A 143,310-nucleotide genomic window follows, 5' to 3' on the forward strand; every position below is an offset into this window, starting at 1 on the left:
TGTGAAAAACTGATCATCACCAAGCAAACACCAGAGTACAAGAATTCTAAAAACATAAACTCTTAATTAACAGACTGATTTGCTTGGAGAAAGGTCAGCTCTGTTTTAAGCCAAAAACACTCATGTAACCACTGAGTGCTTACCACAGTGAGACATTCTGCTAGTTGACTCATTTCCTGTCCTGAAAGAACTTGATATCGAAGGGAAGACAGAGATGCCTGGTCAGTGTGGCTCAATAGTTGAGCGTTCACCCATGAATCAGGAAGTCATGGTTCGATTCCCGGGCAGGGCACATGCCCAGGTTTCGGTCTCCATCCCCAGTAGGAGGCATGCAGGAGGCAGACGACTGATGATTCTCTCTCATCATTGATGTTTTTATCTCTCTCCCTATCCCTTCCTCTCTGAAATAAAACACACACACACACACACACACACACACAGAAAAAACATATTTAAGGGAAGAGAGATACAGATGGACTTCAAAGTAGGATGTAGCAAGTGCAATGATAGATATAGCACAAACTATTTTAAGAGTAGAAAGGTCTTTAGGGGTGGGTGGGTGTGGGAGGGAACAGTTTCAGAAAGGCTTCTGGGAAAAGGTTATGGTTGTTTTGGGCAGGAATTCACCAGGAAGCATAAAAAAGGCACTAAGGCCCTACCCGATTTGGCTCAGTGGATCGAGTGTCAGCCTGCAGAGTGAAGAGTCCCCATTCAATTCCCAGTCAGGGCACTGGCCTGGGTTACGGGCTCGATCCCCAGTTGCGGGGGGAGGGAGGGTGCAGGAGGCAGCAGATCAATGATTCTCTCCCATCAATGATGTTTCTCTCTCTCCCTCTCTGAAATCAATTTAAAAAAGAAGAAGAAGAAGGATATTCAGATGTGTATAAATCTGCCCAGCTGGTGTGGCTCAGAGGCTGAACATTGACCTATGAACCAGGAAGCCATGGTTCGATGACCAGTCAGGGCACAGTGGGGGGCGTACAGGAGTCAGCCGATCTATGATTCTCTCTCATCATTGATGTTTCTCTCTCTCTCTCTCTCTCTCTCTCTCTCTCTCTTTCTCTCTCTCTCTCTCTCTCTCTCTTTCTCTCTCCCCTTCCTCTGAAATCATACAAATATTTTTTAAATGTGTTTAAATCAATTATGCCTGGCATTTATTAGGCCCTCGATGCATTGAAGTCCCATTACTGTCTCATAATTAGTCCCAAACCAAGTTTTCCCTCCATTTTTACGTCCTTACAGATTGGACCTCACTTGCTGGCTTCCACTGTGCAATGCCCAATCTATGTACCCATCACACTTTTTTTGAGTGTGTCGCTTTAAGTCCTATGCTAGGAGTTGGTGCCTTGTGCCTCTTCCCCATTCCTCATGTTCATCTCTTAATTTCCTTTTCCACCTCTGCCTTTAAATAGTAATTTTATTTTTCTTTTAACCGTCACTGGAGAATATTTTTCCATTGATTTTCAGAGAGTGGAAACGAGGGAGGAAGACCAATGTGAGACACACACATCCATTGGCTGCCGCCTGCACATGCCCCGACCAAGGCCAGGAACTGAACCTACAATCCAGATACGTGCTCTTTTTCAGAATCGAACCCGTGACACTTTGGTGCACAGGCCAATGCTCCAATCACTGAGCAATGCCAGCCAGAGCAGTCCTTTTCTTTCTTCTCTTCTCTCACCCAGGTCTCAGAAAACTTTTCCTCTTTTAATCGATTTTTAGAGAGAGAAAAGGGGGGAAGGGAGATCAAACCCACAGCCTTGGCATATCAGGACAATGCTCTAACCCACTGAGCAACCCAGCCCGGGCCATGAAGAACTTTTTTCTTGTCCATGGTGTTCCCCTGAACATACTTTTCGGGGCTACCACTATGCCCCACAAAGATCAGCAGGAACCCAAAGCCCTTTCACTTCTATGGTAGTAAAAACCTTGCAGAGTCACTATCAGTTATATTTACTACACACATAATATCCTACAAACGTGTCTTCGTATATGTTTGGTACTCTGGTGACAATCAGCACTGCCAGGTAAGTAGCTGACCTGCCCAGAGGGAGGACTCTCCTTAGATACTTGGTGTTTGGCTTCACCAAGTCCCGATTCTTTAGCTTTTCCAGAGACCAGGTGAGACACTAGCTTAGCCAGTGACTTTCTCTTGTTGAACCAGTCATATTTTACTGGCTAACTGATAAATATTCAGGGGACTTGCTTTGAATACTCCATAAACATAAAATTACTGGATCTGGCTTCTCTTTTGACACAGAGACACATCAAAAGGCTCTCAGAAATGTTCACAATTAAAACAAATGGAAAGAGAAAATGCTGCCCAAAAGTAAAACCTAACTGATTTTCTTGATTCAAACAATATTATGTGATGGATATACATTTCAAATATTTTTATTAATTTTTACAGAAAAAGAGAGAAGGAAAGAGAAATATCAATGATAGACCAGAACGATATTGATTAGCTGCCTCCGGCATGCCCCCTACCTGGCATGTACCCTGACCAGGAATTGAGCCAGCAACCTTTTGGTGCGTGGTTCAATGTCCAACCAACTGAGCCACACTGGCCAGGGCCATCCAATGGATATTTTAGTAATATATACAAACTAGACTTACTGTGGTGATTATTTTGCAATACACAATATATCAAATCATTATGTTGTACACCTGAAAATGCTATATATCAATATCTTAATGAAGAAAAACAGCATTTATTAAGCCCATAAACATCACATACTTTGCCAGACACACACACACATACACACACTCACACCTATATACATACATATACTAGAGGCCTGGTGCATGGATTCGTGTACCAGTGGGGTCCCTAAGCCTGGCCTGCACCCTCTGGCAATCTGGGATCCCTCGGGGGATGTCGGACTGCCAGTTTCGGTCCGATCCCTGCAGGCAGATCGGGAGAATCAAGCTGACATCCCCTGAGGGATGTAGTAGTGTGAGAAGCGACAGGGCTGGGCTCCGCTCCCGCTCTTCCTGACCCTGCTGTGCCTGCTGCCACCACTCAGTAGTGCTGCTTGGGAGGCAGAGGAGGCTCACCCCACCGCAGCTGTACTTGCCAGCAATGAGCCCCATGGCATCTAGCACCAGCTGGTCAGCTGAGTGGCATTCCCACTGTGGGAGCACACTAACCACCAGGGGGCAGTTCCTGCATTGAGCATCTGCCCCCTGGTGGTCAGTGCACATCATAGCAGCCGATTGTTCGGTCACTTAAGCTTTTATATATATAGATATGTCCTCATTTGTCCAATAGAAATGATTACCTCACAAGGCTGTTCTGAAGATATATAACACCGTTGCTATTGGGCAGATGAAGGTGTAAACTCAGAAAGGTGCAGAAGTGACTTGTCTGTGGTTATGATACTATTAAGTGGTAGAATGAAAATCTGAACCCAGATCTGGCCCAAAATGCAGAGTGCTTCTCACTGAACCATATCTATCCAAACAGTCGTATCCCTTATCCATCCTATATAATAAAAGGGTAATATGCAAATTGACCCTAGGCAGAACGACTGGGAATGACTGGTTGCTATGATGCGCACTGACCCCCAGGGAGCAAACACTCAACACAGGAGCTGCCCTTGGTGGTCAGTGCACTTCCACAGGGGGAGCCCCGCTCAGCCAGAAGCTGGCTCATGGCTGACCAGTGCAGTGGCAGTGGCAGGAGCTTCTCCCACCTTCACAGCAACGCAAAGGATGTCTGACTACTGGCTTAGTCGGGGAACAGGCCTAAGCCATTAGTTGGACATCCCCTGAGGGCTCCAGGGCTGCCAGAGGGATGTCTGACTGCCAGCTTGGGCCTGATCCCCTAGGGCAGTTGTCGGCAAACTGCGGCTGACAAGCCACATGCAGCTTGTGAGCTGCGGTTTGCCGCTTTGTTGACTGATGAGTTTGCCGACCACAGGTATAGGGGCTTAATCACAAGGAACAACAACAGCCTGTAATTATTGGAATCAAGAGTCTAGGTCAGCGGTCGGCAAACACACTAGTCAACAGAGTGGCAAACTGCAGCTCACGAGTAGCATGTGGCTTGTGAGCCGCAGTTTGCCGACCACTGCCCTAGGGAGTGGGCCTAAGCCATCAGTTGGACATCCCCCAAGGGGTCCTGGGTACAGCCCGGGCTGAGGGACCCGCCGAGAGCGTGGATTTTTGTACATGAGGCCTCTAGTAATACTGTAATAGTAGTCGCTGCTAACATTTATCTAGCTCTTCTCATGTGCAAGCACTGCACTAAACAATTTATATGATCTCATTTAATCCTCACAACCACATTGTGAGGTAGTTTTATCAAGTTGAGGAAATGGATTTTTTCATAGTTGAGGAAATGAATTTTTATACAAGTTCAGTAATTACTTTGTTCCCACAGCTGTAAGAAACAGGACCAGAGTTGAACTTAATTCCAGAACCCATTCTATTTTTTTTTTTTTAGAACCCATTCTTTTAATCACCACGTTAGACTACAGGGATATCCACTCTAATCCTGGCTCCAACCAGGCAAGTCATTTGATAGTTCAATTTCCTTGTTAATTAAATGGGAATATTGTTATTTGTCCTTACCTATTTCACAGAGATATTGGGATCATAAAATGAGAAAGTGTATAAGCTTTAAGGAGGAAAATTGCTATATAAATCTAGGCATTGTCACAAGTTTCACTCAGATCTTCCCTCTCCCACAATCATAAAGGGATTTAGCTGGCATCATTAGCTCTCAAACAACCTCTGAAGTGGGCAATGAGTATTATCATCTTCACTTATCAAAACACTGAAGCACAAAGATGATGTAATTTGCTAGTCAGTGGCAGAGCTGGGAATAAAACCCAAGATTCTAACTCCCACTGCTTATGTTCTTATGGTAATTCCTATTTCTGTGTTTCAAACAACTATAAAATAGACATGGGTAGACATTTTCATGTCAATTTAAAACCCAGATTAAATACTTACAGACATAAAATTTTCTACTGCAGTGACACTTATCTAACCTCTAAGGTTCTTAATGCTCACACTCTAGAGAAACTGCATAAAGAATCAAAAAGAAAAATTTCAATTCCCCAAATCTAGTTTTCTCAAATACCTTATTAATCAAAGATTATAAAACTGGGCAAGTCATTACTTAAGTTTCAATTAGTGAGTCATAAGGGAACATAAAACCTTAGTATTAAGTTGTTCCCTCACAAAATCAAAAAAAAAAAAAATCAAATACATTCTCACATCATAAAAACTTAATATCTTATATAATAAAAAGGTAATATGCAAATTGACCGAACAATGGTATGACCAGTCACTATGATGCACACTGACCACCAGAGGGCAGACATTCAATGCCCCTCAGTCACAAGCCAGGCTGACACCTAGCGAGCGCAGTGGCCTGTCTCCACAGCAGCACTAAGGATGTCTGATTGACAGCTTAGGTCTGCTCACCACAAGGAATGGGCCTAATTCATCAACTGGATATCCCCCAAGGGCTCCCAGATTGCTAAAGGCAGAGGCTGGCCTCAGGGGACTCCCTCCGAGTGCACAAATGTCGTGCACGGGGCCTCTAGTAACTATATAATTTGACTTGGAAATTATGCAAACATATCATTCCACAATACCTGAGCTCAAAATCCAAGTTCCAACATGAACTGTATAATTAAAACAAAAACAAAAGTACACATGGCATCTTTATCATCATTCTTCTCCTGTATAAAAATAAAAATCAATTATGTGCTTCCCACTCAAGAACCATCACAGATACTCACAAACTTTAAGTAAAATAAAAAGTAGTAATGGGCCAATTCTGCCTACCATTCCGTTTTAAATAGAGGACGAGTATTCAGTCTAATCCCCAGTTAGCAGCTCCTCCCAATTCTTGTTTTCTAGACCAACACAATGATTTTTCAATTACTAGTTTGATAATCAGATATTTTGAAATTACCAAAGTGGCCAGAGGAAAAATAACAAAAAGAAATTTCTCCTCTCAAAATGCAACTAAATACCACAGCCCACAGATTCTTCATTATTACTCTCTGACTGAATTATATTTATACATAAAAAGCCTGTCATTTTATTATAGGAATAAAAACTAAGTCACAGGAACCCAAAAAGCTAGTTTACTAATGTGAAGAGTTTGTTTCTTGAGTGGCTTGAGATGTCTAATTCCCTCCTAGCTACATACCACCTTACCCTGTGCTACGAGGGAAAGTGAATGACGTAGGACTCCCGGTTTCCCCAGAGGCTGTTTTAATACATTAGTCCATCTTCCCTTTAAGAACAATCTTTGTCTTGGTTTCCATAATTGAAAACAATCACATCCTCTGTTGGGTCAGGTGTGCTAAGGTCTCTGCAACTTAAATGTGAGTATGAATCTCCTGTTGATCTTGTTACAATGAAGATCTGGGCCTGCATGTCCAACCAGCTCTCAATACTACTGCTTGACATACCACACTTTGAGTAGCAGAACTCTAAGGAATGTTTCCCAATAGAAAGAATCTCAATCATATGTTTATTGTAAAAAATAATAATTAAAAAAAAAAAATACAGCCTCCTCCAAGAGTTTGGTAAGGGAGATAATATTCCAGAGGCTAACCAAGGTTTTGCTCCCTTCCCCTTTTCTGTGATTTTTACCAGGTAGTTATCAATTCAATATAATATCTTAATAAAGGTGCTGACAATTCATTGGGGTTTGACTTGATTGAGACGTGTTTGGATAAACATAACACTTCAAGCCTTTCGTAATCAGAGAGTTGATTCAAAATAAATATTTTAAAATTATGTCAAATACTAATGAATAAGTGATGTTTACAAATAGTTTATAAGAGAATCATTTGGGATTAATAATTTTAATTTCTCCCACAAAATAAATAGCTCATGTACTAAAGAAGACACCTTTCCTTAAGCAGAAAAAAATCCAAAAAAATAAAATCATGCTCTCATGACATAGTCATAATATTATTTTCAGTGAGGAAAATAACAAGATTAAGACATTAAAGGCATATGAGGAGAATTTCATGGCATAAAATTTGTTCTAGAACCTGGGGTAGAAATCAGGAAAAGAGAACAGTTGGTAAATTTAAGAAAGATTTTAACTAGAAAAGATTACACATGAGAGCAATAGTCCATTCTTTCTTAATAGTTCATCAATAAAACTAATCAATCCACAAACTTTTAATTTTTAGGTTTTCAATAATGCTTTCTCTTCATATGACCACCAGTCCAACCTCCCCCACAAAATTCAACCAATCATCATAAAAATTAAGTTGGCTATCCTCTACGTTTACCCTTAAATATTTTTAAAGCCAACGAGGGTAAAAATTCACGGTGGAAAGAGCAAAAGTTAAAAAAAGAAAAAGAAAAAAAAGAATCACTTCTCTTCGCACAGAAAGAAACTCTCATCTTGAGCACCGTCCTCACTCCGCAGGGTAAGGTGTCTCAATGCTTGGGTGCCCTCTTCAGCCCCATCACTGTGAAGGTAGCAGCCACCAGTTTCTCATACACAAGGAACATGAGAGCAGCAGTGAGGACTGTCTGTAGCAGTTTGGCTTCAAGTCCTTTGTAGAGTCCTATTATTCCAAATCTCCTAAAAGAAAAGAAGTTTGAAACATAAAGTAAAAGATTTTCTTTATAAAAGTCAACTCCTGCATCAAAGAGACAGTCGCTACTTTGATGGCGACTTTGCAAAAGTTTATCCTCAGGATTAAAACAAGCAATGGAAGTTTTAGATAGTAACAGACTTCTGTTGTCAAACTATTATCTGTCAAGGCACTTGAAGATCGATTAAAGTTCAGTATTCACAAGCCACCAATCCTTTTGTCTTCATTATCACCATTAATTAGCAGAATGCTGACAATACCCAGATAGGATGCAAATCCTAAAACCATCTCAATGCCAAGATCTGAGATCTAAGAACTTTTAGATCTTTAACACTCTCCCGACTCAGTTATTTCAACTTAATAGTCCTTAAATGGTAGGAAAACTGCAAATTGTTTTAGATCATTTTGGCTTCAACAGAACTAAGCAAAATGACCAAAGTGAAAGCTGCCTGTTTTTCAGCCTTCCTATACATTTGGTCTTCCAACCCAGGGGTTCTCAAAGTTAGCGTCCTGCATCAGAATCACTGAAGGGCTTATTAAACCAGATTGCTGGGTCACATCCCCAGAGTTTCTGGTTTATTAAGCCTGGGATGGGCTTAATTAGAAATGCGGATTTTAATAAATTCCCAGGTGGAGATCAGCCATTTAGGACCACTACTCTAACCACAGAGAAGACTGCTTCAGCTAAAACCAAAACCTCAGAGGAAATGATTTCTCCATAGCCGCTGCATGTTGAGAGTAAACTGATCTCATATGCTAGTTTATCAGCAACTCCAGGCCTATGTACGGCATGAACACTGAGACAGACAGTACAACTGATCAAGTGCTCCATGCACAAGCTATTCTATATTTTATTTGCTATGTGTGAAAACTTACTATTTGGGGCAAATCATGTGATGAATAGCAATGAAAAGCCTTGACGCATGAATTGCTAGTTCATTAATTAACGTGAATTACGTTCCCCCAAGAAAGTCTACTTCAGTGTTTCTCAAGGTGAGGTCTGCTGTGACATAACAGAAAGCATGTAATCGGTCTCTGTCCCTGGTTCCTGGCACAGAGAGCTCCTAAAACCCTTGTGATTACTTGAGGGATAAGAGCAACAGAATCATCTCTTGTTCTAATATTTGGTCTCTGACCCTGGATCCTGGCAGAGTCTCTAAATATCAGAACATCCTCGGTAATTGCAGTGTCTTCTATTGTAATGAGATGACTCTTGGTGGGCTCCTGGATGGCGCTGGGGTGGGGGTGGGGTGGGGGAGTAAGCCATGATCAGAAGCTTGGAATTCTCAGCCTCATCTCCATCCTCCAGAAAGGGGAGAGAGCCAGACAAAGAGTTGACAGATTGTGCCCACATGATGAAACCTTCATAAAACCAACAGTCTGGGGTTCAAAGAGCTCTCAGGTGGGTGAACACATCCATGCCCCGGAAGGGTGATGCATCCCAACTCCATGGGCACAGATGCTCCTGTGATGGGACCCTCCCAGACCTCACCCTGTGCAGCTCTTCATCTGGCTGTTCATGTATCAGGACATCCTTTAATAAACTGGTAACATAAATGTTTCCTGAGATCTGTGAGACACTCTAGCAAATTAATTTAAATTATTAAATCCCAGTGGGATGGAGGAATGGGAACCTCAGAGTTGTGGCCAAGTAGGACAGAAGTTATGATGAGTTTTGACTGATGTACATACCCACAAAACCATCCCTACATTCAAGATAGTGAACATATCATCACCCCCAAAGTATCCACAGGTCTCTTTATAATCATTCCCTCCCTCCTCTTACCTCTGCCCCAGGTAACTACTGATTTGCTTTCAGTCACTATGGATTTGCATTTTCTACGTTTTATATAAGTGGAATCATGTCTGACTGCTTTCACTTGGCATAATTATTTTGAGATTCATCCATGTTGCTGCATGAATCAATAGCTACTTTTTTATTTCTCAGTATGCCATTATAGAGAAATATCACAATTTATGTATCTGTTCACCTGATGATGAACATTTGAGTTGTTTCCAGTTTTTGACTCTTACAAATAAAGCTGCTATTAACATTTTGTACAAGTTTCTGTGCAGACACATTTTATGTCCTGAGGTGGAATGGCTGGGTCCTAAGTGCGTCTAACTTTTTAAGAAAATGCCAAGCTGCTTTCCAAATGCCAAGCTATATTCCCACTTCCTCTTTCAAAGGATCCCTAAGGATCAGTTTCTTGAAACAAAACAAGGAAATGACGAAAGTACATGCCTCACAGGACTACTGTTCAGACTAAGTGATATTGCCCACATAAAGCATCAAGATCAGTGTCTGCCACAAAGCGAACACTCAAAAATGTTACTCTTACCGTCTTCATTACCATTATAATTGTTATTACTCTCCCTACTCCCCGCTTCCTTCCTCACTGTGACTACTGCTCTATAATTCCTATCTCTGAGAGAGTCCACAGGATATGCCACTCAAGCAGAAAGGTATATCAGATTTTGGAGGGTTCCCGTTATACAGGAGTTCTGCATATTTATAACGAAGTACAAGGAGCTGAACTTTTCCCTAATTTCCCAAAGTACTGTCATATTTCACCAAACCCCTAAAATGAGAAATGTCTGAGCACAGAATCCAAGGGAGAGGTTTCCAGGCAGCCGCTGAAGAGGCAGCTGAACAAGGTCAGCAAACCACCCGCTCCCCAGCAGGGGGCTGTGAAAACGCACCTTACTCGCTGGTGAAGAAGATAGAGAACATTGCGAAGACTCCCCAGTGTTCTGTTTTCTGGGTTGAGTCTGTGACGTCCAAACTGGGGAAGGAGGAAAAAATAAATAAATAACTGTATAGTACTGCTTTCTTTATCTTAATTTGTACCTGCAGAGTAAATTCTGTTAAGAGTGATGTCTTACACACCATACAGTAATAAAAATATTATTATGTAGATTTTATTTATAAAATAAATAAATATAATAATTATCCAATTACTATGTAGATTTCACGAATCCTCTATGTTTCAGTGAAATAAGTGAAAACAAGAAATATGTTTCAATGAAGCAAGCAAGAGAATTTTCACTTTACAGAGAATTATGCGGAAAATTTACCTCAAAAGAAAAAATACACGCCCATGATGAAGATATAAATAGTGATGGTATGTATGGCTTTACTTCCAGTCCTTTAAGATGTTCTGATAAATACTAACCAGTTAGAATCATTAAAGTTTAAGCTCTTCACATTGTTATGTTTATATGATAAGTCAAAAAACATTATTTGAATGCTACTGAATTCCTTTATATAAAGTACTAAGTTTTAAATAGTACATTAGTAAAAATACTTTTAAGAGGTTATAATTTTTTGAACTGACATACTCTCACTACTACTGCCATTTTATCCATCGATGAGTTCTTTGACTTTTTTTCTCCAAAACAGATCATAACACTTTTTAAAAAATATATTTTTTTATTGATTTCAGAGAGGAAAATAGAAATATCAATGATGAGAATCATTGATTGGCTGCCTTCTACACACCCCACACTGGGGATTGAGCCCTCAACCGGAGCATATATTCTGACCAGGAATCGAACCTAAACCTCCTGGTTCATAGGTTGAAGCTCAATCACTGAGCTATGCCCGCTGGGCCAGATCATAACTCTTTCCATATCTCTCTCCCCGCCACTGCTACCACTTCAATCTAGGCCACTATCACCTCTCACCTGTGTTGCTGAAATGGCCTCTTACCCGATTCCCAGCCCCCTTTTCTCTTAGCCTCTGACCAATTCATCAGAACAGCCACACTGATGTAGACTGTAAGTCAGAACACATTACTCCCCGGTGTAAAATCCTTCAAAGGCTTCCCACAAATTGCGAGTAAACTCTAGACCTTCCCTGCTACTTTTCCAATCTCATCCTGAGCCATTCTCCACCCACAGCGGCCTCCTTTCGGTTCCTAGGATTCACCAAATGCTTAGCACATAATGTTCCCTCTACCTACAATGCTCTTCGCATAGCTGGGTCCTTATCTCACTTTAAGTCTTGGTAATGCCTCCTCTGAGGCACCCATCCCAACCATCCTATGTAATGAGATCCCCATCAAGCACTTCTCCACCGAGTCACAGAACGCTGCTTACTTTCTTTGTAATTATGTTCAGTTTGTGTGTATTTTGCTTCTTTACTTGTTCATTCTCTCAATGAAAATTCTACCTAAAATAGTCATAATCCCTGGAGACAGGGATTATGACTATTTTATTCACCACGTGTACCCAGATGTAGAGGGCCACCTGGGAAGGCACATGGGCATTTCTTTAAATTGTTGTCAGCTGAGTCCGAGATGACTGGCAGAGCTGCATCTTAGATACACATTTCCCCAAGATGGCAGAGAGTGTAACCAGCTTGACCTTTATATCAGCCCAGGTGTCAGCAGGGGCAGGTCTAGATATGTAAATCCAGTCAAGCACTAGGAATGCTAGGGCCTACTCAAGAATGCAAATAAGCTCCTTTGATCCTAAGTTTTGGTGATACTTCCTGGTATTTGGGGTATAAAATAAATGGGCTGCATGGGATCAGGGTCCCTGCCTCTCCATCAGAGAGACTGGCATCCCATCTAGCTCCCAGCTTGCTTCTATTTCTGAATCTTGCTCTCTTTCTTTCTTTTATTTCTTAATCCCCAGCTCTTCCACTCAGGAACTGGACTCGTTCCTTTTCCATGCTGGACTCGGGAAAGAGAGAAAACACCTCCACACCCAGACCTTCACACGGAATGGGCACTTAATAAACATTTCAATGAATAGCCCAGAAATTTGAAACTGTCCAAAAAAGCAAAACCATTAATAGATGCAGAGATGCAGACCTTGCGAAGACCCTAACTGCTAAGACCATCACCCTTGAGGGTGAGCCCAGTGACACCCTGAGAATGTCAAAGCTAAATCCAGAGCAAGGAGGGCATCCTGATTTTTGCAGGCAAACCACGGGAGCATGGCCATACTCCCTTAGACTACAATATTCAGAGAGTCCACCCTGTACTTGGTGCTTGGAGGGGTGGCATCATCAAACCCTTCCCTGCCAGCTAGCCTAGAAGTATAACTGCAACAAGATTACACCTGCCCTGTGCGACATGTCAACTGTGACAAGAAGGGCGGCCACACCAACAACCTGCGCCCCAAGAAGAAGTTAAATAAGGCCCCTCTACCCCTTCTCCGGGCCAACAGGGCAGCCTTCCTGCTGAACTGTGACCCTGGGGCCTCAATAAAATGTCTCTTTTGTTGACTGGAGCAGTAAAAAAAAAAAAAAAAAAGCAAAACCATTAATTTCTCTAGAATAAACGACAGGAATCAACCTCTGGTTTTGTAAAGGATAATTTGCCCTAGGGCACCTTCTCTTTTTTATAATTTTTATATTTTTATTGATTTTTTACAGAGAGGAAGAGAGAGGGATAGAAAGTTAGAAACATCGATGAGAGAGAATCATCAATCAGCCGCCTCCTGCACACCCCTCATTGGGGATATGCCCACAACCAAGGTATATGCCCTTGACCGAAATCGAACCTGGGACCTTTGAGTCCGCAGACCGACGCTCTATCCACTGAGCCAAACTGGTTTCGGCTAGGGCACCTTCTCTTGAATGAGAAGGACGCAAACTTATACTTTCCTGAGTCAAGAACCTGCATTTGGGTTTTCTTTTTTTTTTTTCTTTTTTCCCCCATAACTGATTTAATGAGCCATTCGCAGTTTCACTGTACCGGCCATGCGTACTTAGACATGCATGCTTAATCTTTGAGACAAGCATATGCTACTGGCAGGATCAACCAGGTAGGAGAGAGCGGTGAGCCAGAAGAGCGCGCCACGGCGCGGTCTCCTCCGACACGGGCCAGACGTGTGCCGAGCGGCGGCAAGAAGCGAGTGAGCGAGCGAGTGAGCGAGCGAGCGCGTATACGTGCGTGCTCATGGAGCCACGCGCCCGCGCAAGGGCGGCAGGCAGGCGGGAGGCGGGGGGAGGCGGCGGCACGGCAAACCAAGCCCAGAGACGGCATGACGGACCACTTTTCTGCATTTGGGTTTTCTGAGACACTATTGTTACTTAAGAAATTGCAAATGTAAACTTCGTTTCAAATCAAATAGGACACTAAGTGACAGCCAGCCTGGTGAGCAGAATATAAGACAAATGGGAAAATGAATGAGAAAAGCTTAACCTGCTTTAAACAGAGAAACCACGTATTTTAGAATGCTGCTTGACTAAATGCAGGAAGAACCCCAGCACTCACCCTCAGAATGGACTGTACTGTCTGCATGGGGTAGGTAACGGTGGTGGCAATCGCTTTGGCTACTGCACCAATGATGAACACATCCAATGAAGAAAGCTGGAAAGCAAAGAAAGACCAATCATGTCAATCCAAACAATAAGAACAGGAGATTACTGATTGCTGAATTCAAAATCAGTATTACCGTCTTTCGTTTCTTTAGAAGTTGCCGTTTTAAACCTTCATAGAACATGAACTGGATGGCAGGATTGAAAACCAGCAGCAAGGAGGGAAATGTGCCATTCCATAAAGACAAGATTCCTTCATCTCGAATGATCTGCTGAAAAGCATCTAAGCAAGAAATCAAGGACAATCTGATGATAATCCCATAACTAGAGAAGACAAGGCGAATTCTGTTCAAATGGTTCTATCAGGATTTCCTTCTTGCCCAGTTGGCATGGCTCAGTGGTTGAGCGTTGACCTATGAACCAGGAGGTGATGGTTCAATTCCCAGTCAGGATATACGCTCAGGTTGTGGGCTCAATCCCCAGTGTAAGGACTGCAAGAGGTAGCCAATCAATGATTCTCTCTCATCACTGATATTTCTCTCTCTCTCTCTCTCCGTCTCCCTTCCTCTCTGAAATCAATTAAAAAAAATTGTTTTTAATTAAAAAAAATATTTCCTTCTTGTAACATTTTAAGGACAAGTTCATCAATTCACTACTATATATATATATATATATATATATATATATATATATATATATATATATAATATTTTATTGATTTTCCACAGAGAGGAAGGGAGAGGGATGGATAGCCAGAAACATCGATGAGAGAGAAACATCGACCAGCTGCCTCCTGCACATCCCCGACTGGGGGATGTGCCCGCAACCAATATACATGCCCTTGACCGGAATCGAACCTGGAACCTTTTAGTCTGCAGACCGACACTCTATCCACTGAGCCAAACCAGTTCCGGCCAGTTAACTACTGTTGATAATTATCAGATACTGACAGTTACCAAGTTATTGAGAGACAACTTCAATAGGGAACTCCTTTTGATCATCTGGAGTCAGAATGTCAAGTTTTCCTAAGGAATCACCAACTCTGGAAACTCTGTATTACAGAGAATTATGAACTGATAGCCTATGTATTTCACAAAAAAAGGCCAGTAAAACAAATGATAACATAGTTCCTTGGAGTCCATTTTATAGGACTGACTTATAAGAAAATCACTGTCATTGCAAACACAGGAAAGGAGAGCTTGGCAGTGTGATACTACTAGAAGCAGAAGCTCATGGGCAGCAGACATTAATCTGTATCTTTGTCTAAAGCTAACACTAGGGAAAAAAGTAGAGTAGATAACTCTTCAGATGTACTCAACCCCTCCCACCCACACTCCAAGGTAGAGGTTACTTCTCTACCCCATGGCTTTGAGCTTGGCCATGTAATATGCTTTGGCCAACAGGATGTTAGCAGTCAAGATTCAAAAAGGGACTCGAAGTATGCTTGTACGACTGGGTGTGTCCTCTTGTGCATCATCATTACCAAGAGAAGAATATGCTCAAGCTGGTGCCAGGAAGGTGATGAGACACATAGAGCTGAGACTCCCAGGCTAGGGTTGGCGTAGAGGAGTCAAATCCCTGACAATTCTAAGATATATGAGCTAAACTAAACAAATGCTTACTATTGAATGTTGAGATATGAGGTTGACTTTTATATAAGACTAGAGGCCCGGTGCATGAAATTATTGCACATGGGGGGAGGGGGTCCATCAGCCCAGCCTGCGCCCTCTCGCAGTCCGGGAGCCCTCGAGGGATGTCTGACTGATGGCTTAGCGCCGCTGAGGAGGTGGGAGAGGCTCCCGCCACAGCTGCTGCTCTGGCTTCTGGATGAGTGGTGCTCACCCTGTGGGAGCAAACTGACCATCAGGGGGCAGCTCCTGTGTTGAGCATCTGCCCCCAGGTGGTCAGTGTGCATCATAGCGACTGGTCATTTCGCCGTTCAGTTGATTTGTACATTAGCCTTTTATTATATAGAATTATTGTGGCAATAAATTCCAAATACAAAAAAACCCTTAAATAGAAACTCAGAGCCAAAACCGGTTTGGCTCAGTGGATAGAGCGTCGGCCTGCGGACTGAAAGGTCCCGGGTTCAATTACAATCAAGGGCATGTACCTTGGTTGCGGGCACATCCCCAGTGGGGGATGTGCAGGAGGCAGCTGATCGATGTTTCTCTCCCATCGATGTTTCTAACTCTCTATCCCTCTCTCTTCCTCTCTGTGAAAAAAATCAATAAAATATTTTTTAAAAAAATAGAAACTCAGAGACACTTACCAATAATACCTTTGTAGTTGGTTGGTACAATGTCTTCATTCCTAAATTTTGCCCCTTGCAGCTTTAGTCTGGTGTTTACCACCCAGAGTGGAGTTGTCAACAACACATTCACCACTCCTTTAAAAAGAAAGAGGGAGACAAAAAGTAAGCAAAACGTAACCTTTTGAGCTTTGCTGTCTTAAATTGAAGCTACATACCAATATTTCATTTATTCTTCTGCCACTGACCTACTAGGAGACCCAGGGTACAGTGTCGCTTTGTGCGAGGGTATATCACAACCCACAACTGTTAGAAGCAATTCGAAAGACTTGCCGATGGCAAAATGGCTGGCAGTAGTACCTCTCCTCACGAAATGAGTAGTAAGTTTCCTTATTTGTGTAATAGGAGGCAATCTGTCAATTTATATAGCATCTAAAGTAGCAATTTTGATATAGTTTTAAATACAATTTTTCAAAAACAGCTGTAAGAAACAAGTGGTTTATTGATCACATGCTAAGTCCACGACAACATCAGATAAAACACACAATTAACAATTCTCTCATAAGTAGCTCACATGGTTTTAAGTGAGTATGGATCTGGTATAATGGGTGACAAGTGGTGACATTGGAAAGTGCTTCAACAGGGACTAGATGATTACAAAAGAGTTCCTCATCACTTAGGGGATCAGGACAGGCAGGCAGCAAGCAGTCATGACCAACTGTCATAAAACACTAAAAACAGCTTTGCAAGCACCCTAATCCTTCCAAGCTTAAAAATGGGGATCATGGCCCCCCAAGGCTGCCTCGGAGTTGTACAACACAATGATTCAGCTGCTTCTTTTTGAAAACACATGATCCCAATTTAACACCATCTTAAGATATTAATATATTCCTCATCAGTCCTGAAATGATCAAAACAGAGTTGTAACAAAGTGCCTGACACATAGTATATACTTTATAAATATCTGTCAAATAAATATTGAACAAATGAACCTATGAACAAACTCAGTAAATGACCATACATGGAGCTATCTGGCCCTAGTCATGCTGTGAAGAACCAAGAGCTGCCGAAACCGGTTTGGCTCAGTGGATAGAGTGTTGGCCTGCGGACTGAAGAGTCCTGGGTTCGATTCCAGTCAAGGGCATGTACCTTGGTTGCGGGCACATCGCCAGTGGGGGGGACGTGCAGGAGGCAGCTGATGGATGTTTCTCTCTCATCGATGTTTCTAACTCTCTATCCCTCTCTCTTCCTCTCTGTAAAAAATCAATAAAATATATTTTTAAAAAAACAAGAGCTGCAATCCTAAGGAAGAGAAATCTCTTTTACTAAGTCATTTAAATAGGAGAAAGAAGGTTTTGATTTAAGGAATCTCAAAACATACTACAGTCAAACCTCGGTTCTCGAATATCTCCCATCTTGAACAATTTGGTTCTTGACCAAGTTGTTCATAGGAAAAAAGGTCTCAGTTTTCTAACAGAACTTCAGTTGTCAACCTGACAACCCTTTCATGCGGACACATCAGCATGACAAAACCATCTCTCAGGCCACAAAGGAGAAAGTTCCAGTCAGCTTACTGCTAAACCTCCTTTGTGAACATCTCAGGAAATCAGGAAAGTGTGTTGTGAATATTTTAATGTTTTGTGTGTTTTGTTTGCTTTTGTTGCTGGTGAAATGTACACTTATCACAATTTTATTTTATTTATTTTTTTAATATATATTTTATTGATTTTGTACAGAGAGGAAGGAAGAGAGATAGAGTTAGAAACATCCATGAGAGAGAATCATCGATCAGCTGCCTCTTGCACATCCCCTACTGGGGATATGCCCGAAACCAAGGTACATGCCCTTGACTGGAATCCAACCCGGGACTTTTCAGTCCCCAAGCCGACGCTCTATCCATTGAGCCAAACCGGTTTCGACACTTATCACAGTTTTAAAACATAAAGAGGCCGTCAGGTGTGCTAAAGTTGCTAAGGGTGTGAAAGTGCTCATAAAACAGTGATCATAGGCTATCGAAGAGGAAGGAAAAACTGTTGTTGATTGGGATAATTGTAAAGCAGTCAGCAGGTTACAATTTCAGAGGCAATGCTGTATGAAAAAGCAAGATGGAACTGAGAGTGATTCACTTAAGGCTAGTAGGGGGTGGTTTGATAAATTTAGGAAAAGAAGTATTTGCTTATAGATTAAACAGTACATTAGAAAGTTTAAAAGAGGGAACAATTTAAGGGTCTGGAATGGATTAACTCCTTGACATTATTTCTAATGGCAAAAAAATTATCTGCTTTTCAAACAAGCTGTTTCTCAAACAGCCTTCTGGAACAAATTAAGTTCGAGAACCAAGGGTCCACTGTACACAGAAAATACAGTCTAACCAAGAATAAGTCTTTGTGACAGCCAAGATATTAAAATTGTTTTCATTTGTCGCATACAGAGCGAAAGTAAAATATTTTGCTACTGCTCTCTTGGAAGCATTATGGGAACATATTTCTCAAAATAAAAGACATTATCAAATAATTTTATGAGCTATATTTGTCATATTTTTATAGAGTGGCATTCCACCAAGAAGCCATCATTAATTAGGACTCAATATAGTCATATATTGTCATTTTAGGCATTGATCATAATCTGAATAAGTCTTAACCAAAGATTCCTGCTGGTCTCATTTTTTAAAAGCACCAATGCCCAAGAGGCAAGATAAAAGAATATTAATTCATGCCCATTTGCCTAGACTTTATAATGTACTAGGGACCTGGTGCACAAAACTCATGCACTTGCGGGGGAGAGGGGGGGTCCCTCAGATTGCAAGAGGGTGAAGGCCAGGCCACCGATGCACAATCAGGGTTAGGGAGGGATGGGGCGGGGAGGTTGGCCAGCCAGGGAGGGACAGCCAGAGGGCTCCAGAGTGTGTTCAGCCTGTCTCACTCAGTCCCAACCGGCCAGACCCCAGCAGCAAGCTAACCAAGCTAACCTACCAGTCAAAGCATCTGCCCCCTCGTGGTCAGTGCATGTCATAGTGACTGGTCAATGGGTCGACTGCCCTCTGGTGGTCAGTGCACATCATAGCGAGCGGTTGAGCGGCCTTGGCATATCATTAGCATATTACGCTTTGATTGGTTGAATGACCAACCGGTCAACCAGACACTTAGCATATTAGGCTTTTATTATATATAGGATTCCTATTCAATGCATGGTACACATCACTTAACAGAAAAATCAATAGCCAACAAAACCTGACTGAAAAGTGCTACTGAGCAAACGGCATTTTTAAAAATATATATTTTATTTATTTTTTTACAGAGAGGAAGGGAGAGGAATAGAGAGTTAGAAACATCGATGAGAGAGAAACATCTATCAGCTGCACACCTCCTACTGGGGATGTGCCTACAACCAAGGTACATGCCCTTGACCAGAATTGAACCTGGGACCTTTCAGTCCACAGGCTGATGCTCTATCCACTGAGTCAAACCGGTTTCAGCGCAAACTGCATTTTTTTATAGATGAAGATGGGAGAGTTCAGAAGCAGAGATCACAAGAGTCCATGGATACTGCAGGCAGGTACAACATACAGGAAAGATTAACATGGATGGTGTGATGGTATGTACAGGCAGGCTAAATAGCCATCTCAGGCGGTGATTAAAGGAAATTTTAATTTATTTAGAGAAAAGAGATGGAGGATTGGATATCCAAAGGGAGGGGCTGCACAGCACGGAGACAAGGGGACATAGGGTCAATGATGGCAGCAAAAATATACTAGGCAACGGGAAAGCCTAAGTTGGGCTGCTTTGGCTCACTGGGAAGTCAAAGAGAGGGGGGCCTTGGAGACAGGTTCAGGGGGTTAGCCTGGGATGAGCTGTCACTGCCCATTGCTCCCCTGGATGCAAGTCTCATGGGGTCCCTTAGAGGTTAGAGGATGCATGCCTGTGGAGGAAGGAGAGGGAGAAGGGAATGACAAGGTAGTGATCCTTGGAGGGTGGGGGGAGGGTAGGAAGGCACAGGCTCCCTCCAGCCAAAGGGTTTTAAGGGTGGAGATTTTAGGGGGGGGCCAGGGGAGGATGGTAACAGAATATTCAGCAGCTTTCCAGGTGTGTCCTTTCAGGGTTGTGGTCTCCACTGATTGATTGGCTGGTACCAGGACATGGTGGTGCCAGCCAATCAATCAGCCGGTCCTGAGGTCAGCCATGGGGTTGCTGGTCTGGTTTTGCTGCTTTTCTGGGCCTGGAGCTGAAATACAACTGAGGCCTAAATGTTATCTTTAGGTAGGAAAAGGTCAGGAGGTCTAAACTGCATGCACATGGATATGCTAGGGGAAGATCGGTTACCCTGGAGGCAAGATTCTTGTTTTCCCAATTTTACCCCTTGCGAGGCATCTGGGGCTTTCTGCCCTGGTGAGTTTCTGTACCAGGCCCATTGTCCTTGCTCTGCTCATGTCTATCTAGCACTACATACCTTTCTTTTTTTTCCTTTTAAATATTTTTATTGATTTCAGAGAGGAGGAGAGAGGGAGAGAAAGATAGAAAACATCAATGATAAGAGGGAACCATTGATCGGCTGCCTTCTGCATGTCCCCCACTGGGTATAGAGCTTGCAACCCAGGCATATGCCCTTGACTAGAACTGAACCTGAGACTCTTCAATTCGCAGGCCAAGGTTCTATCCACTGAGCCAAACCAGCTAGGGCTAGCACATACCTTTCTAAACAAATATAATAGGATGCCTATTAAATAAATTCTTTAGAAATCAAAATTTCCTTCATGTTCTATTCAAAGGGTAGGCACAAAGAAAACATGTCAGAGGCAAGGCAGCCAAGATTAAGATTTACCCATTATTTAAAATTCTTTTTTCATATTCCCTTTAGTAACACGAGTTGATAGACTGAGAGGGTCTTAAGGACAATCTCAAGTACAAAAATGCACTACATCATTGAAAGAAAATATAAAATCCTTGTAAGAACATTTTGTATTTCAAAGCTTTTTATCTGAGAAGTTCAAGTGCTCTGTTCATCCTCTAAGCCAAAATAGATAGAGAGGTATTTCTTAAACACTATAATTTTATGAGTTCTTGGAAAAGACACTCAAAATACTTGAGGATCCAAAACTTTATTAGAACCTTACACCCTATGTTATCAAGCAAAGGAAAAACAACTATAAATGGTCATGATGAGTGATTCCAACACTTACTGAAGCATTAAGGATAGGGCTGAAGGATAAAGAATGCTGTCTGCTTATTTATGAGCCTGTATAGAAAAGTCTTTTTCTAATGCCAGACTGTGGCTGTTACTTCAGCTCTAAGATAGGAATACAGGGTACTAATTCTTTATCTACTTTATGATAGGAGATGGATTTTCTTCAATTCAAATGATTCTATTTTCTTTCTTCTTATTTATTTTATTTTTTTGTAAAAATCATTTATAGGTGAACAGAACCAAAATTAAGACATTAAGAATAATAACTCGCTCACTAAAATTATTCACTGACTCAAGGAATAATTAAAACACAGCTATTTACTTCTGAAATCCTCAAAACAAATAGTTTATCAGCAGTGAGTCTCCTTTGGTAAGGAGAGAAAACAAAAATGAGATGCTAATCAACTATGCACAATGACCCCTGACATAAGAAAATGGCAGATCACGCCTAGCCAGTGTGGCCCAGCAGTCGAGTAGTGACCCAGGAACCAGGAAGTTAACGGTTCAATTCCCGGTCAGGGCACATTACTGGGGTTGCGGGCTCGATCCCCAGTAGGGGCGTGCAGGAGGTAGCCAATCGATGATGGTTCTATTTCTTTATCCCTTTCCCTTCCTCTCTCTATAAAAATCAATAAAATACATATTAAAAAAGAAAAGAAAATGGCAGATCAAGACCATGAATCTAACTATTTGTCTCCCTATGAAAGAATGCAACTAGATAAACAAAAGGAACAAATCTGCCTCCAGGTAAGGCTGGAGGGCAGGAATATGAACATGAACTGTCACAATGATAACACCACTGGCATTCAAAAATAGTTATTCTTAAAAATCCCAATTGCATAAAAATGGTATCTTCTTCATTATGTTATCTATAAGGTTATTTTCCCAAATTCTTCCCCAGGTGTCAAGCTATATGGGTTTTCTTCTGTGAAAATAAATTAGTTCATTAAATAAATTTCTAAGTTTCAAGAAGAATTTGAATAACAACATAGGGGTGGGCAAAAGTAAGTGTACAGTTGTTTGTATGAAAAAAGACATGCAGGTTACGATTATAATAATACAAGAATAAACTGTTTTGTATACTCACAACCTGTACACCTACTTTTGCCCATCCCTGTACTGTTCCTAGTTTTACTTGGAAATAATGAAACTTATTTCTACAGTGATTACAATACAATAATAGGGGCTCACAGAAGGAAGTAAATCTATTCTAATTATTGTAAGAATGCATAGGTATTAAGATGTAAAAAATGTTATAAGGAGAAGTTTAAAACTCACAAAAGTAGTAAGTTCCAAGGAATTCCCTATCTTCAGAAACTTGTTTGACCAAGGTTCTCAACCATGACACTGCTGACATTTTGAGATACATAATTCTTTATTTGGGTGTGTGTGAGGGGTGCTATTGTATAAGATGGTTAGCAATATCCCTGATCTACCCACTAGATACCAGTAGCACCTCCTCCTGCCCCCCAGTTGTGACAACCAAAACTATCTCCAGACATTTGCCATATGGTCTGTGTGGGTCAAATCAGGCTCAGCTGAGAAACATTGTTCTAATCCAATCACCAAGTGGTTATTCACTTTATTTTTGAAAGTTTCAAAAGACAACTCTCATCCCAATGATCTATTTTTTCTAAGCCCTGTTAGAAATGTTATTTTTATTGATATTAAGTCTACCTTCTTAAACAACTGGAAACATATATGACATTAGCTAGTAAATGATTTTTACCAAAAATATGAATCAGCAACTCTGAAGTGACTTTATGTGTACTGTTATCCTGGCCCAATTCCTGTGGGTAATATAGAATAAGTACAGTCTTTCTTCCACAGGTCATTCGTTCATGGTCTGCTCATCAAATATATATTGTGTGTCTAGTATGTGATCAGCTCTGTCCTAGATGCTGACGATAGAGCAGTAAATAGAAATAAAATCCCTGCCGAAACCGGTTTGGCTCAGTGGTGGAGCGTCGGTCTGCGGACTGAGGGGTCCCAGGTTCGATTACGGTCAAGGGCATGTGCATTGGTTGTGGGCACATCCCCAGTGGGGGGTGTGCAGGAGGCAGCTGGGCAGTGTTTCTCTCTCATCAACGTTTCTGGCTCTCTATCCCTCTTTCCTCCTCTCTGTAAAAAATCAATAAAATATATTAAAAAATTAAAATAAAAAAAATAAATAAAATAAAATCCCTGTTCTCATGAAGCTTACATCTTAATGTTGTAAGTAAAATAAATAAAATATGTAGGATGTTAGAGAATAAGAGTTAAGGAGAAAACTTTAGATTAATGAGGTGTGTACTTCAGACATGGTGGCCATTTGGGGGGAGAGACTTTGAAGGAGGTGAAGGAATGAGCCAGGCAGAGAAAATGGCAGGGACAGGGGCCCGGAGGCAGAAGCATGCCAGGGGGGTTCAGAGAGAAGAGGCAGTATGGTGCAGTGGTGTGAGTGAAGAGAAGAGCAGGAGGGCCAGGTCTTTGACTACAGTGCATTGTAGGACAAGGTAAGGATACTGGCTTTTACTCTGAGCAAGATGGGAAGCAACTGGCTTTGAGAAATAATGTGATCTTGCTTTTGTTTGAACATGATCACACTGGCTGTTATGTTGAATACAGATTAAAGGGGACAAAAGTGAAAGCAGAACATCAGCCGAAGCCAGTTTGGCTCAGTGGTAGAGCATCGGTCTTTGGACTGAAAGGTCCCAGGTTTGATTTCGGTCAAAGGCATGTACATTGGTTGCAGGCACATCCCTGGTAGAGGGTGTGCAAGAGGCAGCTGGTCGATGTTTCTCTCTCATCGACTTTCTAGCTCTCTATCTCTCTCCCTTCCTCTCTGTAAAAAAATCAATAAAATATATTAAAAAAAAAAAAAAAAAAAAAAGAAAGGAAGCAGAACATCAGTCCAAGAGGCTCTGAAGATAATCCAGTCAAGATTTTTGGTGGTTTGGATTTAGGTAATAGTGGAGACAAGTGACTGCACTGGATACTATATGATATGGAGAGAGGGGCCGGGTGCATGAATTTGTGCACCAGTCTGGTCCCTTGGCCTGGCCTGTGGGATCGGGCCAAAAGTGGCTTTCTGACATCCCCCAAGGGGTCCCAGATTGTGAGAGGGTGCAGGATAGGCCAAGGGACCCCACTGGTGCATGATTTGGGTTGGGGAGGGATGTGGGAGGATTGGCCAGTTGGGGAGGGGCCACAGGAGGGCTCCAGGGTGTGTCCGGCCCATCTTGCTCAGTCCCAATCAGCTGGACCCCAGCAGCAAGCTAACCTACTGGTCTGAGCATCTGCTCCCTGGTGGTCAGTGCACATCATAGAGAGCAGTTGAGTGGCCTTAGCATGCCATTAGCATATCACACTTTGATTGGTTAGCATAACCAATCACTTAGCATATTAGGCTTTTATTATATAGGGTATATGTATATGTATATGTATATACATACACACACACACACACACACACACATATACACTTATTTTACACACACACACACGTGTGTGTGTGTGTGTATGTCTGTGTATGTGTGTAAAATAAGCAAGGAAGTTATTGAAATTTCATTTTATTTGGAAAGAAACCTTAACTTCCATATATTCTGGGTATAGGCTGCTAAACATGGATAACTGATCTTCCGCTCTGGGTTAAAAAGATAAAAATAAGCCAAGTCAGCTCAGAAATAAACATTTGTATATATGGTCAATGGATTTTCCACAAGGATGCCAAGACCCACTCAATGAGGAAAGAACAGCATCAACAAATGTGTTAGCAAAACTGGATATCTACACACAAAAGAATGAAGATGGAACCTTATCTTATACCCCATACAAAAAAAAAATTGACTTTGTTACCTGCAACAAATCCAACCACCAGATCTTTTCCAGTAGTAGAATGTTGACCTTTGACCCAGACTGTTTTGAGGCTATTAAAAGTGTAGAAATAGACAAAATTGGAGCAGCAGAGACTGGAGATAACTGGAAACCACCCTCGATATGGGGCCAGGCTAGGGACAAAACAATAAGTAAAGTAAAGATGATGGACAAAAGCCACTAGAAATGAGTTAAGTCCAACGAAAGGCTGATCATCATTCACATATTTTCAAATGTACTTTGCACTATACACATCTTACATTCTGAAGGATGCCCAAACCAACTCTTTTCTAGCGCTAATAACGCCAAAGAAACAATACACTTTCAATGGCTGATTTACTGCTTCCCTTTAGTAAATAACTATGTAATACTAGACAATTTCCTCATGGCTGTTAGCTAATACAGTATCATTCACATTTTATTACAGGGCAATAATATTTAAAATAAAGTAAATATAGAATATAAATGCAAAAAAAGTGAAGAGGGCATATTATAACAGTACAAGAACCAGACTAAGAGATTCCCACTGGCCAAACCAGGAAAAATTTATCACTAAAATAATAAAGTGTAGTAATCAATTATAAATCATTAGTAAAACAGAAATTTCTGAGTCTATATTGATACTAACTAAAGTAACTGCTCAGAGAGTGCTTATAATCGCAACAGAGGAAATATAAAATCATTCAGTGACTAACTCAAATCTAAAAAATCATGATTAGCCCAGCCGGTGTGGCTCAGTAGTTGAGCATCGACCTCTGAACCAGGAGGTCTGTTAGATTCCTGGTCAGGGTCCATGCTCCAGCTGTAGGCCGGATCATGATCCTCAGTAGGGGATGTGTAGGAGGCAGTCGATAAATGATTCTTATCATTGATGTTTCTATCTCTCTCTCGCTCTCCCTTTCTCTCTGAAATTAATAAAAATATATTTTTTAAAAATCACAATTAACCAATAAAGAGCAGATGGGCAATATGTGACTCTAGATGTAACCCTGAGAAGGACACACTATCACCTAGGCATTATTCTGGCCCAGAATACATAGCCTCATTTAATCATGAATAAACGCGAAGCAAACTTAAACCAACCAGCATTTTATTTTTTAAAAGTGGGTGGGAGATTGACTATATTCTTTAAAAGTGTCAATGGCAGCCCTGTGTGGCTCAGTTGATTAAGTGTCATCCTGTGCACCCAAAGGTTGCCAGTTCAATTACCATTCAGAGCACATGCTCAAGTTACTGGCTTGATCCCCAGTGGGGTACATGCAGGAAGCAACCATCGATCCATGTTTCTCTCTTATATCGATGTTTCTCTCTCTCTCCCTCCCTTCCTCTTTCTTTAAAAATCAATAAAAACATATTGAAAAAAACTTTTGTCATAAGGGTAAAGGGTTTGGATGTATGAAAATTATACTAAAATAATTTGGAAAAAATCTGTGTATGGTGTGTGCTTGTGGTACAGAGAGAGAAGGAAGGAGAGAGAAAAGGAGGAAAGAATGCATGAGCAAATGACCAAAAAAAAAAAAAAAAATGTTAACAACAGGTGAATCTGGGTAAAGCATATACTAGTAATAATCAAGTTTTGCAACTTTTTGTAAATTTGAAAGTATTTCCAAATAAAAAGTTAAAATTAGTACATAATCTGGATGCACCTAAAAGGAATGAACTACACAACTATTACCTTCTTCAGTTTAGTGTACAAAAAACCTTCTTCAGTTTAGTGTACAAAAAACAAAATACTGATTTCATGGAAGACTATAATCAAGATTCAAAATGGCGAACCACAGGACTTGCGCTTACAAGTCAGTAATCACAGATTCACAGCACTAGGCTATGAGAACGTACAGGAAGGAGTGTAGGCCTGTGAATCTCCTAGGGAGGTGCTATCTAACAAAGATGAAGGCAGTAGTACTCACAGGCCTTCTTCTTTAATGATCTCCAGGAGCACCATGTGTGTAGTTTTGGACTTTCTTTTCTCATCAACTACAGGAGAAAAAATGTATCTGTTACTCATGGATCATAGAATTTTAATTCAATACCTAATACCCCAAGTAAAAGATGTGACAAAAGCATTGGCTAGTTTGGTTCAGTGAATAGAGCATTGGTCTGCGGACTAAAGGGTCCCAGGTTCGATTCCGGTCAAGGGCACATCCCTGGGTTGCAGGCTCGATCCCCAGTGAGGGGCGTGCAGGAGGCAGTCAATCAATGATTCCCTCTCATCATTGATGTTTCTATCTCTCTCTCCCTCTCTTTTCCTCTCTGAAATCAATTTAAAAAAAAACTTAAAAAAAAAAAAGATGTGACAAATGAAATTTACTTATTGGGGGAGGGCAGGGTAGGTTGAAAGGGTTAATGGGGGGGAGGAAAGGGATATTTGTAATATTTTCAACAATAAAGATAAAATTTAAAAAAAAGAAACTTATTTCTTATATTTATAAGGCTCTCTTGTTTTCCCCTACCCCCAAGTTACATATTTTCATTTTTATCTTAACATCTTACAGAGAGGAAATAAACTATCATCTTCCTTTTAGAAAAAAAGGCCGTAGAAACAACAGCTGTGAAGGATACGTAAATGGCAGCAAAGTCAGGATTAAAACTCAGGCTTCCAAAAACAGAAAAGAAAAAAAAAAAAAAACCTTCAAGTTTCCAGGCTGGCCAGAGTCGCTCAGTTGGTTGGGCATCGTCCAGTGCACTGAAATATTGCCGGTTCGATTCCCAGTCAGGGCACTGCCCAGGTTGCTGGCTTGATCCCTGGTAGGGGGTGTGCTAAAGGCAGCCCAGATGTCTCATTCTCACATCAGTGTTTCTCTCTCTTCCTCTTCCTTCCCCTCTCTCTAAAAATAAATAAAAATAAAAACAAAAAAACTCAAGTTCCCAAAGTTTTAGCCTTGTTGTGCTCTCTCCTACTATCTCTAAAAATCAATGGAGAAAATATCCTCGGGTGAAGATTAACAAAAACAGCAATAAAAAAGAATTACATTGGTACCTATTTGGCAAATTAGGAGACCTATATAGAAGGAATCTGGCAATAGCTATCAAAATGAAAAACACATTTACCCTTTGATCAGCAATCCCACTTCTAGGAATTTATTTCATAGAATTTACAGAAACAGTGGCATATGAATAAGTCTATTCTACAAAAGGGCACATCCCTGAATCTCCAATTGGGTGCTGGGGTGGGTGAGGGGAAAATAGGTTGTGGTGCATCCACACCATGGATTATTCTTCAGTCAGAAGAGGCTCCCAATGCACTGATTTGGAAGGCAGCCAAAATACACTGCTAAGTGAAAATGCAAGGTACAGGACCGTGGGAAAAGTATGCTTTTGGCATAAGAAAGAAAAGAATATATATTCTTATTTGCTTGTTACTCCATAAAGAAACTCTGCAAAACTATTTGAGAAACTATTAAGGACATTCTCTGCAGGGAAGAAAAAAGGAAAAGGGGGGCAGACTAAAGAGAAACTTTTCACTGACTATATGTTTTGGGTTTTAAAAATATATGTTTTATTGATTTTTTTACAGAGAGGAAGAGAGAGGGATAGAGAGTTAGAAACATCGATGAGAGAGAATCATCGATCAGCTGCCTCTTGCACCACCCCTACTGGGGTACCAAGGTACATGCCCTTGACCGGAATCGATCCTGGGAGCCTTCAGTCCGCAGGCCGACCACTATCCACCGAGCCAAACTGGTCTCAGCTGACTATAAGTTTTTTTTAGTATTTTGTTTTTTGAGTTGAGTCGACTAAAATTATTATCTATCCTAAGACTCTAAAATTAATTAAAAATAGTAGTAATGGAAGGTTTTAACATAGGAACTAGTTTATTCAAAACTCATTTTACTCTTATCTCTTCATGTACATTTTGGCATAGGTTTGAGTATTAGGCTCCACTATGTTTCCTATTCTTTCTTCTTTTTTGAGAAAATCTACCCCAGCAAAAACTCTCCACTGTGCCTTTTAAAAGTCATATTACTTATTAGAAATAATCACAATGATTCAAAACTATTAATGCAAGCCCAACCAGGTTATCTCAGAATAGAAAATGGTGAGGCTGACTAATCTATGAACCCGTCTCGGTTAATTAGGAAATAGCAATGATGATGAGTATCTAAAGCACATGTGTCAAACACAAGGCCCACGGGCCAAATCCAGCCCGCCAGGCCTTGCAATGTGGCCCGCACCGCGCTGTCATCACTGCACTCCGCTATCAGTTTATGACATTGTCAGTTTATGACTGTTCAGTAAACCATTCGGCCCGCGATTTAGGCTGGATTTTAGATTTTGGCCCCTTCTTTGATTGAGTTCGACACCCCTAATCTAAAGTGTCAGTGAAAATGGACAATGGATCTCTAACGAAACAGAATATCTTTGTGTTAATTTAGAACTTACTAGAAAAATATGTTTGCTTCCCGACACTACAAAAGATACTCACCTTGAAGACGCAGCCGAGCTGTATCCAAAGGAAAAAACACCGTCATTGCTGTCACGCTGCCCTGAAACGTTTGAAAAGCCTTTAGGCATTACACATCACAAGGCAGTGAGCCATAACTTTTAAATGAACAGAAGTTCGCTATTAACTATGGGCCAGGTCAGGTGTTCAGTGAACAAACACATGCAACCTTTTAACCTACTGGGATTATTACTGTTCCCGCTTCTAGTTATGTACCTAAACAGAAGTATTACATTTTCTGGAAGAAATATCTTTCTATCTCTCTGGTATTGAAAAAAAACATGTTGTGGCTCCCTAGAGATGACAATCTTAAGGGTTTGGAAACTAGGACACTTGTCAAAGATAGCAGGTAAATGGATTTGTAATATTTCACAGGTCAGCTGCTATTCCTATCCACTGGAATAAAAATATCCAGTAATCATACAAATAACTATTTCTATTCTCCGTGCTCAATCAAGATATTCACCACAAAGTAAAAGTGTAAGAACCATATTGTTCTTTTTTAAAATTATTATTTATTTTTATTTTGCTTTAATTTTTATTGTTGACACTGTTACAGATGTCTCAATCATCCCTCCCACACTTCCTTTCACCTAGTCCCCAATCCCCTTCCCTCTGGCCATCACCACACCATGTCTGTGTCTATGGGCTATGCACATATGTTCTCTGACTAATCTTCACCTTCTTTCATCCAGTCCCCACTTACGCTCCCCTCTGACAGCTGTCAATTTGTTCCAAGTATCATGCCTCTGTTTCTATTTTATTCATCACTTTATTTTAGATTCTACATGTAAGTGAGATCATATGGTATTTGCCTTTCTCTGACTGGCTTATCATATTATTCTTTATAATTTTGTTTGCTGTGCTTTAAATAAGAGACAATCTCTTTACTAAAAATTATATAAATAATTCATCCAAGTTAACACAATGAAAAAATGATCAAGGAAAAAAAAAAGGAGCCAACAGCCAGTCCTTCCATTCATTAAGATCCTACAAGTAAAAACAAGCATATAGTTAGGGATGAAATTATACACATGAAATTTCTCTTATGTTTATGATTCTCAACCCAGAAACAGGCCCACTGGTGGTATATATTCTCAGCCAGAAGATCAAGTTTTAGGCTGCTGATTGAATAATGGTTAAGTACAATAGTCTAATCATGACAATGGCTGGAAACTAGACTAATTTTACTAGTGTACAAAAGAACAAAAACTTCCTAGGTCTCTTATCTATTTATTTATTTTAAATATATTTTATTGATTTTTTTTTTTACAGAGAGGAAGGGAGAAGGCTAGAGAGTTAGAAACATCAATGTGAGAGAAACATCGATCAGCTGCCTCCTGCACACCCCCCACCGGGGATGTGCCCGCAACCCAGGTACATGCCCTTGACTGGAATCGAACCCGGAACCTTTCAGTCCGCAGGCAGACGCTCTATCCACTGAGCCAAACCAGCTTCTGCTCTCTTATCTCTTATCTATTTAAATAGGTCAGCCAGCTCTGGCCAGGTGGTCAGCTGGAGGGAGCACCGTCCCAAACACCAAACAGGTCATGGGTTGGATTCCCAGTGAGGGCACGGATCTAGGTTTTGGGCTCCATACTCAGCTGGGGCATGAACAGGAGGTAATGGATCAATGTTTCTCTCTCACACTGATGTTTCTCTCTCTCTCATTAAATCAATAAACATATCCTCTGGTGAGGATTAAATAAATAAATAGCTCAGCCAGCTTGACAGGGAGAACACTGTACTGTCTTATTAGTATTCTTCAAAACTCAGATTAAATGTTACCATCACCCACCACCCACCCTCACCCACTAGGTTACAATTGGTAGTTCATTCCTCTACATTCCCACAGCACTTGTTTACATCTCTTACGGCACTTACATTGTGGTTGGAAATATTCCATTTTCTTATACATACTAAATAGTTTTGTTTTTTTTAATCCTCATCCAAAAATGTTTTTTAAATTTATTTTAGAGAGGAAGGGAGGGAGAGAGAAAAAAAAACCAACCAACACGTCAATGTGAGTGAGAAACATTTGTCGGTTGCCTCTCCTATGCCCCTCACCAAGGATCAAACCCGCAGTCTTTTGGTGTACAGAATAACGACGTGCCAACCAACTGGCCAGAGCACTAGCAGCGTTTTAAGACTGTGACTGAGCATCCATTTTCTGACTGTTGCTGTTGTCCATGCTTCTTGCTCACAGTGCCTTGTTTCTCTTTGAGTTTAGTTAGTTGGATGGAGCTGGTCATTGACCTTAGAATTTTATTTTGGGGCATTCTTTTCAACCCCATGAAGATAAGTATCTCTGGAAAGGATATCTGTTAGACACTTTGGCTCCGTCCTGCTGGGATCACTCTTACGTTATTGGCTTAAGGTTTTCAAATGATGCAAGCAGTGGGAGGGCTTGTGGTTTCAAAATCTCACTCCCGGCCCCCAATCAGTGCCAAGGTTGGAGATAGCTGATTTTTCTAGGGAGAAGTAAAATTATTTCCTATTCACCTTTATAGCATACTAGAGGCCCAGTGCATGAAAATTCATGAACTGGAGAGAGGGGGGCGTTCCTCAGCTCAGCCTGCCCCCTCTCACAGACTGGGAGCCCTCAGGGGCGGGAGGTGACCCGATAATCAGGGGAAGGCAATGTCCTATCACACCTCTGCTGCCGCCACTGTTGGCAGTGCAAGCCTCGGGCTGGCCCCGGGCAGCTGGGCAGCTGCCATCTGAGGCTTGCCTGCACCTCTGGCTGGCCCTGGGCAGCTAGGACCTGGGGGAACTGGGGGACTCTGGAGGTAGGCGTGCAGAGTGGCCGGGACCGCCTGGGGGCGTGCCTGGCCTTGCCTCGCGCCTGCCGCCCCAGCGGGGCTGAGGGGACTGAGCACCACCATCTTGTGTTTGTGGGCACACCATCTTTGAAGGTGTGGCATCAATTAGCATATTCCCTCCATATTGGCTGTAGGCGCCACCATCTTTGAGGGCAGGGTGGTCAATTAGCATATTTTCCTCCTTATTGGCTGTGGGTGCCACCACCTTTGGGATGGTGTGAGGGTCAATTAGCATACTCCCTCTTTATCAGATAGGATTCCTTTGGGAAAGTCATCTTAGACAGAGTTTCTCACCGTCCCTGTATCTCTGGAAGGTACAAATCTAAAGTTCATGTTTATCTGGTTAAGCAATTTCTGCTCTCCTTGCCTCTGGATCCTGCCTTTACTCATTCTCTAGTCTGAGTGTTCCTTATATTCTTGTCATCTTATTAATACTTTTAAGAAGTTATTTTTTAAAGAACATTTTATATAAGTTTTTATTATAAAGGGAAATTTTCAGAAGAAGGTTTGATTAGCTCCTGAATTAGAAACAGAAATCACAATGTAAGTATTAAAATATTATTAAATTATTTGAATTATTAAAATATTTAAAATTTGTGAATGTTTACCTTTTTCAGTTTATTCTACTTCATTCTTATTTCATGATCAACTTCTATAAAAGCAAGTTGGGCCGGACCGGTTTGGCTCAATGGATAGAGCGTCGGCCTGCGGACTGAAAGGTCCCAGGTTCGATTCCGGGCAAGGGCATTTACCTTGGTTGCGGGCACATCCCCAGTGGGGGGTGTGCAAGAGGCAGCTGGTCAGTGTTTCTCTCTCATCGATGTTTCTAACTCTCAATTTCTCTCTGTGTAAAATCAATATAATATATATTAAAAAAAAAAAAAAAGCAAGTTGGTAGCATATCATATTTCGAATCTATTTCCCCATAATATCTAACACGATTCTTCTATATTCCCTGTATGTTTAAATATATTTTGAACTTAACTCCCTGCCTCCCAAAAGTTTATAAAATTTAGTAGAGTAGCAAGTACTGAACAAAAGCAAATCAAAACAAACATAAAAACCAATTTACCCTGGATATGAAAATTAGGAAAATGGCAAAATTTGGAGAGGAATTCCCTCCCACCCCCTGCAGAACTCTGAAGACAGGTGTCTGATTAACTGCGGGATATTTAGGGAGTTATCCAAGTAACCTCAGGAGCTTCCAACCAGAAAGACCAGAACACAAATACAAACACTGCTCTAGCAAAGTACATCTGATATAAAAACAAAGGGCTATCTGCCAGAAGAATTGTAACAGGAGAATCAATATTTCTTGCTGATTTATAGGATGTGGACTACTAGTACGAAAGAGAGGAGAGTCACAGGAATAAAGACACCACTGACAGAAATAAGAATGTCAAAAGAGGGACCTCATTTTAAGAAATTACTAGTTCAATTTGAGATGATAAATTAACTATTCTCTCTCACCTGGGTTCTAATGGTATCATGCATCCTATGCACAAGATTCTATTTCTTAGCAATCATTGCGCTGTACTGTGTTCAGTTGTTAACATGTTTTTCTTCCTTATTAGACCACTAGAGGCCTGGTGCACAGATTTGTGCACCGGTGGGGTCCCTCGGCCAGGCCTGTGGGGATTGGGTCAAAAACGACTCTCAGACATCCCCTGAGGGGTACCAGATTGAAAGAGGGCAGTTCTCGGGTGACACACCCCGGAATCCGGCTCCTTCCTCTCTTCTCCCAATATTGAATCACTTTCTGTGTCTGTCTCGCTTCTTTCATCTGACTGTACTCTAAGTTTAGCAGTAACTGACAAATGTGTGGGCATTTAGCTGTAAAATGCAATTATTTAGCAAACAGATTTACTTAGCCTGGAATCTAGTCGGCCTAGGGCAGGACTCTGCTCAATGCCAGGCTCCCGCCCAGGCCCTTTGCCCAGGAAGAGTCCGTGGCAGCGGGAACCTCCTTCCTCCCACCTAAGTTGCTCCTTTGCCTACTTCCCTCCCCAGATGTTGCCCACTGGCGCTACTGTCCACACGGAAGGAAGGAAGCCACAGCCGGTTTAAAATTCACTGCCTCCACTGAAAATCGACATTAAGCAGATGGGCCAGAACCAGACATTGGGGCTGCAGCCAGTAGGCCCTGCACATCTCATCATTTAGATAACTGAGTAGAAAAGTTTCTGTAAGGGCCAGATCCATGACCTCTGCCCTGGGGTAGAGGCCTGGTGCACCGGTGGGGTCCCTCGGCCTGGCCTACAGGGATTGGCCTGAAACCAGCTCTCTGACATTCCCCAAGAAGTCCTAGATTGTGAGAGGGGGGTCTCGGGTGACACACCCTAGAATTGGGCTCCCTCCTCTCTGGTTCTGGGTGCATCACTCCAGAATAGCAGCTGCCAAGTCACTGTAGCTTGGCAGCTCATGTGTTGAGCATCTGCCCTCTGGTGGTCAGTGTGCATCATAGCTACCAGTCGGCCAGTCGGTCTGTTGGACGATCACTCAGGCATACACACACACACACACACACACACACACACTAGTGGCCCGGTGCACGTAATTTGTGCATGGGGGGGGGGGTCCCTCAGCCCAGCCTGCACCCTCTCCAAATGGGGACCCTTTGGGGGATGTCCTACTGATGGCTTAGGGGAGCGGGGAGCGGGCCTAAGCCGCAATCTGGCCTCCCTCTGCGGGAGGTGATCAGTGGGCCGACTGGGATGGTGTGGGCAGTAAGCGGCCGGCTCTGTCCCCAATTGTGCCACAGTCACTGGCGGCCTCCCTCTGCGGGAGGCAACCCCAGCAGGCCTATCTGGGGACAGTGCTGGGTGGCCCTGGACAGAATTGCCCTGCTGCTGCCGCCGCCTGTGGCCTCCCTCTGCGGGAGGCAACCAGGTGGGTGATCAGGGGGTGGCGCCAGCACCCACTGCCCCACCGCCCCCCCCCCATCACTGTCCCCTCCCTCTGCCCACTGGCATGCAACTTGGCTGGCCTGGCAACACCTGCTTGCCGGTCCCGCCCCCCACTGACCAGTTGCTCTGCTGTTCCATCAATTTGCATATTATACTTTTATTAAAATGAGCACTAGAAAGAGTGTTTTCAAGGTGTGGTCCTACATTTTAACAGGTAACCCCCAGATGAGTATTATGCATTGTATTATTTGAGAGGATCTTTTTTTTTTTTTTTAAATAGAGGAAGGGAGAGAGCTAGAGAGCTAGAAACGTCGATGAGAGAGAAACATCGACCAGCTGCCTCTTCTACCAGGGATGTGCCCGCAACCAATGTACATGCCCTGGCCCGGAATCGAACCTGGGACCTTTCAGTTCGCAGACCGACGCTCTATCACTGAGCCAAACCGGCCTCGGCGAGAGGATCTTTTTAAAAAATATATATTTCTATTGATTTTTTTATAGAGAGGAAGGGAGAGGGATAGAGAGTTAGAAACATCGATGAGAGAGAAACATTGATCAGCTACCTCCTGCACACTCCCTCCTGGGGATCGAGCCTGCTACCCAGGTACATGCCCTTGACCGGAATCGAACCTGGGGCCTTTTCAGTCCAAGGCCCAAGGCTGTATCCACTGTGCGACACAGGTCAGGGCTGAGAGATCTCTTTTGAAGTGTGACACTTCAGTAAAGAGACACTGGTTCATTAAAATTATGCCTCTGGCATGACCACATTCAGTATCTGATTTTTATTGTTAAAAATTGAGCACCCAATATCTCTTTATCAATCTTTATAGGCTCATAATGTTTCCATATCTTGAAAGTCCCCATAATCACAGAGCATTGAAATACTTTGATAAGTATTTTTAAGGGACCATGCAGGAAAGCTAATTTAGGTGATAGGAATGTGTAGTAGGTAGATAGTATCCTAGATTAGGAGAAAAGATGGTGGCGATGGCTGAGGCAGAAAAACAAACGTTGCAGCAAAGAAAGAGCAGTAAGTCTGTTTTCTGTCCTAATTGTTTGGCTATTGCTGAACTAAGCAAGCTCCCTTATATCTTCCTTTTCCTTTACATCTTCTCCCAATTATTACAATCACCATTCAATGGAGTTGCCCAAACTGGAAACCTGGGCTAATACCATTTGCTTTCATCCCTGTGTAATCAGCCAAATAGTTCCGTCAGGTTTCCTCATAAACATGTCTCTGATCCACTGCCTCTGTCTAGTCCTCATTCCCAACATCAGTCTCTCTTTTTCTTGGGCCCAAAAACACTGCAGCTGTCTAAACTGATCCTTCCCACAGCCACCAGGATGGTTCACTTAAAATGAAAGCAAGACCAGGATGCTCCCATGCTTCACATTCTTCACTTCCTCCTTCTGTGGAATAAAATCTAAGCTCTCAGGCGTCGGCCACCACAGAAATCAGGCCTGACTGGCGCCGTGATGGCTGGGACCCGGGCATTGACTTGTGCAGCACCCGCCATCGCGGACCCAGGCCTGACTGCCACCGCTGGCAGCCTGGCCCCAGGCCTGACTTCCACCCCAGGTCCCTCCTGCCCCCCTGCCTGTGTCCGGTCCGGGCCGCCCGAGCCACCACGCAGGCCCAGGCAGGCCCTCCTGGCTCTGTCTCGTCTTTGCTCTGGGCCTCATCTGCGCGTGCAACCTCCTCCTGACCAGTCGTGACAGTTACGGTGTCCCAGCCTAATTTGCATATTACTTAGATAGATAGATAGATAGATAGATAGATAGATGGATGGATGCCAAGAGCAGGAACCTAACAATTAAGTAAAATGTACATCAGCCAATGGCTGCATGCTCTAGCCCTGCAACTGCCAGCGTGCTCTTTCCCACTCAGAGTTCAAGTCGCACACAATGTGGTTCCCTGAAACCCATTTGCCCCTTTGCTCCCTCCCCTCCAAGAACACCGGCCTCCATGGCCATCCGAGAGCACGTCAAGCAAGCGCCCCCTCAGCCTCTCCACTCTGGAGAAGGCTCTTCTCATTTAATGGAGGAACTGGGGCTCCTGACTCAGGCACTGCCGTCAACTACTGTGTCACCTACTTCTCCTAAGCACTGTGAGGGAAGCTTCTACACCCCCACTTCACAGGGTGGGAAAGTGAGCTTTACGGGCCAGCTGTCTCACAAATGAAGGAGTTGGGGTTCAGCCCTGAGGAGTCTGCGCAGTACAGGAGCTCTCTGTCCCCAAGTAAGTATATCAAGTAAGGAGTATTTTTCTGACCCTTCCGTCTGAATGAGTTCTGAGGGGCTATAAGGAGAGGGATCAGTGATGTTTCTCTTAAGTCACACGCCTGCCAACAGCTACAGGTGTGTGTTGACAGTTAAAGGCCTGAGAAAGGGCAGCGGGAAATAAGACGAGAACCAGAAGAGGAGCTCACCCAAGTCAAGAACGGAAAGTTTCAGGGAAAAGGGGGAGGGGTGTCAAATGGAACCGAGACACCCTGAAGCCCAAGAACCCAGCACACACCTCGCAGCAAGCCTGAAGGACAGCAATTCTGAATTTGGTTTGTTGGTTTTTTTTAAATGTATCTTCTATCAATAGTATCAGCCAGAGACAGCCTGAGGCAGGCGCGGCCCCTGCCTGCGGTGAGGTGTGAGAATAGCTGTAGCTCAGCATGTGATTCAGGAAAACAGCATCACATCTGGTGTTCCTTGGCCCAGAGGAGAAGTTCGCGTGTTGGGCTGGCGTGGGGTGACCGTGACACTTCAGAAGGCAGGGAACAGCCATTACCTCCGCCCGCCCCCTGTGGGATGTGGGACCACCTCTGTCTACACCTCAGTCTCTCACGAAGCCAGAGCGGGGGCAGGGCCGGGGTGTCAGCCCTCACACCGAATTCTCCCGCCTCTGTCCCTTCCTTCCACCCGCAGTCACCCCCGGAGAGCCTCGACCCTAACCCACCATCTCCCTCTCATCCCCGCCCCGACACTTCCCGGCGGCGACCCCTGAGGAAGCCCAGACCCGCAGCGGCCCGGGCGTGGGAACCCCGCCTCACCACGGCTCCGGCCACCGCGTGGACCAAGCTTTCGTAGGACAGCACGGAAGCCATGGGTGCGGTTCCCTCAGACTGAGCCGCACTTTCCCGCAGGAGCCGAGCCAGGCGGGTGAGGAGAGCGCCAGAGCCCCGGGCGAAGCGTCACAAGCTCCGCCCTCCGGCCCCGCCTCCTCCGGAAGAACCACTTCCGGGTCGCAGGGCACGCCGTCTCCCAGCTAGAGGACCCCGGGGCTGGAACCGCCCCCTTGGCTCTGATTGGCCCGTACAGCGCGTGCGGGGCGGGGCGGCGTTGGCTCCTCCCCACGGAGCGGCGGGACGGCCGCCCAGACGTCCCCAAACCTGGCCGGCTACCTTCCCTTACCCAGAGGGGGACTCTGGAGACCCGCCGGCCTTCTTCTCACTCTCCTCCAGAATACACACCGACGACTGGCAAGATGGGGGACAACATCTTCCTGTTTCTCTCCAATTTGACTCGTTTTCTCTCGCTAGAATATTTTTTCTCACTAGTTTTAAAGACCTATTTTAGCAGAGATATCAATTGGGCATGGTTCTCCCGCTGAAAAACCCTGGGGTGTGATGGGAAAAGAAAGGGCTTCGGAAAGTCAAAATAATCAGATGCAGGGGGGGAATACTCGTTGGCAACAAGGGAAGTCTTTAAACTCTTGGTTTCTCCTTTTGTGAAGTGAATGTTATACAGTACTAACGACTTCATTTGCCGTGAGGATTACAAAAGCTAATTTATAGAGTTATACTTTAAAAAATTTCCCAAGTTGCAAAATGAGGAACCAAACTACACGGTACTGGAGATACGTATTTCTAACCTAGCACTCTATATTGTGAGATACAATGCTCCAGGATTCCAATTTCATTTCTTTACTGGAATACGTCACATCTCTCTCATTTTTAATACCAGCAAGTATTTTTAAAATATATTTTATTTTTTACAGCGAGGGATAGAGCGATGAGAAACATCAACCAGTTGCCTCCAGCACAACCCTACTGGGGATGTGTCCATAACCAATGTACATGCCTTTGACCGAAATGGAACCTGGGACCCCTCAGTCCGCAGGCGATCGCTCTTATCCACTGAGCCAAACTGGTTTCGGCAGTACCAGGAGGTTTTATAACATCCTCGCTGATAAGTCTTGAGTTTACTGAAAAGTTAACTGCACTGTAACTTTTTTAAACTAATTTTTTCTTGCCCTTATTATTGGGTTTGTCACAAGTGGACCAAGCACTTCAATCGTTACATCCGTGTTAGGAGCAACACCTGCTGGCTGTGCACATCAGCACACCTCATGAAGTAACGAACAATTCTGCAAGAAGCAACCTCAGACAGGGGCAAGAGAGCACAGAAATTGAGAGACCTTTGACCATAAGCTTGGTTAAAAATCCCCGCTCCACGTCAGGGGTGTTATCCTGCACAATTCTCTAAGTGCTCATTTCTTCATCTGTATAAAATGCAGACAAGAGCATTTATGTTATGGTCATTACCAGCATTGTCACTATTTGCAAACTGATTTACAAAGTGCTTGGCAAAAAATACTCAATATATGTACCTACTTGGGTGCATTAACTTCAGATGCGGCCACATCTCTAACATGTAAGTTGTTTCTCCCCGTGTCCCATTAGGCCAGTTATTTCCTAATGTTACTCCAGGTCTTTCCTCCCTCTCTCCTGTGGTAATATTTTGTTGGGCTCATGACCACACAGCTATGCTTACTCTGCAGCTAAAAAATTTAGGCCTCAAGATTAAGAAAAAGCTGATTAACAAGGTAGGAGAACACAATGCTAATTCCATGTGTCATCCTAAGTTTTTCAGCATATACTTCCCTGGAGCTGTTTCCTCAGGATATGCTTTCAGAACAAAAGTATCTTTGGACCCAGAAATGGAAACTAACCAAATATTACCTCTGGACTGCTACCTGAAAGAAAATAAAAGCATATTTACCTAGGCCAGCAATTTTCAACCAGTGTGCAGCCAAGAATTTTTAAAATATGCAATATCTGAGCCGAAACTGGTTTGGCTCAGTGGATAGAGCGCTGGCCTGGGGATTGAAGGGTCCCAGGTTCCATACCGTCAAGGGCATGTACCAGTAGGGGACGTGCAGGAGGCAGCTGATCGGTGACTCTCTCACCGATGTTTCTTTCTCTCTCCCTTCCTCTCTAAAAAAATCAAATATATATATATATATATATATATATATATATATATATATATAAACATTTTTTTTTTTTTACATATGCAATATCTACTTAATCAGGGGCACTAACCTCTTTTCCCTTAGACTGCCAATTAAGTTACAACAGTCAACACAATAGCTGTCTGGTGTGGATGCCCTGCCTTAAAGTATAGGTAATAATACAACAAAGAGTTGCATCTTATTGGCTATGTTGCATCTGATTGGTTAATTTTTGGTACCAGGCATCCTTACATACAAGTATAAGCACCTAATATTTTTTAAAAAGTCACTTTGAAACAAAAAAGGTAATTACTATTAATTTTTCTTTGTGTAAATTAATAAAGAGTATACCTAGTTGTCAGATTGGCAAAAAACGTATTTTTATTGTGACACAGAATTTTAGTAGTTTGTGTGCCATGAGATGAAAAAGGTATAAAATTGCTAATATATTTTTGTGGGTCCTTGTTCACTGCATTTTGTAATCTGAAGCCTACCATGCCAGTAAATAACTTAAGATGAATGCCAGAGACAAAAGAAATAGCGCACGAGCTAGGGAGGGAAAGGGGGGTGGGAAAGTCAGTACCCAGTTTGAAACGATACTTTATTTTTAATGTAGCTAGAAATATCCAACAACTATATATTTTCAGTAGGAAAAACTGTTTACTTTTTCCTTCTTACAGAATTATTAGCACAAAAAAAGAACATTTGTTTAAAATGATATATTGAAAATGAATGTATTTTTTTATTTGTGGAACTTAAAAGTCTAAAAGCACAGAACACGTTTTCAGAAGACCAGTTTTAGTTTCACCCATTTATGGTTAATATTTGCAATGTTAGAATATACTTGGGTAATGTGTAGTCAAGTAAGTAAATCAAATAAGGAATTCAAAACCAACTGGTCTTCTTGAGTTATTATTCACAGCCCACATTGGAAATTTTGAGAAAGAACACACATTAACAAAAAGAACACTGGCAAACTCAAAGGCTAGTTTATATGCTGAGTATTTTTAAAGGGTTTAAAAAGCATGCTCAATTAGCATACAGCTTTTTCTCACTTATATAAGATGCATTTCTAACTGCTTGTGTACAGCAAAGGATTAGAATCTGAATCGACTTATGATTTCAGATGTGTGCTATTTAATAAATGTATTCAATGGAATTACTTTACTGTTCCTACCACTGATTCTTCAAACAAGCAAAGTACATTAGCATTTAATTGAAAGATAGGTAGAAACCTAAAAATTCCTTGTACAGTGCCTGGACTTAGTCTCATTTAATATAGGAACTGAATATACAACAGAAAATTTATCGTTTTCTTTTATCCTTGGAGAGAAATAAAGAGGTGAAAATATGATGGCAGTATTTAAGCGCTGAATAGGAGAACAATGAATTCTTTGTAATACCAACAACTCTACAATAAAGAACCATGGATCTCATCAAGTTTATAATTCATGCTGGACTAAAAACTTAGGTTCCCCTCTACGTATCTCAAGTAATTCAAACCTCAGACTCTCTCCAAAATACAAAGATACGACTGATATTTCCTAAGTAAAAGACCAAACACCAAGGGAAGCCCTCCTTCCAACATCTTTTGATGTAAGATTTCACAAAAGTAGAAATCTAATACTTAAACATGAGTTCTCTTGGCCTAGTAGGAAACTACAGCTGTTGTGGGTATTACCCTACAGTCAGTCACTATATGTATTACATATTAAATTAAACCCAGCATTAAATATGCTTGCACAATTATGCTGTGAATTATTCACTAGCAGTGATGGTGCCAGTGGAAAAGGACTATCTTTAGCCCAAGAGTAAGGGGGGAAATGTAAAAATAAGTAGAAAGCTGACAAACAGTTGTGTATTTTCTGACCAGAAAAGGTAATTTTAAACATAGAAATATAAAAAGAAAAGTATTCCTTCTTTCCCCTATGTGGAAATAATATGAAACATTTATCTATCAGACAAGAACAGAGCTAAATAATCCAACTCTACTGCAGCATTATAAAAAAATCACCCCTTCACCAGTGTAAGATTTAAATGCATTTGCATTAAGGGTACGTGTTATATAAAATGTAGTAAGATTGCTGCTGCCTTGCTTAGTACTTCCAGTCCCTACCCAGGTCCTGGAATAAATCATTTATCGAAATAAATCATTTTTTTAATAAAGCATTTAAAAAGAGAAATCAAAATGGTTACAATATATGGTTACTGAGGAAAGCCATATATCTAACTCAAACTTTATTTAAATGTCCTATTTGCTTTCCACTAATAAACCTTTACTTCACTCTGAGCAATAAATCTTCCATCCTGAAGTATCTTTTGCCCAATTAATTCAAAAGAAAACACCAAAATGATTAGTAAAGAAAAATGTAGGGTTTAACACACCCTTTTAATTTGTTTTTAAGTATTTTTAAGATTTAAAGTGTTTAAACTTTGTAATTCCTAGTAGGAAAACATTATCTGAACGAATACCATAATGGCAAACCGCTGTAAAATGTTACAGTTGTATTTAGGAAGGAGGGGTAGGGATTCTCCTCAAAGCACCCCAGCTTTCTTCATGAGAAGGTCAGAGGTACACTGGTTTGTATTATTGCGACATCCATTGGGTGATCCCAGTTGCTTTTCCTTCAGCGAGGGCTCTATTTGTCAGAAGGGCATTATGCTTGACCTCCAAATTTGGCTGACAATTTACTGATGAGATTCATAACCTTTGGGTTGCTCTGATATTTTGACATATTTGCTGGGTTCTGAGCCACATCCTGGAAGGCCACCATAACTTCTGGATCCTGCAAAGAAAGGTTTTCTTTTTAAGTACTTAAAAATTTTATGGGTAAGTTTTTATATTAAATCCCACCTATTTATTTAAAACTATAATTTTGTCATGGCCTAGTTATTTGGTATTTGGACAAATCCCAGAACTAGAAACATTACTAAATGTGCACGTCAACCCTAACCGGTTTGGCTCAGTGGATAGAGCATCAGCCTGCAGGTGGGAGGGTCCCAGGTTCAATGCTGGTCAAAGGCATGTGCCTTGGTTGCAGGCACATCCCCAGTAGGGGTTGTGCAGGAGGCAGCTGATTGATGTTTCTCTCTCATCGATGTTTCTAACTCTCTATCCCTCTCCCTTCCTCTCTATAAAAAAATTAATAAAACATCTTTAAAATTTTTTTTTTAAAACATGTGCATGTCAAAGTCAACCTCAACTATATCATTTTACCTAATGAAAAAAGCATATAAGTCTTTATATAAAGAAAAGGACAACCAAATATAATTACCAACTATTACAAAGTATTTCCTATAAAACAATTTTTAAAAATTTAAATGCTCTGACCAATTATCTCGTATACCAGTAGGTTGCTAGTTCGATTCCCAGTCAGGATACCTGTCGTGGTTTCAGGCTCCATTCCTGAGAGGGCCTGCAGGAGGCAGTCAATAAATGTTTCACTCTCAGATCAGTATTTCTCTCTCTCTCTATAAAAATCAATAAAAAATCTTAAAAAAAATTTTTTTTAAGCTACTCACTCTAAAAGAAAATGAATATCACAAGCTATTTGGCAATTCAGATCAATACAACGTGGCTAACAAAGTAACCTTTGTCCCCACCCAGAATTAGGAAAGAAATGCCTCAGTGATATGAAGTTCCACTCTGTTTTTCTAAGTCTTACCTGCATGGCTGCAAGGACCTCTGGGTCACTAAGGATTTCGTTGAGCCCAGGCATTCCTGCCATCCCAGGCATGCCGCCCCCCATTCCAGGCATTCCTCCAGGAAAATTGCCAGGCATTCCACCAGGAAAGCCACCTACAAAAACAAGTGGAGAGATAATATAGACACAACCACGTTTCACAGTACTCTAATAGTGTACTATTTTCTCCTATGGATGAAAAAGGGATTTATAGAAAGTAACTTCACTGGGTGATCCAATCATAAATTCCTAACTGGATAGGTCACAGTGGGTAGTTAGGCCCCAGGTATGTAACTTCTTTAGTAAAAGATTTATCTTTGTCCTAAGCCAGCCCTTTCTAGGTTAAGGTACCTTTGAAGTAAGTAGCAACCTTGCTCAAAAGAGCACTTAATTTTTGTTAACTCTCCTGGAATCCAATTCCCAATTTTGCTTTTTCCCAACATCAAGTAATGTTCCCTCAACTTCAGAAAAGAAATGCATAAAAGAAACTACAAAACTGTCCTCCAAAGCATGAGATGAGCAACTCTCAAGCGTTTTGACTCAAACGATTATAAAAAATTCTCTACAGGTGTGGCTAGAGAAGTGTAGTACGGGTCAGTTGGTTTGAGCATCATCCCATACATGGAAAGGGTGAGGGTTCAATCCCAGTAAGGGCACATATCTAAATGTTTCTCTCTCACATCAATGTTTCTCTTTCTCAAAATCAATTTTTGGACTAAATTTTTTTCTAAAAAATGAGGCTGTAAAATCAGACTTTGTTACCTTCTGGATTCATTTTCCCCCCTGGCAATAAAACTCTTAAAAAAAAAAAAAGAAAACAAAACTAATCTTACCTTAAAAGAAAAAGAAAGCTAACAGTCCCTTGGAATTACAAAATTTCTTTAATATTATTTCTGTGAATTTAAAGTTAATTCATTCAAGTTTAGTTATTCCTTAAAAAAATAACAAAAAACTACATTCCTCAAGAGCAGTTATTCCTTTAAGAACTACATGGAATGCTGTGGACTTTTATCACCACAGGATCAAAATTTCTCAAAGTGAAACTAAAAATCTGCATTTTTAACAAGCACTCCTGGTGTTTCTTCTTTACACTGAGAATAATGCTTTAACAAAAAAGATTTTCTCCCAGCATGTTTAGATTATAAGCCAAAATTATTTTCTACTCATTTTTTCACTATCTTTAAATCCACTGGGAGTATTCTGAAATAACAATTATACCAATATAATTCTAAAGAGAAATACAGGTAACATCAATGTATTCTACAGATCAAGAGTAACTGTAATAAACCCCCCTCTCCCCCCCAAAAAATGATTAAAATCAATAATATGGATCACTAAGTCATTACTATCTGGCTCAATAATTTAAAGATGTGCATAAATAACTAACAATCACAGATAAGGAGATCTAAGTGGTCTAAAAGCTTCTCTTGCTGCTCCTATTAACTGAAAAACTAGATTATACTTATAAAAATATTATTGACCCAATGCAATAACAGTTCACTTGTCTGCTTGTCAATCTAGGTAATAAAAACTACTAACAAAAAATTATCTCTACACTAGTCTACATTAGTGGTCACTTTCTAAAACAAAGGTACCTGACATAAGCTCATTTATATTTAAACGGGAAGTAAATTACGAGCTAAAATTTTATTGCCTTTTCTCCAAATTGCACTCAGCGCCAGTATGTTTTTTCTTTTTGGTTGTTTGGCACACAACCTTTTGGAGTAGAGGCTACCTTTTCTAGCCAGTGGCAGGCACTTAAGCATAAGCAACGTATTGCTGCCTCCAACCCCCCTTAAGAGGAAGCTGGTTACTATTAAACAGTTGCTTCCCGCCAGGACCGGTTTGGCTGCAGGGGTCTTCAAACTACGGCCCTGCGGGCCGCAGGAGTCTGATCCGGCCCGCCAGGTTTTTTGGGCAGTGAGCGCAGCCGAGGTGTTACAGTAGGAATTAGTAGTTCATATAGTCCGGCCCTCCAGCTCTCTGAGGGACCGTGATCTGGCCCCCACTTTAAAAAGTTTGAGGACCCCTGGTAGAGCGTCGGCCTGGGGACTGAAGGGTCCCGGGTTCAATTCCGGTCAAGGGCATGTACCTTGGTTGCGGGCGCATCCCCAGTAGGGGGTGTGCAAGAGGCAGCTGATCGATGATTCTCTCTCATCGATGTTTCTAACTCTCTATCCCTCTCTTTTCCTCTCTGTGAAAAATCAATAAAATATATATATTTTAAAAAATAAACAAACAAACAGTTGCTTCCCATTAGAATTATGAACTTAAAAAAAAAAAACCCTCTAATTTTTATATAAATTTCAAACTGTCTCATTAAGGAAGTATTTATTCATTCATGCTGAGTGCCCTTTTAACTGCTTTCTACTTGTATTATATAGGATTGGTATCATTCAAGGCTGTGTCTTGCTGGTAATATCAGATCATGTGACACAAGAAAGGGAAGAGTATTATTTTTACACTGTACTTAAAACATTTTTTGTGCTTAATTCCACACAGCACTTTTACTATCATATGAACAGACAAAATTCCATTATATTAAGAAATATTTTGAATCCATCACAATCATTATAGTCTTAATAAAGCTACGATGCTTGGGCCTCAATAATATAATAAACATATCAGAGCCCTCAGATCAGAACATTCTCCAATTATTTACAATACTAATAGGCTTAATTCTCATTTAAAAATACCTGGAAAAGAGCCAAACTGAGCTCCTGATTGTCGTCTGGCTTCTTCCTCCTTTAATAGAAAAACAAATTATGTAACAGGGAGAGATAAAGTCCTGCTGCCCACCCCTATTTATCCATGCAGAATCATGGAAAAACATAAACTCAGAAAAATTTAAAGACTAAAAGTATTCCCAAAATTTGCCCTAGTTGGTTTGGCTCAGTGGATAGTGTCGGCCTGCGGACTGAAGGGTCCCAGTTCCATTCTGGCCAAGAGCACAGGCTTGGGTTGCATGCTCCATCCCCAGTAGGGGGCATGCAGGAGGCAGCTAATCAATAGTTCTCTCTCATCATTGATGTTTCTATCTCTCTCTCCCTCTCCCTTCCTCTTTGAAATCAATAAAATATATATTTTTTAAAATAAAAATAACACCGAGACCGGTTTGGCTCAGTGGATAGAGTGTCAGCAGACTGAAAGGTCCCAGGTTCGATTCCGGTCAAGGGCATGTACCTTGGTTGTAGGCGCATCCCCAGTAGGGGGTGTGGTGCAAGAGGCAGCTGATCGATGTTTCTCTCTCATTGATGTTTCTGACTCTCTATCCCTCTCTCTTCCCCTCTGTAAAAAATCAATAAAATATATTAAAAAAATAAAATAAAATAAAAAATAAATAAAAGTATTCCCACAAATTAAATAATAAAGGGAAAGAAAACCCCCTTTGTCATTATTGTACTGAACTACATGCAGCATGAAAGAAGAGCCAAGAATGGAAATAATATCCTCAAAGCTCTAATCTACTGTATTTTCCACTAATGGTTTAGTTCTAGAAACTTTACCCTCTGGGCTTTCTCATGTTCTTCCCGAGCCTTCTTGACCCTTTCCATCCTTTCTTTGATCTCTCGCTCTTCCCGTTTCCGCTCATACTTCCTCCGATGTTCTGCAATTTTCTGGGCCTAGGAAAAAGAGGCACAGAAAAATGTTCTAGAAATTGGATAAAGTCAATACACATCTACAGTTTTGTTAAAGAATTACTTTTCTTTGTGGAGAGGTGTTTGACATAGTTTTGACTAATGACAGATTTGCCAGATAGAAAAACATGAGCGGTAACGCAGGCTTTAACAAGTACACTGAAACAGGCTAGGATTTGAAGTTAGAAGTATTAAAAATCTCAAACTATTAAATATGGCCAGGAAGACAAGTAGGTTTCAAATTGCACAACAATTTTCATCTATACCTGCCCTGGGAAGGCAGAAACTGGAAACACAGTCTATCCTTAGCTTTCCTCATCCATAAAATGAGGGGGAAAGGAATAGAAACATGCAAGAAATGCTGTAAGAACTGAGAGAGAGTCCTAACTGGTGTGGCTCAGTGGATAGAGCACCGGCCTGTGTACTGAAGGGTCCCAGGTTAGATTCCGGTCAAGGACATGTACCTTGGTTGGGAGACATCCCCAGTTAGGTGGTGTGTAGGAGGCAGCTGATTGATATTTCTCTCTCGATGTTTCTAATTCTCTATTCCTCTCCCTTCCTTTTTGTTAAAAACAAAACAAAAAAAACACACCAAAACAACAAACAAAAACCAATAAAATATATTTTTTTAAAAGAACTAAAAGAGCCCCAGCTAGTTTGGCTCAGTGGATAGAGCTTTGGCCTGCAGACTGAATGGTCCAGAGTTCGATTTGGTCAAAGGCACATGCCTGGGCTGCAGGCTTGATTCCCAGTAGGGGGCGAGCAGGAGTCAGCCGATCAATGATTCTCTCTCATCATTGATGTTTCTATCTCTCGTTCCCTCTCTGAAATCAATAAAAATATATATATTTTTTAAAAAGGAACTAAGAGAGAAAATATATGTACCAGGCACTAGTACATCATTCACAACAAATTCTTTAAATATATTCTTTATTCAGAAAATAACACTAATTAAATGAGATTCATATTCAACCATTAGTTTACTTGTGATTTTTAAAGAACCTCAGGTTTTAGAGTATCTCACATAATATTGCTGAGGTAGCCCTATGAGAAAAAAAATGTCTCTAATAATAGCTAAATTAAAGAAAATCTGCACTACCTTAAAACCTTTGGGAATGAATTCTGGATAGTATGCTACCCACAAAGCTGAAGGATTTACCATGTGAATGCATTAAAATTAATTTCACTGCCAATTTTAGGCAGAAATTATCTTGAAACAATATTCTAGCTTTTGGACTCAATATTATCATTTTTTCAAAGGTTGAACTTGTTAACTCTCACAGGGTCCTCATATTTTATAATGTGGCAATATATACCTATGATAAAGACAGATCAAACTCAATCTTGGCTCACAGTTTATACATTCTTCCATTTGTCCCTTTTCATTTGTTTTTAGATATAATTCTACTGAAGGCGTGCAAACAAAGTAACAGAGCTTGCTATAATGCAGAATGAAAAATAAAAGCATGAAAACCAAGTAAGATTTCCTGAGTTGAGCATAAATTTCAGTGATTACAGATGATAATTTCCAAATGTTTTTTTCTTGGCATGTTTTGCAGGTAATTTACTGCCAGGGGCTAAGTGCTTAGAGCCATGGAACATTACAATAATTGCTTTCCTTTCTCGATTTAACATACCTTTGGTTGAACTTCTTTCAGCATTGCACTGGCATCTTCATCATAGTCCAATTTACACGCAAGAGCAAGATCATGGGCTGCTTCTTCCCAGTGGCCCAGGAGTCTGAAACACATTGAAATTCATTTTAGAGTATTTTATACTTATCCACTTATGCAGCTCGATGTCACTGTTTCTCATATGAGAAAGGATTGTTACAGCCTGGCCAGTTGAGGGACAACCCATGCACTGAGAGGTCTCTGGTTTGATTTCCAGTTAGGCCACATGCTGGACTGTGGACCCAATCCCTGAAAATAAGAGGAAATCTGATACCAGGTGAGGAGTCACTATGGTCCAGCTTCTAAATTATTAACTTCAAGTGGGCTGAGGCACAAGGAAACAACTATTCTTATTTTTACTGACTCTAGGAACGTCCCATAAGACGCCGGAATAAATCTTTGTCATTTATTTCCAGACCAAGTCCTGACTGAGAGTTTGGTCGATAAAAGCCATTCTCCTTTCCTGGAGATAATTTTGAAAGAAATCCTTAAATCTGGCTATATGTGATCAAAAACTGTAACAGTGGCCAAAACCGGTTTGGCTCAGTGGATAGAGCGTTGGCCTGCAGACTGAAAGGTCCTAGGTTTGATTCCGATCAAGGGCATATACCTTGGCTGCGGCACATCCCCAGTAGGAGGTGTGCAGGAGGCAGCTGACAGATGATTATCTCTCATCCATGTTTCTAACTCTCTATCTCTCTCCCTTCCTCTCTGTAAAAAAAAAAAAAAAAATCAATAAAATATGTATTTTTTTAAAATTGTAACTCCTTTTGAATAAAAGGAGTAAAGAATTTTTATTTGTTCCTTATAATATGAATTCTTCATGTTGAGTACATATAATTATTACTTTGAAATTAAATCTTTTAGGCAATGTTGTTTTTATAAGAAAGCATATTTAAAAACACCAGATTTAAATAAAAGAGTTCAGAAAATAAATAAATTCCATTACTTACCTGTGTGCTTTCCCTCGCCATTTGTAAGGCTGAGCTGAATCCGGGTTGATTTCAATAGCTCTGTCACAGTCTCGGATAGCAGCATTTGGCTTCTGCAATTTGATGAAGACACTAAAAAATAAGTGTGATATTAAAAAGTATTCATTTAAAACAGTAACACCTTTGGGATTGCTACAGAAGCAAGTCTATATAAATAAATTATCAGAATTATTCACAGGGCCTCAGCCAGTGTGGCTCGGTGGTTGAGTGTTGAGCTGTGAACCAGGAGGTCAAGTTCAATTCCCAATCAGGGCACACATGCCCAGGTTGAGGGCTCAATCCTCAGTGAGGGTCGTGCAGGAGGTGACCAATCAATGATTCTTATTATTTGTCTACCTCTCTCCCCCTCTGAAATCAGTAAAAATATTTTTTAAAGGAAAAGGAAATTATTCCGTAGGGGATGCTGTTTTGCTTAGCGCTCTCACCTGGCTCTCTTGGCATACAGAATAGCCAAACGAGGGTTCAGCTTGATGGCATCTGTGAACAAGTCTATGGCTTTCTGTAGTTCACCTAAAGGGAAAAAAGAGTTATTGAGAAGTAGTCAGAGGATAAAAAATATTAAGAAAAATTATTGATCTCTTATCTGATTAGTCTTTCACATACTTCATTTAGACCGGGGGGGGGGGGGGGGGGGAAGGAGACTAGTTTCTAAATTAATATACAAAACGGGCTCTTCAAAGCAAACCTTTACCAAACCTATACTGTAAATCACTCAACACAGGGACAATAGCACACTCTTAGGTCTCTTATTGATTTTAATTAAGAAAAAAATGGATACAATTTAAATAAATCAATTTTATTCCATTAATTAAATTTTCTTTTATCCATTAAGTTAAAAGGATAAAATTCAACTTAACAAAAAAGTATTCTTACTAAATTCTCAGAGCTTATGAAAAAAATTATTTGAATTCATAAGAATGTTATAAAAATTCAAAACTAGAAAACCATAACCCATATCATTATATCTATTCACATAGTTAGCTTCTTTATTAGTTACTTCAGTGAAGTCATTCAACAAATAAAATGTACTATAGAATTAGAACAGTTCTTTGCATAAAGTCTAATTTACTTGGGCATAGGAAACATGGAAGGCAAGATAAATACCGAATTTTAAAGTAAATGCACAATGTATTGTATAAAGGACCTTAACAGAACTCATGGAAAAATGTTCAGTCTTATTGGTTATTACAGATGTCCAGTACAAGTTATTACTCTGGGATGTCTAACAAGCAACTCACATCAGGACCTGTCTATGCCCTGAGTGATGTCAGCCTCTTTATTACTGGGGCAGGATCGGGTGAAAACAGGCACTCTCTTCTCGAGTATAAGATCTTCAGTAAATTTAAATTCCTTTCCCTTCCCCACTATTTAACAGTTACTGCGGTAGAGAAGAGAAAATCCGGAATATCACAGAAATGTAGCAAAGTATAAAAAAACCACACACCATCATTTAGGGCATCAATGGCAGCCACTTTTTTATCATTTGCCTGATCCATCATCTCGTCAGTTATCTAGGGGAAAATTGAAGGCAGACTTAGAATAGTAAAGAGAGCAAACAGAAGAAGAAAACAATTTGGACTTTTTAGGAATGAGGTAGTCACAATCCCCATTTTTATTCATTTTTCTCTAGTCTCCAGAAAGCCAAGAGAGTAATTATAACAATTGAATAACCTAGTATACAGAATGAGTTTTAATCTTTTACATGAAACAACAAAATTTCCTCCCTCCATTCGGCCTTAGATATTACCTCTGCTCCCCTCCATCCCAACCTAGCAGGCTGTTCTGCCCTTGTCTTACCTAGTCCTTTTTAGTTATTCATAAATATTAAAACTCATCTCCCCACAAGAAGTAACTAAAGCTAGTTCCTTTTAGGTTTGAATTTTCAGAAAAAGAAATATCTCATAAACACTTTATGAGGTAATAAGACAGCCTACAAAGCCAGAATAAAAAAATTTTTTTTTTAAATGATGGCATCTGTTTGACATGCTTGGTTTACAGCAACATGGTACCCATGATACCCTGAACAAATCAAAAAACCATCTTTTAAAAGCAATATTTAGAAAACAGCCCTGGACGGTTTGCTCATTGGATAGAATATCGTCCTGTAGTTCGATCCCTGGTCCTGTGCGGGAGGCAACCAATCATGTGTCTCTCTTACATCGATGTTTCTCTCTTTCTCTCTCTCCTTCTGTTCCAGTCTCTCTAAAAATCAATGGAAAAATAGCTTCAGGTGAGGACTAACAAAATAACAACAAAAACCCATAACAAACAAAATTAAAAAACAACAAAAGTATATACCAAAAAATAAATGTAAAAATATATAAAAATAAAAGCAATCTTTGATCTAAGAATGTAGAAATCCTCAAGGACCAAGATTAAATAAAGTGAGATAACCAAGTGCTCCATCTGCTTTGACCCGTGTGGCAGGTGTCAGACCTGGTAACCATGCAATTCTGTTTTTGAAGATAGCGCGGGACACATGAAACAAACGTCAGATTCAGGTGAAGAGTATATGTTGTCTAGAGAGAGAATCCAAGATGGCTGCTCGGGTAGGCAACTAGCCGCAGCCGCACACAACAATTTCAATAAAATACAACTAAAATATAAAATGAACATTACCCAGAACTACAGGAAAGTCGACTGACTGGAAATCCTACAACAAGAAGCAAGGAGAAAACCAGAAGGAAGCGCGGAGGAGCTGTAAAAGCCTAAGGTACGGAGACACGCAGCGCGCGGAGAGGACGGAGCCGGAGAGGAGGGAGGCCGAGTGCCTGGCTGGCGTTCCCAAGCGGGAAGCAGAGAAAAGTTCCGATTGTGCTGGGCCCAGCTCCAACTGCTCTGAACCCCAATTCTAGGCCAGACCCTGGGGACCCAGGCTCACCCATAGGGAGCTGGGCTGTAAGGCGGAACCCCAGGGAACAGCGAGAGGAGGTCCCGGAGGCCCGCACACTGCGCCCAGAGAAGGGCCGGCCGGCTGTGCCACGGGATTGCCCTGACGGGAAGGAGACTGGGGCTCCAGACTGCTCTGAACGCCACCTCCAACTCCACTTCCAACTGAACTGAACCCCAATACCGGACTCATTGAGGGAGAGCATAGACAGTTTGGCAGCAGGCGAAAATCGAGGGCACCTTTCTCTCAGAGGTGCTTGCAACAAGTACTAAAGGACCCTGAGTCTCAGGAGTCGCATAGGGCGGGGCTGACAGAAGCCAAGGCTGTAGGCTCCACCCTGAAACCCTGCCCCATCAGGAAAGCTGCCTGTGAAAATGCCTAAACCAAATAGATCACAAACAAAAGAAATGGAGGACAAAAAGCGACTGGATATAGAGTTCAAAACCACACTTATAAGGTTTTTCAAGAGTCTCCTAGAAAAGGCCGATAAAATAAATGAGACCTATGAGGATATGAAAAGGGATCAACAAGAAATAAAGAATACATTGTCTGAAATAAAAAATATTATACAGAGTCCTAAAAACAGAATAGAAGATCGCAAGAATCAAGTCAAAGATTTGGATCATAAAGAGCCAGAAGACACTCCTCTGCAGAAGCTAGAAGGCAAGAGAATCCAGAAAATTGAAGATGATGTAAGAAACCTCTGGGACAACTTCAAACGATCCAACATCAGAATTATGGGGGTCCCAGAAGATGAAAGAGAGCAAGATATCGAAAACATACTGAAAGAAATAGTGACAGAAAACTTCCCCAACCTGGTGAAAGAATTGGACTTACAAGTCCAGGAAGCACACAGAACTCCAAATAAAAGGAATCCAAAGAGGACCACACCAAGACAAATCATAATTAAGATTCCAAGAGCAAAAGACAAAGAGAGAATATTAAAAGCAGCAAGAGCTAAGCAGGTGGTTACCTATAAAGGAACACCTATACGATTGTCAGCTGATTTCTCAACAGAAACCATGCATGCCAGACGGGAATGGCAAGAAATATTCAAGGTGATGAATAGTAAGAACCTACAGCCAAAGATAATCTATCCAGCAAAGCTATCACTCAGATTCGAAGGTCAGATAAAGAGCTTCACTAATAAAAAAAAGCTAAAGGAGTTCATCACCACCAAACTAGAATTATATGAATTGCTGAAGGGGGTTCTTTCAGAAGAGAAAGTAAATAAAGATAAAAATTATGAACAACAAATACGTAACTATCAACAAGTGAATCTAAAAACCAAGGAAACTAAAAAAAAAATCTGAGGAACAATATTAACTGTTGAATATAATAGAATCAGAGGTATGGAAGGGGAGTGAACTGATGATTCTTGGGGAAAAGGGGAGAGGGAGATGTGGGAAGAGACTGAACATAAATTGTGCACCTATGGATGAGGACAATGGGGGGTGGGGAAAGGACAGAGGGTGAGGTGAGAAGCGGGGGGAAAGGAACATTTGTAATAATATGAACAATAAAAATTTATTAAAAAAAAAAAAAAAGAAAAAAAAAAAAAAAAAAAGAGTATATGTTGTCTAAGCAGATACTCTCCAATATCAATCTGGAACCCCAAATGCCTATAGCTATAAGCATAATGGTAAGTCAAAAATAAGCCTACCAAGGAGAGGGACAGTCAAATAGAAAATATCACCTCTGTAATTTCATTACCACAAGCCTGCCTTTTCAGTACCATTCATATTACTTACGCAAACAAAAAAGATGCTGAGAATTAAAAGTGGTCCTTGTGGCAGTGCCATCTCAGAGTCTAGGGAAGAAAGTTATTTTCCTTTTTGAAGGAATATGCCTTCTACCCATACCTCAAAACTTTCCACAGTGACGTTTCAGAGACCTCATAGTTTAAATAGCACACATAAAATTCAAAAGTAAACAAGGGGCCTCAATTAGCAAGTGTTAGGAAAAATCATAGAAAAATCAGCAAAAAGAAAAAGTACTTAAATGTGTTTAAGAGAATTAGGGCAAGTTCTGAAATGAATAAGGAGCAAGAGATTTATAAATAAACAAGTGGACTTAATTGTTATCATTATTTTTAAATTTATCCGAGGATATGCTGAAGGAAAGAAGGGAAACATCAATGGCTGCCTCCACATGCCCTGGAGCGAGGAGCAAACCCACAGCCCAGGTATGTGCCCTGAACAGGAACAAACTGGCAACCGCATGCACCAACTGAGCCCCTGAGGCTGGCCCCAGCGGACTTTAAAAAGAATCAAAGTGAAATTATCAAAATGAAAAACATAAGCATTCTAATTAAAATATCAATGGAAAAAAAGACAAAGAAAGCGTATATAATTCAGCAGAGTGATAAAGAGATGGAACTTAGTGAAAAAAATCTAGCAAATATCTAACTAGGAGCCCAGAATGACAACAGAGAGAATGGAAAAGAGTAGATACTCACTGAAAATGTTCCAGAGCTAAAGGTTAACAGCCTTAGATTTAAGATGACTAATAAATCCCAAGCAAGATAGAGTATTATAAATCTAGACACTGAAATAACACAGCACCACCAATAAAAGGCACACAGATTTTAAAAATTCCTTTTATCAATTGTGACATAAAGCACTTACATTCGTTCTTTAAGATGCACAAGATCTTTATGGAGAAATGTAAGTTACTGAAAGATGCCAAAAGACCTAAAAATTAGATACTGCCCTGGCCGGTTGCACACTGGTTGGAGCATTGGCCCGCAGACTCAGGGTCTCGGGTTCGATTCCCAGGCAAAGGCATGTGCCTCAGTTGAAGATCACCCAGCCCTGTAGGCAACCGATCTACGTATCTCTACCACATGGATGTTTCGGTCTTTCTCACCCCCTCCCTCCCACTCTCTCTCAAAAATCAATGGGGAAAATATCCTTGGGTGAGGAAAAAAATAAATTAGATACATTTATGGATAGTTAATCTCAACAGTGAGATGTATCTTCTTCCCAATTTGATTTAGATTTAATGCAACTTTAATGGGGAGAGGGGAAATCCTATTTTTTAGGAAGGAACTTGACAATCTGAAATACTACTGAAGTGTTGGGGGTCTTTGCCGTACCAATAATATTTAGCATAAAGCTATACTAGACAATGTGTTATTAGTACATGGGAACATTTAGACAAATAGAACAAAAGATCACCAAAACTGACCCACACACATATGAAGGCACTAGAGGCCCAGTGCACGGATTCCTTGTAACAAGCAGAAAATAAGCCATCGAACTTACCTCTACATTTTCATCTCCCATTTCTTGAGGAGCGTCAGTGTCTGGTTCAATCACACCCTCATTGTCGATTTCTGCCAAAGAAAAAAATGACACAGGAGACTATTAAAAACTAATGAACTATAGTTACTGCAATTAATTTACAAAATATTTTACTTTATGTTAATTTTACTTAAACTAATACATTAGGAAATATTTCTCCATTAAACACAACTTTAGCATTTTGGTAAGACTATGTTTAATTTCAACTGTTAAATTATATTAAGGTGTGCTAAACCAGTGGTTGGCAAACTCATTAGTCAACAGAGCCAAATATCAACAGTACGACGACTGAAATTTTTTTTGAGAGCCAAATTTTTAAAACCTAAGTCAGGATGTGAGGGCGATCTGGCTGCAACATCTGTCACCCCATTGATCGCCAGGGTTGATTCGGCTGATCTGGCAGGCTAGGCGGGTGTCCCCCTCCTCCCTCACCGATCCATGTGCGTCCCTCCCGAAGCTGCGCGCTCGGTCGAAGAGGACGACTTTCCCCCAAGAGGAGAGGACCGGTCTTCGGTCAAGGGTATACGAGTAGCTGCACTCCCCTGCTAGAACCTCCAAACAAGCTCTCAAGGTCCATAAAACCTAAATCATATCGGTAGGTATATTGTTATTAACTTAATTAGGGTACTCCTAAGCTGGCCTTTGCTAAAAACTCAAGGGGCCAAAGAGCCGCATGTGGCTCTCGATCTGCAGTTTGCCGACCACTGGTCTAACTGGTTTGGCTCAGTGGATAGAGCATTGGCCTGTGGACTGAAAGGTCCCAGGTTCGATTCCAGTCAAGGGCACATGCCTAGGTTGTCAGCTTAATCCCCAGCGTGGGGTGTGCGGGAGGCAGCCAATCAATGATTCTATATTATCAGTGATGTTTCTGTCTCTCTCTCCCCTCTCTGAAATCAATAAAAATATATTTAAAACAAACAAAAAACAGAGAGAGAATATTTTTTTTGGTTCTCTATGCCATCACTGGAAAACTTTTACCTATGTTTGGAACAACTTGGGTCCTGACCCAACTTTTCAACTTCACATTTCATAAAGTCTGAATACATATCTAACACTTCAACTAAAAATGTAACATCTACATTGAGATATGCTAGAAATGTAAAATATGTTCTGGATTTTAAAAACTTAATATGAGAAGATCTCATTAATTATCTTTCCATATTGACTACATGCTAAAAAGTTACTATTTATATATTAGTTTAAATATACTATTGCAGTAAATTTCACCTACTTTTAAAAATGTGGTTACTAGAAAATTTTAAATTTCATATGTAGTTCATATATTTCTAATACACAGCACTGATTTAGTGCTATTAGAAAAATCAACACAGGATCTTATCATGAGGGTTATCATGTACAAACTACCATCTCACCTAGATCACTTTCCTCACTTGATGGTTCATCTGTCTTTATGTCTTCCTCCACCTTCTTACTATCTGTTTTTTCCGCCTAGCAAAGGGAAGGCACACAATACTGTCAGTATGTAATAATACACCCAATATATGTTTATCACATGGCAGAATAATCTTACCCAGGGCTCAGAAACTATTAAACTCTGACAAATACTTCTCTGGGGAAATCATTACTTCTGGAGCTTTGGCTTTACTTCTTTCATTTCATTTGTTCAAAGATATAACTTCTACTTTCACATAAAAATAGATAAACCTAGTTTAGGATTCTAAATAACACAGCAACACCATGAATCATACTCAAAAATATCCCTCATGTGGTAGCACAGAATAAATTGGGAATTACTGACTTTAACTATTTGTTCATTTACTTTGCAAAATTAATAAAGTTTCCACTATGCATAAAACAATGTGCTAGATCAGGGGTCTTCAAACTACGGCCCTCGGGCCACATGCAGCCCGCAGAGGAGTCTGATCCTGCCCGCCAGGTTTTTTGGGCAGTGAGCGCAGCCGAGGTGTTACAGTAGGAATTAGTAGTTCAATATAGTCCGGCCCTCCAGCTCTCTGAGGGACCGTGATCTGGCCCCCACTTTAAAAAGTTTGAAGACCCCTGTGCTAGATGCTAACTATACAATGTTGAGGACTAAAAATTGCACTCAATCACTGAGCTTGCCACTTACAGGTCATGCTTACAAAGAGTATTTACTTTTATTTATTCTAAAACACAGTGAACCCAAAATTCTCAGTTTTAAATCAGTTTCCAGAGATCTGATGTCCAAATGGAAATGTTACAAATATCTTATTTCCAAGTGATCTTGGGGAGATCAGGAGTGGTAATTTGAGAGCAGCAATTAAAAAAAAATCCCTAAGAGCCCTAGCCAGTTTGGCCCAGTGGATAGAATATTGGCCCACAGACTGAAGAGTCCCAGGTTCAATTCTGTGCAAGGACACACACTTCGGTTGCAGGCTGAATCCCCAGGCCCAGTCTGGGCTCATGCTGAAGGCAATCAATCAATGTCTCTCTCTCACATTGATGTTTCTCTGTGTCTCTTCCCCTCCCTTACAATCTAAAAAACAGAACAAAAAAACAAACAAACAAACAAAAATAATAAAATTAAAAACAAAATGGAAAAATATCCTTGGGTGAGGATTAAAAAAAGAAAGTCCCTAAGAAACCTTATAGTAGTTTACTACAGAAAAAAAATAAAACTCATAACTTACCTTATTTTCTTCTGTTTTAGTTTTATGAGCAGCAGGTGGTATTTTACCTCCCATACTGAGGAAGATGAGAAAAAAAAGATATTTATTTAGAAAAGCCAAGCAACGATTTTTATGCTAGGAAAAAAAATAGACATTCAGATGATTATCCTTTTCAAACTTTAAAGCCAAGGGCCATTTGGATATTTATTACATCATTTGAGGGCCATCCAAAATTATCAACTTAAAAATTAACCTGCTATACTTATTAAAGCATTTAATTAACTCACCCCCCCTTAATGCCTTGGCCGGGCCAGACTATACAACATTCCCCAACTCTTGCTTTAAAGAGTAAAAACTCAGATTAATTTGAATAATTCAGTATTATGAGTTTTTTCAGCTTAAAATTTCACTTTTTAGCGTATCAGTTAATGAAAATTAAGCCTAATGAACAATCACACAGCAAAAGAAAAACATACAATGACAAAATCATTTGAACAAGTTGTCAGTTTAGAATTCATAAGATATATTAAAGTCCAGTTAAGAGCACAATGAAATTCAAAAAGGCCACTTAGGAAATAATTATGAAGTCATTGTATAACAATTCAGAACCTTTGTTTCCTCTGGGACCTATTAAAGGTTCTTCCGGCTTGCATTCGCAGGCCGCTCAGATTATAGATTTCTCATCTCCTCTGAACTTTACCATCAGCACTTCGTCTTGGAATTGGCAAGCCCTTTTCTCCCAAAACGTTCCAAGGCAAGACCATGAATTACAAACAGCAGGTCAATCAATATTGTTATAGCTGGTGGGATATTGGTATTAACTCTTGTTTATATCAATTAACATATTGTAAAATTGATTTCATTATATGTCCTCTTGCTTAAAGCTGAAGAATCCACTGCCCAGCCACGTGGCTCAGTGACTGAGCATTATCCTGTGAACCAGAAGCTCACTGTTCGAGTCCGGTCAGGGCACATGCCCAGGCTGCAGGCCTGATCCCCAGGAGTAAGCCAATAGATGTTTCCCCCTTATGTCAATACTAGAGGCCCAGTGCACGAAATCTGTGCAGGGGGGAGTGGGGAGGAGCCGAGGGTCCCTCAGCCCAGCCTGCACCCTCTCCGATCTGGGACCCCTCCAGGGATGTCCAACTGCCTGTTTAGGCCAGATCCCAGCAGACATCCCTCTCACAATCCAGGACTGCTGGCTCCCAACTGCTTGCCTGCCTTCCTAATTGCTCCTAACCCCTTCTGCCTGCCAGCCTGATTGATGTCTGACTGCTCCCCTGCCAGCCGGTTTGCCTCCAATTTCCCTCCTCTGCCGGCCTGATCATCCCTAACTGCCCTACCCTGCAGCACTGATTGCCCCCAACTGCCGGCCATCTTGTGTCCACATGGGGGCAGGATCTTTGACCACATGGGGCAGCCATCTTTGTGTGTTGGAGTGATGGTCAATCTCCATATTACTCTTTTATTAGATAGGATAAAGGCCTGGTACACGGGCAGGGGCCAATTGGTTTGCCCTGAAGAGTGTCCGGAAACAGGGTGGGGATTCCCTTGAGGTGTGGGGCAGCCTGGGTGAGGGGCCTGTGGTGGTTTGCAGGCCAGCCACACCCCCTGGTGACCCAAGCGGAGGCCCTGGTATCTGGGTTTTATCTATCTTCTACAATTGAAACTTTGTAACCTGAAGTGAAGGCCTAGGCCGGCCAGGGCTGCAGAAGTTTGGCTTCCTCAGTAGCCTGGGGCAACCCTAGCCTCCTGCTCTTCAGCTGTCGCCATTTCTGTTGGAATTTATTAACCTTCTATAATTGAAACTTTGTGCCCTTGAGTGGAGGCCTGGGCCTGACAGGGTATGTGGAAAGTTTGGCTTCTTCCATTGCCAGGGAAACTCAAGCCTCCCTCCTGCTCTCTGTGGCTGCAGCCATCTTGGTTGGGTTTAATTTGCATACTCACTCTGATTGGCTGGTGGGGTGTGGCTGGTGAGCATAGTGGAGTGATGGTTAATTTACATATTACTCTTTTATTAGATAGGATCTCTCTCCCTCTCCTCCTTTCCTCTCTTAAAAAAAAAAAAAAAAAAAATCATTTTTTTTTTTTTTAAGATGGCCCTAGCTGGTTTGGCTCAGTATCGAGAGCATTGGCCCGTGGACTGAGGGAAATTCTACAAAATAACTGGCCCGGCAACCATAATTCCTTTAATTCGGTAACATTCGATCTATGTTGTGCTATAGTTACTTAAGCACGTGTTTAAAAAGAAAAAACAATGGATGCTATATTCTAAATTAATCGAGCCCACTGTCTGTGAACTGGGAGATCGACACTCAACCACAGAGCCACTCTCTCTCCTCCCTTCCTCTATGAAATCAATACATACATATAAAATAAAATAAGTTCATTGAGGTTAGAGGCTTTCTGCTCATGTCAGTTAAAATGTTCACCGAAGCCTCCGCCAGGTAGCTCAGCTGGCCACTGAGGGTTCCATTCCCAGTCAGCGAACATACAAGAATCAACCAATGAATAAATAAGTGGACAATACATCGATGTTTCTCTCTTCCTCTCTCTCAAATCAATTAAATAAATACATAAATAAATAAGTAAAATCTTAATAGTAGCTAGAAAACTGGTGAGGGGGAATAAGGGCTTAAAAACTTCTTACAGGAAACTATACCCTCCTAGACACACTGAGAACCAGCTTGTTGGAGGAAATAGCCTTCCCAATACTTGTTAAGTGTGGGTTCGCCTTCCCTGATGGATTACTAAGGAAACAGACCCAGGTTAGGGCACTACCTTTTGGAAGACATACTGCCTTGCACTGTCGCTATTTACCACCACGAGGCACAGTGTGTAGGTTATCGCTTTTAAATTCCCCCCCAGTAGTAGAGATTTTTAAAAGTCATTTCAGGAAAGATCTCCTCTCTGTACTTATTCATCTGTATCCCTGGAGCGTGCTGTTTCCTAGCATCTGGCGTAATGCCTATGCAATTAATTCCGTGCGCTCCGAAGATGATGATCATGGAAATACACCGGTCCTTGAAAACTCCTTTTCTTCCCTTTTTTTATTTTCTTGTTGTTTTGAGTGTTTGGAACGACGGCACGGCGGAGATAGAAGTGATTCTCAAAATAATTCTACGCTGTTAGACTCGCTGTCGTTTTACGGGCCATTAAACACAGCGATCCGTGTTTTTGCAACTTAACGGCGTCAGGAACCAACGTTACAAAACACGATTTCAAGGCCCAGTCCGAAAAGGAGCTGCTGCGTGACCCTGCAACCTAAGCAGGACGCTGGAGATTTCCAGAAAAACAACTCCGTGCAACTCCTGACCCTCCCCCCGTGACGCGCGCCCGCCGCCCGGCCCGGCCGGCCCGGCCGCCCCGGCATTCACGGCCCGCCCCGGACACACCCCCGGCGGCGGGAGCGCGCGGGGGCCCGCTGGGCTCGGGGCTCAGGGCCCCGATTCTCCGCTCGCCCCCGGAGGTGGCCTCCCTTTCCTGGGCCAAGAGAGCGAGCCGCAGAGGCGGCCACTCCGCTGCGGCCCTGCCCGACCCCCCCCCCCCCCCGCCCCCGGCCCGCGCCAGCTCCGGCCCAGCGCCCCCTCCGCGCGCCCCGGCTCCCGCCCCAACGGCCCGCAGGCCGGGGCTCACCTCTCCACCCACTCCCGCAGGAAGCGCATCTCCTCGGCGTGCAGCACGCTCGGGTCCTGTTTGCACATCTTCACGAAGGCGCGGAGCTCGCTCACTTTGCGGGGGTCCATGGCGGGGCGGGCGGCGGGGCTGCGGCGGGCACAGGCGCTCCCTCGGCCGCACCGTGTGGAAGGGGGCGGCAGCCGCGAGGCAGAACAGACTAGAACTTCCCCGGCCGCCGGCTCCTCCCACCAACGGTCTCGTGACCCCGGGTCCTTCGCCGGTTCATTCCGACTCCCTTCACCTCTCCTCCGGCAGCGCGCTGGTGAGAACCTTCTAGAAGCGTGGCTGTTCGCGCCGTTGCCTGCCCCTTTGACGCACACTTTCTTACGTTCTCAGCTCCGAGCCGGTTCTCCGGATAGAACCACGGGCCGCATGGTGCCTTCCAGGAGGCGGGAGGCGGCAGCCCCTGCCGGGAGTCATTTCGAACCCCGCGTTCTGGGACTGGGAGCCCTTAGTGGGGCGTGACGTCATGACGCCACCAAGCCAATCCGGCCAGAGCGGCGGTCACCCACAGCCGCGGCGTGACGTCATCCTGTGCGCCGCCTCCGGAGGAAAGCCCGGCGAGCAGCGCGCCGGCCGGAAGGGGCGGGGCGCTTGGCTCGGTTTCCTGGCGACGCAGCCCGGCGTGCCGCCGCTTCCCCCGCCGCCCGCCTCCTCTCCTCCTTGACGCGTGTGCGCGGCCGGCATGCCGTGGCTTCTCTCAGCGACTAAGCTGGTTCCCGCTGTAGCGAGCGCCCGCGGCCTCTCAGGTTAGACTCGCCTCCCCCTGGGTGTCCTCCGAGGTTTGCTCTGTGCGAAGCCTGAGGCGCCCCAGAGGGGACCCACGTTGGTCTCAGGGCGATCGCTGGTTCGAGGGGGACCCTTCTGCTGGGACCCCCACTCCTAAACCCTCCGGGCGCCCCTCGGACTTCTTTACCGGCCGCTCCCCGGAACGGGTGGGCCCCGCGTTCTCTCTTCCGTTACGGTTATTCTGGGAAGCTGGAATGACTGCGGAGAACAGCGTGGCCACCCCGAGAGGGGCTGTCTTCAAAGTTAAGTGGTCTCGGGAGTTATGTCAGTTACCCCGTTTGCTTAGGTGTCAGAGGGACTGCTGCCAAGTGGCTCTTGTATTTTCTCGTGTTGTTAAAGAGTTTTTTACTTAAAAACCAAGGGGAGCCGAAACCGGTGTGGCTCAGTGGATAGAGCGACAGCCTGCGGATTCAAGGGTCCGGGGTTCGATTACGGTCAAGAGCATGTACCTTGGTTGCGGGCATATTCCCAGTGGGGAGTGTGCAGGAGGCAGCTGATCAATGCTTCTCTCTCATTGATGTTTCTAGCTCTCTATCCTTCTCCCTCTCTCTCTGTAAAAAAAAAAATAATAATAATAATAATAATAATAAAATAAAATATATATTAAAAAAAAAAAAGCACAAAACCGGGCCCAGAGTGTACAACAAGCATGGTTAGTAACACAGATCCTTTGAGCAATCCCTCTCCGAAGCGGTAATGTTTGGAAATAGTCTTTTTATTTATGTCTGAGCTCCCTGTTTGTAAAGACAAGGTGAAGAAGTCTAGGAATAGGGGGCCAATCTTTTAGGGTGCATCTAGATCTCATGAACATAAGACTTCGTCCGTGAAAGCTGAATCAACTGCGTTGCAGGTGGATGTGCCATTGAATCAGATTTCGTTTTTTGGGGGGGCCGATGTGTGAACAACGAGTGAACCAGAACATATGGTATTTGGCATCAAAGCTATGACTTGGCATATGTTTCTGATTCTGGTGGTATACTTGAATTAATTGAAAATGGAATGGTAATTAAATTAAAACTTGCTCTAAAAAATAAAAAGTAATCATTGTCCAGGGCTCAGACCTTGCTTCAGTTCTGCAGAAGCTTTCCCTTCCGTGGGAGTGGGTGAATAGATGTGCAGTTAGTCTTTTTTTTTTTTATTGAACTTATTGGAGTTACATTGGTTAATAAAATTATACGTATAGGTTTCAGGAGTATAATCCTATAATACGTCAGATGTAGATTGTATTGTGTGTTCACCACCCCAAGTCCCAATTAGTCAATCTTAATCACAGAGGCCACAACCTATGATTTAGAGCTGGAATCATCCTTTGCTTGTGACTTTTTTTTGTATTTGTTAAGGCTTTGTGTAAAACCCAATTCATCAAGGTTTAGGACTGGATACTTTATTATACACACCAAGATCCTTCAGAAAGATATTACACTTCATTTTGCCTTAATAAAATAAGTAAATTTAACCACCTCTTATATTATCATTTCTGTACTATATGCATATACTTTTTTGAATAAACGAGTGATTCTACTTGGTTCTTCACAAGTCCAATCAATTAGGGCAGATACTCTTATGTTACTAACTGGCAACTGAAACTAACACAAGATCACAAGTAGCAAGTCAGGAATGTTGCCAGCTGGGGCTTTTTCTATTGTGTCATCACTGGGTCTTCCTCTGGCTTAGTAGAGTCCTTTTGGAACTTTTTATTGAGCCACAATGACTGCTAATGCAATAACCGTTGAGTTAGTAGTCACTGTGGATGGATCTCCACTTCCCTGGAGTTGCTCAAGTCTAGCCAGAGTGATAAACAATAGATGAGTGACAGTATAGCCAAGAATGGTAAGAGTCTTCACTTGGGTGACATGGGAGCTCAAAAAAGGCACTACTGGGTTGCAAATCTTATGTTGTCCTGAGATTTTACTAAATTCTAGAATTTGAAAACTCTTGACTTAAGGTGCTCAGAAATAGAACTTTTAATGCCTGTGGTGCTCTTGGTTGCCCTTGCAATTGTTAATAAGCCTGGAGAAGCCTTTTTTGAAATATGTTCCCAGGTGCATTGATAGGTGTTACACCAAAATGGTTCTGAGGATTAAGTACGCGGAATGCTGCATTTCACAGTGCCCATGGCAAACCACTTCTGGGTCTCTAAGAGGGAAACGTATTTGGCAGTAATTTGCAAAATATATTTGACCGTGGAACCCTTTTTCTGTGGTGAGTCTTATACTGGTATCCCTTATAGCACATTTTGGAAAAACGTGGGCTCAAGCCTAAGATGTGTAGGGAGAGGTGATAGAAAACAAGCTGGGAAGGAAACTGGTGGCTGAACTGGTTCCTGGAAGACCTTGTATATTACGTTAAGACACAATGAGCAGAGCCCTGGCGGAATAGCTCAGTTGGTTTAGAGTATCATCCTTGTACACCAAAGCTTAGGGTTTGATCCTTGGTTAGGGCACATGCCCAGGTTGTGGGCTGTAATCCCCGTAGGGGGTGTGGAGAAGAGCAGTCAGTATATCACTATCACATTGATGTTTCTCCCTCCCCCTTTCTCTCTTCCTAAACATCAATAGAAACATATTTTATAAAATTACCTAGTCTTTTATGATTTTACTAGTGACCCGGTTCACAAAATTCATGCACATTAAAAGGGAATTAGATGAAATATTTTAATATTGCTATTTACCCTTTATAATAGAAGTGTCAGAGATGAAAGAAAATTAATAAAATGTATATGAAAATCTTCCTCCTGTCAGAGTCTGGGGCATGCCTTGGGAACCAGAGTCAAGTCCCCACCCATCCATGTCTTTCTTGAAATCACATGAGACCCAGACCTGGCCAGCCCCACCCCCATCAAGCCACGCTGCGTGGAGGGTGCAGCCTCAGGTCCCCTGGCCCAGCACCGGGGTGGGGTGCACAGCCTCAGGTCCCCCATCAAGCCCTGCCAGGAGAGTGGGCATGGCCTTAGGACCCCTGGCCCAGTGCCAGGGTGGGGGGCATGGCCTCACCTGTCAAACCCCACCAGGCAGGGGAGCCTCAGGTCCCTGCTGATTGTGTGTTAAGGCTCATTATGGGAACTCAGCCTCCATTGTGGGCGCATCCATCTTGTGTTATGGGATCCATGCCTAGGCTTTGGGTGCAGCCATCTTGTCACTGCAAGGTGGTCAATTTGCATATTCCCTCTTTATTAGGATTTTCTGCAAATAAGTTTTAAGTGCTATTTGTCACCAGTACCTCCATAGAATAATGACCTTTCCTTCTCACCTACCTACCAACTTAAAAATCAAACAAAACAAAAACCTTACACTGCTACAAACCATTTAAAAATAGTCGAGCCCTGCTGGTGTGTTTCAGTGGTTGACGTGACCCAGGAACCCAGGGGTCTCCGTTGGATTCTTGGTCAGGACACATACCAGGCTTGATCCCTAGTAAGGGGCATGGAGGAGGCAGCGAATCAATGATTCTCTCTCATCATTGATGTTTCTATTCTTCTAACCTCCCTCTTTCTGAAATCAATACTAAAATATAAAAAATAATAGATATTATATATAATTTTTTTTTCTGGTTTTCAAATATGTTGCATTGCTAAATACCACTGAACTTTATTTTGCCAAAGGTGATTGGGTTTTAGTGCCTCTTGCTTCTTTTAGTTACATTAAAATTTAATTATAATAGTTATAGTTCTAAGAGCAAAAAGATTAAAATTATATCTATAGGTCTTATTGCTTAAAAAGGAAGAATTCAGTGACAAGTAACATCCAGGATACAAGTCCATGCAGCATTTCTTCCCAGGTGCTTAATAAAATTAAGCATCTCAAATGTTGGCCTTTTCTCAGATAAAAGCAACTCCTGCTTCCTGTGGCTAAGGCCAAAAACCTTGACTCTTATCATGTTCAACATCCAGCCTGTTAGCAAATTCTCTTTGGCCCTACCTTTAGAATATGTCCAGAATTTGACCACTCTTCACCTTCACCGTCCTGGACCAGCCTACTACAATCTCTTGCCTGGATTGTGGCAGTAGCTTGATGTCTCTGCTTCTGTCTCTGCTTACTTTGGCTCTTTCCAATGCCAGCAGCCAGAGTGGGCCTGTTTAAGTGTGTCAGATTACATCACTCTTCTGATCAAAGCCTCCAGGGCTTCCTGCCCCACAGATAATCACAAAGTCCATATTGTGATCTAGCAAACACTGCATGACATTTCTTCATTTATTTGCTCTTTTAATCGGCCACCACTGAACTTCTCCATTTCCTCAAACTGTTGCCTTAGAATGTTCCATTTGCTGTTCCTTCTGCCTGGAGTTCTATCTCACCAGGTATACACATGGCCAACTCCTTCACTCTTGAGTCAGATTTAACTGTCACTTTTCCCTGGCTGCCTTAGCTAAAATACCAGCGCTTGGCCTGGCCCATGTGGCTCAGTTGGTTGGGTGCACTGAAAGATTCGATTCCCAGTTAGGGCACATTCCCAGGTTGCTGGCTTGATCCCTGATAAGGGGGCATGCAGGAGGCAGCCAATCAGTGTTATGCTCTCACATCAGTGTTTCTCTCTACCCCATTCCTCTCTCTCTAAAAACCAATAAAAGTATTTTTATTTCAGCTCTTATACTTCAAAACCTCTATCTCCTTCCCCTACTTTATTTTTTCCTTAGCAACTATGACTAACATTATATATACTTAATATTTGTTTATTGTTTCTCTCCAGTCTGTGACAACTAAGAATTTTACTCCTTATTCATTATTGTACCCCAGCTATCTAGAACACTTTGAAAAACAGTAGGTCCTCTCTCTAAAAATCAATCAAAATGCTTTTTTAGAAATGCTGTTAAATGAGAAGAAGCAATAGGCTGAAATATATTTTGAAAATTAAATAATAAGTTCATTTGAAAGGACGTATTCAAACATTTAGTTCAAACTACTTGCTCAGTGTCTAATGTGTCTGTAACTCATTATTTATCTTCTATCATAACCCTAAATTATAATGGCTAAAGTATCTGTAGATCCTGCATAGATACTCAAAAAGAAAATGGAGCCTTGGCCATTATAGCTCAATGGCAGAGTGTGGCTGCGCACTGAAGGGTCATGGGTTCAGTTCCTGGCAAAGGGCACATACTTGGGTTGCAAGTTGGTTCCCCAGGCCCGGTCTGGCTTGTGCAGGAGGCAACCAATCAGGATGTGTGTGTGTGTGTGTGTGTGTGTGTGTGTGTGTGTATGTGTGTGTCTGTCTGTCTCCACCATTCCTTCCTTCTATTTCCCCCCTCCCTCCCTTCCACTCTCTCTAAAAATCAGTGGAAAAAAATAACCTCAGATAAAGATTAACAAAACAAAACAAAATAGAAAGTTTCTTACCTGGAGTGATTCACTCATAGAGCACTGGTCTAGAGCACATGAGATAGCCAGGTTGCTCTGAGGAATCCATAGTAAGTCTGGTGTTTTTGTTTTTGTTTTGTTTTGTTTTGTTTTGTTTTGTTAGTAAAATACATATAACATAAAATTTACCATGGCCTTAACCGGTTTGGCTCAGTGGATAGAGCGTTGGCCTGCAGACTTAAGGGTCCCAGGTTCTCTTTATGGCTGAATAATATTCCACTCTATGCCTGTATGTATACATATTTTATGTATTTACTAATTGGTTGACATTTGGATTGGTTGTACTTCTTGGCTATTGTGAATAATTACTGCTGTGACATGGCTGTACAAATATGAGTCTAGCTATTTTTAACTTAAAATAAAATACTTTATACTTTAATTTTTAATTTATAATGTCTTTAAGTTCTGTCCAATGCTCTATCTCATTTCATGAATAATTATATATCGATAGCTAACCTGAACCTGTATGTCTCAATACATTTTTAGTTCCTAATGCTATACATATTTCAGAAGTTTGTATAGTTTTCATTAAAAGAAAAATAACGAAATAGATCATAAGCTATTAAAAACCTAATATGTAAACTTTTAGCTCAAAAACAGAAGCAAAATCATCTTTGTCACTTTCCAAATTCTTAATGTAATTGTCACCACAAACGCATCTTTTGCAGACATACCTCCAAACAACCAGACCACAATCCTGCTGATCGTGGTGATCGTAAATCGTACTCTGGTATTAAACAGAAGCTACCCACAAGGCGGATAAATCACAACACAAAGAGCCGTGTTCCAAATGTTATATGATCATAATGTGTCTGAAGAGCCAATCTTAACGATGCCTTTTGGTTGACTTCTTCTTGTGCGCCTCTCTGCGCTTCTTCTTTTTCCTCTTACCACCTTCTTTGAATCCTGCTGGGAAAACGGGGGGGTCCTTGCTGCTGGTGACCCACGGTGCACGTGGCTCCTTTTCCACGCAAGTGCACTGAGGGGCATGCTTGGAGCTGTAGGACTTCGGGGAACCACTGTCAGGTGGCTGCCTCCTCCAGCTGTGTTCTGCGAAGCCCTCCTCCGCGGCCGCACCGTTTATGATGAGGAAGGACTCGAACTCGCCATCCTCTTCGCCTTCTCCTTCCTCAATAATTCTGCTCGTGTTGGTCTTTCTGCCGTTAGCAGCTTTGTGTGCAGTAAAGGGTGCGTCGCTGTCCAGCCCACTGTCCTCAAACGCCAGGGAAGAGAAAGAATTCATGTCCTCATGGCCCAGTGAGTCAGATGGTGCGTATCTTGCATCATATTCATAAAACCTCTCAAAAACTGGATATTCACGGAAGGTCGAGAAAAAGGATCTTGCACCTCTGTTTCTCCTCCTATAGGACCTCCTTGCACTATTTAAAAGGTCCTCGAGTGAGTCGTCAAAGAAAAGACATAAAAATGAGTCCCTTTCACCAAAAATTTCTTTAAAGACATCATCTGGCTTATGGAATGTGAAGCCATATTCAAAAGAATCATCAATATTACTTCCGACTTCACCATTTAATCCTTCTTTGCCATATTTATCATAAATGTCCCGTTTTTCATCATTCGATAATACCTCGTATGCTTCAGCTACTTCTTTGAATTTTCTCTCCGCTTCTTCTTTATTTTCTGGATTTTTATCAGGGTGCCATTTAAGTGCCACTTTATGATAAGCCTTCTTAATGTCCGCACATGAAGCATATCTCTGAACTCCTAGAACTTCATAGTAATCTACCATGTCTTAACGAATTGTTGGAAGGGGGTGCCCTGGGTAGTAAGAACCAGGGTTTCCTTTCTGTCCCGGCTCTGCTGGTGGTGGTGGTAGAGTGACTGCAAATAGGCACATTTGTACATTGAAGACAATGTTCCTGCGGGTCGCTAGGAGACGATAGGGTACTGATTGTGAGGCAGGCAGAGGTACACACTTATGTCAGAGAGAGCCGAATTATGGTGTCATTCTGGGGTTGGGTAGGGACTTGACCTTCTAAATGGAGCTAGTCCAGAGTCATACCAGACCATCCTGAACCCTCTGGATGATCCCCCTGTATTTCTCTGGAAGCCTCACACAATTCCTCATAAATCAGTGGAACCTGTTGTTACTGGCCACCGCATGCCACTTGCATAATGTGATCTCTAAGTTATTAGGTTACTAAGTCCTAATAACTTACTTCCCAGTGCTTGCATGTTTTGGTTTGGAAAAATGAAGAAGTCTAAAAAAACATAATAAAAGATTTTGAAAACTGTGTATTTATGTATTCAATACATATTGAATTCCTACTTTGTGCAAGGCTCAGTTTTAGCCACTGGTAATAACAGTGCTAAATTTTAAAAATGCCAGTTTTCATGGTGTTTACATTATCATAGAGTGCAACGAATAAATGGGAGATAATGTGATACGTGCTTTAAAGAAAAAAGTAGCGTGATGGCAGAAAGCTACCTTCCATTGGTTTTCCCAGGCCCCTGAAGAGATGGCATTAGAGCTGTGATGACCCAGTATAATAGCTACCAGCCATGTGGATGGACATGTTGGTTTTCCACTTTTGACCCATTCTGAATAAAGCTGGCATTCATTTCTAGTGGGAAGCCAGGTGGCGGGGAGGGGTAATGCATCAGATTTACCTTTTTTTTTAAATATATGTTATTGATTTTTTACAGAGAGGGAGAGAGAGTTAGAAACATGGATGAGAGAGAAACATTGATCAGCTGCCTCCTGCATACCCCCTATTGGGCATGTGCCCGCAACCAAGATACATGCCCTTGACTGGAATTGAACCTGGGACCCTTGAGTCCACAGGCCAACTCTCTATCCACTGAGCCAAACTGGTTAGGGCCAGATTTACATTTTTAATGGGTCAGTATCTGCTATGTGGAAAATCAGTTGCATGTGGGAAAGTTAGAATTAGAAAATCCAGGTAGACATTCTCTCTCCCTCTCCCTCGCTCCACCCTACCCTTTGATTGTCTCTAAAAATCAATTTTAAAAATATCCAGTTAGAAGCAAACTCGACCAAAGTTGCTTTTCTTTGGGGACAATTTAAATTATCAATAGGCTGGGCCTGAATTAAAAAGATGTACTTTCTATTCCTGGCTCATTTTATTGCCCTAGGAAATTGCCTGTGATGATCTGTCTCTGTTTCTCCTCCTCTATATATTATTTTGTTTTATTTTCATCACACGTATAAAAAACTTGTTTAAATGATACTCTAGTGACATAGAAAATAATAGTGTACGTTTCTAGCCAGTCTTTCAAGACCATTTGTCAGCTTTGAATGTTTTTTACTTTTTGTTTGTATACCAGTTGACTAGAAGTATTGCAAAACTCTTTCATTTCAATTCTCTCCAGTATCTGTGCTTATACTATGTATGGTACACATGTGATTATATTTGCCTGCCATTGAAAATAAATAGCAGTAATAATAATATTGAACATTATTTGAGTACCATCTTTGGGTTAGATCCTGTAGCAAGTGTCTTACATGCAGTTTCTCATTGAACTGTCACGGCATTCCAGCAAAATAAATATTTTGTTTCCATATGAAACCTGAGCCTCTGAAAAATAGTAATTTGCCTAAGGAAACCTAGCTCATTAGTGAAAAATCTGATATTTAAACTTGGGTTTGTCTGATTCCAAATTCTACTCTTTCCAACTCTATCTCATTTCTTAGACCAGGATTTAAGAGTTTAGGTTCTAGCCGAAACCGGTTTGGCTCAGTGGATAGAGCATCGGTCTGCGGACTCAAGGGTCCCGGGTTCGATTCCAGTCAAGGGCATGTACATTGGTTGCGGGCACATCCCCGGTGGGAGGTGTGCAAGAGGCAGCTGGTTGATGTATCTCTCTCATCGATGTTTCTAGTTCTCTATCCCTCTCCCTTCCTCTCTGTGAAAAATCAATAAAATATATTTTAAAAAAAAGTTTCGGTTCTGGACATTGCACATTATGAGCCCTCTATGGGGGATTGAACCTGCAACCTAGGTATGTGCCCTGCCTCAATCAAACCTTCAACTCTTTGATGTACGGGATAAAGCTACAACCAGCTGAGCCACCTGGCCAGGGCTGTTGTAAGAACTTTTAAGTTTTACTGTTTTAGCAACTTTCAAATATACAATACATAATTGTTAGCTATAGTTACCATACTGTACATTACATCCCCAGAACTTATTTATCTTGTAAATTCACCCATTTTGATGTCTATCTTCTATATTCCACTAAAACTGTTCTTGTCAGGGTCTCTAGTGACTTCCATGTTGCTGAATCCAGTAGTTTTCTTTGGGTCTCATATTTAGCAGCACATAGCACAGTTAAGTGCTTCCCCTCTCATAACACACTTGTTTCCTTAGCTTCCTAAATACCACATTCTTACAGCTTTCTTCCTTTCTCCTGTGCTTTTTCCCCTCACACCAAAATAATAGAGTACCTGGACTTTCTCTATACCATCTTCAGAGGTAATAATTCAGTCCCAGGACTTTAGATACCACCCATGTGCTTAGGACACCTTAATTTATTATATCTAACCTCTTCCTCTTCATCCCTCACACTCACCCACCAAATTAAGACTGTTTGACCTCTCCATTGGAATAGCCAATAATTATCTCAATCTTTTCCATTTCATTTAATGGCATAACCTTCCACCCACTTGCAAAAACCTGGGAATCATCCTTAATATGCTTTTTTTACTCCCTGCATTTAATCAGAACCCAGATTTGTTGGCTTTTTGACCTTCAAAAATATATCCCAAATTTCATCACTGGGAAAAATAAAGTCAAATAATAATCTCTACCTTCCCAAAGTTCATAGCAAACTAATTTAGCAATTATGTGCAGTGTAGTAGGTCTTAAAATAGGATTAAGCCCTGGTTGGTATGGCTCAGTAGATAGAGTGTTGGCCTGCGCACAAGGGTCACAGGTTCGATTCCCAGTCAAGGACTTATACCTGGGTTGCAGATTCTATTTCCGCCTGGGTCGGGCACATGCAAGAAGCAACCAATCTATGTGTCTCTCTCACATCGATGTTTCTCTCTTTGTCTTCCTTCCACTCTCTCTAAAAAAATCAATGGAACACATACCTCAGGTTAGGATTAATAACAATAGCAAAATATTGTAGAATTAAGTGCAGTAGCATTGAGGAGGGGCCTTCGTATCAGATGCAGTAGGGATGGGGAATTAAAAATCAGGCTTCCTAGATGTTGGAGCTGATTTTTGAGAAGTTGAGTAATCGGAAACAAGCAAAGGCCATTAGCATATTTTATTGATTTTTTTACAGAGAGGAAGAGAGAGGGATAGAAAGTTAGAAACATCGATGAGAGAGAATCATCGATCAGCTGCCTCTTGCACACCCCCTACTGGGGATGTGCCTGAAACCAAGGTACATGCCCTTGACCGGAATCGAACCTGGGACCTTTCAGTCCGCAGGCCGATGCTCTATCCACTGAGCCAAACCGGTTTCGGCAAAGGTGAAATTAATTTGCATTCTCCTAAAACACCCAAATGCTGGAGATGGATAGATGTACACATGTACTGTGAGGACCTTCTAGATTCCTTCTCCCATTTCATCCTCTTTCTTTCTCCTTAGGATGCACATCGTGGTCTCGGAGAAGGTACTGCCTGCAGCCCATCCCAGACAGGAGGGTTCCAAACCGATACTTGGGCCAGCCCAGCCCCTTCACACACCCGCACCTCCTCAGACCAGGTAAGGGCTTGACCCATATAACTGTCTCTCTCTCAGGTGCTTTATCTAGAGCTGTGCTGTTCAATACAGGAGCCACCAGCCACACGTGGCTATTGTATACTTACTATGTTGCTAGTGCAACTAAGAAACTAAATTTTTAAGTTTTATTTTAAATAATTTAGATTTAAACTTAAATAGCTACATGTGGCTACTGGTACTCCACGGACAGCACTATCTAGAGCCATAAACACTTTATTAAGCCTTACCATTCAGAATTATCAGTGACATATGTACCTAGGCTTTTCTTAAAGAAAAGTTCTATTGCTTTCTAAGACTTAGTTTCTACAGTTGTGTTCTAACTATTAATTCCTAGTGAACTACTGTGTTCAAGATATTTTATAAAACATACTTTAAAAAAAAAAAGGAATACTTCATGAATTCGTGTGTTATCTTCAAAAACATGCTTTTCTTGAAAGTGTTAAATACTCATTTCAAACGTTTAACAAAAATATTCCTGTATAGATTATGCAAGATTTTCCGATCTGACCATCACGGCTTTGAGAGGTGACAGTACTGTAAAGATGATGCAAAAATTGGTGTTTATTTGCTTCTCTAGTTTCTGTATTTGATAACAGTTGACCTCCCCAATATTGTTTTCTGCTGTAAGACTCCAGTGTTCCTGCTAGCTATGTCATCACTGTCGCTCAAATTCATGCCTAAACGTTTCTATTTTGTTTTATTAAAAAGGCATGAGGGGTGAACGGTGGTGAATGACTGTCATCCCAAAGAGGTAGGTGGAGTGAAACCACATGCTTGGTCAAAAAGCAGCCAGGGTTTCCAGTCTGCCATGAGAAGTTAAATCTGTGTTTTCTGTGTACGCATAGATGCGACCAGTCTAAAGTGCCTTTAGAAATGTGTTGCTCTTTCACTGTCTCCACTCAGTGAACGATCCCAGTGTGTCTCTCAGTGAGGGCTTCTTTTTGCTGATTCTTCATGAGACGAATTCCTGCTGGGAAGTCGGCTGAGACTCAGGAAATGCAGCTCACCACTGAAACACACAAGAAATCAGATTTTTTCAAAGCTGTAAGGTAAGCTTACTAGCAACCCAGTTGATATAAATTTAAGTATTTCTCTACCCTATTAACCTACCTTTAGCATCAATCTTTTTTAAAATGTGGAATTGATATTAAGCTTTACCAGCTTTGAAAATTATTGATTTCTTGTGCTGAGATACTTTTATGTGGTGAGCTGCATTTTCCAGGCCCTGAAACTAGTAATCATATTGTCAAAATGATGGTCTCTGTATCTAGAATGTTTGTTATGTATGTTTTATACATGTTAGCAAAATAAAAAGTGAACGGAGCCTTGGCCAGTGTTCTCAGTGGTTAGAGCGTCAGCCCACACACCAATTGCTGGTCAAAGGTTTCCAGTTCGTCCCCGGCCCAGTTGGGGCACGTGCTGGAGGCAACCAATCAGTGTGTCTCTTTCACATTGATGTTTCTCTCTCTGTCTTTCTATCTCTGTCTCTCTCTCCCCTCACACTTCCTCCCTCCCTTCACTCTCTAGAAAACAATGGGAAAAATATCCTCAGGTGAAGATTAACAACAAAAAATAAGTGCAAATAAATATACACACATACATGTTCATACACATTCACGTTCATCTCAGCTATGAGGGGAAGGGATGCCTACCCTAATTTTCATTCTCCTAGACAAAGGCTTTGGACATTGTGGTAAGTGAGAAGGGAGAGAAGAAGGTAAAATTTTTCAGTGGTTGAGCGTCAGCCTATGAACAAGGAGGTAACACACATGCCTAGTTGCAGGCTTGATCCCCAATTGGAGTGTTTAGGAGGTAGCCAATCAATTATTCTCTCTCATCATTTCTATCTCTCCTTCTCCCTTCCTCTCTCTGAAATTAATAAAAATATATTCTAGATTGATTCTAGAATGATTTAAAGATAATAACTCCAAAATCTTCTCTTAAAAGTTTTACAATCAGGTGTTCATATTTCAGTGATTGTTTAATTGGTTTTTTTTTTGTTGTAATTTTTATTTATTGATTTGAGAGAGAGAGAGAAACATTGATTTTTGTTGTTCTACTCATTTAAGAACTCACTGTTCACCTTTATATGTGCCCCAAACAGGGATTGAACCCACAATCTAGGTATATTTCCTGAAAGGGAATCGAACACGCAACCTTTTGGTGTACGGGACAATGCTCCCGCCAACCGAGCCACCCAGCCAGGGCTTATTATGTCCATTTTAAAGATGAGGAAACTGAGGCATAGAACAGATTGGTAGCTCTCCCCAAGTCAGCTGTTAAGCCAGGATTTCAATTCACAACAGTCCGACAGAGTCCACACTCAACCACAAAATATCAATAATATGGCCCTGCCATTGTGGCTCAGTGACTGGGTGTCGACCTATGAACCAGGAGGTTTGGTTCGATTCTTGGTCAGGGCACATGCCTGGCTTGCCAGCTCGATCCCCAGTGGGGGGCGTGCAGGAGCAGCTGCTCAATTTCTCACTATCTTGTTTTTTTGTGTTTTTGTGTGTGTGTGTGTGTGTGTGTTTTCAAATTTTTATAATAGAATAGAAAATTTAAACCTGGGTTATCCCATAATTCTCCATATGCTATGAAGAGATTTGGCCTAAATTGAAATGAACTTGGGTATCTTTATCTAATATTAAACTACCTTGCATACTTTGGCACTAAAGAAATGCAAAGCATCACTGTTGTTTGTCATTTCTAGGGGAGGTGACTCCAGGACTAACCCAGGTGGAATATGCACTTCGCAGACACAAATTAATGTCTCTGATCCACAAGGAAGCACACGGGCAGAGTGGGACAGACCAGACAGTGGTTCTGCTATCCAACCCTACGTACTACATGAGCAATGACATCCCCTACACTTTCCACCAAGACAACAACTTCCTGTACCTGTGTGGATTCCAGGAGCCCGACAGCATTCTGGTCCTTCAGAGCCTCCCTGGCAAGCAGCTCCCCGCACACAAGGCCGTGCTCTTCGTGCCTCGGAGAGACCCCAGTCGGGAACTTTGGGACGGCCCTCGGTCGGGCGCTGATGGCGCCTTAGCTCTAACCGGTGTGGATGAAACCTATACGCTGGACGAATTTCAGCATCTGGTTTCAAAACTGAAAGGTAACCAATGGGAGCAGAAGTCAAATGACAGGCCAGATCGGGATTGAGACCTTCCTTACCTATTCAGACACAGTTCTTAATGTCCTGAAATGATTATCCATAGCAGTGGTTTCTCTTAAGCACCAAGAAAGGAACATAAATTTTTACCAAAGACTGGTCTACTTTAAAGACTTCATTTATTCATTTGCTAAATCTCACTAGAGTATTCATTCACATAGACTGTTAACTGTCCTTGTGTGAAATCCCAAAGAGTGGATTTCCTTCTAAAGTGGAGGGTGGGCCACTCTTTAAGATTACTGACCAGTGTATTGTCCTTTGATCACTGCTTTTTACTGTTTTTGCCAATTCTTCAAAATGAAGTAGTATTCTCAAAAAAGGATCTAAGCATCACCAGCATCAAAATCACCTGGTGATGCATATTAGAATTACAAATGCATAGTAGATGTTGGAAATGTAAAATCGTAGGCCCTCCTTTCATACTGACTAAATCAGAACTACATTTTAACAAGATTCTTAGGTAATTTACATACACAATTTATACTTCTCAAAATAGTCACTTTCTCTACATTAATTCTGGTGAAATTATTGTATGATCACTCAGAATATTTTGGGATTCCGTTTCTGGAACTTTGCAGAACCTCCATAACAATATAAACTATCCTTAGAGATTCTTGTAAATCTATAGTTCTGGAAGCATTTTTAAAGTATCCAAAGTCACTTAGAGCCAAATGTGTTAAATAAGATAGATGATCATGTTGGAAAATACTGGTTTTAGACAAAATAATGCAAGATTGTGAAAAAAAAATTTTTTAATTTTTTTTTTTTAAGAGATAGAAACATCGATGTGAGAGTGAAACATCAATCAGCTGCCTCCTGCATACCCCTACTGGAGATCAGGTTCGCAAGAGCCCTGACCAGAAATTGAACTGGCGACCTTTCAGTGCATGGGATGGTGCTCAGCCAACTAAGCCACACTGCCAGGGCAAGGATTGTAAAATTTTAGTCTGATTTTTCTTTTTTTCTTTTTTTTAAAATATATTTTATTGATTTTTCACAGAGAGGAAGAGAGAGGGATAGAGAGTTAGAAACATCGATGAGAGAGAATCATCGATCAGCTGCCTCTTGCACACCCCCTACTGGGGATGTGCCCGCAACCAAGGTACATGCCCTTGACCGGAATCGAACCCGGGACCTTTTAGTCCACAGGCCGACGCTCTATCCAATGAGCCAAACCGGACCCGGCTGATTTTTCTTTTTTATAAACCATTTCTGAAGTCAGTTTGTAAAACAGAATTCCAAAATAGTTTCCAACAGTCATGGAATTTACGGATTTGTTTCCTACAAAGATCCCTTGAATATGCACATTCTAATAGGTATGTTTCAATTCTTTCCATTTATAAAATATTTTCTATTTTGTAGAAATGATTACCCAACTAAGCTAGTGGAACTTTCATAATCTTCAAAGTCTTCATGAATGTGGGCATAGAATCTTTTTCTTTGTAGCTATTCTATTTCTTGAAATTACTTTGTCCCTTGCCCTGGCTCAGTTGGTTGAGCATCGTCCTGTCTACCAAAAGATTGCCGGTTTGATTCCCAGTTAGGGTACACGGTGGGCTTGATCCCCAGTAGGTGGCGTACCAGAGGTAGCCAATTCTCTCTTCTTCTCCCTCTCTCGCTAAAAATCAATTTTAAACATTTTTATTAAAACACACAAAACATACAATCCGTTAGGCATAGTTTGAGAATGCAGTTGCTCATTAGCTACTGTCAGAAAAAAAATAAAAGGAAGGTATTATAGAATTGCATACCTGAAACCTATCTATAATAATAAAAACATAATATGCTAATTAGACTGGACATCTTTTCAGACAAAGCCAGAGTGGCAGAGGCCCCCAGCTGCCACTGTGGATGGGGGCCGAGCCCCCCTGTGTGAATTTCATGCATCGGGCCTCTAATATATTAACCATGTCACCCCAATAAATTCTATTTAACAAAATAAATTTTTAAAAAGAAATGGAGACTTGGTGTAAATGGAAATCATTTTCATAATACGCCTACTTCTTTTATATCAGACAAATATAGTTAAAAGTTGAATAGTGCTAGTCTATAATGAAAATAGCAGATGGGAAAGAAAAGATTTCCTGGATAAGAGTGGATTAGCACATACTATCAACTGTAGCATTTCTGTAGGCGTGAAGAATTGCTCCTGAGAGAACTTCCTTTTACCAACCAACAGGTTGAGAACCGCTAGCAGAGTCGCCTAAGACCATCGGAAAACACAGATGTTTACATTACGATTCATAACAGCAGCAACATCACAGTTATGAAGTAGCAATGAAAATAATGTTATGGTCGGGGTCACCACAACATGAGGAGCTGGATTAAAGGGTCGCGACAGTAGAAAGGTTGCAAACCACTGCTTTGGAGCAGCATGTCAAACTTGTGGCTGCGAGTTTGACATGTTTGTGTTAGCGTTTCATACCACGTTTTATAGTTTGACTCTTGTTTAAGTCATCGTGACAGTTGGTATTTGTTGTTGTTGCTGTTAGTCTTATTTAAAATTGATTTTTGGCATCTTACTTTAAGCCGAGACAAATACCCTTTGGTATGACTGGATGAGGCCCGCTCACGCACAGCTTCACTCGGACTATATGCAGCATCTGACTGAGGTCAAAACCAAGAGCAAGAACAAGGTTCGGGCTGTCCAGCAGCTGGTACAGCGCCTACGGCTGATCAAATCTCCTGCTGAAATTGAACGAATGCAGATTGCTGGAAAGCTGACGTCACAGGTGTGATTTCCTACTGCAAAAGCATTTCAGATGAAAAATATCTAAGCTCTTAGGGTTCAGGGGGTACTTTGAGGTTGTGTACTTAATGCAGTAATTTCATGGCAGGTGAACATGCAGCTTCAATCTTGACACTGAGAGAACACGTCTGGAGACTCAGTACTTTGCAAGGCAAAGTAAATCTGCCGCCTTGTATTTTTCACCCATGATCTCAGTTGTTTCTCCTTGGAGCAACATCAATTAATTTTATTTCCTTTCCTGACAATAACAGCAATAATAGTAGCAGTTTGATGGTTAAAAAAGAATCATAGGACCCAAAAGGGCAATGCTTATAAGTCTACAATTAACACGAAAGGGTGCAGTATAGCAACAGCATTAACATAAGAATACCTGTCACATCCAGTGGCTGTCTCACAGCCAGGGACCAAAAAGCCAAGTTCAGGCTCCTGCTGTCCTGTCCGCGCTCAGTAAGAGCTGGACAGGATGCATTTTCTCTCCTGGATCAGGAACCACAGATGCCTGCATGGAACACCTGGAAACCAGGGAGCCCAAAATGGAATCTCAACTAGAGATTTTTCTGGTTTGGACCGAATTGGTAGATTCCTGCTATGTAACAACATAGCCTTTTGGAGTTCTCGTGGAAACCAAATACAAACCATTAATCTCACTGTCACCAATACTGACAAACTGATGCAAACTGCTCTGAAACTCCTCTCAACACTATTAATCGGTACGTTTCAGGCCTTAACCAGGACCCATTACATGCAGGGCCTTGAACAAAACAGCTCAAGTTAATTCCAGGCCTACTAGAATTAACTTCATAGCATTATAGCACACAAACATTTGAAGGCTATTTTTCTGAGTTCCACCTATAGTCTTCCCAAAGTTAAACATTGTTTTCCTGAACTATTCCCTCATCTGTTTCATTTTACCCCATTTGGTGACTTCCTCAGGAAGTGCTCTAGTCTGTCTAGTATACTGTCCAGTGTTGTAGCTTTGGCTAGACCAACAAAGAAAACTTACAACTAATTACGAATGTGAAAAGTCTATGTCTTTGTTTTCCGTCAAATCATTGATTTTTAAAATAAGGAAGAGAAGTAGCTAAGAATAGATTGGGATAATGTTCAGGGCTCCAAGAAATTGGTGATCAGAGATCAGATGTCTTTGCATAAGATGTAAAATCAATTACAAATTTACCTGGGAGTATTCTGATCTGCACTTCTGTCACTTGTCTATGCTGCTAGTGAAAGACTATTTTAAGTGTGCCAAAATTTAGAAGTATTAAATTCGAATATTGTCTTTAAGTATTCCCAATTCTGGTGTAGAATTATTCTGTAAGATTTTTTAATATTTGTGCAAAATAGTTTTCTTAAGAATAATGATGCTATATTTGTGTTTTCAGCCCAAATGGAAGTTTCCTATCTTTTGGGGAATAAGCCAAATATAATTTGTCTCTGTGATACGGATCAATTGGATTTTCTTGCAGTCTGATTTGGTTTACTAGGTGTACCAGTTAATGTGGATTTTGTAATAAACAAAAACATGATAATTTCAAGAGAAACATCAAAAGTGCTGTATTCAAAGTAATGTCCATCGCTAGCTACACATTTCCCCCATCTTTAGGTAATTTGTGGAAACCATCCCAATAGAACTTTTCTTGTTTTGAGGCAAAACATTCAGAGATCCAATTTTCCACTTCTTATGTTTTGAAGTGCTGCTCAGAAAGTACGTGTGCAATTGATCAGAACAAGTGGTCATCTGAAGAAGCAAGGTCTGGTGAATACAGCGGGTGGGTTAATACTTTCCAGGCAAGATCTTTAACTGGTTTTGAAGTGTGCAATGGTGCGTCATCATTAAGCAAAATTACTTTGCCGTGTCTATTGGCACATTCCAGTGGTTTCATGAATGTGCCAATAGATTGAACATTTGTTGTCAGTAGCCATCAGTATTAAAGGTTTCACCTGGTTTTAGAAGCTCATAATACACCACACCTTCCTGATCCCATCAAATGATTTGGTCTTGCAGTCGATGTTGATGGTTGACCTGGATCAACCTATGATTTTGTGCATATGGGATTCTCAAAATAAATCCACTTTTCATCGCCAGTCACAATTTGATGCAAAAAAAAATTTTTTTGTGCCTTTGAAGCAACATTTTACTGGTGACTTTTTAGTTTTCCATTTGTCTTTTGTTCAGTTGATGTGGCTCCAATTTCCCTTCCTTTAAAATCTTTCCCATGGCTTGTAAACGATCGGAAATTGCTGAGCAACATTTAATCTTCCTGCAAGTTGTTTTTGAGTTTGACATGCATCTTCATCCAATAATGCTTGCAATTGTTGGTCTCCAAACTTTTTTGGTTGACCTAGATGTTCTTTGTCTTTCACATCGCAATAATCACTTTTAAGCATATAAACCAGCGTTCAAAAGTATCTTGAGATGGATCATGTCCACCATAAGCTTCCCAAAGTATACGATAACTTTTTCTTCAAAATAAAGTAATGCACTAAAACTTGTCTCAAACGCTCTTTTTTTTTTTTTGGGCATGAAATTGGACATTTTTAAGCATAAAAGTATCTATGATGTTAACACCTTCAGCAAATTTGACATATGAAGTTTTGAAGCTTGCTATCATTACAACAAAGTAGTATACATATCAAATCGCATATATATCAACATATGTGTAACTCCATCTATTGAAAAATCCGCATTATTAACCATTATTAACTAGGTACACCTAGTACAATAAGTAAAGAGCCTTGCCATTAGAGTTAAGTAACCTTTCAAAAGAGGAGAATTGGTAGAATGTATGGGCAGAAGTAAAAGCAGGGTGAGGCAGACCTATCCAGGCCAGATCTCTCCTATGACTGAACATATATATATCCTGCCTCCTGGACATTTCTACCTGAATTTCCTGAAATTGTCTAAACTTGTGCTCTGCCAGCTCTACCAGACCTGCCTCTTCTCTTGTATTCTATTTTGTGGTTAATAATAACATCAACCCAGCTACCTTATATAGAAATATGGAAGTTTCCTACATAATTGTTCTCCCAGACCTTGTATCTAATTAACTGGTCCCCAAGTTCTCTTCTTGGGAGGCAGAGAGTGTAGTGGAAGGCAGACCTGGTTTCATACCAAGCTGTGTTATTTCGGCCTGTGCCTAGCACAGTAGGACACCTGACACTCCTTTGCTGTCTCTTTGCTTCGCTGTTGCCTGGGTCTAACTCTACCCCAGCCACGGTGATCTCTTCAAATCTGACTGCCCTTCTCGTAAAGTTCTTTGGTAGTGCCTTGTTGTTTTTGTTTGTTTGTTTGTTGTTGTTTTAAATATATTTTATTGATTTTTTACAGAGAGGAAGGGAGAGATATAGAGAGCTAGAAATGTCAATGAGAGAGAAACATAGACCAGCTGCCTCCTGCACATCCCGCACTGGGGACGTGCCCGCAGCCCAGGTACATGCCCTTGACCGGAATCGAACCTGGGACCCTTCAGTCCGAAGACCAACGCTCTACCACTGAGCCAAACTGGTCTCGGCGCCTTGCTGTTTTTAGGATTAAATTTCAACATGCTCACTCAGGGCCTTTCATGATCTGGCCTCTTCTGCCTTTCCCCTTCCAGCTTTATATCTCCTTCTCCCACAGGTGCGTGACACATACTGAACAGCCTCAAGTGTCACAGGCTCCCTCCTCTCACATCAGCTGCATGTGGACCTGCACACAGGCCCTCATGCAATCCTTCCTGCTTTTTCTCTCCACTGTCCCTTCCCCGTAAGCTGTACAGTGTCTACTCATGATGTATTCTGGTTATAAGAAGCATGGGATGAAATGCAAAGAAATTCCATTTTATATCAAAATACAAACATTTAAATAGCACCTGGTGAAGTGAGAAGTCAAGTGTTAATTGAGCGTATGGGCTACGCTGTGATAAGACAACCGTAAGTGGCAGTCATAAAGTCTGCCCTTGATCTTTATAGGAAAGAGTGTTTTGAACATTTGAGTAAGCAGAGTCGTTAAAATTAGACTTCTTTCCATCCTCCCTTCTATTTGCAGGCTTTCATAGAGACCATGTTTGCCAGCAAAGCGCCTGTGAATGAGAGCTTTCTTTATGCTAAGGTGAGCTTTAAATGTTTGGGAGACATGCGTAAAGTAATGTCATTGGTTTGCAGGTGGCATCTGGTTGGCTTTTATGGAAGAGGTCAGGAGAGGATTTGGTTCTTAAATGTGACTAGTAATTTATTAGGTGAGTCTAAAATATGTGGAGTAACAGTTAAACGAAGAAAATCCGCAGAGTGGAGCTATTGAAGAAGAAGGGATTTACAAAAATGTGAAATGAGAAGATTAGTACTGTTTAAGTCAATTTAAAGGAAGATACTGAGGTCGAGCTGTAGAGAGTAGCACGTGCCGGTCTCAAGCTCCATCCTAGGACATAATGAAATTCATAGAGTTTACCATTTGCCTAGCATATTTTTAAAAAAATATTTTATTGATTCTTTACAGAGAGGAAGAGAGAGGGATAGAGAGTTAGAAACGTCGATGAGAGAGAAACATTGATCAGCTGCCTCTTGCACCCCCCCCACTGGGGGTGTTCCCGCAACCAAGGTACATGCCCTTGACCGGAATCGAACCCGGGACCTTTCAGTCCGCAGGCTGACGCTATATCCACTGAGCCAAACCGATCTCGGCCTAGCATATTTTTATTTTTCAGAGCTTGTAGGTCAGTAGCTATTTGACAATAGTCATTTAGAGCTGTTGTTAAAAATGCAAGCCATATTCCAGTGTTTATCTAAATAAGAATCAACAAACAATAATTTTACATAACTGTTATCTTTTTGTTCTCCCTTGATCATAGGTTTTCTGTGTCCTCTCTGGACTTAATTTGAAAATCAGAAATTTAGAGTACTCACAAGAAAAGAACAGATTTAGTCACAGGATTGAATAACAGGCCTGGGTGAGACTAAAAGTGGCCTGAAATTAAGCACGAAAAGTTTTGTTGGTATGATGAATAGCTTTCAGTAGTAACTTAAATGGAGGTGTGTGCTGTTGAGGAGAGCCGGGCTGGACAGCCCTAAAGAAAGCCTTTCTTCAGTCACACTTACAGTCACACTTTGCTGTGGTTTTTTCCAGTTTGAATTTGAATGCCGAGCCCGGGGAGCAGAAATCTTAGCCTACCCACCCGTGGTTGCTGGCGGTAACCGGTCCAACACGTTGCACTATGTGAAGAACAATCAGCTCATCAAGGTACAGTGCCACCCATCGGCGCTGCTTCCTCTGGGTCCAGATGCCCTCGGACAGTGGTCGGCAAACTCATTAGTCCGCAGAGCCAAATAGCAACAGCACAACGATTGACATTTCTTTGGAGAGCCACATTTTTTAAACTTAAACTTCTTCTAACGCCACTTCTTCAAAATAGACTCTCCCAGGCCATGGTATTTTGTGGAAGAGCCACACTCAAGGGGCCAAAGAGCCGCATGTGGCTCACGAGCCGCGATTTGCCAACCACGGCCCTAGTGGGAAATTCACTAACTTTGGGGTCCCCTAATTTTCAGCTTTAACAAAATGCTTTTACAGACGTTATCTCATTTGATCCTCACGTTAACACTATGAGATAGGAGCAGTTATTAACATGCCTGTTTAGTAGGTGAGGAAAATAAACTTTTAAAAATTATGCTATTAGTAGTGCAGAGGCAAATATTCTACCTAAAGCCTCTGCTCATTTTCTTTTATAGCACTCCTCCCCTAAGGACTGGTAGCTGCAGTGGATAAGCATATGGGAGCAGACAGACTTTTTTTCTTTTTCTTATGTTTTTATTGACTAGGAGAGGAAGGGAGAGGGCGAGAGATATAGAAACATTGATGAGAGAGAAATATCAACATGGATTGGCTGCCCTCACTGGGGATTGAGCCCACAATCTGTGCTTGTGCCCTCACCCAGAATGGAACCTAGTGCATGGATCTGTGCTCAACCACTGAGCAACACTGGCCAGGCAGATTTTAAGAATGAATACTGCCAAAACCGATTTGGCTAAGTGGATAGAGCGTCGACCTGCGGACTGAAGGGTCCTAGGTTCGATTCCCGTCAAGGGCATGTACCTTGGTTTCAGGCACATCCCCAGTAGGAGTATATAAAAGCCTAAGCCACTGGCTGATATGCTGACCGTTCGGTAGCTATGATGTGCACTGACCGCCAGGGGGCAGATGCTCAGCACAGGAGCTGCTGAGCTGCCATGACTTGGCACTGCGGTTCTTAGGTAACACACCTGGAACCAGAGAGGAGGGAGCCCGATTCTGGGACCCCTCAGGGGATATGGGAGAGCCGGTTTTGGCCCAATCCCCACAGGCCAGGCCGAGGAACCCCACCTGTGCATGAATCTATGCTCCAGGCCTCTAGTGTGTGTGTGTGTGTGTGTGTGTGTGTGTGTGTGTGTGTGTGTATACATACATGAAAGGCACAAAGGGCTTGAGTTAAAAGAAGAAATAACTGACAATCCAGGGGTCACCGACTTTGACCTATTTTGCTCTTTTCCAGGATGGGGAAATGGTGCTGCTGGATGGAGGTTGTGAATCTTCTTGCTATGTGAGTGACATCACCCGTACCTGGCCTGTCAATGGCAGGTACGTCTTCTGCAGATCCCACTGCTTCTCTGGAGCGTGGTCATATTTGGAGTAAATGGCTAACGAGGTAGAAAGGTCCCCTTTAGCTCAAGTTAACTGCCTTGGCAAAGCTGCTGATTTTTTCTTTTTAATATTTTTTTACTGATTTCAGAGAGGAAGGGAGAGGGAGAGAGAGACTGAAACAACAATGATGAGAAAAAATCTTTGAACGTTGCCTCCTGTAGACCCCACCCTGGGACCAAGCCTGCAACCTGGGCATGTGCCCTGATCGGGAATTGAACCGTGACCTCCTGGTTCATAGGTTGACGCTCAAACCCTGAGCTACGCCAGCTGGGTACTCCTGATTATTTCTTTAAGACGTCGTCACAGGATCAGGCACCTAGAAACACCTAGTTAACATTCACACACATACATATATGTGCACATACATATGTATGTAGATTGGTAGGTAGATTGATTGATAATGATTGATGCATTTAAGGAATTGACTCATGCATTTGTAGGGCTGGCTGGAAACTCACGCAAAAGTTGATGTTGCAGTCTTGAGGCAGAATTCTTTCTCCAGTACACAAGGCAGTTCTGGCATTTGAATTCATTTAGTATAGGATACCTTATGGCACATGTTTCAGCCAACCAACCAAGTTAACTGTTGGCGCCTTTTTGAACCCTTGAGCTATAACATTGAATCCAGAATCTCTGCTTTGTGGATAGACACTGAGTGGCCAGATTATTATGATCTCTGAATGCATAATCTGGCTACTCAGTGTGTGTGTATATATATATATATTAGAGGCCCGATGCATGAATTTGTGCATGGGTGGGTCTGACCAGCCTGGCCAGAGTGAGGGGACATGGGCCGTTGACTGGCCTGCCTGCTGGTCGAACTCCTGGCCAAGGGGACAATTTGCATATTAGCCATTTATTATATAGAATATACACTGAGTGGCCAGATTATTATGCATTCAGAGATCATCATAATCTGGCCATTCAGTGTATATCATTAAATTCAACCTGATCCAACTTTGTGTTCCTTCCAATTATCCCACACATTACTATCCATTTCCACACACATTCTCAGATTTTTATCTATTTATGTGGGAAAAATCATGCAGTTCTCTTTGGATTATCATGCACTTCCTGTGGGTCACATTTTGTGCCTAACCTTCTGGGGCCTGCAGGAGTACAATCTAGTTAAAAGTCCAGAGGCAAGTACCAAGGCAATTACCTAAGGGGAGAACCTGTAGGTTCTCAGTCCAAACTAGATCAGTCTCAGATGGTGGCAGAGGGGCTGCTTCTGCCAGCAAAGAAGACTCGACAGAATTTAGGGTCAGTATCCCAAGCTTTCATCAGGATCGTTCAGAATTGCACAACTCAGATTTGTGCATTCCAGTGTATGTAAAATTTACGTTTAAAAAAGCTCTAAAGATATGTACTAGTACTGTGGTGTCATGGAGTATGGGTATAAACATAATGTTGATAAATTTGAACCTGGGCCAAAATCGGTTTGGCTCAGCAGTAGAGCGTCGGCCTGCAGACTGAAAGGTCCCAGGTTTGATTCCGGTTAAGGGCATGTACCTTGGTTGCGGGCACATCCCCAGTAGGGGGTGTGCAGGAGGCAGCTGATCGATGTTTCTCTCTCATTGATGTTTCTAACTATCTCTCTCTCTTCCTCTCTGTAAAAAACCATTAAAATATTAAAAAAATAATAATAATAAAAAAAAAAAAAGAAAAGGATCAAGAATGCCCTGGTCTGGCCTCTGACTGTATTCAGGGCTGGGTTCATCCTCTAGCCTCACCTCTACGTCTGCTGACTGTCTGAAGGACTGTTTCTGCCCCAGTTTGAAGGGTTATTGCTCTTCCTGTTGAGCACCTAGGGTATGATTAAGGTCCTGTCAGTGACGCTCTGTCGGTATGATTAAATATCTGCCATGCCTCATCATCATCACCTTGGAGTTTTTCTAATGAAACTGAGAAGCAACTATTAAACAAAACATAATCCCACAGCTGACCATTTTTGCTTGCTTTTTAAAAAAATTCTTAAATCCTAGCCAGCAAAGGACCAGGCCCTGGGGCGTGGAGTCTGAACCACCAGCAGCAGGGCGCGGTGGAGAAGGCAGGACGTTCTCCGTCCTGGAGTTGGCGGGCGCTCTTACACATTCTGTTTTGGGGAAGAAAGATGTTAGTTGTTTTGAAAGATTACATTGGCTCTAGATAAGGGTTGGGGTGCAGGAGGGTGTTTTAGGATAGGGGCACGGTCTGAAAAAAATATTTACTCCTTTTTTTAAAACATATTTTATTGATTTTTTTTTTTTTTTTTTTTTTTTACAGAGGAAGGGAGAGAGAGAGTTAGAAACATCGATGAGAGAGAAACATGGATCAGCTGCCTCTTGCACACCCCCCACGAGGGATGTGTCCGCAGCCAAGGTACATGCCCTTGACCGGAATCGAACCTGGGACCCTTCAGTCCGCAGGCTGATGCTCTATCCACTGAGCCAAACCGGTTTCTGCTATTTACTCCTTTTGATTGGTTGCAGGCAGCAGCCCTGAAAGTTCAGGCACATGCTGGCTGTGTGGTGGCTGGTGGTCAGCTCATAGACCCTGGGGCTGATGGAGAGCTCTAGCATTCATCCAAATATGAGCGGTCTTCGTTAGTTGGCACGAAGCTGATAACTGGTTAACTCCTCCTGCCCCTTCCTCTCACCCTCCCACTGCTGTAATTTGATTTATAACATCTCAGAATTATTTTCTTGTCACAAACTTCCTGCAACATCAGTCAGTTCCAGATTTGCGATCTTTGATTTTCCTGTCCCCAGGTTTACGGCACCTCAAGCAGAACTCTACGAAGCTGTCCTAGAGATCCAGAGAGATTGTCTGACCCTCTGCTCCCCCGGAACAAGCCTGGAAAACATCTACAGCATGATGCTGACCCTGACAGGGCAGAAGCTCAAAGAGCTGGGGTTCCTGAATAACATGAAGGAAAATAACCCCTTGAGGGTACCGCACTTCTTTTGACTCACTTCTCAAGAACACCTTGCATGCTGCTCGGTTCTTATTAAAGCGAATTAGATTTAGAAACAGTCTTTAGGATTCTTCACCTCAAAAAGGGATTTACATTGAACCGGGATTACAACAAAGGGAGTCAGTACTTATTTCTCCCAGAAGGTGGCAGCAGCACATTCTGGTTCATTGCTTACTGCGTAGTGCGGGACTGGCTCAGTCGCCAGAGGACATAAAATGAAGTCTGGTGCAGAGGGTGGAAAAGAACACAAAAAGGACGAGAGGTTAACCTTGATTCTTCTGGGGTAATTTTGAAAAGTCAGAGGTCGAAGGGCAGGGTGTTTGTTATTGCAATGCCACTGTTGAGACTTGAACAGTATCCTCAGGGGCATGTCTTTAGTGAATTTCATCCGCATCCAAATGTAATGGTATTCAGTAAAACTAAAGCCTCGGCTTTTTTTTTTTTTTTTTTTTTTTTTTAAATATATTTTATTGATTTTTTTACAGAGAGGAAGGGAGAGAGATAGAGAGCTAGAAACGTCGATTAGAGAGAAACATCAACCAGCTGCCTCTTGCACGCCCCCTACCGGGGATGTGTCCACAACCAAGGAACATGCCCTTGACCAGAATCAAACCCGGACCTTTCAGTCGCAGACCAACACTCTACCACTGAGCCAAACCGGTTTCAGCAAGCCTCGGCTTTAAGTTTAAATGCCGGGTGGTCAAGCCAAACAGACTATTAAAGCATCTCCCATCTCCAAGGTTAGGCTATCAGGGCTTCTTTTATCATTAGGAAAGAAGCTATAAATTCCTCCTGCTCAGGCCAGCAAATCTCTAATTAATGGATAGAAACATCCAGGCCAGGAAATGCCTAGTAATTGCAGTGTTATTGATGTTTCAGCTGCTCCACAAGTTGCTGTGAGATGTTGGGGTCTCCAGAGTAGACTTCCTGAGAGGGACGTGTGAATGTTGAAAAGAGAACTATTCTAGCATAATCAACCTCCTTCTTCAAGAAAAGAGATTTTCATTAGGCACAGTCATTCCTGGGCTTACCCAAGTCGGCATGCGTGTAGTATATTAAATACTGAGAATGGAAATGTGGATTAGTTATGATGCAGCGGCAGAATTTCATCCGAGAGGTGGCAGGGGTCAGGTCTCTCAGTCAGTGGCCTAGGGACAGGTTAAACAGTGGCAGGAGCATGGGGAGCTGGTAACACCTGCCTCACTGACTTACATGCTGACTTCCCCTCAGGGACCATTGCTCTAACAATGCTGTGCCAATCCCCTTTTCCAGGCTGCTCGAAAATACTGCCCGCACCACGTGGGCCACTACCTGGGGATGGACGTCCATGACACTCCGGACATGCCCCGCTCCCTCCCTCTGCAGCCCGGCATGGTGATCACAGTGGAGCCAGGTAAGGGGACGGAGCATGAGCAGCTCTAACCCCTCGGGACACATAATAGTGTCAGGTGGGAAGGCAAACACCAAGATTGCTATGGCAGGAGTCTGTTTTTGTAATGAAAACAGATCTCATTCTTAGATGTCAAGTGTAAGTAATTCTAGCTGGGACACGTCTTTCATACCACCCTTTGAATCCAGGTAAACGTTACTCTCTGGCCTCATACCACTTAGTCCAGTCTAATCAGTACGTGGGTGCCTCCTTAGACTTTGACTACAAATTCTTTTCTTTTTATCACAGACGAGAAGGTGAATCTGTCTGACTTCATGATTAGAGAGGGTATCTTGGGCTCTTAGAATTTTCCAAATGTTTATTAAAGTCTTTTTATTTTATTTTATTTTTTTACTTTATATTTATGGCTTATTGAGAGGGCTTATTTGAGTATTTCTACAGCTTCTGATTGTTCAGGCTAATCTAAATAAGTGATATTTAAATACGTTTTCAAATATCTTATGTCTTTATTTTAACAAAGTTCCCTTTTTCCAGGGGACTATTAGGGACTATTAGGCAAAGAAAGAATACACTTATATAATCTACTGGTTCCCAGCATGTGCCGACATACTCACAGTTTAAGTAACTTTAATGGTCTGCTTGAGCCACTAGAATATGACAGAATCATGATCAGCATTACCATATGGAGCCTGTAGTCTACTATCCTATATAATAATAGGGTAATATATAAATAGACCAAATGGCAGAACAACCAATCAAAGTATAATATGCTAATGATATGCTAAGGCTGCTCAGCCATTCGCTATGATATGCACTGACCACCAAGGGGCAGACAGTTGACTGGTTGACCAGTCACTATGGTGTGCACTAACCACCAGGGAGCAGATGCTCTGATGGGTAGGTTAGCTTGCTACTGGGTTCCAGCCGATCGGGACTAAGTGAGATGGTCCAGACACGCTCTGGAGTCCCTCCCCGGCCCCATCTTGCACCAGTGGGGTCCCTCAGCCTGGCCTGCTTCCTCTCACAATCCAGGACCCCAGAGAGCCGGTTTCAGCCCGATCCCGCAGGCCACTCCCCATGGGAGGATGCCAGGCGCAGGGCTCAGGGCTGGCACGGGACTAATTGGTCACCAGCCCGTGGTAGGCAGTGGGGCCGGGATAGTGGGAGCTGCAGGTGGCATTGGACTGTGGGTTTCAGCCTGAGCCTTGCAGCCACCCAGAGGGACCCCGCCCGTGCATTGGGCCTCCAGTACAAAATAACCATAATAGTTATAATAATGATAGTCAACATTTATTGACCATTATACTAGACACTTTCATCTGTATTATCTCATGTAATCTCCAGCCTCTAGGTGGATACTGTTAAGATCCTAGCTTTATAGATGGACTGTAACAGAGAGGTTAACTTACCTGCCCCAAATCACCCAGTTACTGCCATGTATGAACAGCACATTCTTTTTCCCGCTCCTCAGGCATCTATATCCCAGAGGATGACAGGGATGCCCCAGAGAAGTTCCGTGGTCTTGGTGTGCGGATCGAGGATGACGTAGTGGTGACGCAGGACTCACCGCTCATCCTTTCCGCAGATTGTCCCAAAGAGATCAGCGACATCGAGCAGATCTGCAGCAGGGCCTCTTGACCCTCATTGCAGCCCACGTGCGCCTCAAGTTCAAGGGTGTGCCCGGGCACCTGTGCACCTGCGCTTTCTGAGTGCTGTCTGTGGGGGGGTGTTAAGTGTGTGTTTCACTTGGGAGTGTGGGGCCTGTGTGAATGTATGTGATTGTGTGTGTGGTCTTTTCTTTGTTTTAAGTAACTAGAAACCTAGAAAACTGAATTTTTGGACTGTATGTTACTGCAACTTTAAGTTACATTATTTCATAGAATTAATGGCCCAGGCGAGTTTAACTTTTAAACAGAAAGGTAGATCTTGGTTACATGTGTTCATGCATTCCAGTTAACACACATAAATGTACAGAACTCTCTCCTTTCCGGGTCTTTTCCTTGCAGTGCTTTTGCTCAGATCCAGTTAACATCATAAGATACCTGTGTGATGCTCATATTACACTAAAAACCAGTGATTGTGTGAGGCAGCCCGTGTAAGCCTTCCATGCTGGTGCCGACCTATTCCAGAGCCTGCACGACTACGGAGCCTCGTGGGCACTGGGGCCCCGCAGTCCCGCCCTTCAGCAACAGTGTATCAGACAAAAGAGCTCTGAGCCTTTCTTGCTACTTGGTTGCCTAGGGCCTGGAAAGTATTGAGATTCTTGATAAGGAAGGGCATGGAAGAGAAAGAAAAGTATATGTGCCTCTGCTACAGATCCAGCCCTCCATCCATCTGTTCTCAGTCTAAAGACAATCCTGTCCTCCACACCCACGCTTCCTGTGGAGACTCTCAGTGCACTGCTCCTCACAGCACATCCTTGAAGCTGCTGCCCTGGCCAAGGGCAGACCCCCTACTTCCCCGGTTAAAACGGGCACCCAGTTTGCAGAGAGCTCCCTTGTTATCGGTCTGATTTCTTCTAGTGCTAACAAAAACGAACGCGCCTGTGCCACCAAGTGCCTGGAAACGGCCCAGGTCCTTTTCTTCCTCTGATGTTAGCACTGGGAGCGTCCTGTGTCTCTCAGCCCCGCCCTGGACACGATTGTGCAGGGACTCGTTGTACAAGTTTGCAAAGTGAACGGCTAGATGATTGCCGATGGCTTACTTGGGACCTTCTGTCAAAAAGGGGAGCTTTTAAGAACTAGTCTGTCCCCCTCTTAAAGTTGGGTATGAGCCCAAGACGTATAAAACATGCTGATTGTTGAAGTATAAATTTGAGGTTTTTAAGAAAATGTTTGTATTAGCAAAGCACAGGCTCAGGGATTACCACTCCCTGCGGTGATCCAGGCTTGCCTGTCTTATGCCACGGTGCAGAGCTAAAGCAGGCAGAGAGAGGCTTCATCCGGAGACAAAGATAACATAAACCGAAGTGATGGAGACCGTGTCCTGACAGCGGCATCCTCAGTGCTTGCTTTGCTCACCGTGTCTCAGCAGCTGCGGGAAGGGATGCTGCACAGCTGGAGTCGTCATCCGTGCCTGCCCTCCCGCCAGCCTCTCAGTCCTGTGCTCCTTTCCCAAAGGAAGTGGACTTCGAGTGAATCCACAGCGTGGCCTCTGTGGCCCTCACGGCCCTTGGGTTGTTTTTTTGTTTGTTTGTTTATTTACCATCTTGAAAGGTCTTTTTATTCCTATAAGTCCTTTTCTGTGGTCTTCACCGTTTTAGCTAACCACTGAGGCAGCTGTTATGTGCAGCAGCGTACTTGGACATGAAACAGTCCTTCCAGTTAAATTCCAGGGAAACTGCAGGTGTTGTGAGTAGTTAGAACGGCTGTTGTGGAGTCCCTGATCCAAGAGTATTGTCCTTTGAGTCCCAGTTTAACCACCGCAGCTAGACATTTGATTCGGGGTATCGGAACCATCACGCGATGACATAGTGAACATCTCAGAGCAGTGTCTTACGGGCTGTCAGACAGGCCCAGGATCTGTGCGCAGATAACCGTGCACAGTGCAGGGACTGCATCCATTCTTCGCCACACCACAGACACACCCCACATTTCCCTTCATGAAGCATAATAAATACTTAATATATATACCAGGCTCTCTCCTACAATGAAAACCTTAATTTTAAAAAATCTTTCAGTCCTAGCCAGTTTGGGTCAGTGGATAGAGCATCGACCTGCGGACCGAAGGGTCCCAGGTTCAATTCCTGTCAAGGGCACATGCCAGGTTGCGGGCTTGATCCCCAATAAGGGGTGTGCAGGAGGCAGCCAATCAGTGATTCTCTCTCATCGATGTTTCTATCTATCTCTCCCTTCCTCTCTGAAATCAATAAAAATATAACAAAACAAAAAATCTTTCAAATGTTCCACTGGGATTGTTCTCCCTGAACTGAATAGATGAGATTGGATCCTTAACAATACCATCTAAATGAAGGAAGCATATCTAGTTCTCTCTGCCTCATACTTTGTTGTTTTTTATTAATCCTCACCTCGGTTCTTAGAGTGGGAGAGAAGGGGGAGAGAGAGAGAAAGAGAAACACTGATGTGAGAGAGACACAATGATCAGTTGTCTCTTGCACACGCCTTGACCTGGACTGGCCGGGTCCTGGTCTGCAACCTAGGTACATGCCCTTAACTGGGAATTGAACCCAGACCAACACTCCAGCCCTGAGCCAAACCTGCCAGAGCTGTCGCATACTTTTATGTGTTTGCTTCAGGAATTACTATTTCCCCCCATAATCAGGAAGTAGACTATGGAGTAAGAATTCACCCTATCCATAGTCATAACATCCAAGTTAGGAAGCTACTTCTGATGGTGACTCCAAATTCTTGGTGTGGGTCTTCTTTCAAAACATAATTTTCTTACTGATTTTTATAAGGTTGGAAAGAGAAAACTCCTAACAGACATTATATCTTAATTGAGATTAAGATCCATGAAACAGCCCTGCTGGTTGGTGGCTCAGTTAGTTGGAATGTCATCCCATACATAAAAAAAATAGGATTGCAGCCGAAACCGGTTTGGCTCAGTGGTAGAGTGTCAGTCTGCGGACTGAAAGGTCCTGGGTTCGATTCCGGTAGGGGATGTGCAAGAGGCAGCTGGTCGATGTTTCTCTCTCATCAACGTTTCTAGCTCTCTATCCCTCTCTCCTCTCTGTAAAAAATCAATAAAATATATATTTTTTAAAATAGTGTTGCAGTTCCATTCTCAGTCAAGGCACATACCTAGGTTGCAAGTTGATCCCCAATCAGGGCATGTACAGGAGGCAACTGGTCTATGTTTCTCTCCTTCTCAAATCAATAAAAACATCTTGGGTGAAAAAGTCCATGAAACAAATTCTCAGATAAAGACATCATAACTAATTAAATAGAAATATTGAGTTAACAATTTTTTAAAATTTATGTAACCAATGCCCTCTTAAGCTTTCTTAGTAAATTACAAATATGGCGCATGAGATCTCTCCCTCTCCCGTACCCGTGCCAGAGGTCACAAGCAGAGTGACCGCCCCCTCGGCCCGTGTATGACCTCAGTCCTTTGTAGCACAGTTTCCAACAGTTGCTACCAATAAAGCCATCGGAGTAAGACCCTCTGCCACCCCCCCACCACTGGCATATAATAGATGATGGTGTGACGTGTGTGTGTGTGTGTGTATTGGAAACTGAATGACAATGTGACTGTGTGTATGTATTGGCCCAGAATTGTGCATGGACGAGGTTTTATGGTTTGGTTAATTTTTTAAATTTAAGTTGTTAGGGTTAAGTGTTAAGCCTGGGCAAATATACTTCAAGGTAGAGTGTTTTATGCCCTTAATAAAACGAGGAAGTGAATACCTCATGAAACCCTATCATTACAGCAGAATTCCATTGTCACAAAGCTTCTGGGTTCTGGCTGCTCTTCTGACCTCGGCCTCTGTCACAGAGGAGCTTGGGGGATGTTTGGATCAGGGGTCCCCATGAACTCAAGGCCTCTTGGGGTGTGCTCATGAAGATCTAAGAGAACTGTAGTCTGTGAGCATTTCTTAATGCTTTGTATGACTTTTGTGCAATTATATAAATTCAACTTGGATAAAACGCTGTTACTTTTAAGGCCCTTTACATTGAAAATAGTTATCGCATTCCCCATCAAGGGGAAAGTATTTGTTATTGCCATTTTAAAAATAAATCATAAAACTGTACGGCACATGTGTGTTACTTTCAAATCTAGAGTTTACTGCTTTAACTTTGAGGATATTTTTACTTACAAAGTATTTTGTTTTACAGAGTGTTCATTAACTGCTGTCACAAAATCATGATAGCGCCTGGCCGGTATGGCTCAGTGGTTGAGCATCAACCTATGAACCAGGAGGTCACGGTTTGATTCCCAGTCAGGGCACATGCCCGGGTTGTGGGCTCCATTTCCAGAGTGGGGCATGCAGGAGACAGCCGATGAATGATTCATCCTTGATTTTTTTCTCTTTCTCCCTCTCCCTATCTCTCTGAAATCAATAAAAATATTTTAAAAAATCATTACAAAACAGTGAGGATCACGATGTCATAACAGTTACAGGGATGACACGAAGGAGGAAGCATGGGCTGCATTTGTGAAGGGAGTTGAGCTCATTGGTCAGAGAAGACACCCCTTGAGTTTTATAATGAAATTGCCCACACATAGCACTTTCATTTACATTATTGTCTCACGCTTATGTTGAGTCTGTGAGCCACGTCATTAACCTCATTGTACATGTGAGGAAAATAGGCTCCCTGAGCATGCAACTCACCCAACGTCATATCGTGATTAGATCTGGATGGAATTCAGCTTCTTGAATTTGAAACTGATTTGTAAACCTAACACTCACTGAACTCTCATTAAGTCATCAAAGTGCATTATCTCATTTAATCTCTGCAGCAACAATTTTTATCACTCATTTATTTTTAAACTTATTTTTATTGATTTCAGAGAGGAATGGAGAGAGAGAGAGAAACATCAATGATAAGAGAACCATTGATCAGGCATGTGCCTTGACTGGGAATCGAACCATGACCACCTGGTTCATAGGTTGATGCTCAACCACTGAGTCATGCAGGCCAGGCTCACACCTTGTTTTATAAATGAGAAGAGCAATACTTTCAGAAGTTCAAGTAATTTGTCCAAGCCAGGATTTAAATTGAGCTACAACTCGGCACATGAGCCCTGAACAGTCCTACTGCACTGTGCTATTTCCCACCTTCTACAAGTGAGCACTCCAATTTTCAGTGATCCTGCCTGCCATGGCGCAGCTGGTGTCAGACACACCTGGGTTAGAATCCCTCCTTGGCCATGTACCAGCTCTCTCACATTAAGATAATTTTCTTAACTTTCTCTTACCTGTATGTTCCTTGCTTATAGAATAAGAATCATATGTATCTGCCGAAACCGGTTTGGCTCAGTGGATAGAGCGTCTGCCTGCTGACTGAAGGGTCCCAGGTTCAATTCCGGTCAAGGGCAGGTACCTTGGTTGCGGGCACATCCCCAGTGGGGGTTGTGCAAGAGGCAGCTGATCGATGACTCTCTCTCATCGATGTTTCTAGCTCTCTATCTCTCTCCCTTCCTTTCTGTACAAAATCAATAAAATATTTTTTTTTTTTAAAAAAAAGAATCATGTATCTGGCTCATAGCATCTCCACTTTTTCTTTGATTTTGCATTTAACCCAATATATCATCAGTACTGTTGTCTGCCTTTATCTGTAGGACATAAGTATGTGAGGAGAGCCTAGGACTATCTGTACACATTTTGTTCACCATTGTAACTCCTACTTGCAGGACCGGGCCTGGCATATGGTGGGTACCCAATAAACATCCTATATAATAAAAGCCTAATGTGCTAAGTGTCTGTCATCTGTTCAATCAAAGTATAATATGCAAATGATATGCTAAGGCCACTCAACCGCTTGCTATGACTTGCACTGACCACCAAGGGGCAGATGCTCTGACCAGTAGGTTAGCTTGCTGCTGGGGTCCAGACAATTAGGACTGAGCAAGATGGGCTGGACATGCCCTAGAGCCCTCCTGCGGTCCCTCACCTGTGGACCAGCTTCCTGTGTCCTTCCCTGGCTCTGATCATGGGTCGGTCAACCAAAGACCATTCTATATAATAAAAGGCTAATATGCAAATCGACCGAACTGTGGAATTACTGGTTGCTGTGATGCACACTGACCACCAGGGAGCAGACACTCAAAGCAGGAGCTGCCCCCAGGTAGTCAATGCACTCCCACGGGGGGGGGGGGGGGGGGGGGAGGGGGAAAGCACTGCTCAGCCAGAAGCCTGGCTCATGGTTGGTGAGTGCAGCTGCAGTGGCAGAAGCCTCCCCCACCTCCGTGGCAGGGCTGAAGATGTCCGTTGGACCTCCCCAAAGGGATCCTGGGCTGTAAGAGGGCATAAGCCTGGCTAAGAGTGTCCCCCGCCCCCCCCCCGAAGTGCATGAATTTTGTGCACTGGGCCTCTAGTCTGTTCAATAATCAACTCATCCCAGAGGGGGGAAAGTTCCTTCATTCCCAGCTTCATTAGATGTGACTTCCCTGAAAGGATTCCAGTAGAAGTAACCAGGGTAATGAGATACGAATTGGATAATTTGGGACCATCTCCTGCCAAGGGAGGTGGGAGGGTGATTGGCAACTCTACCAGAATCACAAGTGGGGCCAGCATCTCAAGAGTGTGACCGTGAAGTCACACAGGCCTCTGAGCTCAGAATGCTCTGCTGTTGCTCTCTCAAAATTCTTAATAATTTTTGAACAAGGACCCTTGCAGTTTCATTTTGCTTGGGGCCCTGCAACTTTGGCAGCTGATCCTGATCACATCCAATGGGTGGTGAGGGACAAACAAAGGGGAACAGGAGGAAGTTTTCTACCAAAAACAAGGGTGGAGGATGATGGAAAGTCCCAAACTGGAAACATTGTGGGTGTGTGCCCAGCTCCTCATGAAATAGACGGTGAGCTCCTCTAAAGCAGAGATTATACCTTATTCAGGGCAGTTTGTAGCTTAACATGGTGCCTCCATTTGCTTTTAATTAAGTTTATTATTTTGAGATAAATAGTACATTCTACATATGAGATCCTGTGTGTGCTGTGCTGTTTTCTCCAATGCTAACATCTTGCAAAACTATAGTGCAATCTCACAGCCAGGGGATTGACAGAGATATGGTCAAGATACAACGCTGCCATCACCACAGGGATCCCTTTTAGAGCCACACCCACTTCCCTCCCACCTCCTACCCTACTCCTGGCAAGCACTCATCTGTCCTCCATTTATATAATTTTGTCACTTCAAGAATGTTACGTAAATAGACTTATACAGTATGTAACCTTGTGGGATTGGCTTTTTTTTTTTTTTTTCCCACTCAGCATAATTCTCTGGAGAATCATCAGTTGCCTGTAACAATAATTCATTCCCTTTATAGCCAAGTGGTATAGATGTACCACAGTTTAACCATACCCCCATTGGAGGACATCTGGATGTGTCCAGTTTGGGGCTATTAGAGATAAAGCTGCTGACCTCTGTGTATGGATTTTTATGTGAATAGAAGTTTTTATTCTTTGGGATAAATGTCCAGGACTGCAATTGCTGAGTTGTACAGTAGTTGCATGTTTACCTTTCAAATATACTGGCAACTTGTTTTCCAGGGTGGCTGTTCCATTTTGCATTCCACCTGCAATGGACGAGGGATCCAGTTTCTCTGCATTCTCGACAACGGTGGCGTTGTCACAGTGCCTTGTTTTGTTTTATACTTTAGCCATTCTAATAGGTGTGGACTGACATCTAATTGTGGCTTTAATTTGCGTTTCTGTCATGGCCATTTATGTTGAACATCTCTTTCTGTGTTTATTTGCCATTCGTATATCCTCTGATGAAATAGCTCTTTGTCTTTTGCCCATTTCCTAACTAGATCATTTGATTATTGACTGTTGACTGTTAAGAGTTCTATATTCTGGATATTAGTGCTTCATCACATATATGCCTTGCAAAAACTTCCTCTCACTCTGTCTGTAGCTTGTCTTTCCATCCTATTAACAGAGTCACAAAGCAAAAGTTTTAAATTCTGATGAAGTCCAACTTAGCAATTGTTCCTAAGGGATCATGTTTTTTGGTGTCAAGTCTCAAGAACGCTAGCCCTAAATCCTGCAAATTTCCTACTGTTTTATTCCAAGAGTTTTATAGTACTATGTTTTATATTTAAGTTCATGATACATGAGGAGCTAGTTTCTGAATAAGGTGTGAGAGTAGGTCTACGGCCTTGTGTTGTGTTCTTTGTCTGTGGATGTCTAATTGCCCCAGCAACTTTTGTTGAAAATGCACCCTTTCCTCCACTGACTTGCTTTTGCGCAGTTGTTAACATTTAGTTGAGCGTGTTTGGGTGGACCTTCTCCTGAGTTTTCTGTTCTGTCCCATTGACATATATGTCTGTTCCTCTACCTATAGCACACAGTCTTGATTAGTATAGCTGCAAAGCAAGTCTTATAAGCAGGTAAAGATTCTTGATTTTCAAAATTAGTGATTCTTCCTTTTCAAAATTATTTTAGCTCTTGTAGTGCTTTTGCCTTTCTATATAAATTTCAGAATAATTTTACCTATAACTACAATAAAAAATAAAAAAAACTTACTGGGATTTTGAGAGGAATTGTGTTAAAACTGTATACTAATTTGGTAAAAGCTGAACTTTTTACTATGCTGAATCTTTTCATCCATGAACATGGTATGTCTACTTATTAAGTGTTAAAAATAATTTTCAGTGTTGTTAATTTTAAGTGTAGCAGTTTCTATACATGCTTTGTTAGGTTTGTACATATTTAATTTTATGATTATATTATTTTAAATTTCTCTTATGTCCACGTTTATAGCTTGTATATTCAAATGCAATTTTTGTATGTTTACTTTGTATCCTATGAGCTTGTTGATTATACCTATTAGTTCTAAGAGGTTTTTTTTTTTTTTTTAAGATTCCTTAGATTTTCCACATAAACTGTGTATCATCTAGAAATGGGACAGTTTTATATCTTTGTTTCCAATCTGTATGCCTTCTGCTTTCTTAATGCACGGGCTACAAGTTCCAGTGCTACAATAAGTAAGAGTGGTAAGAGAGGCCATCCCTGCCTTGTTTCCAATTTGAGGAGGAAAGCATTTCACCATTAAATATGTTAGCTGCAGGTGTTTTTTGTTTTTGTTTTGTTTTTTTGTAGGTGCTCTTTATCAAGTTCAGGAAGTTCTCCTCTATTCCTACTTTTCTGAGTTTTTATAATGAATGGTTGTTGAATTTTGCCAAATGTTTTTTCTGTACCGATTGTATGATCATGTGATTTTTCTTCTTGAACCTGTTAAAAAATAAAATATTGAAACGTACATCCCTGGAAGAAATCCCCTTAATCATGGCAAACAATTCTTTTTGTTGTTGTTAATCTTCAGCTGAGGATATTTTTCCATTGGTTTTTGGAGAGAATGTAAGGGAGGGGGAGAGACAGAGAGATAAACATCAATGTGAGAGAGATACAGCGATTGATTGCCTCCCCTACGCCCTGATCAGGGCCAGGAATCCAGTCTGCAACCAGGATGGTATAGGATACTATAGGTCAGCTAAGGAGCTGGTACTTTTATTCTCTGATTGAGAATGAACTCCCCTACCCCTATGATGCCTAAATGTTGCTCCACACAAAGACCTAATCACCCAATTTAACATTGCTTCCATCTCCCCTCAACCTCATGATCTTGTTGTGTCTTCTTCCTAGCCCTTGGGGATGCCAGAGATTATCTCCTGTCTCTCTTCATTGACATGTCATTTCCTTGCTAGGAGTTTGACACCTTCATCACTGTCTCTCTTCTCTGTATCAGGACCTGGATCATACTCAATGAACTCGGTGAATGAAGGATAAATATGCCTTCAATATTTTAATTTACTAAAGCTTCCTAGACTTCATATAGGGGCCTGCAAGGACACAATCAATAGATGACAGAAACCTTAACATGGAATCATTAGCAAAACTTGAACTAAGAAAAACTTTGTAGGGTTCCTTTCCCTTCCGAGTCTGGCTAAAGCCGAGATGTTTTCACGGATTCGTTGTACCTGTTTATGACTAAGACCGGAAACAAATTGCAGTTATTCTGGTTTAGCAATGGAGTCAACATACACTCCATTGCTCTCCGGTTTCCTTTCAAGAGAAAATAGGAAATTTCTAATAAAGCCAATATAAAATTTAAGAGTGATTTGAGTTATACCTCTGCAAGGTGAGAGATACAGAACGAGGTCCTGGTCTGAGGGTGACATAAAGGACAGGTGTCTGGGCTGGGAAGGGATGTCCGGTAAGAATACATAGCTGACTGGGTCACACAAATTCAGGACTAGAGATGTGGCTATGGCTAGAGAAGCGAAAAGAGGATCGAATTTAGGGAGAAAGAACCCCACAGATAACCAGGAAACGTGTGCTCAAGTGCGTCAAATCGTGTTCCTTTAACCAAAGGCCATTCTGGGGTGCGGCGTCTCCTTCCTGGTTATTTCAGGGGGGCAGGTGAAGGCGGAGCTGCAGGATGCCTGCTCCGTGAGGACGTTCTGAGCTTCCGGAGCGTTTCCCCAATTGGACTCAGGGCCCCGGCTGCCCGGCCTCAGGCCTCCACGGGAGGCGGCATGTCGGGCCTGGCTCGGGAGGCGGCCACGATCTGCGATCGGCCCGTGTGTGGACGCGGGTTTCGGCAGTAAAAGAGGGAGGCCGCCACCCGCACCCCTCTCCCGGCGGAAGGAGGAGGACACCCGCCGGCACGCGAGCGGCGGGGTGGCCGGGGAGGCGGGGCGGGGCCGGGGCCGCAGGTCGCGGTCCGGGCGGAGGAAACAGCCGCCGCCCCAGCTGCAGCAGTGCGGCCGGGCCTCCCCGCGGGAGGGCGACGAGAGCGAGTCCTTCCGAGCGTTTCCTCCCCGCTCGCTCACGTCCGCCCGGCCCCGCCCGGCCTCGCCCCAGCCGCCGGGCCACCGCCTCCTCCCCGGCCGTCGCAGGAGGGGGGAAACCTCCGCCAGCGCCTTTAAGGGGCGTGGCCACACGCCCCGCCCACAAACCCCCGCGCGCCAGTCAGGGGTGGAGTGTAGAGGAGGAGCCGAGGCGGGGGGAGGAGCCGGGGCGGGGGGAGGAGCCAGTGCACTGCTGCGCAGGCGCAGTGGCTAGACGGCGGACCGTGTGTTTCCAAAATGGCGGCAGCGATGGATGTGGACACCCCGAGCGGCACCAACAGCGGCGCGGGGAAGAAGCGCTTTGAAGTGAAAAAGGTTGGGTCTCGCCAGCGCCTTCCTCAGGGGAGCTAGAGAGGAGCGGAGATGGCTGGCAGGCCCTAGGATGACCGAGGCGCGGGGGAAAGGGCTTCATTTCGGGGCGTTCCTAGGACCGGGTACCATGAAAGGAAGCTGGGGGGCGGGTTTTAGGGTTGATCGGCGTGGCTGTGGCCCACTGCCGCTGTTAGTATTGGTTTCACTTAGAGGCTGAGCGGCCAATCACGAAGGCGCTTGTTGAGATGTGCGGAGTTGTGAGGGGGCTGAGGGAGCCAAGCGTCTGAGCTGTCACTGGAGTGGCGGTGGCGGCGGTGGTGTTGGGGGAGGGCGGGGGGGTGTAGGGGGAGTCGGAGCGGTGCGGAGGGTGGAGGATGGGGCCGCGCAGCGAAGGCCGGGAACCTGAAGTACTACCGCATTGGAGGCCTCCGAGGAGCCGGGCCGATGGCCCCGCCCCGCCCCTTCCCGAAAGTCGGGGTCCCCCTCACCCTGAGAGGCCCATACCCGGCCTCGCCTAATCGAGGCGTCCAATACCCTTAGCTCCTTCTCTGACCAGAGCCCCGCCGAGGAAGTGTCTTGAGTGTAACTCTTGCTTTGGGGAGGCGTGTTGGTTTGTAACAACAAGCCAGCCCGGTCATATCACATCCAGAACCCCCCCCCCCCAAAAAAAAAAAAAAAAAAAAAAAAAGCCTGCTGGAGTTCGTTAAAATGCGAGCCCAAATTGTATCTTTTAAGGAAAGGTTTGAGTACTAGTTGCGAACGACCTGCTAAAAGTGGGAAAATCTGGAATGGGTCTTTTTGCATGAAATGCCTTAGAGGTGGTTTGCTAAGAGATGGGGAGCAAAGTGCCGAGTCCTGCCCAAGATAAAGCAAATCTGTCCGAAGTGAAGGCTGTGAAACGGGGACGGCGTCATCCCTGTCCCATCAGGCCAGACGCAGGCAGCGTCCCCCCTCCGGCTGCTGCCTGGCGTTTCACTGTGGGCCCTGCCTCAGTCACAGCCAGCAGCCATGTTGAAGAAGAATAGAGAAGCAGGATATTTTCCCTCCCCAGTTGAAGCTGTCGCGTGAAAAGTGCTGCAGAAGTTACTGAGAACTGGATTGAAAGAGATGACAGTTTGGAAAGCGGCCCCCAATTAGTGGGTAAAAAAGGAAGTTTGGGGATATTTAATAATTGCAGAAGCCAGGAGGTTGAGTTACTTCAATGCCAATGTAAATAAACTCTTACTGGGGAATGTTTCTTAATATCAGAGTCTGAGTGTGAAAAATTTGATGGTAGGGCTAAGTCAAATTCTAGTGAATTGTAGAGTTTATTATGAAGTAAATCTTGTAGGATTTAAGTGATGCCCTTGTTCTGGGTACTGACACCGGGCAGTTAGTTATCCAGCTTATCCCACGATTACCCGTTTCATGATCCAGTCAGCATCTTAGTTCATTCTGGTCCTAGCTTTCACCTCCCTACTCCTGCATCCAAAAGCCACCTGGAGGAGCAGATATTAACTTATGCAGACATTGATCTCTTCCACAACTGTACTTCAACTCTGTGCTTATTAAACCTGAAACGGCCACTTAGATGTTATTCCTGATTTGCTTAATGATGAAATGATTTTAAGCTGTAGAAAAAAAGGTAAAATTAAATTGGTGACTCATTAATTTCTGTTGATACACTCAACCATTTGGAGAATGGTTGAACATATGTAAGACTGAATTAATGTGCCAAACCTATGTAGCATGAAATCCTACAGCGTGTGTGTGTGTGTGTGTGTGTTACAAGGAGTGTTTTATTCCCTTTTCTCTTCGCAGTGGAATGCAGTAGCCCTCTGGGCCTGGGACATTGTGGTTGATAACTGTGCCATCTGCAGGAACCACATTATGGATCTTTGTAAGTAATGGCAGGGGGATGGGAGGAGATTGAGGAGGTTACAGAGATTGTGGCTATCCTGATGTGACCAGTTTTATTCTTCACAATGAAATAGAAAGCACAGGCCGAAACCAGAGGGCACGTACTCTGGTTTTGGGCACATCCCTAGTGGTGGGTGTGCAGGAGGCAGCTGATCGATGTTTCTCTCTCATCGATGTTTCTAGCTAGCTATCTTTCTCCCTTCTCTCTGTAAAAAATCAATAAAATATATTTTTTTTTTAAAAGAAAGGAAGAAAGAAAGAAAACATTGAGCTAAGATATTCAATCAGAGCTAGTTTCTGCTGGGCAAGATATATAAATAAAAGAAGCTTAAGAAGTAAGAGTTTTCAGTTTTAGCCCCAATCACAGTTAAGAGGACATCACTGCCAACATCTAAACAGTTAATTACACTATGGACATTTTGTTCAAATCTCCACATATTCCACCACACGTGGCGGATTTGATTATGGCTATTGGTGGACTAACTTAGAAATAGGGGCCAGAAGGAAGAGCTGAGATTACTTTTTCATCCAGGTACTAAAATGGTTTGTTATTGAGATCAGAAATGGGACAAAGAAATTTCAACTTCGTAGAATTGAAATTATAAGCAGTTATTTTTAAATCACTCACCTGCCTCTCCAACTTCATCTTAACTCACTCCCCCGCTCACTCTGGTCGTGTCTCTGGCTTTCCATTCTTGAAGTATCCGTGGTCTTTTTTAGAGGCTTTACTTATACTGTTCTCTTTGCCTGGAATGTTCTCTGCCTCTTCTCCCCCCTACCTTGGTCTAACCCACCAGTATCCAATCTAAATGTGAGCCACAAATGCAACCACATATGTAATCTAAACTTTACCAGTACCCACATAAGAACGTAAAAGAAACAGGTTATTTTTGTTTTATTTATCCTACTATATCCAAATCTGATTTCCGTGTTTTAAAGTAAGATATTTTACATTCTCTCTCTTTTTTTTTTTAAATATATTTTTATTGATTTCAGTGAGGAAGGGAGAAGGAGAGAGAGATGGAAACATCAGTGATGAGAGAGAATCATTGATTGGCTGCCTCCTGCACACCCCCTACTGGGGATTGAGCCCGCAACCCAGGCATGTGCCCTTGACCAGAATCAAACCTGGGACCGTTCAGTCCATAGGCTGATGTTCTATCCACTGAGCCAAACCAGCTAGGGCTTTTCATTCTCTTTGTACTAAGCCTTTGACGTGTATTTTATACTTACATTTAGTTTAATCTTAATTCAGACTAGCCAATATCAAATGCTCAATAGCTACATGTATCTAGTGGCTACTTCATTGAGTAATGCAGAATTATTAAGATGAGGTCTTCAGATCTTATCTTGAATTTTCTCCAAGATGTTTCACTGACCATACTTATACACACAAACACAGGCTATGACAGTTCTGTTAAATATTCCTAAGAAATTGTATAGTTTCCTTTGTAGCTACCATTTAATTTAAATTGGTTCCCTCTCATGTCCATGTTATTTACTGCTTTGTTCCCGGGATTTAGCATAGTGTCTAATACGTTATAGGTTCTCACTAAATATTTGCTCATCGATATATATACACATAAAAGCGACCGAACTACCGGCCGACCGGCCACTATGATGCGCACTGACCACCAGGGGCAGACGCTCAATGCAGGAGTTGCCCCCTGGTGGTCAGTGCACTCCCACAGCAGGAGTGCCGCTCAGCAAGCTTACCAAGCCGCGGTAGCAGGTGCAGCGGGGCCCAGCTTGGGTTCGGGCTCCTCCTGGCCACCAGCGGCTTTGCACACTACTACAGTCCTCAGATGGGTCCGAAACTGGCAGTCCGACATTCCCTAAGGCAGTGGTCGGCAAACCGCGGCTCGTGAGCCACATGCGGCTCTTTGACCCCTTGCGTGTGGCTCTTCCACAAAATACCACAGCCTGGGTGAGTCTATTTTGAAGAAGTGGCGCTAGAAGAAGTTTAGGTTTAAAAAATGTGGCTCTCCAAAGAAATTTCAATCGTCCTGTTGATATTTGGCTCTGTTGACTAATGAGTTTGCCAACCACTGCCCTAAGGGGTCCCAGATTGCGAGAGGGCGCAGGCCAGGCTGAGGGATCCCACACACTGGGCTCCTAGTTGAATAATAAAAGCACAGAATTGAGGAATAGTTAGTGATCATTGCAATGTGGAAAGCACAAATCAAATACTTTGTGTTGGAAAGCTGTTATAGCTTACTGCCCGTGGTTTCTTTGAGTTTTGACCCTGTTTGCCTTTTCACACAGCAGTCAGAGCAGATCAGCCGCCATGATGTTTAACACAGATAGCAGGAACTCATCACGGGAAAACACGCACGTTTTTCAATGTGTTTGGGTGGGGTATTTGATTACATGCCTGCCAATTTCTTGGGCCATGCATTTTCATAAGGAGTTACAGCCAAGAAAATTTTACTTTTAGGGGCTCTCTTCTGTAAATAGTTTATGATTTTTTATAACCCTGATTTTTTATTTTTAGTTTGTTACTCTATATTTAAGTTGTATGTCTGTCTGGATGGAAGAGATGCACTTCTTGGGAAGATAATGACAGACAAGGCCTTAGATACTTTGTCTTCTCTTAGAGTTGACCACTTAAGGGATCAATGTAGCTTCAGTTAGACACCTGCTTTATCATATATTTTTATCATATATTTTAAATGTCAAATGAAAAAGTAGAACACTGAACTATAACAAAAAATTATGAAAGTAGTATTTTCAAGTTGTATTTTTTATTCATTCAATAAAAAATTATATCCTGGACCTTTCGCTAGGCACCAGAATAAAACAATGACTGAGACCAAATCTATATCCTTAAGAAACATACCATTTATTTAATACAATCACTAAAGAGAAATCTGATTGCCACAACTGGACTTGTCTTCCTTTCAGAAATAAATGGAATATAATTTTTTTTTTTTTTTTTTTCCCCCGGAGAGAGTGATAGAAACATCAGTGGTTGGCTGCCTCCTGCACGTCCCCTACTGGGGATCGAGCCCACAACCTGGGCATGTGCCCTTGACTAGAATTGAACCTGGGACCCTTCAGTCTACAGGCTGACACACTATCCACTGAGCCAACCTGGTTAGGGTTGGAATATGATTCTTGAAAAAGGCATTTTGTTAAAGATGAGAATAAGATTCTTGGTTTACAATGGCCATTTTATAATATATTCTGGTCTGGCATTAAATGAATATGTATGTACATAGCTTTAAATAAATAAGATTAATTAATTATGGCTAGGCCCCAGTTGGACTCTCTTACAAAGCATTCTTGATCTGAAAATTTCCTTTTTTGAGTCCAAATTGATACTACATGCCTGTATTTATTTTATATTCCCCCATTTTTTGGTGACTTACAGAGTTGATTAAATACAGTCTATTGGGTGTTTTTCTCCACTACCTCAGGTAATCTAGTTCCAGCTGAAGAAGGCATCCTTTGTCCATAAGAAGTTAGTCTCTTCCTAAAACCACAGCTTCATCAGTGTCTTGAAAGTGAGGCATCTGTTCACTTTCAAAATGAAGCCATTTCTTCCTTAGCTTCTATTGAAATTTAAAAATTCCCAAGCTGCCCCAGCTGGTTTGGCTCAGTGGATAGAGCGTCGGCCTGTGGACTGAAAGGTCCCAGGTTCGATTCCAGTCAAGGGCATATGCCTTGGTTGCAGGCACATCCTCAGTAGGTGTGCAGGAGGCACTGATCGATGTTTCTCTCTCATCAATGTTTCTAACTGTAAAAAAGCAATAAAATATGTATTTTTTTTTTAATGTCAGGATTTCTCTTAAAAAAAAAAAATTCCCAAGCTTTGTATATCACATGAAATAAGCTTCTGCCTTTGCCAGGAGTATGATAGGAACCCTTTCTGTGTTGCTTGTCTGGCTGCTTTTGGCTGACTTCCCCTGGTCTGGCCATAAGCATCACTAACCCCCTGGCAGAACAGATTTGCTTTGTTGACTGTTTTAAAGACTCAAGATTTGACATTTTCGTGCAGAACGGGCATAGCTTGCTGTAGGTCTCCTCACCCCTTTTATCACTTCTGTCCCAGTTCACATATGTCTGCCTGACTCCGTTAGGCCTCGGAGCTTCCCGCGGGGAAGCCCGGTGTTCTGAGGGCCTACAGGAAGCATTTGTCAACAACAGGGAAAAGACACCAGTTACCAGAGCAGTAAGAGTTAGGAGGTGCCTGAATTACGAGATTTTCCAAATTAGGAGGACTCACTTTCATTTGGACAAGTCAGACTATGTGCAGGACTAAAAAGTACCTTTTCTTTCATCACTCTGTTCTTGAGCAAGGGTAGGAAAGCATTGCAAAGCACACTGGTAAGTCACATCTCTGCCTTATCTGTTCTTCACTCCTCTTCACATTCATTGAAAAGACAAGCCTAGTTAATCACTGGAGACTTTGTTCCCCCGCTCCCCCGTGTCATTGTGTAGCTGCGCAGGGAGGGCTGCTAGAGAGCACACGGCGGTTGCTCCTGCGGTCTGTGATCTGTCGCTCTTGTTCCCACAGGCATAGAGTGTCAAGCTAACCAGGCGTCCGCCACTTCCGAGGAGTGCACCGTGGCCTGGGGAGTCTGCAACGTAAGGAAGCGTCTTTCCCTGTCGGCGTGGCCTGCACATGTGTTACCACTTTCCTGTTTGCCCGTCTTGAAAATGACTAGAAAAAAAATGACCAGCCCAACCCTCTCCCAAAAGCTATACAAATAGTTTAACAGATTAAGCTTTTGTGCTGCTCACCTGTTACAGGAGAATTATTAGTTACTGTACAGGTGGGCCCACTCTTGTTATCCACATTTTGGAGATTAATCTTTGGGAACTGCTTTCAAGAGCCTATGGCACAGGTTTTGGAATATTGTCCTGTTAATGGAAATCTTTACCTTCTAAACAGATTTTTTTTTTAATTATATATATTTTTTTATTGATTTCAGAGAGGAAGGGAGAAGGAGAAAGCCATAGAAACATCAATGATGAGAAAGAATCATTGATCGGCTGCCTGTTGCACGCCCCTTACTGGGAATCGAGCCAGCAGCCCAGGCATGTGCCCTTGGCCAGAATCGAACCTGGGACCCTTTGGTCCACAGGCTGACACTCTATCCACCGAGCCAAGCTGGCTAGGGCTAAACTGATTTTTTTAAAGGGCGGGTGACCTGTGGAACTAAGTTTGATGAATAAATTGATTGTGTGTGTGTGCATGTGCATGTTTGCATGCACTTGAAGTGTGGCAAATGTACTAAATTCGGATTTTTTGGGGTGTTATTTTTTAAACATGGCTCACGTCAGAAACGTTTTGTGCAGCATTATTGGACTAAATGTACGGCCTTCCAGGATGTGACAGCTGTGAAGCATAACATACATCAAACATGTTATTTCTAGCATGTGTTAAAATTCATTTATAGCCGTATAGTCCCAGTCAGATGAGCTAAAATTGTTCTGCCTGGACCTCCTGTGCCAAGGTCCGGAGGACCCACAGCCTCTGCGTTGCACAGACCTCAGAGGCCTGGAGTCAGACCGCCATTCCCTGATTCTGTGACTTAACTGACTAGTGACTTCAGACAGGTATTTGACATCTCTCAGCCTGGGTTCCCTCAGGTAAAATAGGGCTAACGTAGACTGCATAGAGTTTAATCAGAATGAAGTGGTTTATGTTCACAGCACTTAGAACACCTCCTGACACATAGTAAGCATGAGTGTTTGCTAAGTAAGTACGGATCGGGAGTAGTGTGTTTGCTGAAGAGATAGCGGCTGTCAGTGCTGAGGCTCACATGCAGCTGTGGTTCCGCTCAGTTCTGTCGGGGCTTCTGGGCAGGGTCCCGGGAGCCTGCATTGGCTGGGGACAGCGTTTGTTGCTTATGGGGGTAAAGAATAAAATACACGGGCTCTTCGCTCCCCTGGCGTTCAGGCATACACTGACAGCCAGGTTACTCTGGCAGGAGGAAAAGAGAGGGAGCTCCCTTACATGTGGCTAAGGAGAGACTCCTCTGCCTGCCGGAAAGAGGAGCCAGCCTGGCGTGGCAGAAACCTCTGGACTAGTCATGGGCTCTAGTTCTGGGTCTTTTACTAAAACCAGCGCCATGAAATAGGCAGGTCACTCGCCTGGGTTTCAGTTTCCAGCCTATAAAATGGAGATGATAATCCCCGTCATGCCTGCTTGCTAGAGTTGCTGTAATGCTCAGTGACGGAATACGTTACCTTCTGCTGTGAACTGTGAAGGCGGGTCAGTGTACTCGGAGACTGCTCAGCATTTCCGTAATGTATCCTAGATTATTAGCAGGAAGAAGGTTGGGGTCAGGCAGGGCCAGGGTTGCTGTCACCTGCCTTGTAGCCTCATTTGCGTCCCCTCTTTCCCTCATTTTCTGAGGTGATTGGGGCACACAGGACCCTGCACTGCAGAGTGCCTGTTGGGGACGGGGGAGGTGGAGGAGGTGTCTTGGATGCCTTAGGTGAGTCTGTCCCCGTGATTGAGGAAAATGCCTCAGCTTCTGCCTTTTATAAGTTTTGTGGGCTTTTTGTCCATAATGGGTTGGGTGAGAGTCAACAGGAAAGGGATCTTCCAGAAGCTGTCGCTGTGTTGACTATCCATAGCGTACTAGCTATGGATTCCACTCTTAATTAGGGAATTCTGATTTTGTCTTTGTCAGAAGACAGTTCACAAGATAATAATCCATATTGTGAACCTTCTTGTAAGTTCCATGCATGTTATGGGAGACATAACTGACCAGATCTCAAGACTGTTGGTAATCCAAGCCTGCAGAAGCTTTCATCGTTTGGTGGAGTGTCAGCATTTCTTCCCTGTCCCCACCTCAGCTGCCCCATCACACAGTAGATGAGAAGGACCCCTTACCACTTGTACCTTAATCCTCTACTGTCTGAGCAGGGGAGGGATAATGGCCGTGGCAGACGTGCTGTGATGGGCACCTGCAGGTCACTAAGGTGCAGGGCACACAGGCTGTCCCTTCCCCAGTCTGAAAGCTAACGCCCAGCTCCCTGCCAGCTGCCAGTATTCTTGGTACTCTTGCCTTTTTATTTCCTGTCTTGATCGTGAAATAACTTCTTTGATGCTCTTTCAGCTGCTTATGGGCGGTTTGCCCATCATGATACTTCCTTTTGCCCTAATTTTTATACATCATTCCCTTATAAGACAAAACCCCTTGCCATTAAAGGCGTATTGAGTCCTGGGTCCTGTAATAGCGCTGTGTTTGTGAACAGATCTGGAATCAGGTTCTAACAGGGGAGCTGGGTGTGGGAAGGTGGAGAAGTACCCGCTCAGCTCTGGCTGGGTGGCAGGGCAGCGCACCACCAGGGCTGGGAAGGCTCTCCTGGGGCTCTTCTCCACGGAGGGGGCACAGCTGGGCCCAGGACCGGGAGGTTTGGCATCTGCATGTGGCCAAGGTGTAGCAGCTTCCTTTCCGGGCCAGTAGGACCAGGGAGCCGCTGGATCTACCCGTAAGAGAAAGGGAGAGTCACTGCTGGAACATGCACTTCTTCCTACATGGCTTCCTCCCGCGGTGGTAATGACATTTCTAGCACATGTCTCACTGGAAACGTCCTGTGCCTAGTCCGTGTGTGAGTGTGACCTTGGCCTCTCCCATTGCTCTTGTCCAGCCCCCTGTGTAACCACCCGCTGCATGGAGACATGCTGGGAGTAGATGGTTGAGCCTCCACCGTTATTTTTAATAAAATGTCTCTTTTCTTCCAGCATGCTTTTCACTTCCACTGCATCTCTCGCTGGCTCAAAACACGGCAGGTGTGTCCGCTGGACAACAGAGAGTGGGAATTCCAAAAGTAGGTGTCTCCGCTGTTTCGATGTTACAAACCTGGGCTCTGTGGGCAGTGCTGTTCTTGGTCTCACCTCAGGCTGAAGGCTGCATAGTCTTAAGACATGGAGCCGTGGGAATACCTTGTTTTAGAGACTAGCTTTTGGTTATTTAAGGTACTCACCTGCATGGGAAATCCACAGAATTACAAGTTTGCAGCCTAGAGTTTCCCAGCTGTCTCGGGTCTATGGAAGGAGAGAATTTCATAGGATCTGCAAACTATTAAGTATTTTCAAAATCACATCGTGATGGAGGTAACCATTGGCAAGGGCTTCTTAGCTTTCCTGATTATACATATATGCACGTGTTATGCTGTATATGGGTGGGTTATACATATATAATTTTTTTCTTTAGCATAGATATGAGCTTCTTATATAGTAATTTGCCTTCCTTTTTCATTTCATTTTGGAGATTTTTTCACATCCACGCATGTCAAACTACCTCCTTTCAAATGGTTGCAGAGTATATTTTTGTGTCGATGTACTGTAATTTATTTAATCAATTCCTGTTGATAGACATTTAGGTTTCCAGTTTTTCACTATCAAAAATAATGTGTAGGGATGAGCATCCATATACATGAACCTTTGTGTATTATATATATGTGAGTAGTATATATCTGAAACAGTAATTCTTAAAAGAGGTATTTCTGAGTAAGTAGTACATTTTTACTTTTGATAATTTCAGATTTTCCTTTCCTCAGAATACATACTAATTTACACTCCTCTAAACAGTGCATATGCACACACGCCTATACCAGTATTTGCAAGTTCAAATACGGAGATGATCAGGAAAGCTAAGAAGCTCTTACCGGTGGCTCCCTCTGGAGTGAGATTAAAAAGATTGGGTGGGAGACTCATTCTCCATCTTAGCTACTCTGATAATTGGAAATTAGTATTTAGTTGCATTTTTTTACATTTTTGTGAGAATGGGGATTTTTACTTAAATATGATTTTTGGTTAATAGGATATAATTATTTTTAAAAACAAAAGAATAAGATTCTTTAGTTTGTTACGTGTTTAGAAATCCCTGATTAGTAGTTATTTTGCTTTCAGACTGGGTTATTTACATAGGTAAAGAGTTTCGGAAATCAAATGCATGTTCGTTTTTAAGAAACCTGCCAAATACTCAGTATCTAAGTCACACCATTGCTCTCTAACAAAGTGCGGCCGAGTGAGTGTGAGGTGTACGATGGCGGAGACGGTCCTTCCCTGCTCTGGGGAGCTTGCGCTCTGCGGGGAGCCGGGACAGTAATCGTGTCCAGGCAGAAGCACTTTCCCGAGTGCTCCAGAGGCCTCTGTGACTTGCTCTTCCCTGGAGCAGCCTCGGGGTCCTGTTTTGGACCAAAACTGCTTGTGTTGCCCCATATGTCTGCCCAGGGCTGAGCCCAGGCCCTGGGGAGGGCGAAGAATTCCGTGTGTGGGTTTTGACACTGTCACTGTATCCAGCCAGCGACTTAGCCACTGAGTGGTTTTCTCTTTTGTTGTTAATTCTCACCTGAGGTGGTTTTTCCCATTGAGAGGGGTTGGAAGGAGGGGGGGTGGCAAGATAGGAAAGAGACACATCAACTGGTTGCCTCCTAGATGCACCCTCACCAGGCCAGGGAGCGAACCAGCAGCCCAGGTACATGCCCGAGACTGGGACTCAGATCTGTGACCCTTTGGTTCACAAGCCCGTGCTCATCACTGAGCACGCCGATCAGGCCAGGCAGTGGCTTTCAGAAAACCTTCCCTAGGAACAGGTTGCAGCAGTCTCCTCCGATGGGCAGCTCCTGGCTGTTCTCCAGCTCACTGACAAACACGAGCGCTCTGCCCTGTGTGGAGTTGGGCACAACTTTTTTTTAGACAATAGTCAAGTGGATTTCTTAAGAAACGAGCCTTTACAGACCTACTAGCCTTCCAGAAGGATCGAAGCAGTGATCTGGAGTTCATGTACCCTGGCTTTCACCCAAATAATGAAATACTTTATTCAGACACTAACTGCCCAGAGAGAACCAGGACGAAGATGAAGTAAGATAATGAAGAGTTTGTGCTCAAGAAACCCATTTACTGTGAAGAAACTTCCCGGCCTTGTTTATTTTATAATCTCATTAGGGCCACACTGGGCTGCAGGGAAATCAGAAACCGCTTGAAATTCATGCCTAGTTTTCCACATTCCGTAGTGGGGTTTGTGTGTGTTCCCTTCCTCTTCCTGATGCTGAGTACAGTCACAGCTGAATGGCCCTGGCGGTAGGTTTTGAAAGTGAAGGCTGCCCTGGTCCTATTCTCGGACCTGCCTTACCCCAGACTTGCCTGAGGACTGGAGTGGAGGTGCAGAAAGGCTGCCATGGGTAAACAGAGGTCAGGGGCTCAAACTCTGAGCCACTGACTCGAGCCAGCCGGTCAGATTCCCTTTCACAACCACCAGTTCTGACTTCTCACCCCCTCATGCTGCCCGGCATCTGTCTGATAACTAGGAGGAGAGGCCAGTGGGCATGGCTGAGTCCCAGGGAGGGACCTTTACTAAGGGGGGGGAGGGGGTGGTAGGCAAGCTATTACAGAGGACGAGAAGATGAAGGGGCAGGAGACCCAGTTTGGGAGCACACTTCCATCTCTTCCAAGTTTTCGTCCAATTTGCTCATATGTTTAAACAGCTTGTGTAGTCTCAAAACAGGAAACTACCGCGGAATTAATAAAATAATTTACTTTGTCTTTCAGGTATGGGCACTAGAAAAAGAATATTCTCCATCAAGCTCAACTGTTTTGTTACTCATTTAATGACTTGCCCTCCTGTTACTTAATTGTAAGTTAGGTAGAACTGGGTCTTTTCTGCTTTGTCTTTTCAGTTAGCTAATCCTGCAGTCCTGATGTGTTCTGTGTCAAATAAAATCCAGTTGGATTCTATAATAGATGCTGTCTCTTGTGTATGTGGGGAAAAAAAATGAACATAAATATAGGGTCCCCTCTTCTCGGTCGGACAGCCAGCTTGTGAAAGCGAGACGTTGGTTCACCAGAGCCAGAGCAGAGGTGTCCTGCGCGCACATCACTCGGTCCAAGGCTCTGTCCACATGCTGGTTACTGCTGGCCATCTTGGGCAAGTCGCCTCTGCTCCCAGCTTTCCTCCTCTGTAAAGTGGCTGCTAAGGACTCACTGGCATTTGGTGGGCACAGAAAGAGGCTTTGTAAACTGTAAAAGCTCTGTACAAATGTTCGCTCTGTGTATGACATACTGCTTTCTCCTCTTGGTTTAGAAAGGTAAACTTTAAAAAACCTAATAGGTAATTTTGGCTGGCAAAAGAATAATACATGAAACCAAGTTGAAAGTTGATGTCACTTAAAAATGAAGTAAGATAACTCAAGTTTCCTTCGCCACATCACTTTGGGAATTTGAAATGCGTTGGCCCTGGACTTGCCAGTTATAATATTCAATGTCTGTGTAGAGAATCTTTACCTGAGAAGCAGTCTAGTTCCTATGGTGGTTCTCAGTGTGGTCCAGAGCGGCGGGCACCAGCCGGCGGTCTGCAGAACCACTGGTGGTCCGTGAGGACATAAAGGTTGGCGACCGCTGGCCCAGAGGAGTTCCCGTGGCACCTGAAACGCTTTGAGGAGGTTCATGGAGTTTCTTTTCCAACTGCCTGTCTGTATGAGGGTAGCTTTTCTTTATATGATTCAGTCGAAGCAACATATGGAATGAAGAAGCAGTCATAGGATGCAGCTGTCTTTATTAAGTCAGATAAGAGATCTGCAAAAATGTAAAACGGTGCCACTCATCTAACTTCTTTGTTTTTAAAAATAATTACTTGTAATAAAAGTATTTATTATGTTAAATGTGATGGGGTTTTGTTTTTTATAAGTCTTTTAGATTTCTCAATTTTGATTTCCATTATGGTAACTATAGATATAACCCATACAAACAAATTCTTTAAGGTCTTCAATTTGTGAGATCATAAAAGGATTCTGAGACTAAAAAGTTTGAGAGCCTCTAATTTAGTCATATAGAATTTTAACTCTTGTCCTGACCGGTTTGACTCTGGATAGAGCCTCAGCCTGCGGACTGAGAGGTCCCAGGTTCGATTCTGGTCAAGGGCATGTAGTACCTTGGTTGCGGGCACATCCCCAGTAGGAGGTATGCAGGAGGCAGCTGGTCAATGTTTCTCTCTCATCGATGTTTCTAACTATCCTTCTCCCTTCCTCTCTGTAAGAATACAATAAAATATATTAAACAAACAAACAAAAAACTTGATAAACCTGGATCCAGCCCAGCTTCCCTGCTTACTGTAGCTACCACACACGCCTGGCATGGAGCAAGCCCTCACATGGGGGTAGCTACTTCTGTTGCTGTTATTTTAGGGCTTCCACCTGGGACAGAAATACCATCTTCTAAACCCCCTTCACGCTGGTCATTTAAACTATGTGAATGCTTTCAGTAGGGAAAACCACGTTAGCTTCTCGCACAGATGACAGCATCCATCATACGGTGTATATTTGGTGAGTTCCTCGGTATTTATCAGGACGCGGGTGCTGAGTACAGGAACTTGCTCCTGCCTAGGTAGAGGGAGACTTACTGGAGGCTGTGGCTGTGGAATGGATCAGAAGAAAAGGCCAGGGATACAGCAGACCTAACTGTCTAACCAGGAAATCACTGCTGGTGTCCTCACTGCTGCTCCTCCGCAGAGGCCAGCACCTCTCCACCCCTTCTCCCACTGCTCCTCCACTGAGAGGGACTCTCCCAAGTTCTGGTTCTGAAAGCCCCGGCTGGGTCCGGTGCCCATGACTGGACGAATTGGCAGGTGCACGTAGAAAAGGGGGGCTGCCTTGAGAACCTGGCAATTAGAACGTGGGGTAACAGTTGCCAGGAGAACGGGAGTGGTGTGGGAACTCAAAGCAAGAGGTGCCAACCTAAACTCTCGCTGGGAGATTTACCTCGAGCCAGAGTGTCTTCTGGTAACATACATACTCAGTTACTTTTGTGTTGCCTTCTGCAAGTGGTGGACATAAGTCTTCCTCAAGAGATTAGTGGAGAGCCCTAACCCTAACCCTAACTCTATCCCTAACACTAATCTTAGCCCTAACCCTAGCAAAAAATGAAAAGAAAAAAAAATTAGTGGAATTATTTGCTGAATGCCTACTACCCTGTTTCCCTGAAAATAAGACAGTGTCTTATATTAATTTTTGCTCCCAAAGATGCGCTAGGTCTTATTTTCAGGGGATGTCTTATTTTTCCATGAAGAAGAATACGGTACACATTTATTGTTAAATGAAAATAAAGGAAATTTATTATCTGTATACGGTACGGTAGTACGGTAGTTGTCAACACAAACCAGACAAACTGAATCCTACAGTATCAAGAATTTACTCATTTATTCAATGACAATCATGTCATCATCTTCTGGAACATCATCATAACAATCCAATTCCTGAATTTCCTGGTGAATTTCTTGTGACTCCATTTCTTTCAGAATCAGTGGACCAAATCTCTCATGTTTAGCCTGGGGGGGCCTTATTTTCAGGGGATGCCTTATATTTCACTCAGAAGGAAACCTGTAAGTAGGTCTTATTTTCGAGGATGTCTTATTTTCGGGGAAACAAGGTATGTGCTCTACCTAGAGGACACAGCTAACTTAGACAAAGTCTCTGCCCTCAAATAGCTCACAGTCTAGGACAGTGGTCGGCAAACTCATTAGTCAACAGAGCCAAATATCAATAGTACGATTGAAATTTCTTTTGAGAGCCAACTTTTTTAAACTCAAACTATATAGGTAGGTACATTGTTATTAACTTATTTAGGGTCCTCCTAAGCTGGCCTTGGCTAAAAACTCAAGGGGCCAAAGAGCCGCAGGTGGCTCACGAGCCACAGTTTGCCGACCACGGGTCTGGGAGGAGATTGTTGCAAGAATGAATGGATGGTGGAAACTGAGTCTGTGGAGCTCGATCGTGAGGTGCCCATTCCCTCTTGGTTTTCCCTCTCACAGCTGTGCCAGGAGGAGCTTCTCTTCCTCCGTCGCCCTGAAGGTTCTGGTCTGGGCCTGCTCTGTCTGGGAGACCTCAGCCTCACCTGTAGTCCAGCAGTGTGCCAGACCCTCAGATGGACTCCTGACAGCTAACTGTGTGCCTCTCTTCCCAGCCACTTGCAGGAACCTCTAGTTGGTAGCTTGGAAGTGTATTCATCCACAGAAATGGGATGAATCAAAGTGTCTTCCCTAGAGAGCCTGTCCGTCATTTGCCAGCAGACCGCTGCACAGTTGTGCCCATTGTCTACCCCTGATTGTGCATCTCGGACACAATCTCAGTGTGTCAAAAATAGCGGGCCTGTGATCATTTCCCCAGGTTAATGTCCTAGCACTCATCCCATACCTGAAGCCACAGGCATTTCAGAGACTCCCTTCTGCCTCTGCATTTAATTAATCATTAACCTCTGTTCATTCCACTCTTGTACTCTCACTGAAATCTGTGTCATGTTTTCCGTTCTCACTGCCAATGACAGAACCCAACCCCCTTTTTTTTTTTTTAATACGTCTTTATTGGTTTTAAAGAGAGAAACGTAGATGTGACAAACATCAACTGGCTGCTTTCTGCATGCCCCCCTACAGGGCATCGAGCCCGAAACCTGGGCATGTGCCCTAACCAGGAATCGAACTGACCACTTTGGGTGCAGAGCACCATGCTCAACCAACAGCTACACTGGCCGGGGCTCATTTTTCTCAAAGAAAGTTGAAGTTGCCTGTCTGGCCATACTGTCATCAGTCTCCTTGCTACAACCTGAAATGAATCTTTAATTTGGTCTGATGCCCCTTCCACTGGTTGAGAAATCCCCCACCCTGATGGAAGCAGAGTACATTTCCCATCGTAGACTTTGAACATGCTGATGTTGGCTCTCCAGCAAGGTGGGTTACCTAACTTCCACCTCTCGGGGACACGCACCCTGCCATCCATCATGACCTTGGGCAGCAAACGTGGCCCAGTGCAAGTGGGAAAATGGGTTATGAAATCCAGTGTTTAACAGCAGCAACAGCCAGCACCTTCCTAGACTAGTGTTGTGGCGTGGTGTTGGCTGTGGTCCCCGTGGCTGCCCGTTTTCTGACCCCAATTCTTCAACACCCCTGCCCACTGCTCTCCAAGACCTTTTCATTATTTTTGTTGTTCTTAATCCTCACCGGAGGGTATTTTTCCCATTGAATAGAGGGAGGGAGGACAGGAAGAGATGAGAGAAACACTGATCAGTTGCCTTCCATACTGACCAAGGCAGGGTATTGAACCTGCAACTCAGGTATGTGCCCTTAACTGGGAATTGAACCCATCAGTCTACACTCTTTCTTTTCTTTTTTTTCCTTTTTTTTTTTTTTTTAAATATATTTCTTTATTGATTTCAGAGAGGAAGGGAGAGGGAGAGAGAGATAGAAACATCAATGATGAATGAATCATTGATTGGCTGCCTCCTGAACACCCCCTACTGGGGATCAAGCCTGTAACTCAGGCATGTGCCCACAGTTGGAATCGAACCTGGGACCCTTTGGTCCGAAGGCTGACGCTCTATCCACTGAGCTAAGCCGGCCAGGGCTCAGTCTACACTCTTAATCACTGAGCAACACCAGCAAGGGCTCTCCAAGTCCTTTTAGTATTGATTCTGCTATAAAAAATCAGCCAGCTCTTTGGTGCCCACTGCCCACTCTCTAAACTGGGCCCTCACACAGATGTATTTTTTCTGATCTCTGTAATAGTTCACTTTGAACTTATTTTTGTGTTATCTGAGCTTAAGAGCTTGGTAATTATTGTTGATATTCATTATTATTATTCACTACTCATTGACTCTCTGTGATGTGCCAGCCATCGATGGGAACTTGACCGTTCACTGAGTCTTCATCAAAATGAAATCTGAATGCTGTTACTGCCCCATGTTACAGACCAGGAAACTGAGGCTCAGAGAGCTTCAGTGACTATACGTACTCATTGTAGGGAATGATGGAGGCAACATTTGAATCGGGGTCAGTCTGACTCCTGCCCTGGGGCACAAGGTTGGCACCAGGCCCTTTCCACTCCCCACCCAGAGGACTCGGCTCGCCCTCTCTTGGTCTTTGCTGATAATAATTCCAACTCACCCCACCCCTGGCACAGGCCTGCCCACCCTGCAGTGCTGTCACCCATAGGCAATCTTTTCATTCTAAACTGTAGCTTTTTTTTCTCTTCGAAAGACATGAACTTTAGGGAAGAAGGAGTGAAGACATCACCCGTTGTTTTTCATTTGTTGTTTGTTTTGTTTTTAAGAACCTCAAGTCTTAATATATTAAAGGTCATGTCTGAGTGTACAAATCAATAATAATGCTCTTCATCAAATCGAGGCTGCAGGAACAGCCACGTTCCCTGATTAATAAGGAGCCCTGACATTTGTGCAGCCCTTACCTGTTTACCAAGGGCTTTCCCTCCCTCCTCTCAGTTCCCCTCTCCAGCCCTCAGAGAGGCCACATGGGGCAGAGGAGGCAATCTTGGGAGGATGAGCCTGCCACGTGGCCATGTGACCTCGGGCAGGCCACTCAGTCTGTCTGAGTCCCTCGTTTATATTTCACTTTAAAGTGTCATGCAATAAATTTGACTTTAAGAAAATCTTGGTGAATTTAGTGCCATGAATTTTAACAGAACACGGGTTATTGTAATCGCCACCATAGTCAGTGTACAGAGCAGGTCCACCTCCCCAACCCCCTCCTTGTGCGGTTTTATATAACAAAAGGCTAATATGCAAATAGACCGAACGGCAGAACAACCAACCAACCAAACAGCCGGTTGCTGTGACGTGTACTGGCCACCAGGGAGCGTGTGTGGAACATGGCAGGCGTCAGCCATGACGGAGTGGTGGAGCAGGTGAGCGGGGTGCACCAGACCAAGGCGGGGCTCCAGTTGCTGTCATCGGAGCAAGCCTCTGGTGGTTACTGAAAATTCTTTGCTCCTGAGCATCACGGTCCTTCCTGCTGCCAGCACCGGCCCCATTTGCACCTGCTGCCAGTGCCAACCCTGCTTGCACCCGCTGCCAGCACTGGAGCTGCTACTAGCACCCATTGTCAGTGCCCAGCACCGGTGCCAATCGCTCGTCACCATCAGCAGGTGCCAGCAGCAGCTGCCAGTCCTGATCACCTCTGAGGGCTTCTCCACCTCCCCCTGCTCCTGAGGGGCCATCAGGGCAGCAGCTGCTGCTCATACCCACTGACCTGCCAGTCCCACTCACACCTGCTGCTGGCACCAGCCCCAATCGCTCTGCGCCTCCAGTGGGTGAAAGCAGGGTTGGCGCCGTCAGTGTGTGGGAGTGGCAGCAGCAGCAGTGGGACTGCCAGTAGACAGGGAATGGGGGGCAGAGGCCCGAGACCCGCCCCTGTGCCTACCGCAGGCTTGAGGCCCACAGTTCCTTTCAAGGTGCACAAATTTGTGCACTGGGCCCCTAGTCTCTTTATAAACACACTTTCCCCACTCCTAACCCCTGACCACCACTGATCTGTTCTCCAACCCTAAAGGGCTGTCTTTTTGAGAATATCATATAAGGGAATCACACAGTATGTCACGTTTTGAGATCTGCTTCTTTCACCCAACATAATGACTTATTAATTAACCAAGTGGTTATCTGTATGACTTACTGGTTCCATTTTATTTCAACATGTGGATGACAATTGCTTATCCGTTGAAAAACATTTGGGAAACATGTTTGAGTCTCTTGGTTTGGTTGGTGGTTTTGTTTTTTTGTTAAATGGTGGTAAAATATACACACTATAAAATTTACCATTTTAAGTATACAATTCAGTGGCATTAAGTATTACATTAAAAAAATTGTATAAGTCGAAACCAGTTTGGCTCAGTGGATAGAGCGTCGGTCTGCTGACTCAAGGGTCCCAGGTTCGATTCCAGTCAAGGGCATATACATTGGTTGCGGGCACATCCCCGGTAGGGGACGTGCAGGAGGCAGCTGGTCAATGTATCTCTCTCATCAATGTTTCTAGCTCTCTATCCCTCTCCCTTCCTCTCTGTGAAAAATCAATAAAATATATTATTTAAAAATAGTTGTATAACCATCACCAGCTATTTCCAGAACCTCTTCATCACAAACATATTCTCTACCCATTAGACAATAACTCCCCATTCCTCCCCAGCCTCCAGCCCCAGTCCTGGCAACCTCTATTCTTTCTATCTCTATACATTTTCCTGTTCTAGGGACCGCATATAAATGGAATCATGCAATATCTGTTCTTTTGCATCTGAGTTCCTTCACTTACACAATGTCTTAAAGATTCATCAATGTTGTGGCTTGTGTCAGAATTTTTTTTTTTTTAGACTGAATAGTATTCACTTGTATGTTTATACTACATTTTGTTTGTGCATTCATCTATTAGGTGTTTTCCACGTTTTGTCTATCATAATTCTTCTGCAATTATATATAAATATTTAATTACATACAAATACAAATTACTACTAGTATATACAAATATTTGTATATAATGTATACAAATACCTCTTTGGGACCCTGCTTTCAATTCTATATGCCTAGAAGTGGAATTGCTGAGTCATATGGTAAATTCTATAGTTAGCTCTTTAAGGAACTGCCAAACTGTCTTCCATAGAGGGTGCACTATCTTTACATTCTGTGGCTTAAACAGAAATGTATTATTTCTCACAATTCTGGAGGCTGAGAAGTCCAAGATCAAGGTATTGGCAAATTTGGTTCCTGGTGAGAGCTCTCTTTCTGGCTTATAGAGGGAGGTCTTTTGGCTCTGCCCTCACATGGCCTTTCCTTGGTATTGGTGTGAGTGCTCAGGGACAGAGAGAGAGAGAGAGAGAGGAGAGAGAGGAGAGAGAGAGAGAGAGAGAGAGAGAGAGAGCGCCTGACCACCATGGCTCAGGGGTTGAGCATGGAGCCATGAAGCAGGAGGTCATGGTTCGATTCCCAGACAGGGCATATGCCAGGGTTTCGGGCTTGATCCCCAGTGTAAGGCATGCAGGAGGCAGCCAGTCAACGATTCTCTTTCATCATTAATATTTCTCTCTATCTCTTCCTAACCCTTCCTCTCTGAAATCAATAAAAATATATTATTAAAAAAAGAGAAAGAGCTCTTGCAATTCTTCTTCTTCTTCTCCTCCTCCTCCTCCTCCTTCTCCTCCTCTTCCTCCTCCTCCTCCTCTTCCTCCTCCTCCTTCTTCTCTTCCTCCTTCTCCTCCTCCTTCTTCTCCTAGTTATTTATATACTTATTTTTGAAGCAAATATCTTTTTTAAAAATATATATTTTATTGATTTTGTACAGAGAGGAAGGGAGAGAGATAGTTAGAAACATCGATGAGAGAGAGTCATCAATCAGCTGCCTCTTGCATACCCCCCACCGGGGATATGCCCGCAACCAAGGTACATGCCCTTGACCGGAATCGAACCAGGGACCCTTCAGTCCCCAAGCCGACGCTCTATCCATTGAGCCAAACCGGTTTTGGCTGCAAATATCTTTATTGTTCCATTTGGTCCAGTGCACGGGAGAGGGCTGCAGGGCGGGTAAAGAAGGGTAGTGGTTTCGGGGAGAGGCTCGGGTAAAAGCCAGCCGTAGGGGGTGCAGAGGGGCCGCTCACAGGCCTCTGGGCTAAGGCTACTGGCCGTGCTGGAGGGGGAGCCTCTGGAAGAGGTCCTCGCCCAGCCCCGCCTGGGGCCCAGCCCCCTGCGGAGGGGAGTCAGGTGTGGCCCCTCTTCTTGATGAGTCTCACCTCCTCGCCCGGAAGTGGCTCTGCAGGAAGCCGCAGAGACCAGGGCCTGCGGGAGAACGGGCTGCAGCCACCGGGCCTGGCTCCGGCTCCTCTCCCAGGCCGGCGGCCTCCGTGGCGCTCACCGGGGAGGCCCAGCACGTCCTGGGAGAGAGCACGGCACCTCGCTGGTTTTCAGCTTTAAGATGCTCAGCGCCCTCGGCTTCTCGGCCACCAGAGGAAGAAGCGGTCCAGCCCCGGAGAGCTACGCGGTCCCCATGGAAACGGAAGCCCAGGGCGAGGTGGGTGTGGAGGCCGCGGAGGCGGGGCCAGGCGGTGACCGCAGCCCCCACCTCGGTGGGATAACGCTGATGCCTGTGAAAGCTCATGGTTGTTGGAGTTCAGGTAGAAAAATAACGGTGTGTCGGCTGGTCCCGGAGGAGGTTCTGCAGGCGGGGGGTGGATGAGACGCAGGAGGGCGGAGGAGGCTGTGAGAAGGGGCGTCCCTGGCCTGTTCCGTCCACACACTGCGGAAGCTGGAGACAGACCGGGCGCCCAGGGCGCCTCTTTCTCTTCTCATAGGGACACCATCGCGTCAGGAGCTGGGGCTTCAACGTGTGAACTTGCGAGTGGGGAGGAGACACAATTCAGTCCCTGGTACCATCCTTGCCAACACTTACTATTTTCCGTTTTTATAAAATAACCATCCTAGAGGCGTGAAGTGGTATCTGACTGTGGTTTTGATGTATTTTCCCGAATGACTAAAGATGTTGAGCATCTTTTCATGTGCTTATGGGTTATTTTTATGTCTTCTTTAGCAAAATGCCTTAAGTTCTTGGCCCATTGTTTAGTGGGGTTGTTTGTTTGGTGATGATTTGTAGAAGTTTTTTTTTTTTGTTTTTTTTTTTTTTAATATAAACTGGATATTAAATCCTTATCAGATAAATGATTCACAAAATTTGTTCCCATTCTGTGGATTGTCTTTTCACTCTCTCTTTTAAAATATATTTTATTGATTTTTTACAAAGAGGAAGGGAGAGGGAGAGAGAGTTAGAAACATTGATGAGAGAGAAACATCAATCAGCTGCCTCCTGCACACCCTTTACTGGGGATGTGCCTGCAACCAAAGTACATGTCCATGATGGGATTTGAACCTGGGATCCTTCATTCTGTAGGTCGATGCTCTATCCATTGAGCCAAACCGGTTAGGGTTCTCTTTTTCTCCTTCTTCTTCTTTTTCTTCTTCTTCTTCTTCTTCTTCTTCTTCTTCTTCTTCTTCTTCTTCTTCTTCTTCTTCTTTATTATATTTTTATTTATTTCAGAGAGGAATAGAGAGATAGAAACATCAATGAGAGAGAAACATCAGCTGCCTTCTGCACGCCCCCCACTGGGGATCAAGCACACAAGCAACCCGGGCGTGAGCCCTGACCGTGACCTCCTGGTTCATGATCCGACGCTCAGCCTCTGAGCCTCACCGGCCGTGCTCCTCTCCCTCTCTTGAGCATGTCCCTGGATACACAAAAGTTTTACATTCTGATTAAGTCCAATTTATCTGTCTCTTCTTTTGTCGCCTGTGCTTTTGGTATCATATGTAAGACACCATTGCCAAATCCAGCATCCTAGCTATTTGCTCTTGGGTTTTATTCTAAGCGTTGTGTAATTTTAGCTCTTAGATGTAGCTCCTTGGTTTACTGTGAGTTAAATTTTTATCTGTTTTGAGTTAAGTGGGGTGTGAGGTGAAGGTACAAGCGCATTCTTCCAGCGTTCCCACCTCCATCTGGGAAAGAGGCTGCTCTTCCCTCTGAAACCAACGGCTTTGTATCTGAGGCTTCCTTTCTGGGCTCTCTCTTCTAGCCATCGGTCTGCATGTCTGTCTTCAAGCCGGCACCACACTGTTTTGTTAGGAGAGGATATTACCTCCTTTGCAAGCTGTCCTGAGGATGAGAGAGAATGCCTGGCACGGAGCCTGGCACATAGTAGGCGCTTAGCAAACAGCTGGCACCCTCAGGAGGAGCCTGGTTAGGTGCTCCCAGGGGGAAAGAAGCAGAGACCCCTCAGACACGCTGGAAAGTTCCCTAACGGAAGACCCTCCCCGTCGGCACAATGGGCCCTGGCGCCCGGACGACCGCTCCGTTGGCGGCGGGCCCCCTGGCTGTCCCTGAGCCTCTGTCCACAGCTCCTCGGCGCCTGAGGTGGGATTCCCTTTCTGCTCCTCTCCCCTGGTGCTGCTGTCTCCATCCAGACGCCCCCAAAGACCCGGGGGCGAGAACTTGGCTGTTTATTTTGGAAGAGATTCCAGGAAGCACGGCGGGGGAGCGGGAAGGGGAGGCAGGGAGTGAGGGAAGCCCACCAGTGGTTACCTCGTGGGGCTCAGTCCCTCGGGGGCCAGCGGAGGGGATGTGTCCACGCCTCCTGCTGCCTGGAGCCTTGAACCTCTGGCCCTCTGGGCCGCCCTGCACAGCGGGCCGAGCAAGTTCCGGAAAAAGCCCTCAGGCTGAGGAGCAGGGCCAGGAGGGCTCTGGAGGGGAAAGCGGTCGCACACAGGCCACAGTCCTGCACCTGCGGGCGGACGGAGAAGGACCAGAGGGATGCGGGCGGGACCAGCAGCCTCTGCAGCCAGCACCGCCAGCGCCTCTGCCCTGACTCCCCTCGTGCCTCCCGCCTGCTCAGGGCTCTCACTTCCCCTCTGCGCCCCCATCCTGTGCCCGGGTCGCTGTCTTCCCCGCTGCCCAGGCTGTGGAAGCCCTGCATTGGGCCTGTCCTGCTGAGTCACCACCTTGACCTTGACCGGGCAGGGCTTTCCCACCAGCCCGGCCTTGGGGCCCAGGGAGCACTGACCTCCGAGGCCCGGATCCCGGAGGAACAAAGCATAACTTTGGCATGAAACCCGCTCCTGCCTCTGTCTTCAGTGGGGCCGCCAGGGGTTCCCGATGGCTCCCGGGTGGTTCAGTTAGCTATCTCCCTTTACCAAGGAGGGGATTGGCGCTCAGAGCTTTAGAGACTCACCTACGGGCACACAGCTAGCCGAGGGCAAGCTTGGGCCTGTACACAGCCTCCTGAGCTAAATCTCACGCTCTTTCCACTCCATCACTTCATCTCTCGCAGGAAACCAAAGCTCCAAGTGCTGAGAGCCCTGGGAATCGGGCGTGTTACCTCAAGACGGGGAGGGATCTCAGACTTTCAAGGTCCTGGGCTCCTGGACGGCAGAGCACGGGATTAGGGTTAGTGCTGACCCCGCAGAAAGTCAGCCCGTTCCCTATGTGCCTGATCAAGTACCACCCTCTGTGAAATTCCAGTTGAAGACATCAAAGATGCCAGAAACATTTTCAGGAAGGAAGCACCAGATTGAGGAAGCTTCAGTTCATTCCCTTCAGTATTTTTTTTCTAGTTGCCAGTAGCTTTTATTTTTATTTTTATTTTTTTTATTAAGGTATTATATGTGTACATATCTTACCATTGCCCCCCCTACTCCCATACATGCCCTCACCCGCCCCCCCGAGTTTTGCGTCCATTGGTTATGCTTATATGCATGCATACAAGTCCTCCGGTTGATCTCTTATCTCCCCCAGATCTCCCTCACCTTCCTGCTGTGATTTGACAGTCTGCTTGTTGCTTTACTGTCTCTGTATCTATCTTTTGGTTCATCAGTTTATAATGTTCTTTATTATCCATAAATGAGTGAGGTCATGTGGTGTTTCTCTTTCACTGACTGGCTTATTTCACTCAGCATGATGTTCTCCAATTCCATCCAGGTTGCTGCAAATGGTAAGAATTCCTTCTTTTTTGTGGCAGCACAGTATTCCATTGTGGATGCACCATAGTTTCCTGATCCAGTCATCTGCTGACGGCACCTAGGCTGTCTTTCAGTATCCTGAGAGCTGGGGGAGCTGCATGGCCCAGTCATGTTCCCGGTGGCAAAGGCAGGAAACCAGCCAGCTGGCTGTGCGGGAAAGGGGTTGGTTGGTGGACTGTGGAGGGGCTCACAGAATGGCAGGAAGCTCGAGGAGCAGCTTAGAACACAGGCCCGCCCGGCAGGCATGGCCCAGTGGCTGAGCGTCAACCTGGGAAGTGGGAGGTCACAGCTCCATTCCCGGTCAGGGCGCAGGCCCGGATTCGGGGCTCAATCCCCAGTGAGGGGTGTGCAGGAAGCAGCCAATCAATGACTCTCTCTCATCCCTGATGTTTCTATCTCTCTGTCCCTCTCTCTTCTGCTCTGAAATCAATAAAAATATATTTAAAAAGGAAAAAAGAAAACAGGCCTGAATCAAGAGGGCAAAGAGCAGCCAAGACCCAGTCACAGAGATGGTGGCTGGCCCAGCCACTCCAGGACAAGTCGCCCGCTTGGGGCCCAGATGCCCCGCTGGGTCAGACGCCCGGTTGGGTGCCCAGTGGGTGGGAGCGGGTGATGTGTGATCCTTTCTGTTTCTGTGGTGGGAGGCGTGGGTGTACGATCACTCCCCAAGCCGGAGGAGTGTCTGGAGGCTGAGTACCGTCTTGCTGTTACTCAGCCTCAATGCCGGGCGCTCCTGGTCCTCTCCCTTCCTCATTACAACACCTGCCCTCGCAGACTTTCTCCCGCAGCGCGTCACCCTTTGCTTCCAGGTTTCTTTTTTTCTTTCTTTAAAGATATTTTATTGATTTTTTTTTTTTTTTTTTTTTTTTTTTTTTTTTTTTTTTTTTTTTACAGAGAAGAAGGGAGAGGGATAGAGAGCTAGAAACATCTATGAGAGAGAAACATCGATCAGCTGCCTCCTGCCCTTGACCAGAATCAAACCTGGGACTCTATCCACTGAGCCAAACCGGTTGCGGTGCCTCCAGGTTTCTTGAAAAGACTGTTCACACTCATGGCGCCCCATTTGTCACCACCCCCCGCCCCGGAAGTCTGCCATGTCTCCTCCAGTGGAAGTGCCCCCTTCGGCGACGAGGGGCTTTCCGATGGTGAACCAACCTGCACCTCTTCTCGGCGAGAATCCTCCCCTCTATATCTGCCTCCTTTGCTTTTACTTATTTTATTTTTTAAATTGATGTCTTATTTATTTGTATGTAAACTTACAAACCAACCAGCCAAACTGGTGTTATTGTCATGACACAGCAAATTACATGAGTAATAAATTAAGGGTGGCAGTAAAACGACAAGAGGGGCAGAGGAAATCAGTGAGGAATATGAAGCTTAACCACTCCCCTGAACTGAGGTTTTTAACAAGCCCCCCAACCCCGGAAAATAGGAATAATCCTTTCTCACACACCTTTGTAGTTTGACTTTCTATTTTTGAGGTTAAGATTCTCAATCTAGAGTTAGTTATCCAAATACTAGATCTAGTATTGTATCTAATTCTGTATAATAAAGACATAATATGCAAATTGTCACATCCTCTCACAAGATGGTCGCCACAGATGGCTGGGGCAGGGGAGGGCAGTTGGGGGCAATCGGGCCTGCAGGGGAGGGAGGGCAGTTGGGGGGATGACTGGGCCTGCAAGGGAGGGCAATTGAGTGACCAGGCCATCAGAGGAGGGCAGTTGAGGGCAATCGGGCTGTCAGGGGAGCAGTTAGGTGTTGATCAGGCTGGCAGGGGAGTGGTTAGGGGGTGACCAGGCTGGCAGGCAGAAGCAGTTAGGGGCAATAGGCAGGTAGGCAGGAGAGTGGTTGAGAGCCAGCAGTCATGGTTTATGAGAGGGATGTCCCATATTGGAGAGGGTACAGGCTGGGCTGAGGGACACCTCCACCCCAGTGTACAAATTTCGTGCACCGGGCCTCTAGTTATTTATAGCCAGAAGCATCTTTTATCATTTGTCTAATAGCAGCAAGACTGCAGAAACCTCTTTGCTTAGACTCCAGTCATTACCCCCACCTCCAAACTGGCACAGTAGGCATAACGAGAAGCAGCATATAAAGGCAGAGATGCATAGAAAAGCCCTAGGAGAGGCAATACCGCCACTGCCCAAGCTGAGATTGAATAATGTACCCATCATCACACTGTGTTCATGGCTGTGTGTGTGGGCTCAGGCTCTATGTTCACGGAGTAATCGGAGTGAACCGTGGTTTGCTGGGTACCACCACACTCAGGGGCTTGCAGGATTGCATCAGAGGTTCCCCCAGCAGTTTCCACGGAGGCCTCCAAATCACGGGCAGGACTTTGCTGGAACTGGATCTGGGACTGCAGGGATTCCTCTCCATTGCTATAGAACTGGGTGCTCCAAACCAGGTTATCCCGGGCTTGGGGCACCAGGTCTGACCTTCCAGGCAGGCAGTTCCGAGACGGGCTCTTCCAGGAATGGTTGCTCCACACGGAAAGGTTTCCAGAACCTTCCCCAGGCACCCCGGCCACAGGAGGAGAGGCCCGGGCACTCTGCAGCTGCTGAGCTCACCCGGGTCACACGGCGCCTATATTGTCCAGTTGTATTTCCGCCACCCCTTACAGTTCGTTCTCTGGCTCTGGAACCAGGTTTTACTCGGTTGGTAGCGAAGGTTCAGGATGTTGGGAAGTTCTTGCCTCTGCTGGAGGCTGAGGTATTCCTGCCTCTGGAGTCTCTCACTGAGTAACAGAGCTGGGTCTGTGAGCAGACGGCTCCGGCTTTCTCCTCCGCCCCCGGCCTGTTCTCTGCAGAAGTGGGCAGAGCTGTGCCGGGACTGGTGGGGGAATCAGGGCGGGTCTGAACAAGCAGGTCCACGGAGGGAGGAAGAGAAGAGACTGCGGTCTCCATGGGGAGTGGCTCAGCAGGTGGCGTTCACAGGGCGCAGAGTTTCCCTCAGGCCATAACCCTCAGGCTGGGTGAAGGCTCCTGGAGTTGGGTGATCGGTGCAGGGCAGGCTCTGGGGAAAAGCGAATCCACACTCACGGTGCTGAGTTGAAGGAGAGAGAAAAACACCCCAAAGAGCTAGGTTGTAAGAAGGACTCAGCCCTGGCTGCTTTGGCTCAGTGGATAGAGCACCGGCCTGTGAACTGAAGGGCCCTGGGTTTGATTCCTGTCAAGGGCGCAGGCCCAGGTTGTGGGCTCAATTCTTAGTGGGGGGCATGCAGGAGGCAGCTGACCAATGATTCTCTCTCATTATTGATGTTTCTATCTCTCTTCCTCTCTAAAATCAAAAAAAAAAAAAAAAAAAAAAAATTTTTAAAGAAAAAGACCCAGGCTTAAGTATTTAGTTAGAAGAGTTTAGAGAAGTATGAAGATCTCCAGATGTAAAAGTATCAAAAAGAAGGGAGGAAATAGGTCAGCTTTGGAATAACAGATACCAATCAACCAATTTTGCAAAGAGATGTCTTTATTTTTTTAAAATTTTTACTTATCGCCCTGGCTGGTTTGGCTCCATGGATGGAGCATCGGCCTGTGGACTGAAGAGTCCCTGGTTTGATTCCGCACAGGCCTGGATTGCAGGTTCTAGGCAGCTGATTGATGATTCTCTCACATCATTGATGTTTCTCTCTCTCTCCCTCTCCCTCTCCTTCTCCTTCTCCCTCTTCTTCTCCCTCTCCCTCTCCGTCTCAATTTCTCTCTGTAGTTAATACAAACACAAAAATAAAAATATATTTTTTACTTATCGATTGGAAGAGAAAGATATATATATATATATATCATTTTGTTGTTCCACTTATTATGCATTCATTGATTGAATCTTGTGTGTCCTGACCGGGGATTAAACCTGCAACATGGGTGTATCAGGATGGAGCTCTAACCAACGGAGTTCTTGGCCCAGGGCTGCCTTGTTCATTTTTTGTGTTTTTTTTCTTCAAAAATATAAAAAGATTTACTACAATAATATTTTAAACAACAGAAGGTAGCTGGAATCCTACATGGCACACAGACAATAGGACACACAACCCGAGGGGGAGGAGGCAGGAGAGGGTGGCAGAGGCCGTGGGTTAGACTAGGAGCCTTTCAATGGACTGCTGAATGGACTGGATCTGCTGCTTCAGCTGGGAGCCCTCTTTGATGGTGACGGAGCAGGCGATGACCGGCCTGGAGACCCCGCAGGCCCGGCCCAGAGCCTGCTTGGAGCGCACAAACACGTAGGGCACGTTCTTGTCCTCACACAGCAGCGGGAGGTGCAAGATGATCTCCAGGGGCTCTGCGTCCGCCGCCATCACAATGAACTCCGAGATGCCTCTGCTCAGGGTTTTGGTGGCCTCGCTGGCCTTTCCGAAGCTGCTTGTAGTTACAGGACTGCCGGACGAGGCCCAATAGCTTTTTGGTGAGGTGGGCGTCGGCGAGAGGGTAGGCCTTCGGATTTACATCAGCCTCGGGCATGGCTGCGGGCCCGCGGTCTCGCCTCTTCCCTCGCTGCCTGTTCTTTTAAAACTGTTGTCATGTGTTGTCATGTGTAACGGGGGCAGATCCAGGCTTTGTGGGGCCTGAAGCTTATGCGTTTGTGGGGACCTCTTTAAGAAAACAGTACAAAGTTACCTGGAGAAATTCCTGGAGCCCCTCTGGGGCTTCAGAGGAGCCGATGCCAGTGAGGGCCCGGAGCTGAAGCTTCCTCAGCTCACAGGGCACCTCCAGGCCCGTTCCTGTGACCGTTCTCTGTCGGCGGCCGGGATGGAGGTGCCGGCTGTGCTATTACAAAACCACTGCGAAGAACGTGACTCTTCTGTGAGCACACGTCTCTGTCCACGATAGAAAGACCGGGAACCTCTGGGCCATGGGCCTTTTGACTTCTATTTGATGGTGTGCTGCCAAATTGCCCTTCAAATAGGTGTCGGTAAACCCCACTCCGACCAACAGTTGCGTGGGAATTTTCTCCCATTCTTGCCAGCACTGGATATTAGAATCCGTGTGTGTGTGTGTGTGTGTGTGTTGTGTTGTTGTTTTTGTTTGTTTGTTTGTTTGTTTGTTTTGCCAAGCTGATGAGAGAAATAAGGCATTTCAATGTTTTAGTTTACTGTACTTGTTCCTAGGACTGTTGTAACAAAATACCACAGACTTGGTGACTTTAAAGAACCAGAGATGTAGGTCTGGCCGGATGGCTCAGTTGGTTTTCCCATACACCAGAAGGTTTTGGGTTCAATTCCTAGTTGGGGTGTGTACAGAAGGCAACCGTTTGGTATTTCTCTCTCACATCGAAGTTTCTCTCTTTCTGCCTCTCTCTTCCTTCTGCTCTCTCTAAAATCAATAAGAACTCGCTGGTGTGGCTCAGTGGATAGAGTGTGGGCCTGTGGACTGAACGGTCCTGGGTTCGATTCCAGTCAGGGCACATGCCTGAGTTGCAGGCTCCATTCCCAGTGGGGGGCGTGCAGAAGGCAGCCGATTCATGATTCTCTCTCATCATTGATGTTTCTATCTCTCCCTCTCCCTTTGTCCCTGAAATCAATACTAATATATATGTATATTAAAAGCTGATTCTTTAGAAAAAAAATAGTAAAACTAATAAAACTTAAAAAATAAGAACATAAGCTCTGGTAAGAATTTTTAGAAATCCGTGTCTTTGAAAAACAGCACAAATGCCTCACAGTTCTGGAGACTAGAAGTGCAAGGTCAAGTTCCCAGAGGGCCATGCTCCCTCGGAACTCAATACGGGGGCTTCCCCCTTCCCTCTTCCTGGCTTCCGTGAGGCTCAGCCTTGGTTTTTCACTCCAGTTCTCTGTCCTCACTGGCACTCTCTCTGCGCTTCTGTCACCGAGTGGCTGTCATTTTAGAAGAAGGACGCTAGTCCTTTTGGATCAGGGCACTAATCTACCCAAACATGAGCTCATTTTAATCACTTCCATCTGTGACAACCCCGTCTCCTCGTAAGGCCACGTTCTGAGATTCTGGGTGTTAGGACCTCAACGTATCTTCGTTGAGGGGACAAATTCAGCCCATCACATTTCCATTCCTCTAAATCCTAGGGGCATTGGGCATCCTTTCACATGTTTACTGGAGATTTGGATCCTTCCTCCTGCTCCTCACCCCTCCGGGACAGCTGCCCAGGTTTCCATCAGGTCATTGGCCATCTTCCTGCTTCTTTCCCGACCCTCTGTCTTTTCCGCGCTGAAGCTGCTGTACCCGTGGCTGAGGTTTGCTCCCAGCCCATCGCACAGGCTTTCCCTTCGGTTTGGTGTTTGCCTGGACTCCGGGGACACTCCGGGCAGCCCTCTCCTCTGGCTCACATCTGTGCGCTCCCTCCTCTGCCTCTTCACTCCGAGCCTCCCGCCTCATACAGGGCACCACCCGCCCACGCGCCAGCAGGAAGCACGGGATCTCCCTTCTCCCTCACCCTCTGTCTCCGACTTCTCCCCGGTCTCCGTCCCCCGAATTCTTCACTCTGGTACAACCCATGCCTGTCCCACCACCTCTCACTGGTCTAAGGCACCATCCTCTCTCACTTAGCCATTTGCCAACGTCTTCCGGTTTCCCTGCAGCTTCTCTGCCCACTCCAACCCTTTCTGCCAGGATCTGGTTTTTATTTTTATTGTTGTTGTGTGTGTGTGTGTGTGTGTGTGTGTGTTTATTTGTTTGTTTTTAATATATTTTATTGATTTTTTCACAGAGGGAAGGGAGAGGGATAGAGAGCTAGAAACATCGATGAGAGAGAAATATTGATCAGCTGCCTCCTGCACACCCCCCACCTCCTTCAGACACCGGACTCCGCTTTCTCAGACAGAATGGCCCTTCTCCTCCCCGGCCTCGTGTTCTGGCAGAGCTCCCCCCGGGGTCTGCCAGCGGCGGGCACTGGCCCCTGGACCCCAAAAGGCAGTCCACGAGCGGGGCAGGGGCTGCTCCACGCCTGCTTCCTGCCTCTTTCCAGCGGCCACGGAGGCTCAGGCCACGGAAGGCGGGACGTTGTTCCTGGCCTTTAGGAAAAGGGCACGTTTGTTATCATGCTGAGAAACGCATGTCTCTTCCTGCCCTGCCCAAGACCCCCAAAAACAAAATGAACACGGACAAGCTCTGCGCTGCTGCTCCCGCAGCCGCTCTGCCTCGCGTGGAGAGGGATTACCTGGAGGAGAGTTAGGATGGCTGCGGCAGGAATGCACCCAGCCCACGGTCCGGAGTCAGCCTGTGACGGTCACAGTGAGCTCCGGAGGCCCGTGTCACATAGAATAGCCTTCTTTAGTTTACCTATTTTTAAAAAATATATGTTTTTATTGATTTTTTATTTTTATTTATTTATTTATTTTTAATTATAGTTGAGCCTTTTTTAAAAAATATATATTTTATTGATTTTTTACAGAGAGGAAGGGAGAGAGTCATCGATCAGCTGCCTCTTGTACACCCCCCACTGGGGATGTGCCCGCAACCAAAGTACATGTCCTTGACCGGAATCAAACCTGGGACCCTTCGGTCCCCAAGCCGATGCTCTATCCATTGAGCCAATCCGGTTTCGGCTGATTTTTTATTTTTATTTATTTGTTTTTTTAATATATTTTATTGATTTTTTACAGAGAGGAAGGGAGAGAGGGATAGAGATTTAGAAACATCGATGAGAGAGAATCATCAATCAGCTGCCTCCTGCACAGCCCCTACTGTGGATGTGCCTGCAACCAAGGTACATGCCCTTGACCGAAATCGAACCCTGGACCTTTCAGTCCACAGGCTCATGCTCTATCCATTGAGCCAAACCGGTTTCGGCTACCAGTTTTTTTTAAACAAATATTTATGACGCCCCCACTACGAGCCGGGAGCGGTTTGAAGCAGAATGTGGAGAGACAGCCAAGAAAAGGTGGGAATCCCTCCAAGAACCGGCTCCAGTGGAGACAGAAAACATCCAATAAGCAGGCGCAGCACTGAGCTCTGAGCACAGGGTCTGTGTGAAGAAAACAAAGCAGAATGAGGGACCCAGTGGAGGGGGGGGGGCGTGTTTGGGACGGACGGACAGGGAAGGCCTCTCTGAGACGGTGGAGCGGAGCCGGCTCTGAAGGTGGCGGGGACCGAGCATTCGGGGCAGAGCCCACAGCTGGGGGCTCGGGTGTCTGGGAGGGCGTGGAGGCCAGGGCGGCTGGGGTGGAGGGAACAGGGTGAGCACAGGGGCCGGGGGTGCAGAGCAGCCAGATCTGACTCGGCTCGGACGTGGCCCTGAGGTTCTGTTGTGGGGACTGGGACGCCGAAGGAGAGCAGTCACTGGCTTGGATGTGTGTTTTGGAGAATTGGCTCTGGCTGCTCCAGGGCGATAGACGAGGGGACGGCTGCGGCAGGGGGACCGCAGGAGGGCGACAGCAGCAGCGGGAAGGGCCAGGAGATGCGGGTTCGGGGGCGGGGATTTTGAAGGAGGGCTTTTAGCACTCGGTGGTGGGTTGACTGGAGAAGGGTAAAGGAAACAGAGGTTTCTAGGGTGACGCTTAGGCCTTTGTCTAAAACAAAAGGCTGAATGGCAGTTTTGCCTTTTACTTGAGGAAAAGTGAATTTCTAGATTCACGCCTCCAGTTTGGAGGGTCTTTTATTATTATTATTATTATTATTATTATTATTATTATTTAAATTAATCATCCCAAGCACTTTATTGTTGTTAATGCTCACCTGAGGATATTTTCCATTGATTTTTAGGGGGAATGGAAGAGAGAGGGAAGACAGAGAGAAACACCCATGTGACAGAAACACGTGGATTGGTTGCCTCCTGCACAAACCCTGACCAGGGCTGAAACCAAGGTGCATGCCCTTGACCAGAATCGAACCCGGGACCCGTCAGCCCACAGGCTGACGCTCTATCCACTGAGCCAAACCAGCGAGGGCTTGGAAGGTCTTTTAAACACCCAAGTGGAGGTGCTCGTCGGAGCTCTGTGGAGAGGCTGAAGGTGCAGATGTAACGGACTCACTGGCAGAGAGCAGTCCAAGGCATGACATTGGGTTAGATCACCGATGGAGTGAGTTTCCTGAGGGAAAAGAAGGGATCTTAGGAACATGTAGGTAGAGGAAAGGACCCCATGATGCTCCATCCTGCCCAAAACCCATGGCTCCCACCCCCATGTGACTCTGACCATCCCTAATCTGCCCAGTCTCACTCATCTGCCAGATGCTCCCCCCATGTCTGAGACCCACGGCCTACCCCCAGCAAAACCTTCCCTCTCCCCAACTTCTTTTCTACCCACCGACTCTCTCCTGAGGACACTGCTTCTCCAGTGCTTAGGGAGGAGGGGTTTTATCCTCCACGATCCAGGCACAAAGAGCAGGCGGTGGGGGAAGCCTCTGCAGGCTCCTCGGTGCCACCTCCCGGCCCTTGTCCCTCTCTCCTCCCTCACACCTCCCAGCACCTTTGGTGCAAGGTGGAGAGCGAAACACGGATGTGGGAGAGACACATCCATCGGTTGCCTCCCCTACATGCCCCGACCAGAGATCAGAACCTCAACCTGGGCATGTGGCCTGGGGACGCTGTAGAGTGCCCACAGGAAGGGAGGCGACTTGCAATCAGGGAGATCATTCAGCTGTTCAGCAAGGAATAGATCACAACGATGGCCCTGGCCAGGAGGCTCAGCTAGAGCGTCATCCATACATCAAAAGGCTGCAGGTTCGATTCCTGGTCAGGGCGCATGCCTAGGTTGAGGTTTTGCTCTCTGGTCAGGGCATGTATGGGGGACACCTCTACTCCTTCCCAACTTTCTTCTTCATGAATCCTGCCTCCACGTAGACAATTAATCCAAAACCTAGGCTGTCAGTTCCTTGACCTCTATGCTGCCAAGGCCATCTGCTACCCTTGTCACACCCTGGACCTCATCATAGCAAGAGCAGTACCGCTTCCAGAATCTCCAGGTCCGACATCCCAGTCTTCAACCGCTACCTCCCGCTGTATTTCTAGCTCCTTCCTTCATTCTGACATGACAATTCTTCCTCACGTTTGGGATCCCTAAGCCACCTGCCCTCCATCTTTTAACTGGTCATCCCCTCCTTTCCAATCATCACATCCCTTCTTGCTGATATTTTTTTTACATGTTTTTATTGATTTGAGAGAAACATGGGTGTGAGAAACATCCATCGGTTGTCTCCTGTCCTTGCCCAGAGATTGGAACCTCAGCCTAGGCATGTGCCCTGACCAGGAGTCACACCTGCAGCCTTTAGGCGTACAAGATGGTGCTCCGATGAGCTGAGCCTCCGGCCAGGGCCATCACTTCCGGCTGCTCCTGCGGGCGGCTGCATGTGGCCGGGGAGAAAACACTCAGGCGTGCTGAAGGTTCACACTTCGACTTTATCACACAAAACTCAAGTGGGGCCTCAGTGCCGCTCAGCAACCCAACCCTCTCCCCGGCCAGCGACAGGCCCATGTCTCCTCCCACCTCCCTCAGAGATAGAGCAGGAATCAGTGCTACGCACAGCCTCCCTCTTGACATTTTTTAAAAGGCATTTTGTCACCGAAACCAGTTTGGCTCAGTGGATAGAGCGTCAGCCTGCGGACTGAAGGGTCCCGAGTTCGATTCCAGACAAGGGCATGTACCTTGGTTGCGGGCACCTACCCCAGTAGGGGGCGTGCAGGAGGCAGCTGATTGATGTTTCTAACTCTCTATCCCTCTCTCTTCTTCTCTGTAAAAAAAAAAAAAAAAATCAATAAGATATATTTTTTAAAATAAATAAAAATAAAGGCATTTTGTCAGGGGGTAAGGAGACCTGAGGAACACCCACCTGCTGTGGGGAGGGCCGAGGCAGAGAGCCAGAGTTTTGATTTACACAAGCTGGGTTTGGAGACCACCGAGGCAGCCTGTGAATGGGGAAGGACATGGTACTTATCCATCCACAGTAGCTTGGGAAGAAAAGAGATGAAGGGTTCGGCTTCACCTGGCGCGGGAGGAGACTGTGTCTGGGGGTACAGGAGGAGGAAGAGAGTCGGGAGGAGGTTGATCTGGGGGGACAGGAGGAGGAAGAGAGTCGGGAGGAGGTTGATCTGGGGGTACAGGAGGAGGAAGAGAATCGGGAGGATGTTGATCTGGGGGTACAGGAGGAGGAAGAGAGTCGGGAGGAGGTTGATCTGGGGGTACAGGTGGAGGAAGAGTCGGGAGGAGGTTGATCTGGGGGTACAGGAGGAGGAAGAGAGTCGGGAGGAGGTTGATCTGGGGGTACAGGTGGAGGAAGAGTCGGGAGGAGGTTGATCTGGGGGTACAGGAGGAGGAAGAGAGTCGGGAGGAGGTTGATCTGGGGGTACAGGAGGAGGAAGAGAGTCGGGAGGAGGTTGATCTGGGGGTACAGGTGGAGGAAGAGTCGGGAGGAGGTTGATCTGGGGGTACAGGTGGAGGAAGAGTCGGGAGGAGGTTGATCTGGGGGTACAGGAGGAGGAAGAGAGTCGGGAGGAGGTTGATCTGGGGGTACAGGAGGAGGAAGAGGGAAAAGGAAGGGAAGGAAAGAAAGCCACCAGGAGGGAGGGGGCCTGAGACGTGATGACTTCAGAGAAGAGCATGATTTATGTGGAAAGCTTCCGAGTTTGCTCTACTTGGTCAGAAAATAAGTCCACATGAAAAGCATCCACAGTCCTCACAGAGACCCAGACTGCCCGGCTCTCTCTCCTTTCTCTGCTTGTTTGCTTGTTTCTTGGCTAGAATTCCCCTACCGTAAAATTCATCATGGCCGAAACCAGTTTGGCTCAGTGGATAGTGTGCAGGAGGCAGCTGGTCGATGATTCTCTCTCATAGACGTTTCTAACTATCCCTTTCCCTCCCTCTCTGTGAAAAATCAAGAAAATATATTTTTAAAAAATTCATCATGTTCGCGTGTACAGGTGGGTGGTTTCCAGTATATTTGTGAAGTTGTCCAACCGTCATCATGGTCTAATCCTAGAGCATGTTCTTCATCTCAGCTCGAAAGCCTGCACTTGTCCGCGATCACTCCCCATCTCCCCTCTCTCCCCGTCCCCCCACATCTGCTTCCTGTCTCCATGGACCTGCCTGTTCCAGACGTTTCACCCGGAGGAGTCCGACAGTGAGCGGGGGCATGTGCCTTGGTTGCGGGCACATCCCCAGTGGGGGGTGTGCAAGAGGCAGCTGATCAATGTTTCTCTCTCATCGATGTTTCTGACTATCCCTCTCCCTTCCTTTCTGTAAACAATCAATAAAATTAAAAATTTTTAATTTTTTATATAAAAAAAATAGATCGAGAGCCAGACATGTTATCAGCAATACTAGTTTTATCTTTGCCAATCATTGAGTCTAAGCGGCATCTCATTGTGGCTTTAGGTTAAGTGAGGCTGAGCATTTATACAAGTTGTTCTTACACTACGTAACTTCGTCTCTCACTTGTGTCGCATATATTATTGTTCGGTCACCCTTTGATTTTCTTTTTTTTTTCCATGGAAAATTTAAAACTGTTTATTGTGGTCAAAGTTGATGACTTCTTAGTTATGAGTCATACTTAAGTAAACCCATCCCAAGAATATAAAAAAAATTTTTTTAATCTGGTACTTTAATCTTTCCTATTTTAGATTTATATCTTTGAGCTGTTTGAAGCTTATTTTAGTGTAGTAAGGCAGGAAAGATACAAATGTGTTTCCAAATATCCCCCCACACAATGTATTGCATAATGCCATAATCTATTATTTCCTGTGTGTGTTGGGGGCTGGGTCTTCTATTCTATTGATCTGTCCACTCATGTTCTGTTCCCAAACAAAAAGTTTTTTTCAAATTGTAAACCATAGTTGTTGTTTTGTAAAATATTTTTTTAAATTTTTTTTATTGATTTCAGAGAGGAAGGGAGAGGGAGAGAGAGAGAGAGAAACATCGATGATGAAAGAGAATCACTGATTGGCTGCTTCCTGCACACCCTCTACTGCGGATCCAGCCTGCAACTCAGGCATGTGCCCTTGGCCGGAATCAAACCTGGGACCCTTCAGTCTGCAGGCCAATGCTCTATCAACTGAGCCAAACCAGCCAGGGCTAAACCATAGTTTTATAATGTTTTAATGTCTGGTTGGACTAGCCCCCTTCCTTATTCTTTTCAATAATTTTCTGCCCAGCTAGCATGGCTCAATGATTGAGTGTTAATCTATGAACCAGGAGATCATGGGTTCAATTCCTGGTCAGGGCACATGCCTGGGTTGCAGACTCCATCCCCAGGGTGGGGCATGCAGGAGGCAGCTGATTAATGATTCTCTCTCATCATTGATGTTTCTCTCTCTCACTCTCCCTTCCTCTCTGAAATCAATAAAAATATATTATTAAAAAAAAAAAAGAATTTTCTTAGCTCTTAAAAAGTAGCTTTTCTGCCCAGCCTGTATGGCTCAGTGGTTGGGTATTGACCTATGAACCAGGAGGTCACGGTTTGATTCCCGCCGGGCATGTGCCCGAGTTTCCAGCTTGATCCCCGGTAGAAGGGATATGCAAGGGGCAGCCGATCAATGTTTCTTTCTCTTCAGTGTTTCTGTCTCTCTATCCCTTCTTCCTCTCTGTCTAAAATCAATAAAATACAATATTTTTTTACAAAGTAGCTTTTCTGTTTCTTTTGTGGAACCCATATTAAG

General features: G+C 43.8%; 5 protein-coding genes and 2 pseudogenes across 10 annotated transcripts; 2 read left to right on the forward strand and 5 right to left on the reverse strand.

Moving 5' to 3' along the window:
* Window positions 1-544: 544 nt before the first annotated feature.
* On the reverse strand, window positions 545-38,538 carry SLC25A17 (solute carrier family 25 member 17). Its single transcript, XM_084879129.1, has 9 exons — window positions 38,364-38,538; window positions 29,574-29,634; window positions 27,058-27,124; window positions 25,130-25,281; window positions 16,133-16,249; window positions 13,998-14,143; window positions 13,817-13,912; window positions 10,290-10,372; window positions 545-7,573 (listed from the first exon to the last, which is right to left on the reverse strand). The coding sequence occupies exons 1-9, from the start codon at window positions 38,415-38,417 to the stop codon at window positions 7,426-7,428; spliced, it is 924 nt and encodes a 307-aa protein (XP_084735255.1). The 5' UTR covers window positions 38,418-38,538; the 3' UTR covers window positions 545-7,425.
* Window positions 38,539-41,266: 2,728 nt separating this feature from the next.
* Window positions 41,267-63,489, reverse strand: ST13 (ST13 Hsp70 interacting protein). The gene is made up of 12 exons (XM_084879123.1): window positions 62,973-63,489; window positions 59,358-59,412; window positions 58,101-58,176; window positions 56,689-56,759; window positions 51,977-52,043; window positions 50,958-51,042; window positions 50,494-50,604; window positions 49,505-49,607; window positions 47,736-47,852; window positions 46,926-46,974; window positions 44,212-44,345; window positions 41,267-43,332 (listed from the first exon to the last, which is right to left on the reverse strand). The coding sequence occupies exons 1-12, from the start codon at window positions 63,080-63,082 to the stop codon at window positions 43,204-43,206; spliced, it is 1,107 nt and encodes a 368-aa protein (XP_084735249.1). The 5' UTR covers window positions 63,083-63,489; the 3' UTR covers window positions 41,267-43,203.
* A 100-nt stretch (window positions 63,490-63,589) lies between these two features.
* XPNPEP3 (X-prolyl aminopeptidase 3) lies at window positions 63,590-97,501 on the forward strand. 2 transcript variants are annotated; one of them, XM_084879105.1, is made up of 10 exons: window positions 63,590-63,763; window positions 74,732-74,848; window positions 77,580-77,987; window positions 80,574-80,776; window positions 84,821-84,883; window positions 85,895-86,008; window positions 87,297-87,382; window positions 90,196-90,376; window positions 91,674-91,794; window positions 93,263-97,501. In XM_084879105.1, exons 1-10 carry the CDS (start codon window positions 63,700-63,702, stop codon window positions 93,427-93,429), a joined length of 1,524 nt encoding a protein of 507 aa, XP_084735231.1. In that variant the 5' UTR covers window positions 63,590-63,699; the 3' UTR covers window positions 93,430-97,501. The 2 variants fall into 2 exon arrangements, with proteins under 2 accessions (XP_084735231.1, XP_084735232.1); XM_084879106.1 differs by lacking the exons at window positions 63,590-63,763; window positions 74,732-74,848 and adding an exon at window positions 75,779-75,915.
* On the reverse strand, window positions 69,981-71,272 carry DNAJB7 (DnaJ heat shock protein family (Hsp40) member B7; the record flags this gene model as incomplete). The annotated part of the gene is made up of 1 exon (XM_084879130.1): window positions 69,981-71,272. Exon 1 carries the CDS (start codon window positions 70,899-70,901, stop codon window positions 69,981-69,983), a length of 921 nt encoding a protein of 306 aa, XP_084735256.1. The 5' UTR covers window positions 70,902-71,272.
* A 6,882-nt stretch (window positions 97,502-104,383) lies between the features above and the next one.
* Window positions 104,384-117,183, forward strand: RBX1 (ring-box 1; the record flags this gene model as incomplete). Of its 3 annotated transcripts, XM_084879143.1 has the most annotated exons (5): window positions 104,384-104,582; window positions 106,380-106,458; window positions 110,998-111,068; window positions 114,184-114,269; window positions 116,995-117,183. In XM_084879143.1, exons 1-5 carry the CDS (start codon window positions 104,505-104,507, stop codon window positions 117,005-117,007), a joined length of 327 nt encoding a protein of 108 aa, XP_084735269.1. In that variant the 5' UTR covers window positions 104,384-104,504. The 3 variants fall into 3 exon arrangements, with proteins under 3 accessions (XP_084735269.1, XP_084735271.1, XP_084735270.1); XM_084879145.1 differs by lacking the exon at window positions 114,184-114,269 and having other exon boundaries at window positions 104,446-104,582; XM_084879144.1 differs by lacking the exon at window positions 116,995-117,183 and having other exon boundaries at window positions 104,446-104,582; window positions 114,184-114,273.
* A 14,755-nt stretch (window positions 117,184-131,938) lies between these two features.
* Window positions 131,939-132,671, reverse strand: LOC311619783 (homeobox protein NANOG-like; annotated as a pseudogene). The gene is made up of 2 exons: window positions 132,387-132,671; window positions 131,939-132,273 (listed from the first exon to the last, which is right to left on the reverse strand). The product of its transcript is annotated as a homeobox protein NANOG-like (transcript).
* A 1,031-nt stretch (window positions 132,672-133,702) lies between these two features.
* LOC311618521 (NHP2-like protein 1) lies at window positions 133,703-134,225 on the reverse strand (annotated as a pseudogene). The gene has a single exon. The product of its transcript is annotated as an NHP2-like protein 1 (transcript).
* Between the last annotated feature and the right edge of the window lie 9,085 nt (window positions 134,226-143,310).

This window comes from Pipistrellus hanaki (genome assembly GCF_964339955.1).
Source record: "Pipistrellus hanaki genome assembly, chromosome: 3".
Taxonomy (NCBI): domain Eukaryota; kingdom Metazoa; phylum Chordata; class Mammalia; order Chiroptera; family Vespertilionidae; genus Pipistrellus; species Pipistrellus hanaki.

Coding starts and splice junctions, on each gene's coding strand:
- SLC25A17 (XM_084879129.1), bottom strand. CDS start 38,417: ATGGCTTCCGTGCTGTCCTACGAAAGCTTGGTCCACGCGGTGGCCGGA. Junction 25,282..27,057: donor ATCATTAAAGAAGAAGGCCT/GTGAGTACTACT, acceptor TTTTGTCCCTAG/CCTGGCCCCATATCGAGGGT. Junction 10,373..13,816: donor CAGTACAGTCCATTCTGAGG/GTGAGTGCTGGG, acceptor CTCCTTCCCCAG/TTTGGACGTCACAGACTCAA.
- ST13 (XM_084879123.1), bottom strand. CDS start 63,082: ATGGACCCCCGCAAAGTGAGCGAGCTCCGCGCCTTCGTGAAGATGTGC. Junction 59,413..62,972: donor CTGCGGGAGTGGGTGGAGAG/GTGAGCCCCGGC, acceptor CATCTTCCTCAG/TATGGGAGGTAAAATACCAC. Junction 51,043..51,976: donor CATTGATGCCCTAAATGATG/GTGTGTGGTTTT, acceptor TTTTCCCTTTAG/GTGAACTACAGAAAGCCATA.
- XPNPEP3 (XM_084879105.1), top strand. CDS start 63,700: ATGCCGTGGCTTCTCTCAGCGACTAAGCTGGTTCCCGCTGTAGCGAGC. Junction 77,988..80,573: donor TCTGGTTTCAAAACTGAAAG/GTAACCAATGGG, acceptor TCTTACTTTAAG/CCGAGACAAATACCCTTTGG. Junction 87,383..90,195: donor ACCTGGCCTGTCAATGGCAG/GTACGTCTTCTG, acceptor TCCTGTCCCCAG/GTTTACGGCACCTCAAGCAG.